This window comes from Henckelia pumila, chromosome 2 (genome assembly GCF_033568475.1).
Source record: "Henckelia pumila isolate YLH828 chromosome 2, ASM3356847v2, whole genome shotgun sequence".
Classification (NCBI taxonomy): Eukaryota; Viridiplantae; Streptophyta; class Magnoliopsida; order Lamiales; family Gesneriaceae; genus Henckelia; species Henckelia pumila.
In genome coordinates this window covers 136729712-136862363 of record NC_133121.1, presented here as the reverse complement: position 1 = coordinate 136862363, position 132652 = coordinate 136729712, and the positions used below count along the sequence as shown (strand labels likewise).

The 132652-nt window shown below is 34.6% G+C and overlaps 11 protein-coding genes and 1 pseudogene across 20 annotated transcripts in view; 6 read left to right on the top strand and 6 right to left on the bottom strand.

Annotated features, from left to right (window-relative positions):
* LOC140878498 (pectinesterase-like) overlaps positions 1 to 9186 on the bottom strand; it is a 42220-nt gene extending 33034 nt beyond the window's left edge. The window contains exon 1 of the mRNA XM_073282097.1: positions 9103 to 9186. Coding sequence (XP_073138198.1) covers positions 9103 to 9186 — 84 coding nt within the window. The remainder of the gene's footprint in view (positions 1 to 9102) is intronic.
* A 20245-nt stretch (positions 9187 to 29431) lies between these two features.
* On the top strand, positions 29432 to 34077 carry LOC140883041 (uncharacterized). Of its 2 annotated transcripts, XM_073289339.1 has the most exons (4): positions 29432 to 29592; positions 30294 to 30500; positions 32413 to 32981; positions 33766 to 34077. In XM_073289339.1, the coding sequence occupies exons 3-4, from the start codon at positions 32440 to 32442 to the stop codon at positions 33977 to 33979; spliced, it is 756 nt and encodes a 251-aa protein (XP_073145440.1). In that variant the 5' UTR covers positions 29432 to 29592; positions 30294 to 30500; positions 32413 to 32439; the 3' UTR covers positions 33980 to 34077. The 2 variants fall into 2 exon arrangements, with proteins under 2 accessions (XP_073145440.1, XP_073145439.1); XM_073289338.1 differs by having other exon boundaries at positions 30294 to 32981; positions 33766 to 34076.
* A 1978-nt stretch (positions 34078 to 36055) lies between these two features.
* On the bottom strand, positions 36056 to 42788 carry LOC140879155 (cytosolic enolase 3). Of its 2 annotated transcripts, XR_012149373.1 has the most exons (13): positions 42133 to 42788; positions 40526 to 40700; positions 40271 to 40342; positions 40071 to 40187; positions 39926 to 40006; positions 39453 to 39529; positions 39286 to 39389; positions 38438 to 38536; positions 38247 to 38332; positions 37855 to 37941; positions 37276 to 37473; positions 36332 to 36574; positions 36056 to 36220 (listed from the first exon to the last, which is right to left on the bottom strand). XR_012149373.1 is itself a non-coding variant. In XM_073282818.1 (12 exons), exons 1-12 carry the CDS (start codon positions 42390 to 42392, stop codon positions 36506 to 36508), a joined length of 1425 nt encoding a protein of 474 aa, XP_073138919.1. In that variant the 5' UTR covers positions 42393 to 42788; the 3' UTR covers positions 36056 to 36505. The 2 variants fall into 2 exon arrangements, 1 of the variants encoding a protein (XP_073138919.1); XM_073282818.1 differs by having other exon boundaries at positions 36056 to 36574.
* A 21098-nt stretch (positions 42789 to 63886) lies between these two features.
* Positions 63887 to 67918, top strand: LOC140880614 (asparagine synthetase [glutamine-hydrolyzing]). The gene is made up of 14 exons (XM_073285203.1): positions 63887 to 64032; positions 64177 to 64269; positions 64719 to 64857; positions 64981 to 65076; positions 65220 to 65361; positions 65456 to 65646; positions 65740 to 65901; positions 65982 to 66062; positions 66161 to 66382; positions 66466 to 66600; positions 66682 to 66762; positions 66858 to 66944; positions 67191 to 67298; positions 67408 to 67918. The coding sequence occupies exons 2-14, from the start codon at positions 64190 to 64192 to the stop codon at positions 67651 to 67653; spliced, it is 1770 nt and encodes a 589-aa protein (XP_073141304.1). The 5' UTR covers positions 63887 to 64032; positions 64177 to 64189; the 3' UTR covers positions 67654 to 67918.
* Positions 67919 to 68952: 1034 nt separating this feature from the next.
* Positions 68953 to 71925, top strand: LOC140883004 (acyl-coenzyme A thioesterase 2, chloroplastic). The gene is made up of 5 exons (XM_073289292.1): positions 68953 to 69621; positions 69894 to 70071; positions 70561 to 71024; positions 71170 to 71298; positions 71502 to 71925. The coding sequence occupies exons 1-5, from the start codon at positions 69235 to 69237 to the stop codon at positions 71646 to 71648; spliced, it is 1305 nt and encodes a 434-aa protein (XP_073145393.1). The 5' UTR covers positions 68953 to 69234; the 3' UTR covers positions 71649 to 71925.
* Positions 71926 to 72349: 424 nt separating this feature from the next.
* On the bottom strand, positions 72350 to 76372 carry LOC140883902 (uncharacterized). 2 transcript variants are annotated; one of them, XM_073290523.1, is made up of 2 exons: positions 75894 to 76062; positions 72350 to 73859 (listed from the first exon to the last, which is right to left on the bottom strand). In XM_073290523.1, the coding sequence occupies exons 1-2, from the start codon at positions 75922 to 75924 to the stop codon at positions 72514 to 72516; spliced, it is 1377 nt and encodes a 458-aa protein (XP_073146624.1). In that variant the 5' UTR covers positions 75925 to 76062; the 3' UTR covers positions 72350 to 72513. The 2 variants fall into 2 exon arrangements, with proteins under 2 accessions (XP_073146624.1, XP_073146623.1); XM_073290522.1 differs by having other exon boundaries at positions 72354 to 73900; positions 75894 to 76372.
* A 26860-nt stretch (positions 76373 to 103232) lies between these two features.
* Positions 103233 to 106956, top strand: LOC140882622 (ribonuclease 2). Its single transcript, XM_073288734.1, has 9 exons — positions 103233 to 103539; positions 104040 to 104068; positions 104287 to 104360; positions 105052 to 105153; positions 105260 to 105263; positions 105387 to 105478; positions 105867 to 106028; positions 106255 to 106354; positions 106686 to 106956. The coding sequence occupies exons 1-9, from the start codon at positions 103295 to 103297 to the stop codon at positions 106739 to 106741; spliced, it is 864 nt and encodes a 287-aa protein (XP_073144835.1). The 5' UTR covers positions 103233 to 103294; the 3' UTR covers positions 106742 to 106956.
* Positions 106957 to 107584: 628 nt separating this feature from the next.
* Positions 107585 to 111401, bottom strand: LOC140882569 (uncharacterized). The gene is made up of 5 exons (XM_073288642.1): positions 111343 to 111401; positions 110512 to 110866; positions 108806 to 109935; positions 107920 to 108092; positions 107585 to 107835 (listed from the first exon to the last, which is right to left on the bottom strand). Exons 2-4 carry the CDS (start codon positions 110855 to 110857, stop codon positions 108018 to 108020), a joined length of 1551 nt encoding a protein of 516 aa, XP_073144743.1. The 5' UTR covers positions 110858 to 110866; positions 111343 to 111401; the 3' UTR covers positions 107585 to 107835; positions 107920 to 108017.
* Positions 111402 to 111643: 242 nt separating this feature from the next.
* Positions 111644 to 116539, top strand: LOC140882588 (GPN-loop GTPase 3). 4 transcript variants are annotated; one of them, XM_073288674.1, is made up of 10 exons: positions 111644 to 111687; positions 112332 to 112571; positions 112734 to 112842; positions 112946 to 113027; positions 113180 to 113265; positions 114261 to 114364; positions 114439 to 114569; positions 114651 to 114744; positions 115318 to 115373; positions 116125 to 116539. In XM_073288674.1, exons 2-10 carry the CDS (start codon positions 112527 to 112529, stop codon positions 116216 to 116218), a joined length of 801 nt encoding a protein of 266 aa, XP_073144775.1. In that variant the 5' UTR covers positions 111644 to 111687; positions 112332 to 112526; the 3' UTR covers positions 116219 to 116539. The 4 variants fall into 4 exon arrangements, with proteins under 4 accessions (XP_073144775.1, XP_073144778.1, XP_073144777.1 ...); XM_073288677.1 differs by having other exon boundaries at positions 111651 to 111687; positions 112485 to 112571; XM_073288676.1 differs by lacking the exon at positions 111644 to 111687 and adding an exon at positions 111783 to 112207.
* A 1213-nt stretch (positions 116540 to 117752) lies between these two features.
* On the bottom strand, positions 117753 to 119138 carry LOC140878497 (cysteine desulfurase, mitochondrial-like; annotated as a pseudogene).
* Positions 118974 to 122363, bottom strand: LOC140882587 (large ribosomal subunit protein uL18-like). The gene is made up of 9 exons (XM_073288673.1): positions 122289 to 122363; positions 121649 to 121718; positions 121471 to 121562; positions 120920 to 121046; positions 120759 to 120838; positions 120505 to 120621; positions 119841 to 119975; positions 119533 to 119702; positions 118974 to 119306 (listed from the first exon to the last, which is right to left on the bottom strand). Exons 1-9 carry the CDS (start codon positions 122289 to 122291, stop codon positions 119189 to 119191), a joined length of 912 nt encoding a protein of 303 aa, XP_073144774.1. The 5' UTR covers positions 122292 to 122363; the 3' UTR covers positions 118974 to 119188.
* Positions 122364 to 124580: 2217 nt separating this feature from the next.
* Positions 124581 to 126971, top strand: LOC140882586 (F-box/LRR-repeat protein 12). 4 transcript variants are annotated; one of them, XM_073288671.1, is made up of 3 exons: positions 124589 to 124706; positions 125395 to 125469; positions 125569 to 126971. In XM_073288671.1, the coding sequence occupies exon 3, from the start codon at positions 125704 to 125706 to the stop codon at positions 126874 to 126876; it is 1173 nt and encodes a 390-aa protein (XP_073144772.1). In that variant the 5' UTR covers positions 124589 to 124706; positions 125395 to 125469; positions 125569 to 125703; the 3' UTR covers positions 126877 to 126971. The 4 variants fall into 4 exon arrangements, with proteins under 4 accessions (XP_073144773.1, XP_073144772.1, XP_073144771.1 ...); XM_073288670.1 differs by having other exon boundaries at positions 125395 to 125524; positions 125608 to 126971; XM_073288672.1 differs by lacking the exon at positions 125395 to 125469 and having other exon boundaries at positions 124581 to 124706; positions 125608 to 126971.
* The last annotated feature ends 5681 nt before the right edge of the window (positions 126972 to 132652 follow it).

Below are 132652 nucleotides of genomic sequence, written 5' to 3'. Positions count from 1 at the left end.
TCCAGATACTGGAGAAGATCGGAGATGTTGCTTATCGTTTGGCTTTACCGCCATCTCTTTCCAATATACACAATGTTTTTCATGTGTCGTTGCTTCGACAGTACATAGCTGATGAATCTCATGTGATTCAGTCTACTGATATTCAGCTAGAGCCAGATCTGTCTTTTGTTGAACGACCAATCTGTATCCTAGACAGGAAGGAGAAAGTTCTTCGGAACAAGACTATACCACTTGTGATGGTACAGTGGCAGCGCCGAGGCGTTGAAGAAGCAACTTGGGAAACTGAGAGTCGTATGCGAGCAGAATATCTTGAGTTGTTTGCTTTGTATTTTTGATTACCATATAAGATGTAATTACCGTTGTTGTAATAAGACATGGTTTGATGTTTCATATTGTTATCTTGATTTATCTTTAGATGTTATTTCGCGGACGAAATATCTAAAGGTGGGGAGAATGTAGTAACCCAGATACCATTTTAAGATAATAATATGTTAAACATGATTAAGGGTTGGTATTTAACCAATTTCGGAGTGTTATTGGACTTCAGAAGTAAAATTTGGGCTTTTTCATTTTGGTCCGGATAGTAAGTTCCGATCCCGGATAGTAAGCTCCGATCCCGGATAGTAAGCTCCGATCCTGGATAGTAAGCTCCGATCGGAACGGGAGCTCCGATCCTGGAACGGAAGTTCCGATCCCCAGCTGTCAAAAATGATCGATGACTCAGTCGCGAGTTTTGACAAGTGTCGGTCATAGAGCAGATCGGAAGCTCCGATCGTAGATCAGAAGTTCCGATCCTGGCGTGGCAGAAATGCACGCAATGAGCTGGATCGGAAGCTCCGATCCCGAAATCGGAAGTTCCGATCCTAGCCGAGAAATTTGGCTATAAATAGGGCCGTTCAGAGTTCATTTCTGAATTACGAATTCCCGAGTTTCCTTCTTCAGTTATATAGTGTGAGTTATACACTTGAGGGCCCTATCGGTTATAATAGAGGTTCTGGAATAACCAAGGTGTGGTTATAGTCATCCAGGACTAGCGACTTCAAAGGGCTATCGACGGACGAAGGTATGGTCCGGAATCTATTTAAGTTTTGGGAGTACTTATTAGCTTAGTTAAGGCTTATAGAATTTATGTAGTGATACGGTGAACTTTTGAATATAGGCTTGGAACCTAGGATCTACTTTACTTGAACTAGCTTAGAGGTACGTACACATTGACTGAGATTGCCAGCAAGTATACATGTTTATATGTTGCATTTATTTGGCATTATTATATGGCATGATGTATGATTTACCGTTTTCTATACTCATATGTCATGTGCATATACACGTTGAGCCTATTCTTTGTTATACCTGATTATAGAGCCGCTCATCTCTATACTCGATAGTCTGTCACTGAGGGTACCGCGGTGGCGGGGGCATTTATGTCTGTCTACTCTGGTGTACTAGACGAGTGTGGTTGCACCCAGAGGTTGATCCGTGCGGTGGCAGCACTCATATGGCACCGGTCCTGAGCATGATTTTTCAGATGATCTTTTACCAGTCATCATGCAGCATGCATTATATACATATGTTTACTCATGTCTATGTACTGGGCGTAGCGCTCACGTCCTAGTTGTTATCTTGGACACCCTATTCCATGGGGCAGGTCGCAGGATGGACGAAGCTGGTAGTTCAAGGCAGGACTAGGGAGCAGGAGCCTTGAGGATTTTATTATACAGCAGGATTCAATATAGCTGTATAATGTTTACTGTTTAAGATTTCGATTTGGTTGTATCACTACAGATTTAAGTCTGGATTATATTACTAAGCTGATATGTAAATTATGGATTATGTTTCCGCACGTTTTTACTCTGTTAAGTATTTTGCTGTATTAAGTTTAATGCATGCTATTAGTTGCCAGTTAGTAGGTGATTCCATGCAGGGTCACTACATTTTTGGTATCAGAGCATGCATAGATTTTGGGATTAGTACTTGGGATTTAGTTTAGTCTTGAGTAATTCTTGCGCATTTGGGGTTTTAATGTGCAATTCTTTTCAGGATATGGCTGACGAGAGTCACGGTAGTGTTGGCCAGGGAGGTGGTCATCATCATCGTCATCACCGCCATCATGATGATCAACATCGTCATCATGAGGGTAGACGTCGCTACTCTATCAATAAGTTCATGCAAGTAGGACCGAAACCCTTGGTGGGAGGCGAGAATCCTGAACAGGCGAGGAGTTGGATGTCTAAACTCGAGAGTACTTTTCGTGCTTTCGATTGTACTGAGGATCAGAAATTGGAAGTTCTAGAATTCGTTCTAGAGGATAGAGCACGTTTTTGGTGGGATGCCAAAGCTGCTCAGGCACGTACTGAGAGAGGACAGGTGACTTGGGGGGATTTCTGTCGGGAGTTCCAGAAATTGTATTTTCCTCCGGCTGTTCGCCAAGCACGATCTATGGAGTTGCTTACTCTGAGGCAAGGATCAATGACTATTGATCAATATCAGCAACGATTTCTTGATCTGCTACCTTTAAGTCCTCATATTAATGAGAGTGATGCATCGAAGTACGATATCTTTTTACAAGGTTTGAACCAAGATATCTACTCTCAGGTTGTCGTCTGTGATGACCCGGTATCTTTTGAGACTTTGGTGAACCGTTGCCGTCTTGTGGAGACTAGCAACAGGCGTGCACAATTGATGATGCCAGCACAGCCTAGTGGATCTTTTGAGCCTCGAGCTCAATCTGTTGTGCAATCCGGACCTACGTCTTCTTCTACTCCTACTACTTCATCTGGATCTCGTGGTTCACGAGGTATGTTCCGTTTTGGGAAGAAGAAGAAGAAGGAGGAGTTTTGTAGCCATTGTGGAGGGAAGCATCCTGCAGCTTCATGTCGAAGAGCTACTGGTGCTTGTTATATTTGTGGTCAGCAGGGACATTTGCGGAGAGATTGTCCTCAGCGCATGGGTTCTGCTAGTGGATCGGGATCACAGGTTGGATCTCAGGCTTCTATTGTTCCACGTCAGCAGCCAGCACCACAGAGTTCTTCTGGTTATCGTCCCCAGACTCAAGGGCAGGTGTTTGCTCTGTCTCAGGAGCAGGCTACTGAGGGAAGCGATCGCATGTTGGCAGGTAACTTCTTGTTATGTGGTATTCCTGCACTTGTATTAATTGATACTGGAGCATCGCATTCCTTTATTTCTAGTCGCTTCGTTAAGAGACATAGATTACCTTATGTATCATTAGATATGGATTTAGTTGTATCTACTCCGTTGGAGCAAGAGATAGTAACTAAGCGTCTAGTGATGGGTTGCCTTCTGGAGTTTGAGGGTAATGTGTTATCGGCTAATTTGATGATATTAGCGATGACGGATTTTGATTGTATTTTGGGAATAGATATGCTGACTTTGTATCACGCTACTGTGGATTGTTATCAGAGTCTGGTACAGTTTCATCCCGTTGAGGGTTATAGCTGGTACTTTTATGGTGAGGGTGCGCGACCTCTGATGCCACTTGTTTCGGCTCTGAAGGCATGTCATGTCTTGGAGTCAGGTGGGGAGGGCTACCTCATCTATGCAGTTGATATGTCCATGAGTAGTACGGGTATTGATCAGCTACCGGTTGTCAGTGAGTTTCCTGACGTATTCCCTGATGAGATTCCTGGTTTTCCTCCGGTTCGAGAGGTTGAATTTGGTATTGATCTAGTACCAGGAACTACGCCTATATCCCGAGCACCTTATCGTCTGGCACCTTCAGAGATGAGGGAATTGAAACAGCAGTTACAGGATCTGCTTGATAAGGGATATATTCGTCCGAGTGTTTCTCCATGGGGAGCACCTGTTTTGTTTGTCAAGAAAAAAGATGGATCGATGCGATTATGTATTGATTACAGGCAGTTGAATCGTGTCACCATCAAGAATAAGTATCCTTTGCCGCGGATTGATGATCTGTTCGATCAACTACAGGGTACTTCTGTTTATTCGAAGATAGATCTAAGATCTGGATATCATCAGATGCGGGTACGAGACTCAGATATATCTACGACTGCTTTCAGGACCAGATACGGGCATTATGAGTTTCTGGTGATGCCATTCGGTTTGACGAATGCACCGGCAGTCTTTATGAATCTGATGAATCAGGTATTTCGAGATTATCTGGATAGATTTGTCATCGTCTTCATAGATGATATTCTTGTCTATTCTCATGACAAGGATGAGCATGCACAGCATTTGAGGATTGTTCTACAGACGTTACGAGATAAGCAGCTATATGCGAAATTGAGCAAGTGTGAATTCTGGCTTAATCGGGTAGTATTTCTCGGTCATGTGATTTCTAATGAAGGGATATCTGTTGATCCTAGTAAGATAGAGGCAGTGCTGAACTGGTCTCGTCCGACGACGGTTGCTGAGATTCGTAGTTTCTTGGGTCTAGCTGGATATTACCGTCGGTTCATCGAGAATTTTGCACAGTTGGCAAGGCCTTTGACACAGCTTACATGGAAAGATGTTGCCTTCATATGGTCCTCGGATTGTGAGGAGTCATTTCACGAGCTGCGTAGACGTCTTACTACTGCACCTGTGCTAGCTCTACCTTCTGGATCAGGAGGTTATGTTGTCTATACTGATGCCTCTGGTCAGGGGTTAGGATATGTTCTGACACAGCGTAGACATGTTATTGCCTATGCTTCTCGACAGTTGAAGACACATGAGAATAACTATCCAGTGCATGATCTCGAGTTAGCCGCCATTGTATTTGCGCTCAAGATTTGGAGACATTATCTTTATGGCGAGAAATTTGAGATATTTACGGATCACAAGAGTTTGAAGTATTTATTCACTCAGGCAGAGTTGAATATGCGACAAAGACGCTGGATGGATCTCCTGAAGGATTATGATTGTGAAATCAAATATCATCCAGGTTCTGTTAATCTTACTGCTGATGCCTTGAGTCGGCAGGTAAGACTGTCTGCACTTCAGACTAATGAAATATCTCATATGATTCAAGAGTGCTGTTCATTGAGTTTTACGCTCAAGCACAAGAAAGGGAGGAATGGGGTTCGTTTGTATACTATTCTATCTGAGCCAGCATTGTATTCTCGAATCAGAGATGCTCAGATATCTGATGTTAAGACTCAGCGATTGGCACGTCTAGCCAATGGAGTTAATACATCTGGATTCCATTTTCAGGCAGATGGTTTATTGTGTTTATCCAATAGAGTGGTTGTACCTAATGTTGCGGAGCTCAGGAATGATATTCTATCTCAAGCTCACAGGAGTCGATTATCAGTTCATCCTGGAAGTATGAAAATGTATAAGGACTTGCGAACTAGATTCTGGTGGAAGGGGATGAAGCGAAGTGTGTATCAATTTGTTTCGAGATGTGTGGTTTGTCAACAGGTCAAGGCTGAACATCGACGACCAGGTGGATTACTGCAGAATCTTGAGATTCCCGAATGGAAGTGGGAGCACGTGACTATGGATTTTGTTACCCACTTGCCTATGACTTCACGTCAGTGTGATGCTATCTGGGTTGTCGTTGACCGTTTGACAAAATCAGCACATTTCATTCCTTATAACCGGAAGTATTCTTATGATCGCATGGCACGCTTATATATCCAGGAGATTGTGCGATTACATGGGATTCCAGTGAGTATTGTCAGTGATAGAGATCCACGATTTACTTCACGTTTTTGGGGTAGTTTTCAGCAGGCGTTGGGTACCACTCTGAGTTTGAGCACTGCGTATCATCCGGAGACTGACGGGCAGTCAGAGCGCACTATTCGTACGCTGGAGGATATGCTACGTTCTTCTGTCATGGATTTTGGCTTATCTTGGCAGGATCAGTTACCTTTGATTGAATTTGCCTACAATAACAGTTATCATCGTAGTATTGATATGGCACCTTTCGAGGCATTGTATGGTCGACGGTGTCGTACTCCGTTATTCTGGGATGAAGTCGGGGAACGGCAAGTCGAGGGTCCTGAATTGGTGCAGCAGATTGTAGACAAGGTAGATTTGATCAAGCATAGGATCAAAGTTGCTCAAGATAGACAAGCCAGTTATGCGAATATTCACCGCAGGCCACTTCAGTTTGAGCCTGGTGAATATGTTTTTCTGCGAGTATCACCTTTCAGGAAGGTGATGAGATTTGGTGTGAAAGGCAAGTTGTCTCCTCGTTACATTGGGCCTTTCCAGATACTGGAGAAGATCGGAGATGTTGCTTATCGTTTGGCTTTACCGCCATCTCTTTCCAATATACACAATGTTTTTCATGTGTCGTTGCTTCGACAGTACATAGCTGATGAATCTCATGTGATTCAGTCTACTGATATTCAGCTAGAGCCAGATCTGTATTTTGTTGAACGACCAATCTGTATCCTAGACAGGAAGGAGAAAGTTCTTCGGAACAAGACTATACCACTTGTGATGGTACAGTGGCAGCGCCGAGGCGTTGAAGAAGCAACTTGGGAAACTGAGAGTCGTATGCGAGCAGAATATCTTGAGTTGTTTGCTTTGTATTTTTTATTACCATATAAGATATAATTACCGTTGTTGTAATAAGACATGGTTTGATGTTTCATATTGTTATCTTGATTTATCTTTAGATGTTATTTCGCGGACGAAATATCTAAAGGTGGGGAGAATGTAGTAACCCAGATACCATTTTAAGATAATAATATGTTAAACATGATTAAGGGTTGGTATTTAACCAATTTCGGAGTGTTATTGGACTTCAGAAGTAAAATTTGGGCTTTTTCATTTTGGTCCGGATAGTAAGTTCCGATCCCGGATAGTAAGCTCCGATCCCGGATAGTAAGCTCCGATCCTGGATAGTAAGCTCCGATCGGAACGGGAGCTCCGATCCTGGAACGGAAGTTCCGATCCCCAGCTGTCAAAAATGATCGATGACTCAGTCGCGAGTTTTGACAAGTGTCGGTCATAGAGCAGATCGGAAGCTCCGATCGTAGATCAGAAGTTCCGATCCTGGCGTGGCAGAAATGCACGCAATGAGCTGGATCGGAAGCTCCGATCCCGAAATCGGAAGTTCCGATCCTAGCCGAGAAATTTGGCTATAAATAGGGCCGTTCAGAGTTCATTTCTGAATTACGAATTCCCGAGTTTCCTTCTTCAGTTATATAGTGTGAGTTATACACTTGAGGGCCCTATCGGTTATAATAGAGGTTCTGGAATAACCAAGGTGTGGTTATAGTCATCCAGGACTAGCGACTTCAAAGGGCTATCGACGGACGAAGGTATGGTCCGGGAATCTATTTAAGTTTTGGGAGTACTTATTAGCTTAGTTAAGGCTTATAGAATTTATGTAGTGATACGGTGAACTTTTGAATATAGGCTTGGAACCTAGGATCTACTTTACTTGAACTAGCTTAGAGGTACGTACACATTGACTGAGATTGCCAGCAAGTATACATGTTTATATGTTGCATTTATTTGGCATTATTATATGGCATGATGTATGATTTACCGTTTTCTATACTCATATGTCATGTGCATATACACGTTGAGCCTATTCTTTGTTATACCTGATTATAGAGCCGCTCATCTCTATACTCGATAGTCTGTCACTGAGGGTACCGCGGTGGCGGGGGCATTTATGTCTGTCTACTCTGGTGTACTAGACGAGTGTGGTTGCACCCAGAGGTTGATCCGTGCGGTGGCAGCACTCATATGGCGCCGGTCCTGAGCATGATTTTTCAGATGATCTTTTACCAGTCATCATGCAGCATGCATTATATACATATGTTTACTCATGTCTATGTACTGGGCGTAGCGCTCACGTCCTAGTTGTTATCTTGGACACCCTATTCCATGGGGCAGGTCGTAGGATGGACGGAGCTGGTAGTTCAAGGCAGGACTAGGGAGCAGGAGCCTTGAGGATTTTATTATACAGCAGGATTCAATATAGCTGTATAATGTTTACTGTTTAAGATTTCGATTTGGTTGTATCACTACAGATTTAAGTCTGGATTATATTACTAAGCTGATATGTAAATTATGGATTATGTTTCCGCACGTTTTTACTCTGTTAAGTATTTTGCTGTATTAAGTTTAATGCATGCTATTAGTTGCCAGTTAGTAGGTGATTCCATGCAGGGTCACTACAACTGCTACTACAATGCAAATATCCATGCATCAACAATAAAGCTCTAAAAGCCTTAACTAAGCTAAAGAGTACTCCTAAATATTTTTAGGATGCCAAAGCTATACCTGCGTCCGTCGTTAGCCCTTTGCTGTCGATGGCCTCAAAACTAGGTCATAGCTCCGCGACGACGCCTAGATCACTAAGCCACTTTTGGATTACCGATAGGACGCTTAGATCTCCCTAGATCTGAGTTAGAAGGCTTAGTAATCAGAGAGAAGAGAGAAAATTGGTGTGAGAAATGAGCATCTCGAACCCTATATTTATAGGCGACGTTCGGAACCTCCGAACCCAGTTCGAAATGTCCGATCACCCCTTCGGAACTTCCAATCGCCCGATATTACGTCAGACATGACGTCACCTTGCTGACGTAATCGATGACGTGTACACTGAGTCCGATCGGAGCTTCCGATCTCACCGACGGAGCTTCCGATCTCGATCGGAGCTTCCGATCCTGACTTCGGAGCTTCCGATCCACTTCGGATCCTTCGAACTCCTCTTCGGACCGTCCGATCTACCTTGGACTATTTAGATACATTTTAGTAATTAATTACCTTAATTACCTCGATTAATTGCGGGTCACTACAGGAATAGACTGGGGATTAACCCCCACAATGATATACCAAATTAGTGCGATTAGATTGTCCCATTGAACCAAGTTCTTGGGATCTTCAGTCAGCATAGGTTGGGTTTTCCTTCGCACCAATTTATATTATAGGCTTCAGTCACATTCCTTTTGATGATTTTGCAACTAACTCTCTGTTTAACCCTTTGGTTAACGGATCCGCTACATTATCCTTTGACTTTACATAGTCAATAGAGATAACTCCAGTTGAGAGTAGTTGTCGAATGGTATTGTGTCTACGACGTATATGTCTATACTTAATATTATACATATTGCTATGTATTCTTTCGATTGCAGATTGACTATCACAATGAATGCAAATAGCCGGTACAGGTTTTACCCATCCTGGAACATATTCTAAGAATAGACGCAACCATTCAGCCTCTTCAGCACACTTATCAAGTGCTATAAACTCATATTCCATCGTGGATCTGACTATTACAGTTTTTTTAGAAGATTTTCATGCAATTGCTGCACCTCCTAAAGTGAATACAAATCCACTTGTAGATTTTGAATCTTTCATATCAGATATCCAGTTTGCATCACTGTATCCTTCAATTATAGCGAGATATCTTGTATAGTGCAGCCCATGGTCACGAGTGTATCTTAAATACCTTAGAAATCTGATAATTGCTTTCTAGTGGTCAGCTCCTGGATTACTCGTGAATTTGCTCAATTTGCTTACTGCATAGGCTATGTCTGGTCGTGTACAACTCGTTAAGTACATCAAACTTCCAATTACTCGGGAGTATTCTAATTGGGAGATACTTTCACCCAGATTTTTCGATAAATTTTGACTTGTATCTATCGGGGTTCTAACCAATGCAGAATCATCCTTATTAAATTTCTCAAGAATTTTATCCACATAATGTGATTGACTTAGAACCATCCCTTCGGATGTTTTATGGATTTTAATTTCAAGGATGACTTCGGATAATCCCAAATCTTTCATGTCCAATTTTGAGTTCAACAATTTTTTAGTGGATTGAATCATCTTATCATTACTTCCGATGATAAGCATGTAATATACGTAAAGACATAAAATGACATATTCATTTTCAGTGTCCTTAACGTATACACATTTATCACATTCATTGATTTTAAATCCACTTCCTAGCATGACTTTATCAAATTTTTCATGTCATTGTTTTGGTGCTTGTTTTAAGCCATACAAAGACTTCACCAATTTACAAACCTTATTTTCTTGCCCACGTGCAGAAAATCCCTCAGGTTATTCCATGTAAATTTCTTCTTCTAAATCTCCATTTAGAAAAGCAATATTTACATCCATTTGGTGTACTTCAAGATTCCGCAAAGCGGCAATTGCAAGTATCACCCGGATTGAAGTTATTCTCGTTACTGAAGAATAAGTGTCAAAGTAATCAAGTCCTTCACATTGACGGTAACCCTTGATTACCAATCTGGCTTTATACTTATCTATTGTTCCATCTGATTTCATCTTCCTTTTGAAAATCCATTTAGAACCTAGAGGTTTACTTCCTAGAGGAAGGTCCACTAGTTTCCATGTATGATTTTGCAAAATAGATTCTATTTCAGAATTTATAGCCTCTTTTCGTTGAGGTCCTTCAGATGAATTCACAGCTTCATTGAAGCTTTGAGGTTCACTTTCCATCATGAAAGTGATGAAATGCGGGCCAAAGGATTTATCAATTCTAGCTCTCTTGCTACGTCTAGGTTCAACCTCATAGTTAACCTCTTGTTCCATTGTCTTGTGAGATATTTTGGATGGACCTAGTTCTTCCTTGGATTTGCAAGGGAACACATTTTCAAAAATGAAGCATTTCTTGATTCCATTATTGTATTCTTATGAATGTCAGGTATTTGAGATTCATATACAATAAATCGATAAGCGCTACTATTGTGTGCATATCCAATGAAAATGCAATCAACAGTTTTAGGTCCAATCTTGACCTTTTTCGGAGTAGATACAACTACTTTAGTAAGACACCCCCACACTCGCAAATATTGATATGAAGGTGTTCTTCCTTTCCATAACTCATATGAACTTTTATCTTTCTTCTTTCGGGGTACCTTATTTAAAAGATAATTAGCTGTTAGAACAGCTTCTCCCCACATGTTCTGTGATAAACCAGAACTCAATAACAGTGCATTCATCATTTCTTTCAAAGTGCGATTTTTCCTCTCTGCAACACCATTTTGCTGATGAGAATAAGGTGCAGTTCTTTCGTGCCTAATACCATGTTGAGCACAAAACTCAGCAAATGGTGATTCATACTCACCTCCAAGATCACATCTTAGCACCTTAATTTTCTTGTCAAGTTGGTTTTCAACTTCACTTTTATAGTGGACAAATTTTTCAATAGCTTCATCTTTACTTTTAAGAAGATACACATAACAATATTTTGTGTTATCATCAACAAAAGTAATGAAGTATTTATTTCCACCACGCGTTTGTACTCCTTTTAAATCACATATATCAGTGTGAATTAAATCAAGGGGTCCATTATTTCTTTCAATGGATTTAAAAGATGATCTTGTTACTTTTGTCTCAACACAGATTTCACATTTGTGGTTTTTATCAATATGAAATGTGGGTATGTTTTTCAAGTTAATTAATCTACGAGCTGTATCATAATTAACATGTCATAGTCTATCATGCCACAAATTAGAAGACTCAAGCAAATAAATAGAAGCTTTCACTTTATTTATTTTCGGCTTAATAACCATTACATTTAGCTTAAATAAGTCATTACAAACATAACCCTTTCCAACAAACATTCCACATTAGGACAAAAAAACCTTATCTGACTCAAAAACAATACGAAAACCATGCTTATTCAAAAGCGAACCAGAAACCAAATTCTTTCGAATTTCTGGCACATATAATACATTGTTAAGAGTCACCTCTTTCCCGGATGTTATTTTCAAGATCACTTTTCCTTGTCCTTTGATATCAGAGGTAGCAGAATTGCCCATAAACAATTTTTCACCATTCTCCGATTCATCAAGAGTAGCAAATATGTCCTTGTCATAACAAATATGATGGGTGGAACCCGTGTCGATCCACCATTCCATTGGATTTGATCCAACCATATTTACTTCAGAAATGACAGCACAAAGGTCCATGTTTGAAACCTCTTTAGATATGTCCTCCAAGATATTTGCCTCAAGGTTTCTTTTCGGTTTCTTGCAGTCAGCAGACTTGTGGCCCGGAGCGCCACAATTATAACACTTACCAAGAAACTTATTTTTGAACATATCCTTCTTTGGACCCAACTTGGAGCCTCCAGCAGCAAATTCCTTTGCCTTTGAGCTTTTCTTCTGCTCAACAATATTAGCCTTTGCGGCACTTGGAGAATACAATCGTTTTTCAGAACTCTTGTTGTCTTCCTCGATACGAAGTCGAACAATAAGTTCTTCAACATTCATCTCCTTTCGTTTGTGCTTTAGATAATTCTTGAAATCATTCCAAGTCGGAGGCAACTTCTCAATAATAGCTGCCACTTGGAAAGTTTCACTAAGCATCATGCCCTACGCGTGTATCTCATGCAAGAGCACTTGTAGTTCTTGAACTTGACTGATCACTGATTTAGAGTCAATCATCTTATAGCCCAATAATCTACCGACAATAAACTTTTTAGCCCCGACATCTTCGATTTTCTATTTCCGATCCAAAGACTCTCATAGTTCTCGGGACGTCTTTTTCTCACTATACACATTGTAGAGCGAATCAGCCAAACCATTCATGATATAATTTCTACACAAGAAATCTGAATGGTGTTAGGCATCAACAACATGAGTACTGTTCACATCTCCCTCAACACATGTGGGAGTTTTCTCTTTGAAGAACTTGGATAGATTCAAGGTGGTCAAGTAAAACAACATCTTTTGTTGCCACCTTTTGACATTCAAGCCTTCGAATTTTTCAGGCCTGTCGGCATGGGTCAGAGGCACCATAGCAGCAACAGGAGGAGTCATCTTTGTAGAATTTGAGTGAGTAGAAAAAGCATCCATATCAAACTTGAATCACGTAACCGAACCACGAAGGTAAATAATCTGTTTTAAGTTTGTTGAACAAAACTGTTACGTGAACTTTTATCAAACTAGAGAACACTGTTAACATATAACAGAACCGAGGTCTGTACTAAGTACAGTTTCTTTAAAACAGATTCGTCCCCTCTCGGATGTGCTCGGAGGATCATGACGGAAGTCTATTTCCCAGGATACAACTATAAAACCCTGTAGTCACCTAGCACGAAGGTACTACACCGGCGAACTGAAATTGTACCGTAACGATATCACGTAGAAGAAGAAAAGACCGAAGCGTCAGAAGCATGCATTCACGAGGAATAGTGCATCAGTTTTTTGAAATAAAAGGCAACAAGAGCATAAGCTAAGGAGCTTCAACAACGTAGCAAAGCAACAGAAGGCAGCTATAATTCAGAAGCAAAAGAAACGATTCATTACAGATGAGTGCGAGAGCAGAAGACAGATGAAGAAGGAATGAACGAAAGCTTCTGTTTTTCATGAAAGAAAGCAGCCTTCCTATAGGCATTAAAGTACACGGTATCAGACAACAGCAGCCAGACAACTTACATCAACCAACCTGGCATAATTAATGTTCATCAATTGGTGAATTAAATTTGGAGGGGCCTCTGAGCACATGGAGGGAATTCAATAAAAATTCCGTTCACATCTAATTTTTCCAACAGTTTCTGCTTTAGACTTCTCTTGTGCCTTTTTTTTTTTCTTTCAGATGTCGTTACTGATGGCTTACTACCTATATTTATTTACATCTTTGATGATTTATTACTCTAATTCTATTACAAAGGGATGTTGTTTTCTCAAGAAAACAACACCAATAAAAAAAGATTTTGTTCATAAATGCATGTCATATGAATTTTGAAAATCCTCCTCGATCATTAATCGCATTTTTTTCATTTAAAGTTATTAATGGAATGACCAAGTATGTCATATTTGGCATTAAAGAATGTGAAACTGATTTTGGATTTAATTTTCCGAAAAAACAATTTTTAAACCACAACATACCTCTATTTCATGATTAAATCATTTATCTGAACTTTGGGAGACAGTGCAAATATCGTGCATATTTCGTTCATTCGGTAAACCTTCCATTTTATCTCAATAGAGAAGATAAAAACAGAATTCTTGGAATTCTTGATGACTTTTTTCCTGAGGTTGCTTTTATGACATTTTGCCCTGTTTTTGTTATTTTTGAATTTTTGCATTGCTTATATATGAACTCATGTTAGACTTGGGCTTCAAAGAATTTCCAAGTTTTGCAGATGGCAAAAATGTTTAATTTTAACGCAATCCTTATTTTTTTTATCCGGGAAAATTTGCGCATCTTAAGCACATATTTTGTACGCTATTATGAGTCATGGTCAAAGTATTTGGCTATCAAGATTTTTGCACAAGGTTGTAACTTATATATATATCTGTTTAAATTGTGTAAGATTTATGTTCTAGCCCAAGGGAAAAATATTTTAGCGTGGAGTTTTAGGTTGGTTTTTTGTGGTTTTATTTTTACGAACATATGTCGTGAATTTCCAGCCCACTATAAAAATGATCGTTATTTTGTTAGATTTTTCTAACCAAAAGCACTCTTAACATTTATCTACGACTACGAGACTTGGTCTATGATCACCATGTTTCGAAAAATATCAAATCAAGCTCATTTAAAAGATTTTGTCATTTTGAAGATTTAGTGTCATGTCAATACATATTTCTTTAATAAATATCCATGGAGGTTGTCATAATTTTGTATGGGTAAGCGCCAAAATATGGAATAAAATTCTCTTGGGTGGCCTAATCACAGCGTTTGGAGTTGTGTTCTCAAATGGCATCGTTTTTTCACTCAGTTTTGATATTGAATCCGTATTTCATATTTTCAGAGCTTGGTTGAAAGAATTCGGGTTTAGAACAAACTTGGGAGCTTGAACCGATTTTAGTCGACGAACGATTTGAATCACCGACGAACTTAGAAAGGTAAAAGACGACATTGAATTGAATGGGGTTTGAATACTCGAGTTCGATTGATTCTCGAGTCTTAAAAATCACATACTGCATGTTAATTTGTTGGTGTGAACTTGATTGATTTACTTTATTTACACTTGCATTCATATTGAGCCGAATATTTGATTCATTTTGAAATTAGACGATTTAGAGAGCTATATTGAAGAGTTTTTTCAAGTGCTAGAATACTTCTTATAGTTTCTCTGAAGTCTAGGGATTTGGGTTGTGCGACATCCACCCCGAATGGGAGTGTAGGTGGGTTGTTTGTAATGACTTGACTCCGGGATCGCAACCGAGTACCGATTGATATTTCGATTATCTGACTTGATAATCCCAAGTTTTGAAGTCATGCATACATCCACTCTCATTTTGAATTATTGATGATTGTTACATTTCAATATGAGATGTTTAATTGTGATTGTATGTCTGTCTCTTTTACTTGGAAATTATATTTCTAACCGGGTTGTCCGACTGTTGTTTTTGTTTGTATGTGTACTTGACAAGAGGAGGATCAGGAGCCGGATCGAGTTGTCTGGGTTAGCACGGGATGAGAATGATAGAAGTGAGACACCGTGTCGTAGGGTTGTGTTTTTTGAACTTGTATATTTTGATTAGTCGATCGAATCCTATCGTCGAACTTGATATGTTGTATTTTGGGCAGAACATAGAATATTGTAAGTTTAAATGTTGGTTTGTATTTATGCATGGATTTTAGTTGATTGGAGATTGTGTTGTTTGGCTTTTCCAGAAATCTTGCATTTTCTGTCTAGTTGGCCTGTATGCGAGCGCGCCTCACACGCGCCCGCGCGCGAGGAGCTTGAGGAGCTCGGGTTATTTTGCTCGCGAGGGTTCTGTTTTGGATACCTGCGCGCGCGCGAGACCAGCAACTCGCGCGAGCGCGAGCTTTTCCTGAGGGTTTTGTTTTGGAAACCTGCGCGCACGCGAGGAGAGCATCTCGCGCGAGCGCGGGGTCTTCCGCCGGGCACTGATGAGCAAGCCCCCGCGCGCGCGAGATAAAGATCTCGCGCGAACGCGGGTCATTTTTTTAAAAAAAAAATTTATTCGAGTTCTCTGCTCTCAGTGTTCGATTGTGTTAATTATTCGAGGTTAGACAATTAGAAAACGGGGTCTCATACTCTGAGGGCCCATTGGTTTATAATAAGTTCTGGAATAACAAATGTGTTGTTATAGTCATCCAAAACTAGCAACTCCAAAGGGCTGACTACGAACGAAGGTATGGTCCGAGAATCTATTTAAGTTTTGGAAGTCTTTATTAGCTTAGTTAAGGCTTATATAATTTGTGTAGTGATACGGTGAACTTTTGAATATAGGCTTGAAACCTAGGATTCTAATAGACTTGAACTAGCCTGGAGGTACGTACCCATTGACTGAGATTGCCAGCGAGTATTCATGTTTATATGTTGCATTTACTTGACATTATTATATGACATTATATATGATTTACCGCTTTTCATATTCATATGTCATGTGAATATACGTGTTGAGTCTGTACCTTGTTATGTAACACCCGGTATTTTAAATACGTAAATCCGCATGCATAATTAGGGTATTTAATTATTTAAATTTGTGATTTATGGGTTAAATAATTATGTGAATTATTTGTGCATGATTTAATTTATTTTTAAGCATTTAACCCATAATTAATGATTTTTATGATTTTTAGTATTTTAATTATTTTATCGCGTAGACGGGACCGTGGACGGACGAAATGACAACTTTCTAGCCAATTAATTTCATGAACCTTTTTAGAGCCCTAAAATATTATTTTGAGTTTTATTATCTCAAAATTTTTAGTATTTAATTTTATATAATTTTAGGAGTCCATTTTTATTCAAAATAAGCCAAAATATTGACTTTTTAGTATTTTTAAAATTCCCTAAATTTATAATTTCGGGATTTTTATATGTTTAACTTAAATTATCAGATTTTAACTTTTATTTAGAGTTTTAAAACTTTATGTTTTTTTTATTTAAAACTTTTAATATCCTAAAAACCTATTTTATTAAAAACTCTAACCTAATCTACCCAAACCCATCGACCAAAAGCCATCAGCCGCCTCACCCCACCATCTTCATCATCTTCTTCGGCCAGACATTCTCCAAGGTAGTTCCATAGCCACGTTTTTGAAGGTCCAAAGCAGGTCGTCGTCGTCCCGTCGTCCCGGAATCGTCATCTACTTTTATTTCTCTTCAACCGACGGTGAAAGGCATGATCCCTTCTTTATTTCTTTGTATTATATCAGTGTATAACGGTGTGTGTGTATGCATTGGATTCTTTCAAGAATTTTCAGAAAAACAAGTGTGTTATGGTTTGAGGAGTTCATATTTTCCCATTCTTGTTGCATGTTCACGTTCTTTTGACATGGATCGGTCAAGGGCTGTTGGCTGATGGTTCTTAGGTTTGGTAGGGTCCTTAGAGTCGAGCCATGGCTGGGCTAGGGTCTGGATTGGGCTCGGCCGAACAGGTGAGGGCTGGAAGGGCAGATGGAGGCGCAGCTAGGGTTTCGAGGAAGGGGGTTCGGCTGTTGGCCTGTGGGGTGCATGGGCCGGGGTCATGGGCTAGGTTCGAACCGCCCAGACGTGGGCTACGTCTGGGCGGCGGGGCTCCGTCCAGGGGTGGCCGGAGCAGGGCTGCAGCAGCCCTTCGGCCGAGAAGGAGAGGGGAGGGGGGATCGGGTTTAGGGTTTTAGGTGTGGTCCGGGTCGGGTCTGTGGTTCGGGTCGGGTTAGTAGGGTAGTGGGTCGGGTTAAGTGGGTCCGGGTTTGGGTTCGGTGGGCCGGGCTCGAGTTTTTTTATTTTTAAAATATTTTATGAATTAATGGGTTTTTGGGCCAATTAATTAGAAATAAAATTATTTGGACTCCCAAATAATTTTATTTGGGCTTTTAAAATTTTAATTAAGTTAGTCCATTAATTTTATGGGCTTTTGAGCCCATAAAAGTTATTGGGCCAGTCTTTGGGCTTTTGGGTCCATTGGGCCAGTTTAAGTTGTTATTGGGCCTAGAATGTTTTATGGGCTTTAAATTATTTTATTGGGCTTAGAACAATTTTATTGGGCTTAAGTATGTTATTGGGCCAGATTTAAGTAATTGGGCTTGAGTGTTAGGGCCATCAGTCCAGGACCATCCATGAGAAATTTGCATGTGTCCTGATTATACATTTAATTATTTTTATGCATTGAAGTTATTTTAATATTTATATGTTAGTAAGAAATTAAATTAAATATATATGAAGGACACACATTTTATTTAAGTACATGCATTCATGAAATAATTTTATGCATAATTAAATGTTTAAGACTGAGCAATAATAAAATATTTTATGTTGGAAGTTGAAGTAGTGTGACAATTTAAGGGGGATTCGTCCCCATATGTGAACTATTGAAGGGCAGTTTACTGCCAATTTAAGAGGTGATTCGTCACCGCCACGTACGTTGGTTTCCACGCTGATCAGTATTTAATGTATGATTTAAGGTTACACTACGGATACAACCATGATAGTTAGAAATTTAACTGCTCAACCATATGTATGTATTATGTTATTTAAGTTAATTTAAGTTATGTTTATGCCATGATATTTTTAAGCATGCTCATTCATGTATATGTTATGTATTAATATTTAATTGTTTTAAATTATTTTAAACCCTTGTTATGTTAGCATGTTGGGCCTCTAGGCTCACTACACTGGTATGGTGCAGGTGAGTTCGTAGAGGAGGATGTAGCTCCTACCAGCGGCGAGGACCTATGAGCGGACATGCAGTGACCCCGTGACCGTGATAGATGTCTGAGTCATTGCATGTTTTAATTATGTCAGCATGTTACATTTTTTTTAATTATTTTTCAGTGGTTGTGGTTTTGAATATTTTATTTGAATATTTTCAGTGCATGCAAATTCTAAATCATTTTCTTATGCAGTATTTTTTTTAATTAAATGTTTGACTCAGATATTTATTTTATTTAAAGAATGCAATTTTTATTTAAGATATTTATTTATTTTAAATCTTTTTATTCTGTGCATGTATGTATGGGCATATATGTGCATATATTATTTAGTAAGTAATAAAAAAAAAAATTCCGCATATTTATTTATTTAATAATTATAGAGTTAGGGTCGTTTCAGTTGGTATCAGAGCACGGTCCTTGGAGGGGTCATTACTGCTATGCGAGCTCAAAAATCCACGCTACCGGTCTGTAAGTTTTAAGTGTTTATAGCATGATTTAATTTTTAGAATTTAAGTTAGCATTAATTTTAAACAACTTAGTTATGCATGGCGATTTACGTAAAGAAATATGTGGTGGTGCAGAATGCCTCCTAGACCGATGAACAGACGTGGAGGATCTCCACCTCCACCTCCACCTCCACCTCCGCAGAACCCTCTAGCAGCATTGGAGCAGGCCAATGCGAATATGATGGCAGGGATTACTGCTCTGTTGGAGCAGCAAGCTACTCGTCCTATGTTGTCCCATGAGGAGGACGTTGCTGAGAGGTTACAGAAGAAGGGACCCAAGGAATTTGTTGGTACCACCGATCCTTTGGTGGCCGAGGGATGGATTCGCTCTCTGGAGTCCATCTTTGCTTATATGGGGATCACAGACACCGACAAGGTGAACTGTGCGACGTACATGCTGAGGGGTGACGCAGCGCTATGGTGGGAGGGTGCTGCCAGGGGAGTTCACCTTCCTACGCTGACATGGACAGAGTTTAGGCGTATCTTCTACGCCAAGTAATTCACTGAGGATGTGCGCAGTCGCATGATCCGTGAGTTTATGAGTCTCCGTCAGGGGGACAAGACAGTGGTTGAGTATGTGAGACAGTTCGAGAGGGGCTGTCACTTTGTGCCTCTGATTTCAGATAGTCCACCAGAGAAGTTGAGGCAGTTTGTGGAGGGTTTGAAGGCGGATATCAAGCATGATGTTCGCATGGCAGACATCCTTACTTATGAGTCTGCAGTCAGTAGAGCCTTGCGTTCCGAGGAGGGTCGGAGAGAGATCCAGAGGGAGCAGCAGGGGAAGAGGCAGTTTCAGGCTGGGTATCAGCGACCATCTTCGCAGCCTCCTGCGAAGAAGCAGTTTACAGGGCCGGCTAAGGGCCCAAATCCACAGCAGAGGCCACAGCAGCAGAGGCCGCAGCAGCAGAGGGGCGGGGCCCCTAATGCCATAGCTTATCCTACTTGCCCGAAGTGTCAGAAGATGCATTCGGGACCTTGTCTGTTGGGAGCAGGAGTTTGCTACCACTGTAGGGAGCCAGGGCATCAGATAGCTAACTGCCCGAGGAAGAAGAACACCGCTGGTAGGGTGTTTGTGATGCAGGCCGAGGAGGTAGATCCAGACACCTCCTTGATCACCGGTATATCTTACCCCTAACATTTTAATAATTTTCCTTTGGTTAAAAATTTCGTCTTTAATTTGGAATTTGTTGTTATTTGGGTTATTTAACTGCATGTTAGAATAGGAAGCATGTCTTACTTGTGATTAGAATTAAGAATTAGTAGTGACTCGTTGGGGAAAATTTAGTAGTGGTATGAAACTGTTGGGAATTTTCTGCGTGCAGGGAGAATTCTAGTTGGAGGCAACTCCACGTTTGCGTTGCTAGATTCAGGGGCTACGCATTCGTTTATCTCCCTGGAGTTTATCAGGCGGGTAGGCATCACACCTGAGAGTAGTGACAGTGGGTATGATGTTACTATGCCGTCAGGGCAGATTATTTCTACCTCGAAGGTTATTCGAGGACTGGAGTTAGAGCTGCAGGGACACTCCATTCGAGCAGATGTGGTGGTTTTGCCATTGAGTGGATTCGATTTGATTTTGGGTATGGACTGGTTGATAGTCAATGGAGCTTCGATTGATTTTCGTCGGAGATCAGTGTCAGTGAGACCTACATTAGGCGACCCGTTCACTTTTCATGAATCTCAGAGCAGTGATATTCCTCAGGTGATATCTCATATTCAGGCGAGGAAGTTGTTGAGATGGGGTTGCCAGGGGTTTCTAGCGAGTATCGTCACGACTTCATAGCCATCTAGCAGACCATTATCGGAGATAGAGGTGGTTCGTGACTTTCCGGATGTCTTTCCGGAGGATGTTGCAGGAATTCCACCAGTGAGAGATGTGGAGTTCAGCATCGACTTAGTGCCAGACACCGTGCCTATCTCTAAGGCACCGTACAGACTTGCTCCTACCGAGATAAAAGAGTTGAAGGAGCAGATTCAGGAGTTGTTAGAGAAAGGCTTTGTTCGTCCTAGCTTTTCTCCGTGGGGAGCTCCGGTGTTATTTGTGAAGAAGAAGGATGGCAGTATGAGACTGTGCATCGATTATCGAGAGCTCAACAGGGTCACAGTGAAGAACAAGTATCCACTGCCGAGGATAGAGGATTTATTTGACCAGTTGCAGGGAGCTTCAGTGTTCTCCAAGATCGACCTGCGATCTGGTTATCATCAGTTGCGTGTTAGAGATGCAGATGTGTCCAAAACTGCTTTCAGGACACGATATGGGCATTACGAGTTCTTAGTGATGCCATTTGGGATGACCAATGCTCCAGCGGTTTTCATGGATCTCATGAACCGAGTCTTTCAGCCGTATCTAGATCAGTTCATCATAGTCTTCATTGATGATATCTTGATCTATTCTAGGAGCATCGAGGAGCATAGACAGCATCTGCAGACAGCCTTGCAGACTTTGAGGGAGCATCGTTTGTATGCCAAGTTCAGCAAGTGCGAGTTTTGGCTTGAGCAGGTGGCATTTCTGGGCCACATTATTTCGAGAGATGGGATTGCAGTTGATCAGTCGAAGGTTGAGGCAGTGCAGAATTGGGGTATTCCGAAGAATGCTTCAGAGATTCGCAGTTTCTTGGGTTTGGCAGGATATTATAGGAAGTTCATCAAGGGTTTTTCCTCTATTGCAGTACCCTTGACTTCCTTAACCAAGAAGAATGCGAAGTTTATCTGGAGTTCAGACTGTCAGAGGAGCTTCGATCAGCTGAAGGAAGCACTCACTACTGCACCAGTGTTAGCAATGACAGTACCACACGAGGAGTTAGTGGTGTACACCGACGCGTCTAAACTAGGTTTAGGCGCAGTTCTTATGCAGTGTGGTAAGGTTATTGCGTATGCGTCGAGGCAGCTGAAGATTCATGAGCAGAATTATCCGACGCATGACTTGGAGTTGGCAGCAGTGGTTTTCGCTTTGAAAATCTGGAGGCACTATCTGTATGGCGAGAAGTGCAAGATTTTCACAGACCACAAGAGTCTCAAGTACTTCTTCACACAGAAGGAGTTGAACATGAGACAGCGCAGATGGTTGGAGTTGGTGAAGGACTATGACTGTGACATTAGCTACCATCCGGGTAAAGCTAATGTAGTGGCCGATGCTTTGAGTCGAAAGTCGTCAGTGGTATCATGTTTGACCGTACAGTTACCACTACAGAGCGAGATTCAGATATTTGACTTGGAGTGTTATCCGAGTGGTCATGCCCCGAGCTTGTCAGTGTTGACGATGCAGCCAGTTCTGCGAGATCGGATTAGGGAGGGACAGTCTACTGATGAGGAATTGCAGCGATGGAGACACAGAGATGAGGCTAGGGGTAATCTCTTGTATACAGTGGAGGATGGTATCGTTCAGTACCATGGTAGGATGTGGGTACCGAACGTCGATCAGTTGAGAGCTGAGATTTTAGCAGAGGCTCACACATCTCCGTACTCCATTCACCCCGGAAGTACGAAGATGTACAAAGATTTGCAGCTATTGTATTGGTGGCCCGGGATGAAGAGTGACATCGGGAGAGTGGTGTCAGAGTGCTTGACTTGTCAGCAAGTCAAGGCAGAGCATCAGCGTCCAGCAGGACTTCTTAGACCTCTTCCTATTCCGGAATGGAAATGGGAGAATATTACGATGGACTTTGTGGTTGGCTTACCGAGGAGTGCCAGAGGTTGCACAGCGATTTGGGTGATTGTGGATAGACTCACCAAGTCAGCTTATTTCTTGCCCGTGAGGACTACTTATTCTTTGACACGGTATGCAGAGCTTTACATCAGAGAAATTGTTAGACTGCATGGCATACCAGTGTCTATTGTGTCAGACAGAGATCCGAGATTCACATCTGCGTTTTGGAAGAGTCTGCACACGGATTTGGGGACGAGGCTTTTGTTCAGTACAGCATTTCATCCCCAGACAGATGGTCAGTCTGAGAGGGTGATCCAGGTTCTCGAGGATCTTCTGAGAGCTTGTGTCATTGATTTTCGGGGCTCTTGGGAGACTAGACTGCCATTAGTGGAGTTTACCTATAACAGCAGTTTTCAGTTGTCTATAGGTATGGCTCCTTATGCAACATTGTATGGGAGGAGATGCAGATCTCCTGTGCATTGGGATGAGGTTGGTGAGCGGATTTTGCTGGGTCCCGAGATTGTGCAGCAGACAGCTGACATAGTGACTCAGATTCGAGATCGGATGAGGACTGCTCAGAGTCGGCAGAAGAGTTATGCAGATGCCAGACGACGAGATTTGGAGTTCGCTGTAGGTGACACGTATTCCTGAAGGTGTCACCGATGAAGGGAGTAGTGCATTTTGGCCGGAGAGGCAAGCTTAATCCGAGGTATATAGGGCCATTCGAGATCTTGGAGAGAGTTGGCACGTTGGCCTACCGTTTAGCTCTACCACCGGGGCTAGCGGCAGTGCACAACATTTTCCATGTATCCATGCTTCGGAGATATGTCTCCAACCCGTCGCATGTGTTGGATTTCGAGCCCTTGCAGTTGCCACCAGATCTAGTGTATGAGGAGAGGCCAGTGCGGATCTTGGCAAGGGAGGAGCGGAGGCTCAGGACGCGGGTCATACCGATGGTCAGAGTCCAGTGGCTGAATCACTCAGAGGAGGAAGCTACTTGGGAGACCGAGGCAGACATGAGGACACGCTACCCGGAGTTGTTCGGGTAAGTACTTTAATTTCGAGGACGAAATTCAATTTAAGGGGGGGAGAATTGTAAAAACCCGGTATTTTAAATACGTAAATCCGCATGCATAATTAGGGTATTTAATTATTTAAATTTGTGATTTATGGGTTAAATAATTATGTGAATTATTTGTGCATGATTTAATTTATTTTTAAGCATTTAACCCATAATTAATGATTTTTATGATTTTTAGTATTTTAATTATTTTATCGCGTAGACGGGACCGTGGACGGACGAGATGACAACTTTCTAGCCAATTAATTTCATGAGCCTTTTTAGAGCCCTAAAATATTATTTTGAGTTTTATTATCTCAAAATTTTTAGTATTTAATTTTATATAATTTTAGGAGTCCATTTTTATTCAAAATAAGCCAAAATATTGAATTTTTAGTATTTTTAAAATTCCCTAAATTTATAATTTCGGGATTTTTATATGTTTAACTTAAATTATCAGATTTTAACTTTTATTTAGAGTTTTAAAACTTTATGTTTTTTTTATTTAAAACTTTTAATATCCTAAAAACCTATTTTATTAAAAACTCTAACCTAATCTACCCAAACCCATCGACCAAAAGCCATCAGCCGCCTCACCCCACCATCTTCATCATCTTCTTCGGCCAGACATTCTCCAAGGTAGTTTCATAGCCACGTTTTTGAAGGTCCAAAGCAGGTCGTCGTCGTCCCGTCGTCCCGGAATCGTCATCTACTTTTATTTCTCTTCAACCGACGGTGAAAGGCATGATCCCTTCTTTATTTCTTTGTATTATATCAGTGTATAACGGTGTGTGTGTGTATGCATTGGATTCTTTCAAGAATTTTCAGAAAAACAAGTGTGTTATGGTTTGAGGAGTTCATATTTTCCCATTCTTGTTGCATGTTCACGTTCTTTTGACATGGATCGGTCAAGGGCTGTTGGCTGATGGTTCTTAGGTCTGGTAGGGTCCTTAGAGTCGAGCCATGGCTGGGCTAGGGTCTGGATTGGGCTCGGCCGAACAGGTGAGGGCTGGAAGGGCAGATGGAGGCGCAGCTAGGGTTTCGAAGAAGGGGGTTCGGCTGTTGGCCTGTGGGGTGCATGGGCCGGGGTCATGGTCTAGGTTCAAACCGTCCAGACGTGGGCTACGTCTGGGCGGCGGGGCTCCGGCCAGGGGTGGCCGGAGCAGGGCGGCAGCAGCCCTAGAAGGGCTGCTGCACGCGGCGGCCGAGAAGGAGAGGGGAGGGGGGATCGGGTTTAGGGTTTTAGGTGTGGTCCGGGTCGGGTTAGTAGGGTAGTGGATCGGGTTAAGTGGGTCCGGGTCCGGGTTCGGTGGGCCGGGCTCGAGTCTTTTTATTTTTAAAATATTTTATGAATTAATGGGTTTTTGGGCCAATTAATTAGAAATAAAATTATTTGGACTCCCAAATAATTTTATTTGGGCTTTTAAAATTTTAATTAAGTTAGTCCATTAATTTTATGGGCTTTTGAGCCCATAAAAGTTATTGGACCAGTCTTTGGGCTTTTGGGCCCATTGGGCCAGTTTAAGTTGTTATTTGGCCTAGAATGTTTTATGGGCTTTAAATTATTTTATTGGGTTTAAGTATGTTATTGGGCCAGATTTAAGTAATTGGGCTTGAGTGTTAGGGCCAGCAGTCCAGGACCATCCATGAGAAATTTGCATGTGTCCTGATTATACATTTAATTATTTTTATGCATTGAAGTTATTTTAATATTTATATGTTAGTAAGAAATTAAATTAAATATATATGAAGGACACACATTTTATTTAAGTACATGCATTCATGAAATAATTTTATGCATAATTAAATGTTTAAGACTGAGCAATAATAAAATATTTTATGTTGAAAGTTGAAGTAGTGTGACAATTTAAGGGGGATTCGTCCCCATATGTGAACTATTGAAGGACAGTTTACTGCCAATTTAAGAGGTGATTCGTCACCGCCACGTACGTTGGTTTTCACGCTGATCAGTATTTAATGTATGATTTAAGGTTACACTACGGATACAACCATGCGATGTTAGAAATTTAACTGCTCAACCATATGTATGTATTATGTTATTTAAGTTAATTTAAGTTATGTTTATGCCATCATATTTTTAAGCATGCTCATTCATGTATATGTTATGTATTAATATTTAATTGTTTTAAATTATTTTAAACCCTTGTTATGTTAGCATGTCGGGCCTCTAGGCTCACTACACTGGTATGGTGCAGGTGAGTTCATAGAGGAGGATGTAGCTCCTACCGGCGGCGAGGACCTATGAGCGGACATGCAGTGACCCCGTGACCGTGATAGATGTCTGAGTCATTGCATGTTTTAATTATGTCAGCATGTTACATTTTTTTTAATTATTTTTCAGTGGTTGTGGTTTTGAATATTTTATTTGAATATTTTCAGTGCATGCAAATTCTAAATCATTTTCTTATGCAGTATTTTTTTTAATTAAATGTTTGACTCAGATATTTATTTTATTTAAAGAATGCAATTTTTATTTAAGATATTTATTTATTTTAAATCTTTTTATTCTGTGCATGTATGTATGGGCATATATGTGCATATATTATTTAGTAAGTAATAAAAAAAAAATTCCGCATATTTATTTATTTAAAAATTATAGAGTTAGGGTCGTTTCATGTTATACCCTGACTATAGAGCCGCTCAGCTCTATACTTGTTATAGTCTGTCACTAGGAGTACCGCGACGACGGGGGCATGTATGTCTGACTACTCCGGTGTACTAGACGAGTATGGTTGTACCCAGAGGTTGATCCGTGAGGTTACAACACTCATGTGACGCCGATACTGAGCATGACTTATCATATGACCATTTACCAGTCATCATAGTTGCATGCATTATATACATATGTTTACTCATGTTTACATACTGGGTGTTAGTCGCTCACGTCCTAGTTGTTATTTTGGTCACCCCATTCCACGGGGCAGGCCGCAAGATGGATGGAGTTGGTGGTTCGAGGCAGGACTAGGGGCCAAAACTTTCAGGGGTTTTGTTATACAACAGGATTCGATATAGCTGTATTATATTTCAAACAGTTTTATTTTAAGTTTTATTCTATTATATAAAAGATGAACACATGGTATTAACTACCTTCGAGGATATCAAAATATTTTATTTTATAATTATCTCTTCCTATCCACCATCCCACTAAAAAGTAAAAAACTTTTCACTCACTTCATGTTTAACTTTAAAAAAAATACATGTGAAAAAACTTATCTTTTACACACGCAAGACGTGCGCATTTTTCATTAGTGATAAAGTGTGGACCAACAACTTAAACTAATAAAAGTGTGTGACGAAACATTTTTAATTTTTTCATCCATTATTTTCTTATTATTAAGCAGAAAATATTCTCAAAACCATACGTGTGAGTATTTTCTCGTATGGTGTATCATGTATGTGTGGAATGTGTTCAAATTTAAAGTTTGATTGTTCTGATCCTATCGATTTTGTCATGATACCAAAGTCCTAAATTCTAGACCACATATTGATGGCTATAATTAACAAGACCCAACATATTCTGGACTGGACTAGGCCTAATTATTTTGGATCATATCGGGTTAGACCCATTATAAACGGGCTCGGGTTGAAATATTTTTTCGAGATAACAATAAAAGTGATAAGTTCTTAGTATGGTAATTGGTATCCAGATGAACTTGAGGAGTCCAATTTTAGTTGATCATTTAGTGATATCCCTAGGTGATTTTTGAGGAGTTCATATATTGCATTTAAATTGCTGCACCAAAATTTGCATTCGACATTGACGACAATTTCTCGATATGTCCATGTATAGAATCTAGATTTCTAAATTCTTAACTGGTAATTGCAGATTGATATCACCACTGTGTGAATTGAGTCATGCGTGTACAACTATCATAAGAGCTTGCATATATTTCTTTTAATGTTCTTTGAGTGGGCCCTTGATTTAAATTTTCTTGCATTTTGCGAACTAGTGATGCATTGATACGCCTGAGGCAAAAAAGCATGTAATGTACGTCTTCCTTAATAATATGTGATATAACTAACCGTGACAGAAGTCACAAAATGGTTAACCTCAATATTTTTTCAGATCAGCTTGCATTATTAGTCTTCCTTGAAAGAACGTTTACGACTAAATTCGTAAACTCTGAAAGAATTTAGCATGCATAAACCATTTATATAACATCGTAAGAATGACTAAAATTTCGTATTTAATGGTACACTATATATGTTGTCTCTTTGATGTCGTGCTTCCTTTCTTTAGAGGGACATTAAATGTGGATATACAATTTCACTTTAGGGATTCACACAATATTGCATGCATTTAAAATTATTATGTATAATCTCTCCATTGGTAAACGAGTAATAGAAAATCTACCAACGATATTTTCCAATCTTTTATCTTTGCCATTCTGCTTTAGACTTCTCTGTGCCTTTTTTTTCTTTCAGATGTCGTTGCTGATGGCTTACTATCTATATTTATTTACATCTTTGATGATTTATTACTCTAATTCTATTACAAATGGATGTTGTTTCCTCAAAAAAACAACACCAATCTAAAATATGCAAACAAAATACTACTATCAATGTGTATGCCAATCAGACTGTTTGAATATCAGATATGTCTCGACGACCGATTACGAGACAGACAGTCACAGTTTTTCAGCCAGAACAGGAGAATGTAGCACCGACAGTGCCACCAGCAACAGAAGTTCCTAGAACTGAACAGGACAGTACGTCTAGAGATATGATGAATGTCACAGTTACGCCTATGGAAAAGATTTTGTTCATAAATGCATGTCATATGAATTTTGAAAATCCTCCTTGATCATTAATCGCATTTTTTCATTTAAAGTTATTAATGGAATGACCAAGTATGTCATATTTGGCATTAAAGAATGTGAAACTGATTTTGGATTTAATTTTCCGAAAAAAAACTTTTTAAACCACAACATACCTCCATTTCATGATTAAATCATTTATCTGAACTTTGGGAGACAGTGCAAATATCTTGCATATTTCGTTTCATTCATTCAGTAAACCTTCCACTTTATCTCAATAGAGAAGATAAAAACAGAATTCATGGAATTCTTGATGACTTTTTTCCTGAAGTTGCTTTTATGACATTTTGCCCTGTTTTTGTTATTTTTAAATTTGTGCATTGCTTCTATATGAACTCATGTTCTAACTTGGGCTTCGAAGAATTTCCAAGTTTTGCAGATGGCAAAAATGTTTTAACGCAATTCCCATTCTTTTTTATCGGGGAAAATTTGCACACTATTATGAGTCATGGTCAAAGTATTTGGCTATCTAGATTTTTGCACAAGGTTGTAATTTATATATATATAAGACTCGAATATAAAAGGTTTATTTTTTTTTATCATTTATATGTCTAATGTTGTTCTAATTGTTTGCTAAATTAATTACAACAAAGTCAATGAAATAATAATTATATATATATATATTTAAAACAATCAATTAATTCATGCACAATGTATTACCAAGATTTTTTGGAAAAAAAAAAATACAAAGAAATTAAGTTACACCAAAATCTCCTGATAGGTAATTCAATGATAAATCTATACTTCAAATTATTACTCTAAACAAAAAAAAAATATTTAAAGAATCTCCATACACTTTATACACTTATTATTATTATTCCTCAAAAATATTAAATAGTAGAAAATTTTCTTAATTCAATTCAGAGGCGTAGTTGAAGGAGGCGAGCTTTGGGAAGAATGCGGTGCCAGCAGAGAAATTTTCAACGATTCCATGGTTAATGGCGTGGAGATACCCCACATCTTCTGGGCAATCTCCTGGCCTCATAGTGGAGAATATACTCCTTTACTCGTCATTTTCTGGTAAATGTTTCAAATCATTCTTTTTCCAAACAATAAAACATCGATTTGTGTAACTGTGTATATGTTTTGGTACAAGTAGCCGGAAGTAACTGGTTCTGTATTGTGTATATTCTAAATGCAAGACTGGATAGTATATAGGTCATTACTTGGCCGTCGAAGGGTAATTTCTGAGAGTTCGGGAACAAAGAAATTAAAATTAACTATTCGGGTTTGGGGAAGAAAAGATAGTGGTTTTGTAGAAAATGAACAGAAGGGTCTTCAATTAAAGCCATTGTAGCTGTTTAGCCAGGCCAATTGTTAGATGTTTGAAGGCGCTCCTAAATTTTGAAGGTTGGCTGCATGGATTTCATATGAGAAATCTGTGCATAAAAATTATCATGCATCATTCGTTGTGATTTGTTTCGTGTCGGGGTATTGATACATGTAAGAAATGCCAACACCAAATTGATGTTGTCTTGCGTGCATATAGCAAACTTTCTTTGATGAATTATCACCGGTGAGCTTTGATCGAATTTGATGCTATGTCCCTTCACCGGAGTATCTGCAGTTATGAATTGGCCTTTCATCTAATTATTTGATGGTTATTGTTTATATTTTTTTCCTCAGAAGAAGCATTTTTTATCTGTCAAATACACGACATTTCCTATCTATTTTCTTCCAGTTTGATTAGTTTTTCTTAATGTGATGTTGATTCGTATCAGGTTGATGGAGCGGGGGAGGTATCATGAAATTGTAGTTCTGCTTCAAAAAAGAAATTCTCAATTATAGAACTTTCTTATGGATTTATATTCCTTTCCTTTGGTGAGAATCTGCTTCCAGTGCATCTACCCATCACAATGATGAGGCTGGATGCTGGCGATTAGTAAACATGATGAAATGTCCCATAATGGCCTGCTTGAGGATGTATCGTAAGAAATTATATGCCTTGACCCAAAAATTATTTCTCTTATTTTTCATCTGTTTGATCGAATGTTGCTTCAGGCCTTTTTTCGAATGTGGATTACATATTTCTATATCTTGAGATCTTTCTAGTGCATCTTTAGTCAATTTGACAAAATTCCTCTATTTTCATTTGGGGGAAGTATGTTAAGCCGGTTATCGATAATGAATTATAGTGATGGGTGTGTTGAATTATGTTTAAAGTTTACATAATTTCTACCATAAACTCTAAAATTTTCAGTTGTATTGAATCGTTTGTGGCCAGTCTGTTTGGATCATAAAGCTTGTAAATCTAACATTTGATAATGTGTATTACTTATTAGAAAACTCTCTTCCATAGTAATTTATGAAGGTGAAAATACTTGATAATCTGTCAGGTTCTTGGATGGTTAAATACTTTCATCATTCATGAGGAGGAGAATTGCACTAGAACTAGAGTAGCACACTCATGCCTTGTTATTATTGCAGTTCTGTTGTCCATCCATTGAGGGAAAGCCAATTCTTATACCAGTGGAAACGAAGCGATATCCTGTGTATTGAAACTATATTTCCATTGTGTCCCTTAGCTTTCTTTTAAATAAATGTTGTCGAACCTGATCAATATAAATTTATTAAAGAATTATTTTGTCACTACCATAATATTTGCTCTGGCTGGCTGCTGCCGTACTTGACCAATACTTGTAAATTTGATGGATTTTTTAAAATATATTTCACAAAAAATGAGAGTTCATTTTAATTCTTTAGGTTTTTTTTGGGCAATATAGACCATTGAAATTTATCACATTTAAAGGCATGTGCAGGAACCAAATACCCATACAACCCGCTATGAATGAAGTACTATTATGTGCCAGTATAAATGTGTGTGCGTATTGACACATGCATGGCTTAATGAACGATTTTTAAGTGTTCAAATATTTTCTAGGCTTCATTAATTAAGCTACGGTTCCACAATAGAAATCTTAAATATGCATGCTTATTTGTGAGGTAGCATGTGGACATGTGGTGCGCTCATTGGATGGACTTTGAGGGGCAAGGAAGTGATATAACAAATTGACAACTTTCTTAGTATGGTACCTCAGATGAACTTGAGGAGTCCAATTTTAGAGAATTCATTCAGTGATAACCCCTTGGTGACTTTTTGCAAATTTAGATGTTTCATTTAAATTGCTGCGTCAAAATCTGCATGCAACATTGACAGTTCTCACTATGTCCTTGTATAGAGCCCATATTTTTATCTTCTTAATTAATTAGTATGCAAATTAATATCATCATTGTGTGAATTGCATCATGCATGTAAATATGTCATGAGTCTACAAATACCAGAAGAGCTTGCATAAATTTATTTTAATATTCTTACAGTCAGTCTTAAAGAAATTTGAGTGAGCACTTGATTTAACTTTGCTTAAATTTTGCAAACTAGTGATGCGTTGATACACCAGAAGCGAATAAGAGCATGTAATGTACTTTTTCCTCAATAATATGTGTTATAGCTAATTCTGATTGAATGGTTTTACTTAATATTTTGTCATATTAGCTTGCATTATTAGTCTTCTGAGAATGTTAATGACTGAAGTAGTATACTCTGAAAGAATTTAGCATGCAACAACGATTTTTTTAACAACAGAAGAATGGCCTCATATTTAATAGCACCCTGTGTGTGCTGTCCCTTTGATATCGTGCTTCATCTTTTTCGATGGACATTAAATGTGGATACGCAATTTCACTTTATGGATTCGCACAATATTGCACGCTTTTGAAATTAGATTATATATACTCTCCACTGGTAAACAAGAAATAGAAAATCCACCAATATTGTTTTCCAATCTTTTATCTTTACCATTCGTGAACAAAATCTCCCCTTTGTCTTTGTTTTTGCTTTAGGCTTCTCCGCGGCGTGTTTCTTTTCAGATGTCGACTACGGATGATATCCAATCTGATACAAAACCCAATGGTCATGCGGATGGTGGTGATTTTCGCCATCACCACCACCGTCGATCTCGGTGGTCCTCTATGGCGTGCAGTAGTGGTACTGAGGCAGATGGAAACAACCTTTACTTTTCAGAAACTGACTCAGATGTCGTCACTGATGGCATGTCTGTTGCCCTAATAGATGAGCCCCTATTCATTTGCAACTCTTCTAGAGGGTCTCCCAACAATCTTTTAACTCCAAGAGGCCAAGTGAGATTAGATTGTCCAATCCTCCAAGGGTCAGAGGAAGAAGAGGGTGATCTAGAATGTGGCGAATCGGATTTGTATTTGCAAAATAATGGAGAAGAGAGAGGATTCAGATGCAGGATTTGTCATCTAAATTTGGAGGGAAATTATGATGATAGTCAAGAAGAGGAAGATTCTAAAGGGGTTCGAATTGAATTGGGCTGTAGCTGTAGAGGGGATTTGGGGGTCGCCCACAAGCACTGCGCTGAAACTTGGTTCCAACTTAAGGGAGATCCGTGAGTGTCAATTCATATGATTTCTATATTTATTTGATGATTTTTTTTTCCTAATTATCAAATTGATGTTGTTTCCTCAACAAAAGGATTTTGTTCATAAATTCATGTCATATGAATTTTGAAACACCTGCTTGAATATGAGTCGCATTTTTTCATTTCAAAGTTATTAATGGAATGACCGGGTATGTCATTTTGGCATTAACGAATGTGAAACTGATTTTGAATTTAATCGTCCCAAAAAACACCTTTTTAATCCATAACATACCTTTTCAATGGCAGTTTGTTGCATATATATAAGACTGCATTTTGTTAGTACTTTTAAACATGGGAGCCTCTCTGTTACCATGCATTTGTCCAACTCAAGTTAGAAAATTCTCCATCATTAGTTAGCCCCTAAATGCTGCAAGAATTATTAATCTTGTTTGTCACATGTTAAACCAAATACCACCCTGAATTTAACATGAAAGTTGCTTAGTATATATACTAGATTGTCTATCTGTGAATATAAAGATATATAGTTATGGGAATGACAACCAAAATTATTGCATGATGACATAGCAAAACCATCATTTTAGGATGATTTTATAACTTATTAGAATTGTCTTGCATCTGTTAATTGAAAGCCTTTTTTTACTTTATATCAGAAAAAATAGATTTAGAGTATAAATATCATTTTCATGATTAAATTATTTATCTGATCTTTGGGAAACAGTGCAAATATCGTGCATATTTCAATCGCGCAGTAAACCTTCTACTTTTATCTCATGAAACCTATTTAATGCAGAATTTGTGAAATTTGCGGTTCCATTGCCTTGAACGTTACAGTTGAGCTTGAAAATGAAGTAATCAACATAGAAGTGGCATCGCAGGCTTCTGAGGCTGGCTCTGAGACCCGTGGGCTTAAGTACGGTCATCTTGTTATGACCTTTATGGTCGCGTTCATGGTTTTGACATTTATCGTATCATATATTTTTCACGTAAAAAACCTTAACAAATAAGATTAAAAAAAATCATGAGGAATTCTGATAACTTTCTTCATGAGGTTGTGTTTTTTTTTTTTTTAACATTTCTAATTGATCATGAGACTTTTTTGTTTATTTTTGGTATGAATCTCGAGGTGAACAATGTACTTTGTAAACTATTTGTGAACAATATTTATAAGCACTCCAAATATACTTGGAAGGATAAGTTTTAAAAAAAAAAAAAAAAAAGTTTGACAACGTTCATTTATTAAAATATTTCTGTATTTTTATTATTATTATATGCTCCCATGTTTCACTCGGGCAAAAAATATTTAACACAAACCCAAATTTGCACATTTTTTTCATCCGCCAAAATTTGCGCATTTTAAGCACAAATTTTGCACATTGAGCCCAGGGTCAAAGTAATTGGCTATCAAGATTTCTGCACAAGGTCGTAATTTATATTTTTTGGGGTTAAATTGTGCACATTTTTATGGTCTAGCCCAAGGGAGAAATATTTTAACGTGGAGTTTAGGTTGGTTTTTTGTGGTTTTATTTTGACAAACATATATCGAATTTTCACCCATTTCTTTCTAGTTTTTCGTACCAGTTATTTTTTTATCCTTTTCTTTTTAAGAAAATGAAATCGTATGCTATACTTTTGTATTCCAAATCAATTGTTTAAATCCCATTAGTGTGCAACGATACATTTTTACTAACTATACATTTTTCCTCTTTAATTTTAATCTTTTAACCATTTATAATATTAATTGAAACATCTCGTCCAAGCATCAAGGCTTAAGCAACGTCACAGCTGAGCTGACAACACTACTCGTCTACTCCCACAGGTTTCATCAATTATTAAATATTACACCTCAATAACATTTATAAAATTTCAAAAAAAAATATTTCAACACAAATTTCTTTATTTCTAGAAATTAAATTACGGAAATTTTTTTTTAATTGATATTAATTTTATTTTGTACTTGTCATAATTTCAACGTCAATAAATTTATTTATCTACGAATACAAAACTACTCTTAAAATTTCGATTAATTGGGTAAACAAACCGTGAGAAAAATTAAATCAAATACTTTTGTAAAATAATGGATGAGCTAATACCCCTTGTGTAACGGGGTTGAACATCACAATCCCACTCTTATATTTTTTTTAGCATGCAAATCTTTATCTATTAAATTGTGAATACACGCGCATAAAAATGCAACTTTTAGATGTTTTTAGCTAATGAACTCACAATAAAATCCCTCGTTCCTTAATTTTTGGCACCCATTTTTAAACACACACACATATATATATATAGAAGTTTTTAGCTGTCCAATAAATTTCTACCTACTTCGTGTTTGACCACTAAAACCCGGTGCCGGATTTTAGTTGTTTTTTTTTTAATTTTCGCACCACTACAACACAGCACTACGTTTTAGTGGTCGGGTACGAAGTGGGCATCATTTGTTGATATATATATATATATTCATGCAGCTAATTTATACAATAAACAATTTAAGTACAATGTAGAAAATTCACAATAAAAAAATGATCCTTTTATTTCTTTTTATTTACTTCTATAGGTAGAATAAATTAAATATAGTCTTCTTTAATATTTTTAGTGAAAAATATATTCATTTTATCAAAAATCTATTTTTTTATTGTTTTTAGATTTTTCTGTTTCGACAAAATGATATTGTATAATAAAAAACTTTTTCCTTCTATTCACAATTTTCACACCTTTTAAATAGAATATATTAAATATACACATTAATTAAAAACATTCATTAATAGGTCTGTTATTGCACAATCTTCATTTCATTATTATTTTTTATTTTCACATTTGTTATTATTTTTATGTAATTAATTAATAAAATATAACATAATCATAAAAAAAGTATATTCTTCTAAATGATAGAAATAAAAAAGAAATATTTGGGTATTTAGCGCACTTTTTTCAACAACAGCATGTAAACATCTAAGCTTTTTACAAGTGGTTGTATGATCTCTGCTGATTTTTAACCTTCAACTGGAACATGATCATACCAAAACACACTAAAGCTGAGCAGTTTGTTGCAGTAAAATTTCATCAAATTTCTTATACAGCGTAGCCTCAAAAAATGGCATGCTCAACACATCATACTGAAGTTTTTGTATACAGAGCTCACTATAAAACCGTACAGCCTCAATCCAGATTTCCTGATACAATAATTTCATCTCATATTTTATTAACACAGGTAAATGACATTGATTGAAAATGCAGATATCATCCATCTGCATTTGGGAAACGAGAAATGAGGAGACTTCGATAGAGAATGCCTGAAATGGCATAGGCAACAAAAATTGTACAGAACCCACGAATCTCAAGAAAAGAAAGTTTCAAACCTCTGTCAACCACATTGCAAACTTAAGGGTGGTGTCTCAAAGCTCAGGAGTTTGAGTCCCCCCGACAGCATTTGAAGAATTCGATTTGTGATCCTCCAGGGGAAAAAACTGGATAATTCAGGAAGGTGCGGATGAAGGGAAACCAATTGCTCGAGAACACAATGGTGGGAACTGTCAGCAATTTCTCCAGTCATCTCCGGCATAAAGTGCTTGATCCCCGAGCTCTTCTTCAATTCTGAGCAACTGCATTCAATACTTCACGGTTAGCTGTGCTCAAATTTCAAATATCCTTCCAAGCCAGCATAGAACACACAGGGAGTGCACAAACAGCACTAGCTACGTATTTTGCAACTCAGTTGAAATAGGAAAGCAGATATGCATCAATTCCATTAAAAACTAAGAATAAACCATTCAATCACATCACACGAGCCTAAATTCTGAACAATTTGGAATCTGCTGGACAGACCACTGTCTGCTTAAATTGAGATACAACCTTCTTAACATTTGTCTTCGAACAGATTGAAATAAAAAGAAGGTAGATGTACAGCCTAATCTACTAATTCCACACTTCTATTTTTAGCCATCCATTGCATTATTCTATTGGCTTACATTTAATATTAGCTAATGAAGATAACTTGATCACCCGAACGCGATTAAGAGCAGCTTTCAAGAAATTTCATGCTTGTGGACAGACCGCAAAAAAAAAAACCAGAAAAGTATTTGTTTTAACTTTCTTACAATAGAATTGTAAGCAACTAATTTTCTTACACATAAATCCTCTACAGTACTTCTAGATAACAAAAAACCACACAAGATCGTAGTCCTGTGGTACCCATCACCCATCATCCAATTACAATTTACAGGAATTGATTGTCGACTTATGCTCAAACCACGTCTCAAAAATAAAATAATAAAATACAAAAAGACATAATGTTAGATGTAACCTGATTGTACTTCACTAGTCTCTCCCCCCGGCAAGGTGCACCTGCCTTAATCTGACCAGCTGAAAGGCCAACGGACAAATCAGCTATGAAAGAATCTTCACTCTCACCGCTTCGTTGAGATATCACCACACCCCAATTAGCATCCTTAGCCAATTTGACTACCTCAATGGCCTCGGTCACAGTCCCTACCTGATTAACCTGAAATTCACATTAACAGCACGTGAAGTTCACACAAATTTGAATAATAATTGTCACAGAGAATGCGAACTGTTTTCAAATTCTAGTGATCTTCTTAAGAAATCCACAGATATAGTTTCAATAGAAAACCACAATCATGTTGAATCATTAAAAAGAGAAAGCAAGTTACAAGGGCCTCACTAATTTACAAAAATATATTCACATGTGCAGAAACATGAACTCAATTAAACTACCAGCAGCTAAGCATATAGTTTCTCACTCTCCATTTGCATGAGCACCTAAAACAAACTCTGGGTACTGGACGTAGTAAAAATCAAACCATGGCATGGACAAATATGGGGGTAAACCAGCAAAAATGCATAATTACTGATCAGCAAGGACCTTAAGAAGAAGAGTATTGCAAGCAGCCTCCTGCATGGCTCTCTCAATTCTTTTAGGATTTGACATCAACAAAGCATCTCCAACAACCTGACAAAAGAAATATTTGTCAGGTTATCTTTAACAATATCAATCACACGTCAATGTTTGAAGCGTATAACACGATCACCATTTCGAATTTTTTGTTTTCCAACTATCTCATACTGCAAAAAGAGGCTTACGATGAGAAAATTGATGTCAACCTGACGCAATCTTAAAGTTGAGTAATGCTTTGAGATTACAAATAACTCTTTAACTGATGTGATAGTTTGTCGAATTGTAAGCCTTTTTGGCCATAACTTTGACAGGATAGACATTGCAAGTAAAATTTCATCAGTAAGCATATAAAAACAAACCTGGCATATCCCAAGACTAGTAAAATACTTGGAATGTTCCCAGTCCTCCTTGTCAAATGGATCTTCAATTGACACAATCGGGTAAGCTGAGATGGCCAAATATTAAAGAAATGGACGTAAGGCAAAAGAAGATTTAAAATCTAATATTCAATTAAAGTACTCCAACACAAAAATGAATTGCAACTAAATACCTTCACAGAGTTCTTTGTACATAGCAATCATGTCTTCTCCTGACTTATAATTTTGACCTGATTTATTTGGTGATTTATAATCTAAATCATACTTCGTACCTAAATAAGCAAGATTAAAAAAAAAATCAGCTCCTTCCCAACTAGAACTGATGGGCATATATTTGAGAAATTAATAAAATGCTTAAAGTAAGACACTGATGAAAATTATTTGATGGCCACAAACTCTATGAAGGAAATATTTGGATATGGTATCAATATGAATAAAAAAATCTAAATATATCTTCATATACTCTAATAAGGTTACAAATTAATGACTTAAATACATTTAGTTAATAAAAAAGGTATAACTTGCATGTGTGCCCAGAGAAAACTAAAAAATAAGTGATAAATAGCATTAAAACTCCTTATTCACTATTTAGAGACAAAAAAGGCCACACACGCCTCATTAAATTGGAGAGAGACATATCAATGGGTCCAAAAAAAATAGTTTCCCGTATCGCAAAATGCATCAGCGTAAATGCAAAAAGAACACATCTATATCAAATATGTTGAAATGCCAGGATATGCATACTTATTCAGAAATCATACTGCATATAATTGTTAGATTATAAACCAAGAGGTGTTTCATCCCAAAAGACTTGTCTATAGGGTGGTGTAACCTCATGGGTTTATAAGTCACTTTTTATTAGTTTAATTTAATATTTCGATAAGGAACATTGTAACAGTCATGTACTTCAAAAACTTGAGTACCGTATGAAATACAGATGTAAACAAGTATTAAAGAATGTGTGATGTCTCGGTGTTGAAGCTCTGTGTTCGTATGGTTGCGAAAGAAAAAGATACATCACCTATGCAAAATTCAGTTGCAGCTATATCAATCGCTATCTTTATTTTCTCGTTATAGCCTGTTCTTCCAATAGCCTCCTTTACAAGATCTAAACCTTCTTTCAAACTGCATGGCAGATATCAAAATTACCAACTTGTCCAACATATCGAACTAAATGATAGAACTTGCCTGGATATATTTGGAGCAAAGCCACCATCTTCCCCGACATTACATCCATACAATCCATATTTCTCTGTAATCACAGCCTGAGGCAAATATCACAAATACTAACTGAGTATTTGACGCAAGCAACAAAAAGTTCATTCAGAAAAAAAATTATTAAAAGTAATTTTGCACACACATTACATGATATACGATGCAAATCACAGACAAACAAGATATCTTAGAATCCCACAAGCATCACTATGAACTAAAGTTCCAAATCACAAGAACAGCTATAAATCATACGTAGAAATTGAGGAAACAAATCATAATTATCACAATGTATGAAGCGGATGAACAATCAAAAGCTATATTTCAACAAATTTTGTAAATATGGTTGCAATAGAGCATATGATGATTCAAGCAAAGTATTAAAATGAACAAAAACTAGGCAAAATATAACAACAAAATGAAGATGGATTACAGTTAGAAAATCTCACTTTCAAATGATGATACGTCTCTGAACCCATTTGCAATGCCTCCTCAAATCTGAGTGCTCCAATGGGAAGAATCATAATATCCTGACATTTGATCAGTTTAAAACAAAATAAAACAATTTAAGGCCTGTATTCAATCGTTCCTTACCTGTATTGACAAATTGTTCCCAGCATGTTTTCCACCATTTATTACAGTGAAAGCGGGGACAGGAACATTGAAAGCAGTTCTACCGGCAAGATCAGCAATGTGTTTGTAGAGTGAGACCTGCAGGAGAACATTAAGAAAAGGATCAGGAAAAGACAGTTAGCCTACAAAAGAAAAGCAATAATATGTCCCATTATGCATGCCTCTTTTTCAGCAGCCCCAGCTTTGCAAGCAGCCATTGACACTGCTAAAAGTGCATTAGCTCCAAGTTCACCCTAAACAGTAAACCACAAAGTTTAATGAAGAGAACGCAAGCAATTCACCAGAGTCCAGCATAAATGCAAGCCATCTAAACAAAGTCCAACAGAGCAGTGACAGATGTTTTATGAATCTGAATCATTGCATGTGCATGCATAAACAGGCAGCCACACACGTAAACAAAAAAGTTTGATCGCTACCTTTTTATCAGTCTTGTCCAGGTCTATCATGGCTTGATCAATTTGAACTTGAAGAGTTGGATCCATACCGATTAAAGCTTCAGATATTTTCTCATTAATATTATTAACAGCTCTACTGACACCTTTCCCAAGATATGTACTCTTGTCTCCATCACGTAGTTCAACAGCCTCATACCTTGATATAAAAGCACATATTTTGATGTCATGCACAATTTAAAAAACTTCAAAGATAATTCAGTATCTTCAATCAAACAAAGCTTGAAGAAATGTATGTGACTGAGAAGACAAGTTGATAAATGTGACAAGAATAAATGAAATGTTTACCCAGAGATAATTAAGCATATGAGAATTAATGGACTCCAACCAAGATCTGAAATCCTTGTGGAGTTGTGGTGGGTTTCAATAACATCAATAATTAACCATTTATGTGTTCCTAGACTAAAACGATTTGCTCTTCCGACTTTCTATAGCAATTTCAATTAAGCTCAACAAATTACTGCTGCTGTGACCAAAAGATAAGTTGATCATCAACTAATAGCTGCTTTCCGTGGGCTTCCATGATGACAACAAGAGGAAGATCAAAAGCCACTTAATTGAGCAAATCAAGGAAAGCAACAGACAAGCAGCAGCATTTTATAAGACTAAAGGTTACGGTGCAAAACTCTGGTTACACATGTCCAGAGCACTCTCATTTACAAATAACATGAATTCTAAACCTAAGGGCAATGGAAGAACGAGAACCTATTCACTGGTCCCTTTTCTTCTACCTTTTGAAAAGAAAAAACATTTTATCTCCCCCAATAATCTTTTACATTGATCGCACAAACTTCTGCTATACAAATTAATTGTGTGTGCCTTCCTTGGAGGAATTAGATAAAAATAACGTAGTCATTTCATTAATCAATATGTGTACATTTTTCAACTTCATTGGAGGTAAGTGACAGATAATCACTGCCTCATAGGAACAACTATTTTTTCGGATGGTGTTATCCATTTTCTTGTTCTTTCAATTAAAATTTCTTGAAGAAACTAAATCTAGTAATGCATCTACAACTTTTAGGTTGAAAACCAAGTCTTTGTCCAGCACTCCGTCCACAGTTATTCGCAAAACTTGCTTCTCCTCAAGAAATTCCATGCTTTCGTTCACATTTATTTGTCACATCACCATTTCAGTAGCCCCAAGCACCTGTGCTCAAATTCCTCAGAGTTCGTTCGACACCACTACAACATAAATTCAAATGTTTCAACAATATGAATTAATCAGCGTCATATTCTTTATTACTAAGTACTCTACAAGGATCATGTCGAGTATGGTGTCTGAGCACCATTCGATTGTTACTCAACAAAGTTTGAAGTTAAAAAGAAAGCACGCTTTCAGCGGGAGTCAGTGGAGTCACTTGAAATTGTTGCCAACATTTCATCATTCCAAAACTACCGAGTAACAAAAGAATCTCAAGCTCGATTGGTCAAAACATTCATGAACCAGACAAGATGTTTTAACATCAAATTTGTGGGTTTCAGGGTTTAGGGTTCTCCAACAACGTAAAATCACACTGAACTGAAAAAAACCAAAAACAAGAAAGAATGCGAAGAGATTCGGGATTTACAATCCGGAGGAGGCACCACTGGGGGAGGAAGCACGAAAGACGCCCTTGTTGGTGTGCAAATCGACTTCAACAGTAGGTATTCCTCTGCTGTCGAGGATTTGCCTGGCTTTAACCTTGGTGATGACGGAGGGAACCGCTTTCCTCATGTGATTGGAGATGAACAGAACTGGATCGGGCGTTTTAGCCCTAACGGCGGCATTGACGGCGTCTTCAATCTTCCGAGAGAGCATATGTTTGTCCAGATACTCCTGCACTGACATTTTCTCTCTCTCTCTCTCTCTCTGCGCGAATCCGTTGGCAGAAATCTGTGTGTATGATCAACTACCCTAGATTTCACTTCTGCAATTTGGATTGATAACCACAGAATACCGATCTAACAACCAAATGCAATTTTTGCCTCGCGGATGATCAACAGATAACAGATTGCTTCTCTTTTACAGAAGCGAATACGAGGTTTTTTCAAGTGTTTTCATCAAAAATACGTTTATATAAATTTTTAAGTAAAAATAAAAGTAGAAACCAAAAAACATAAATTATAGTTTCAAAAAAACATTTTTTAAGTAATTTTTTTTTTTGAAAAAGCAAAAATCATTATCATAAAACACAAGATACATTATTTAGTAGCAGACCTTGTAAACAAGCGGGTGCCTCATACCAAGTAAACGGGCTAGAGTCTAAACATGATTCTCTACCTAACATATGAGCTAATGGATTTGCTTGTCTCCTAATTGAGGTAATAAAGTAGTGAATTTCCTGACTAAGCATACATTTGCATCTTCGGACTATATTTTCAAACTCTGAGTAATCAACTGCAGCTCCATTAATCGCATCAGCCGCACATTTGGAGTCGGTTTCAAACATGACTCGATGCAGACTCATTCCTCTGACCCAAGTAATTGCTGCTAACAGCCCCATAACCTTCCCTTCTATTGCACTACACAAGCCTTGTAATAAAAAAGTTCTATCATCATGTCAACGCCCATTGATCTATGACTGTTTAAGAATGCTGCATGTGCACTTCACGAAAGAATGTGGTGGTGGTTTCCAACGAATTCCATTTTCTTCAACTCCTTTCAGGGCAGCAGATTGAGATTGCTGGCTTCGTATATTTATCCTATATCTTTCTTTTGCTTCAATCCAATCACACATAAGAGAAATTTCAAAAACGTAGCTTGAACTGCATTTTGGATAGAGTCATTCCATAATTTATTATTTCTTTGTTTCCATACACTCCACATTCCACAACATAAAAAACTTTCCCACTACACTGTCATTCAATGCAGCCTTGAACTTGAAAACAAAATTAGAGAAGCTCTCCGATGTGTTTGAACTTGTGTCCACCAAATTTTGTAAATCATCAGCATGAAACCAACATTGACGGGCATAATTACAAGTTATGAATGTGTGTCATGTATGTTCAATATCATGTCCACATATCACACAAATCAAAGGAACAGACGTGAATTTAATTTATTCTTTGTCGGTAGGCACTCTCTGCAAGCTTGCCATAATAACATCTTCAGTTTTGGTGGGAGCTTTAGCTGCCATAATCTTCTCCAATCCCTTGTACTTGCAATTCTGCATTCGGAATCAATTTTTCCATAATAATTCTGTATGCAGATCGCACAGTGTACTGCCCCATCTTTACTAAAATGCCAAACTCGCATATCGGGGAAATCACTAGAAATCAAAGGAATATTGGTAATTTCCATGACATCTCTAGCGACAAAATATTCCTATAGGAGCTCATAGTCCCACGTCTTCGTCCCTGGAAACAAAAGATCATTCACTGTTAATGATTCTAAAACAACTTTTCTAACTAAACACTTAATCTTTTTTAAAGCATAAGTAATTTTGACATTTGGATAAATGTCCAAAGATATTTTATTTAAATTTAAAATAGAAATATAAATATAAGCAAAAAGCTAGAAATTATAGTAGTTAAAAAACATTTTTTAAGTATATTTCTAAAAAAGTTTTTTTTAACAAAACACTTCATTTTTAAAGAAAAATACTTTATATATATATATATATATATATATATATATATATATATATTTCTTTGAGTTGCTTCTGTAACCAAACTCAATCGATATTAGGAATGTGCAATCGGTCAAAATCGAATCGACCGAACCGATATTTGTAAAAACCGAACCGACCGAATTTATTTTCTAACAAATCGAACCGACCGAATTTAAATATAAAATCGACTAAACTGAATAGATAAAAAATCGGTTATTTCGGTTTTCGACCGAACTAACCGATTTTATTTGTTTTTTTTAAAATTTTTAAGTTTTCTTTTTAAAAATAAATAAATAAATTTTAAGTTCTATATTTTGAAAGTATGATATGTTTTTTTGTTGGCTGGGTTAGACTTAAACATAGTTAGATATATGTAGTTAAAACTCAAAAATAAATAAATAATTATAGTTAAAAGTTAAGGCCCAATATTTATTTTTTGACAAACCCAATATTTTTTAAATTATATAAATCAATTTCGGTTTAATCAGTTAGACTTAAACATAGTTAGATATATGTAGTTAAAACTCAAAAATAAATAAATAATTATAGTTAAAAGTTAAGGCCCAATATTTATTTTTTGACAAGCCCAATATTTTTTAAATTATATAAATCAATTTCGGTTTAATCGGTTTAACTGATATTTTTTTATAAAAACCGAAATCGAATCGATTTAATCGATATTTTAAAAAAAAATTAACCGATCAACCAAATAAACCAAACCAAATTTCTAATTTTTTTGATTTTATCAATTTTATCGGTTTGATCGATATTTTGATCACCCCTAATCAATATAGACTGTAGCAGAGGAACTGATAAATCAGATACTCGGGTTCAGTCAAATAAAAACATGGGCTATAAGTTTTGAATGGGTTGGAGGCCATATTGAGATCTTTAACAAAAAAGCCCACTCCAACGTTCGGCCTCATATTTGAATGTTCGATTTGGATAAGTTCCAGTTCCAGTTGATTGAATTAATTTCACGGACATGGGGCAGTCTGGGCTGTTTGGTTACTAGGCTTTTGGCCCAGGTGTGCTTTTTACATCCCAATGAAAGTAATATGCAGGCCCATAAATCAGTGTAAACAAAAAAAGATTTTACATATTTCGTTACATAATGAAAAAATCTCCGTCGCTCCTAAATCCAACCATAATACTACATTTTGTATCAATCTAATTCACTATAAACACTAGTTATCGTGCACACGCTTTGTGTGTGCAATAGAATATATGTTAGTGATCGTGACATATTATTTTTACATGCTTGATAATTTGATATATAAATTAGAAAAAAGTTGTAAAAAAATTTTGTAAATAATTTAATAAAAATTGATAAATGATGAAATTTGAAAAAATAAAAAAAAGATAAAAGTTGATAAATCTGTTAAAAAAAAGCGAGGATAAAATAGTCATTTAAGATCTAACATAAAAGAGATATGTGTTAAATTTAGGCGTAAAATGAAAAGAATTTTTTGTGTGATTTGACACACCAAAATCGGTTAGTTTATAGGGTTGAACTATTATAATATAGTATAAATTATGAAAAGCACAACATGAGAGAGTCAAAAACAAAAATGAAACAAAAGCACAAGATGAGATCGTATTATATGCATGAGCGTACTTAGGATTCTCAATCAGGAGGGATAAATTCAATAAATTTATACAATTAATATTACTCAAAATGTATAATAAATGTCATATATTAACTTCATATGTTTTTACAATAATGTATTGAATTTTCATACTTCGAAAAATGTTGAATAATTATTTCATTATCCATTGTACGTCTCAAACATACATCGCACAATACATGATATCAAACAATCATTTAACAACATATCATAACACAACCCAATACAAAGTTATGTTTTTATGATTTTCATTGTTGAAAACTAGAAAAAATTTCAGCTGCCCAACCATATTTTCCCACTTGGTCCGCGACCACTAAAACCCGGTAGTGGGTTTTAGTGGTTTTTATTTTTTTTCGCATTACTAAAACTCACTACCGGATTTTAGTGGTCGCAGACCAAGTGAAAAAACATGGTTGGGCAGTTGAAAATTTCTCTTGAAAACTATATTCTCTCTACGGTTGCAACGAGTAATAATACTGCTAAATTTAAAAGTGGGGTAACAATAATGTTAAATTTAAAAGTATATTTGTATACCAAATGATATAATTGATGTTTGTTTAATTGAACCGTTCTTTTAGCAAGCTCGGTAATCCACGAAACTTAAGAGAACTAATTGTTGTTTCGCATGTAAAAAATAAAGTTATAAATTTGGTACTAAGATGCATTAACTCCATCATAGATAAGTATGATGGATAAATCATAACAAGAAAAAACATTTTTCTCTTATACATCATATTCAAGCCAGAAGGCTTTACGTTTTTTTTTAAAAAAAATATGTGATAAAATACAAAGCATAGTGTCAAATATTGTACCATAAAATAAATTTAATCTTATTTTATTTATCAAAGTTATCGTAATCAATATAAAATTAAATTAATATTTCAGAAATATATTATAAAAATATTACTAATTTTTTTTTAAAAATAAGGAGGTAGTCGCACGATTAAATTTATATATAAAAGGGATATCATGCATATAGTACTAAAATTTGTACAATTTTAGGGGGACAGTTGCATTCTTTTGAGACCATGTAGGTTCGCCACTAACTAGTATTATGAATTAATTTTGTAAGGCAGATCTTCTACTTAACTACCAACCGAAAGTTATTACTGTGTATTTTGGCACATACGTAAATTATTTTGGAAAAGAGCAGGTTTTATAATAAAAAATATTATTTTTAGATACATAATAATAATTTTTCATAAATGATCCAAATAAAAGATAGATTTTTTAAAATGACATGTGATATCATCTATTATAAGTTTTTTTGTATTTGAAAAATGTTTAGAACATGATTTAAAAAGAAAGTTTTGATATCATATTATTAACATGAAAAATAAAACAATTATAATTCAATCAATGTTACACCTTTTCTCGCATTATGCTTGCATATAATGTCATAAATTTGGACTTGACGCAACGTTAATGTGACGGTGTTTATTTTAAAAAAGCCCAAAAATGTAGGATAATGAGAAATATAAGTTGAAAAAAAATTCACAGCACCATATAAATTTGTTATTCAAGGACCAAGATGTTAAACTAAAAAACGTGAATATAACAAAACCAGCATAGTAAGAGTAAACAATAATGCGAACGATAAATAGTAATAAAATTGTAAAGCAAACCGAGACCGTATCTAAGTACAATTTTCTTAAAATAGATTTATCACCTCCACAAGGTGCTTGAGGATCGACACGTACGAACGTCTGTTTCTTAGAATACAATGGTTGAATCAATAGCAAACTAAGCATGTACAAATTTACTACTCTGGCGAACTCAAATCATACCTTCATTTTATCATCAAAACGAACACAAATCATACCTTTTATTTTCATCAAAGCTTAACGGAGGCCAATTGAGAAGCTAACAATATGAAATGCAATAGAATATTTGAGTTAGATCTTGAATATCTTTTTTATGTGTGTGAATTGAGAAAATGAACACATTATTTATAAGTTTCAAAAGATACATCAAGAGTCATGCAAGATTAATTAACTCAATTAATTTTAGAATTAACCGATCAAGAATATAAATAGCCAAAAATTTCAAATTAACTCAAGAATGCGGAGAACCAAAAAACAATCTCATATTCATGAACCACAATTTTCATTCAAATTTTTAATTTAAAACAAATTTCCAACAAAATCTACATAAACATTATATATATATATATATATATATATTTTTTTTTTTTTTTTTTTTTTTTGCGAGCATAAACATTATATCTTGTCAACGTTATTAAGTGTGTTTTTTTTTCTTTGAACCTAACGCTATTAAGTGTTAGGACCCCGGAAGCCGGAACCATAACATGTAAATATATCGGTGTTAATGATTAAGAGAATATTATAATAAAAGAAAATAGCATAACCATTTTTAACTTCAAATTATTATAAAATCTAAGTGAAACACAAAATGATAAACATTCCCCGGTAATCACGCAATATTGTATTTCCGTGGAATCAAAGTTGTGATAATTCAACAAAAGCCACGCTTGATCCATCACTTCACACATAATGAAAAAATGTGGATTCTGTGGGAGCCTAATTACAGTTTGAAAACAATGGTGAATTTTACATGTTAAATAACTTCCTAACGATTTACTATTGTTTGGATTCAAATCAATAAATTTTAAATATATTTAAATTTATTTTTTGTTGTGTAAAAAAATATATAACATGATCATAAACTTCAAAAACAAATTTTTTTATTTTTATGTAATTCAAGTTCACTCAACAATTTATTATTTGAAGTTTTTATTTTATATAACTAATTAATGTGTAAATAAGTTGCGTAAGAATATTATTTTATTGATTACACAATCGAAACTTATAAATTTGAATTTTTTACATCCAAACACAAACTTATGTTTTTGAATATCAAGATCCAGTCGATTTGGTCACGTAAATCTAATATTTTTATGAACCTCACTTATTCAAGTCAATGCGAACATGAACAACAGAACCGTGAAGTGAATTTTAATGTTTCCTTGTAGCGTCACATATGGTTGACGTGTAGTGATGTGAGTTGTGACATTATGTTTTTTAAATTTGAAAATACTAAATTGTAACTTTTTTTGTTTTTACGTACAAATATCCATTCCAAATGTGTTGGATAGAGATCAAATGTAAGGTAAGATAGGTCATAGGAGGACAAAGGCTGACTCAGCTTCGAGAAATTGAAATGGATAAACCCAAGAATTTTATCTCGTTTATTTATTTATTTTTATTTTATAAATGAAATTTAAATTAAACGTCTGCAGGTAGATAAAGCCAAGTGTACAAACACGGCATGTGGCGTGGCAAAATAATTTATATATATATATATATATTCTTTCTTTGGATCCAAAAAAGTCTAAAAAGCTATTTGAATTCTCAACTTGGGTTATTTTTTAAAATTATTATTTCTCGGATCACAAATTTCTATATATGTGATATTTTGGGGCCATTTAAATATATAGGTTTGGTCTTGTTTTCACTTCAATAAAAGGGACTCTTGACTTTTTAATTCAGTCAAAGGGTCTCAATTAAGGATAGTTTGGTCCTTTTTTTTTTTTGAAAAAAAAAAAATTATGTCCAACACTCATTTTTCCTCCTCTCTCCCTTCTTTTTCTCCTCTCCAGGATTCAAACCTGACTCTCCTCTCTTCTTCTGGACTCTAACCACTAGACCACCAATATTTTTGATAATAATACTACACAATAAAATATATATATAATGGTTTGGGTTGACCCAAGCCTGTCGACCCAAGCGGTCGACCAAGAGGTCGACCACGCTCTTGGGCTTGGTCGACCGCTTTGTCAAGGCGATCGACCGCTTGGGTAGGGAAGGCGGTCGACCGAGCCGAAGCCTTGGTCGCCGCTTGGTGAATAAAAAAAAAAGAAGAAGAAGAGGGAAAATGAGGAAGGAGAGTGAGAAAAGAAGAAAAAAAAACAACGCAGAGACGTGAAGGAGGAGAAGGAGGAGAGAGAAAACACTTGAAGAGACGTGAAAGAAAAAGAGAAGAAGGAGAGAGAAAACACTTAAAGCAGGGGCAATATAGTTTTTTTGATCAAAAGTCTATCTATTGAATTAAAAACAAGAACAGGTCTATATCCCTCATTTTCCCGATATTTTGGGATCTGGTGGTATTATGTTTTGTGGTTTGAGTCAATAATGCAGATTTTTTTAATTTTTTTTTGTGCTTGTGTACGTGAATTATGTAACTCTGACGTGCGAAATTTGATTTATATAATCTTGTAAATAATATCTCTATCTATTTGGTCCTCCAAATGTTGGAGTATTCCAAATTTTCATCGACTCAGCTCTTTTGTTTTACGGGACACATGCCACAATTTGTGTTGATGTCTATATTATATTTGTCAAATTAGGGGTATTGTTCTCATATATGTTTGAGTAACACTCATGTGAGACGGTCTCATTCGTGAGACGGGTCAACCCTACCCATATTTATAATAATAAGTAATACTTTTGACATAAAATATAATATTTTTTAATGAATAACCCATATAAGACATCCGTCTCATAAAAATGACCCTTGAGACTGTTTCATATGAGTTTTTGCCTATATGTTTTTAAAAATATATCTCGAAATGGAAGATAAAAGTTCCCTTTTTCATATGTTTGTTACGCAGCGCGAATAATGAAAGTATTAATGAATTATATATATATATATATATTTTTACCAATTCATGATCTCACGAACCAAACAATGTTTGTTCAATTATAGCATTCTTGTTTTACACAAACTACGAGTATATATGCAAGTAAATTATATTGCAAGAGTTTTAGGGTTTAAAAATATATAAGAAGATTGATCAGCTGTGAAATTCAAACACTACGTGGAGAATGAATTTAAAAGATTACGTATAAATGGTTAAATAGAACTTGGAATAGAAACTCATTTAGTATGTTGAGCACAAAAAGCTCATGCCTAACAATTAATTAATAAATATTATTCGTCGATAAATTAGGTTGATCAGTTGTGAAAATATGGCACATAAATTAGGTCGATAAATTAGGTTAACAACTTGTGATTTTTTTTTTAGTTGGAGAAAAAGATTGTTAAAATTGAATTTCAAACTCGAGACCTCGTCACATATTCGAGACATACCAACCAGATAAGTTGCATGATATATATTGACAACTTGTGATTTGAGGAACACTCAAAATTCAAAACGTCCGATAAAATTTAATCTAGATTATTTTAAGTCTAAATTCAAAGCACGCGATTTAAATTAGTTCATATATATATAGTTATATGAAACAGCATCAACCCAAAATATGTGGTAAGAACTAAGATCTAACACATGCATACCAATTCAAGTCTAGATTCGACAGAAAAACAAAAAAATTTATCTAGACTATTTTGAGTCTAGATTCAATTATATATATATATACAATACGAGAACACCCAAAACCCAATTTAATGTAGACCAATTTAAGTCTGAATTCAAAAGAAAAAGGAAATCGTTAGAAGATTTGATTTTGATTTCGACTATATGATCATGTCTACGTCCAAACGGGATGGCCAGACCCGAAATGGTACCCATTTTCATACTTTGGATTTGGAATTGAAATTAAAATTGAATTTTAAATCTATAAAATTGGAATTCCATTTTGATGTTTGGCAAAAAGTTCAAATAAATTTTAGAATTTGATAATTTGATGGTATAAAATTTGGATAAATGATATTTTGTAAGAAAATTATAAAGAAAACTTAAAATTTAAAAGTAAACTATATAAATTTGTTGTTAAAAATAATTTTATTATTTTATAAATTCAAATCTCATGAAATCTGATGAAATCCAACCAATTTTGTTAGGATTTCTCTTAGTTAAATGAAATCTCATCAAATACCAATCCGATTTGAAATCTCATTTTGTCGCCGAACACTGAAAATGTATTTTCAATTCCAAATCACACCAAATTCGATCTAATTCCATGATTCCAAAATCCAAACACACTGTTAATTTATGTTGATTAATTTTAAATAGTTGTAATACAATATTTTAATAATATTAGTATTTCTATTTCTGTGAAATCGAATCACCTTTCGAGTTTTGTTAGAAAATGTTTGCAAAAGATTTTATTTTTACAAAAAATATTAACTTATAAATTACGAAAAAATGGAAAAATTATAAATAGGTAGTATTGAAAATAAAAGTGAAAAACTATTTTTTTTATTTACGGTTGAGTGTTTGATAAATAAGTTGATTATCATATTGGTTTTTCAATAAAATAACAAATATACCGTTATTTGAGAACATATTTTTCTCTCCATTTATTTAAATCAAATGATAATTTTGTATTAGACAGAAAATATTGACACTATATTTGAGATTTTAATTAAATTGAGCGGAAGAAAAACCAGATATCAAGTTAAAAAACATCAAAACGTGATTTTATTTACGCGTAAATGCTAAAAATAAATTTGTCGAAATATGATAGCAATCGGCGTGTCTTTTAAGAGAATTGTAAAAATACCAACTCAACATATGATTGAGCGAACCAACCCGATTGATTTATGAGTAACTCGATGGGTTGGAGTAGACCGATCCGTAATCTCTACAACCCATTATTAGACGGAACACCCGTAACTCGGTGGGTTGGAGTGGACCGATTCGTAATCTCTACAACTCATTATTAGACGGAACACCCTAAACTTTTGGTGGGTTAAGAATTTGTCAACCGACCTTACCTAATTTATAAGGCGAGGCAAACCAATTTAACGGAATTAGCCAACTTTGACTCCACACCGCTATAAGAATCATGTTTTTAGCTCTTTAATCATATTACTCGATACTGAATAGGCAAAATAAACTGAATTAATAATTTAACTAACTATAATTCCTTTTTTAGCTATTTAAATAGAATTTAAAAGCAATATAAAAAATTACTAGTAAATTTATAAATAGAAATTTGATTAAATGAAATGGTTCATTAATGTATAAAAAAATAATAGCGAATATCCTAAGAATATTTTTACAGGGTAAAATTTGAAGCCTGTGAGGTGAAAATAAAATTACGTTTTTGATCAAAAAACTCAATGTTTTTTTAATATATAAAAAACAAAATAAATAAAGTTTTAAATTGAGAGATGACGTTTTGTTTGGTGAGATGAACGAACATGAGTCAGAAAAGGACATGCAGAGGACTTTGCGTCCACTTATCGCCCTACAATTAATATTGGTTGGATAAAAACGCATAATCTACACTGTTATATAAAGATCGAAGTGTCATGTGTTATATAAAGATCGAAGTTATATAAAGATCGAAGTGTCATGACGAATCAAAAATATATTCCAATTTTATTCTTTTATCCACATTTTTATCAACTTTTACCTTTTTAAATATAGCAGTATATTAAATTTATATTATCTTGATCCCAATAACTAATTTTCAACTACTAAATAATATATTATTTCATAAATAAAAAATCATAAAATATCATATATTATATCACACACACAACTGCGCGTGCTTATATCGCTAGTCTTCATTATATTTGTGTACTATTATCAGATTGAAGTATCTTCAAAAAAAATATAAGATATAAGTATGACTATTATTTTATAATTTTATTCTAAATTATTTAAAAAAATTATGATTTGAATATTATTTTATTGGTAGATTTTTAAGCTAATTACTCCTTTGCAATCTGCAATTCTGCATACCTTTATTTTTAAAAAAAAAAAATTAATTTAAATGAATTTGGTGTTATTTTTATATTTAGGTCATATCTGGGATTTCAAAGCAAAGTTCTTGAGAAAATACGTAGAAACGAAATAAAGTATGTAGGTATATTTCTAATTATTTCCTGAGGAGGGAGATGTGTGCGTTAGTGCATGTGCCGAATTTAATACAGTCAATTCTTTTTTATAAATTTTTAGAGATTGTTTGATTATACTTAATAAAAACATATTTTAAACGAATTAAAGATGTTTATGTGTTTGATATCATAAAATTTTTTATTGTTAAAATTACCAAAAAAATTATAATATTATGATTGTTATTTTAAAATAATTTTAAACTTTTACCATAATTATTAAAACTATATTACAAAAAATAAAAAAATTTAATATTTTAATTTATAAAAATTGATATTCTTTATAAATTTCATTTTTAAAATTTTTTTATATTTAATAAGTGGATGACATGACGAGATTTATGGAACTAGTACACCAAAGCACATGTGTTGCATGTGCATAAAATTTATTTTTATAAATTTAAATTTATTTATAAATTAGGATAATGAGTAAAGAGATAGTGGTAATTATAAATCTATATATCTATATAAAAGCAGAGTTGTTGCCAAAATTAGAAAGTTTCCGCCAAAATGTTTGGTTAAAAAAGGAAATACAAGCTGTAATAATTTTTTTTTAAATTAAAAATAATTGATTTAATATTAAAAGATATATGCCAAAATAAGGCTTATACACGTTTCCAAGATAATCTTGTCAATTCAACAATACAATTGTTTCCTTATTATCTTTTCAATGCTAAAAGAATTTTTTTATTTTTTCATGTATTTACATATATATATATATATAGGGAGTTGATATTTACACTCCATTTTGTGTTATTTGCAATCCACTTGTAAGTAAATTGGACATATTTTTTACACATAAAATGGAGTGTAGATAACACAAAATGGAGTGTAAATATCAACTCTCATATATATATATATATATATATATATATATATATATATATATAAACAGAAAAATATATTTTAAAAAAAGAAAAGTATAATTTTTCCGCATAAAATTTCATTCAAAAAATAGTAAATGCATAAATACAAATAAAGATAATATTAAATTTAAAATTATAGATAAAGATAATATTGAAAAAAAATGATATTACAAGTGACAGACATTTTTATCTAAAGATTTTAAAATACAGATAACATTACGATTAAATTTAAAAAAAAATTTAAAATAGTTTTTTCATAATGAAAAAAATTAAATTTTTTATTTAAAATATAGATTAAAACACGGTTGAATTTAAATAAAAATTAAAATAGTATTTTTTATTATCAAACAAAATTTAGTTTTTGGTTAATAAGACGATTGTTTAGCATATATACATATAAAAAATGATATTATGAATCATAGACTATTGAATTTAAAATTTTTAAATGATAGATAAAAATACAATTAACTTTTAAAAAAATTTAAAATAATATTTTTCGTGATCAAACAAAATTTAATTTTTGTTTTTAATATGATGATTGTTTTGCTTATATGTAGATATACATATGGGCAGCACATATTCAAAAACAAAGATGATATTATGAGTGATATTGTAAAATTTTTAGATTAAATAGTTTATATAAAAATACGATTGTATTTAAAAAAATTTAAATAGTATTTTTCGTAATCAAACAAATTTTATTTTTTATTTTTAATAGGGTGGTTGTTTTGACCATGTATATATATATACGCAACAAATATAAAAAAAAATGATATTATGTGGGATAAACAATTTATGAATTTTTTTTATAATCTATCTATACAAAAGCATACAAATCTGTTAAAAATTGAAACTAAAGTCTGCTCAAAATTTCTTTCTAAAGATAGTAGAGACATTATTATTTCATTTAAAAATAAAAATAAAGATAAGGTTGAATTTAAAATTACATATTATGATAATACTTATTTTTAAAAAAAAATAAGATGATATTATTAGTGATAGACTATTTAATCTAAAAAATTTAAAATATATATATAAATACGATAAAATTTAAAATTTTAAACAAAATTTAAAATAGTATTTTTATTTATCAAAAAAAAATTAATTTTTTATTTCAATAAAGTGGTTGTTTTGATGCATATATAGATCTACGTAGCAGATATTTTAAAAAATAGATGATATTATTAGTGATAAGACTATTTTATATAAATATTTTAAAATATAGATAAAAATATGATTGAATTTAAAAAAAAGTAAAAATAATTTTTTTTGTGACTTTTAATTGGTGCGTTGTTTTGCTAGCAGAGATTCAAAAAAGACAATATTACAAGTGATAGACTATTTAATCTAATTACAGAAAAAAAAATATAATTGCGTTTAAACAAAATTTAAAATAATCTTTTTCATGATCAAACAAATTTCAATTTTTACTTTCAATAAGGTGGTTATTTTGATATAATTACATTGTAATGATTAAATTATAAATATGATAAAATAATATTTTATTATTTTTTTATTATAGTAATATAAGAACATTTTATACTATTGTATCATCTTATCAAATTTTTACGTGATATATATTATATTAGCATTTTTTTATATTTTATTTTTCTATCTTGGTATTTAAAGTTTAAAAACTAAAAAAAATTCATTTTAACATTTAAAAAAAAATTTCTTTAATTGTTTTATATAATACAAGTATTGCATGTATCAAACTTATTGTAACATCTATAAGCTATTCTAGGAGCGTCTATACAGTTAGGTATTATTTTTTAAAAAATAAACTTTTAAGATGTTTGGATGAACTTCTTTTAAACAACTTAAAGTTGTTGATATGTTTAATATTGTGAGATCTTTTTATTGTCAAAATTACCAAAAAAATATAATATTATAAAGGTAATGTAAGTAATTACATATACACAAAAATAATTTTATAATTTTATCATAAATGTCTATATTAAAAATAAAATTATTATTATTATATTATGTTAATGCGAAAAATGGGTGGTTTTTAATTTTTTAGGCTAATGTGAAAAATGGGTGGAGGACATTTAACAAAATATACAAAGATAATATGGAGAAGTAAATATTAAAATAAGACATTTCTAAAAAAAGTAGGGGTGAAGCAATTTTTTTTTAAAAAAAATCATCTTATAAGATGTTAAACAACTTATTTCGACATCTTATAAACTGTTTTTTTTAAAAAAAAAAATTTACCAAACAAAATTTAAAGAGCTTATAAGATCTCTCAAACACCCTCTAACCACAATGAATTTCAAATGATTCCAATATTCTAAGAATTTGAAATCCGTTGTGATTAACTCAATTATAACGTGCGATCGGTTTGACCATATTTTTTTAAAGAAGATCGGTTTGAACAGCGTTCGGTTATGAAAATATTGGTGTAAATAAATATAAAATGACTTTGAAATTTTTTTTGTGTGCAAGTTATCTAAACAATGAAAATAAAATTAAATCGATAGATTTCAAATCAATTTATCCAAACTCAACCTTAATTTATTTGTATTTTAATTATTTATTCAAACACTCATTCTTACTAATTTTTACAACTAATTAATAAAAATAACACACCGTGCATCGCACGGGTGGAATACTAGTTAGGATAATGGGATAGTGGGGAGAGGAGGTGAGAAGTTTTTGATTGATAAATTATTTTTTTGTCTTTTAATTATTGGATATGTTAAAATAATGATAAACGTAAATTTGAAAATATATTAAAATGACCAAAAGTAGTTTTTCTAATGAGTTTAGCTATTATAATATATATATATATATATATATATGTATATATATATAATATATAGATGACTATTTTGAAGAAATAAAATTTTAAAACAAGATCTTTTTTTTAAAAAAAATAAGGTCACCCTAGTTTTTTTAAAAACAACTTATTTTAACCGATTGTGAGCTGTTTGACCAAATTATTGTCAAATAAATTGGAAAAGCTTATAATTTTAACCAAACATCCTCTTAATATGAAAAAGCAAAATACCTACGTGTTTTAGTGATAATAATATTTTTTTCCTTATTTTATTAAACGTTTAATTTTACTTTATTTTTTTCTAATTATAAGGGCAGATGATGTTTGCGACAAAAAAATTATAATGATAATTTAACAAAGAATTGATAGTCGATTAAATTTGATAAAAAAAAAATTAGAGGGAGAAAAAGAGAGCGAGCGGAATTAGAAAAACAAGGATAATTTAGTATCTAACTTGAAGAAGAGTATGTTAAATTTTGGGTTAATATAAATTTGAAGTGATTTGAACACATAAATGGTTATTATGGGGGTGTGTAACTATTAAATAATTATAAAAACTTATATGATATCGTCTCATCGGACATATTTTTTCGATCTGGTCCGTCCAAACAATGATAAAATATATTTTTATGTAAAAAATATTACTTTTCACTATATTACGTTATAAATCGGATCAAATTGAGATGGAGAGAGCGATTAATTATTATCGTCATTAATATAAGATACCATATTCGTGTTCACTCTATTTAGAGAAACTACCATTTGAAAATAATCGAGTTCATAGTTATAAAAGAAATCAGTGGCGTACCCAGAATTTTCGATCAGATGGGGCGAATTTAATAGATTTTTTAAAAATATACAATAAATATCATATATTAAATTTATATGTTTTTTTACAATACATTTTTCTAAATTGCATGGTTTGAAAATACTACATACGATACCAAAATATTATTTAATCATTTTTCAACCGATTACGAAGTGATATTTTAATAATTTTCATTACTAAAAAAAAGCTCTCTACTGCAGTTACAACAGATATATAATAATGCTAATTTTCAAAGTAAATATGTCAAATGAAATAATTTTTGTTCTATTAGACGATTTTTTTTTATCAATCTCGCTAATTTTTGCAACATCAGAAAAACTTATTGCTACTAATATCTCAAATAAAAGTATGGTGTTGGTGCTCAAGATGCGCTAACTCTATTAAAGTAAAATCAAATGATAAAACTGAGCAAATCGAAGTAACCTTTCTTATCGTAAATAAAAAAAAAATGAATTTGATGAATCAAAACATGCTATACATAACAACAAATTTGTGTACACTCACTTAAAGTGATTGTTTAAATCGATGAAAATCTGTCACTTCATAAAATATTTCAAAACGATAATAGTTAAGATGATATTTTTTTTCAGTATTTCGTCGTGATCTCCAAATCTGTCTTTACTGCTAATTATTCAAAGTTTATCATGATAGTCAAAATGGAGGTGAAACTTTTGTTATTGAGGAGGAGATTGCACAATTAAAATTTGTATTTTAAAAAGATATTATGGTAGTGTTTGGAAGATCTTTTGAAAATTTTGTTAATGAAAAGCTGATAAGTGTTTTCCAAAAGCTCCCCCAAACACTATCTATATATATAGTACTAAATTTTTTTAAAATTTGAAGGGGGCGATCGCACTCTTTCGGGTCCATGTAACTCGGCCACTTGAAGAAATTATTCTAATATAAATACAATAGTGCAAAATTGACTTAGACATATATGACATATAAAACTATATAAACTCGATCTCGTAATCAAATTAAAATTGAACCCTTTGATGGGACTTTACGACTTTAACCTTTTGAAGGCCTTCACATTTAATCGCTCTGCATTGAAAAACTTCATGCGAGTACACTGATATTTTAATAGGACAATGCTAACATCCGAGCTTATCTATAAATTTTTTGGGAAGCGCAAGAGCCCCGCGACTCAATTATTGAGCAAGACATCAAGTTGTTTTTAACTATCTTTTTTTAAAAAAGAAGATACCTTATATTAAGTATTTCAGTATATTTAAAGTTACAAAAATAAATAATGAATAAATAAAAGGAGTAAGTGAGGCAATTTTTTTTATTTTTTGGTAAATTTGGGATTTTATCCATGGAGCTCTGAATCCAAAAGGTAAAATAATAATAATAATAATTAATAAGCCAATATTTTGATGTGGTATTTAAATAGTTACGTATATATATCGCAAAGTTTGTGTCATATTTTTCTCAAAGTTTTGTTATATTATATGCACGATTATACGTTATTTTTGAAATTACAAAAATATTTTGAATGCACTTTAATTGAAAAATATCTTAATTAGGATAATTTTGTTTATTTCAACTATAATGTGTGACAATGTGTATAACATTCATTGTACAAGTTAAATTTTTTTTTTTTTTTAAAAATAGCATTTATCGGACTAATAGACAATGGCAATACAGGGGACCAACATTGGTTGCCCTTTTGTCACAACGACATACCAATTATTGTTTTTTTTTTTGTTTTTGAAACTACATAATATGTCATCGTGCGATTAACAGGAAAAAAAAAGTTTGTTTTTTGACACATTTCTGGAGGGCCGGTTTAACGGGAACCGGACACGTATCTGATCCACTCCAACAACCGATGGCTAATGGTGCGCCATTCGGCCGAAGCCAATAAATAAATCAAGAACTTGTGATGGATAAGATAACAATCAAAGTTTTTTTTTTTTTAAAAAAAAAAAAGATGATGAAGAAGAAGAAAACCATCGATATTAAATTTTATTATATTTGGGATAATATATAGTAAAATTATTATTATTGTTGTTTTGAAAATAAAAATTATTTTTTTTCAAATACATAATAAAATGATTTCAATTACCAAGTAGTTGACGCAAAGATAACGACAAAAATGTTTTAAAAAAAATCATGAAGAAGAGAGATCTTGTAGCCAACAAACCATGTCCAACTTCCTCGGAACTAACGTTAGTTGTCTGGATAATGTAGGAGTAAACTAACAAAAAGAATAACCACCATGTGAATTCACAGAAATATATTAACTGGTTAGTTTCGAAAAATAAAAAACGATTTTTTTTTAATTTTCCCAAAATGAAAGCAAATATACACCCATTATTTATAATTAGTAGTTAATGTTAGCGTTGCACGCGTTGATTGTACAATATAATACATACATTTGAATTATTTCTACATGCGCCTTTAATAATTGGATCGGCGTAGGTGGTTTCACATTTTTTTTATCATTTAGATAACATAATATTAAATATGTAATTTGTTTAATATGTGAGTATTTGAAATTTTGAAAGTAGATGAGATAGGATAACTATAATTTGCTAGTTTTATTTAAAATTATAAATGAATATATTAATTTTTGAAGGTGATAGGGGTATTTTTGTAAAAGGTAATTGGTGTCATGAGGTCGGACCACTAAAAATCTTAATATTATATATTATCATTGTGTTTGGTATACATGCATTTGGTTGGTAGGATAAATATTCTACAGGCCCGTCCAGCCCGCACTCGGCCCGTACTGTAGAAACTATTATCCTCTTTTTGATGTTTAAATAATACCTTGTGGTTGGCATGGATTATGCTTGACAAATTTTTTTTACTATAATACCCTACAATTTAAAATAATTAAAAATTCAACAAATTCAATAATATTTAAATGTGATTTGTCGTATAACTAATTTTATAATTACTTTAATTTTTTTCACGATATAATAATTATAGTATATTATTTATTTAACAATAATATTTTAATTGTTACTAAACCTTATTTAAAATTAAAATTAATATTCAAAATATTATTACTATTTTAATTTTATTTTAATTTAACATTAAATTTAAATTTTATATATATTAATTAATACTCAGTAATTTTTGTAGTATGAAAATTAAAATTTTATATATTAATTAATAATTTTCAGATTATTACTACTATTTCCCAATAAATGAATATTTATATTATTATTAAATTTAATGGTTTCATAAATTTTAATTAATATTTTCGTTATTTTTTTAATTTGAAAATAGTGAAAATTTAATAATTAATATAATAATAAATAAATATAATTTATAATATAACGAATATAATAATTAATTGAAGTACTATTCACCATATTTTAATATTAATTATTAATAATTAATATAATAATAAATAAATATAATTTGTAATATAACAAATTTAATAATTAATATAATTAATATTCACCGTATTTTATTATTAATTATTAATATATTATTTATTTAACAATAATATTGTAATTTTTACTAATTTTTATTTAAAAAAATTAATATTCAAAATGTTTATTAATATTTTAATTATCAAATAAATTCATATTTATATTATTTTTAATTTATTATTTCCCAAAACTTAATTAATATTTTAAGTTATTTTTTGTGTTTTGAATTTAAAATGAATGAAATTTAATAATTAATATAATATTTAAATTTTTTATTTATAATGATAAGGGTAAAAAAGTAAATTTTTAATTTATCCTTATTTCAATCCTGATATTAATCATTCAAATCAAACATTTCATTATTTATTTCAATCTTATCCTATTAATTCAATAATCCCAGTATATGATGTCTTGAATAATTATATAAAATTAGGGATATATCATTAACACATATTGACAGGATATGATGTCTACCATAGGAAAAAAAATTTATAAAAAAAACATATTGAAGCAAACATCATATTCACTAGACACTAATTTATTTCTCCTAAATATTTTTCAGAATGTCTGGATACGTTATAAACATGGACTTTTATCTCCCTAAAAAAATGACACAGTAATAATTTTTTTCATTTGAAATGGAATTATATATTAAATAAGATTATTCTATATTATACATGATAACATGAAGTATTTTTTACTTTTACGATGTGGTCAAATACTAGCCTTTAGATCACCAATAAATATGTTAACTTTCGTAAAAATATGAAGACTCAAGTAATATAATGTTATTGAAATATAAAGAGAAATACTTTCGATATAGGATAAACCAAATATATTAATGTGGTTCTACTCTAAGACATTGTCTTTGAGAGTACATCCGACTATCCGAGTGGATATATAAATAAGATTTATTCTTTTAGTAGGCCCCATATGAAAAAATAAAAATAAAAATCGGACGTTGGAGAACATACAAATTTCGTATTCCATATGGAATCTAGTTCTGATTAATAGACAACACACACTATACAGTTTAATAAAATTGGGATCAGGATTGGCCTATCCATCTCACTCTTTCAAATTGTTTGACAGTTTCGAAAGTATCTATTGATTTAAAAGTAATTTGCACGAATTTAAACAGGTGTCGAATTATCGGCTAATTTGATCATAATGTTGTATACAAAAACAGTGTTTACGAAATCTAAAAAACCAACGACAAGACTTTACATTATATATATATATATAAACGCTTGAATTTTGCAGAAGATTATCTCGTAAACGCATAAATGATGTGGATTGTCCAAATTTCAACCCGCATCTAAAAACAAGAAGAGATGGTATATATATTCCTTGTGGTAAGGAAATTCCATAGCACTCAAGTGTCCATTTCTTAGATGGTTCACTTTCATACTAAAATTGAACGTCGGTGCGCTAAACATGAAAGATTGTGTAGGATTTTTCACGCGTAAGTACGATTGTATAAATTTTAAGGTTAATTAGATGTTATCGTGATATTATGTAACTCTATTAACTCAAACTTGCGTGGAGTTTACGTTTGACCAAATTATTTCGAGATAGCAAGAACTCAACCATTTTTAAAAAGTTTTCCAACACTATAAACATTCAATTTTGTCGTGCTGAACGTATATCTAAAATTCAAAAAAAAAAAAAAATTAACGTAGTTTGCAGGATATTGCGTTAGTGTGGGGGTTTATCCAATACGCATCGAAAAGTAACGGCCGCGAGTTCTTACGTCATAAAAAAAATAAAAAAAAAATAAAATTCAAAAGATTTTATTAAGTCCATATTGATATCCGAAAACAAAAGGTATAGTACATTATTTTGTGCCAAGTGAATCTATCCAAGATTCCCAAGGAGTCATCCGATCGAGTAAAAAAAAATGGAATGCAAATGATGAAATAAAAAAGGTGACATAAAGAGACGGGGCACTCTATAAAACTCAACTACATCAATTTTCGAGATAGAAAAAGGGAATAATTTCATCGACGATAATAATAATAATAATAATAATAATAATAATAATAATAATAATAATAATAATAATAATAATATCATCCAAAACAATTGGATATTTTAAAAAATGTTACAATAATGAGTTAGGATTTAGCCATTTAGGAACCTCATCCACTCCTCAAAGGATGGCATGTGACCATAAATAATGGTGACAATTTTAATTTAAATGAAACAATCACAATTTTCTTTATTTAAAAAGAGGAAAAAACTTCGTTCAAAAAAAAAAAAAAGGAAAAAACTTATCGCAAGTTGGGTGCCACACGTGAAAATGTCCCATGACAATGTCATTATGTCACTATAGTATATAATATAATAACTAATAAATGAGAACTTGAAATGCATTATTTGAGATAATATTAGATTGGCAAAATTGGCGAGGAAGTGTCGCCGCATGGGAGGTCATTTTCTGGGCTCCCTCTTTATTCTTGGCTATAAATAAGCCATTTCAAGCGGCGCATTCAACACAAGCCAGCACTAAAACAAGACCAGAGACTGATTCAGAGCTTTTTGTTCTCTTTTATGCGTACGTCTCTCGCATATTAGATCACGACTTTTATGTTTCTCTTTGTTCTGTAACTGTTCCATTCTTGGAATTTGCATGCACTCTTGTTTTTTTTTGTTCTTTTCTTGGGTAAGGAAGATATTCATTCTATTTTGAATTTTTCAGCCGGTAAGTAGTGATGTGTGGGATACTAGCAGTTTTGGGTTGTTCCGATGACTGTCAAGCCAAGAGGGTTCGGGTCCTCGAGCTTTCACGCAGGTTATTTCCTCTGATTTTTTTGCTTCGTTTACTTGATTTTTGTATGCATTCTCCTTTTTCCTGGACTGGGTGATGGATATATGGATCTGGGAACGTGAAAAGTTTCGATCTTTGCAACTCGCTCGAGTGAAAATAAATATGGAATTTGGATGGACTGTGGACTAACTTGTTTCAGTCCGAGTTTATTTCATGCATGAAACGTCACTCCTTGTACTCAAGTTGAAAAGTCAGGTCTTGGTGAAAGTCCATCCCTATTGGGCACCAAATCTTGGGTCCATCTCTATGTACGTGTATGTATTTATCGACAAGAGATGTGATGGTTATAATTGGACTGGAATATTTTCAAGATAAACATAAAGATGTAAACTGGAATGAAGTAGGAGACATTTTGTTTGTTTGTCCTGTGGGTGCATAAATTGAGCAGTAGCTGATATCTTGTTGTTGGCTAGATTGAAGCACAGGGGACCTGATTGGAGTGGACTTTATCAGCATGGAGATTGCTATTTGTCTCACCAAAGGCTGGCAATTGTGGATCCGGCTTCTGGCGACCAACCCCTCTTCAATGAAGATGAAAAGATCGTAGTCACGGTAAATTTTTTCTTTTTTCTTTTTTTTTTTTTAAAAAAGAAATCTTGGAAAAAGATTATATATGCAATAGTTTTGGTGGGTTTTTTGTTTTTTGGGTAAAAAAATTTGAAAACTTATATCTAGGTGAATGGAGAAATCTACAACCACGAGGAATTGCGCAAGAACTTGCCTAATCACAAGTTTCGAACTGGAAGTGATTGCGATGTTATTGCCCATCTAGTGAGTATTTCATTTTTTTATCACACAAAAAGCATCCGGAGGCCAAGAAATTTGTGTTTGTTATTTCTTGATGTTGAATCTATTAAAGTCACCAAACAATGAAATGGGTTATCTTTTTTTTTTTATTTTTTTTTAAAAATCAGTACGAAGAGCATGGCGAAAATTTCGTGGATATGCTGGATGGAATGTTCTCATTTGTGTTGCTGGATACTCGTGATAACAGCTTTCTTGCAGCCCGTGATGCCATTGGGATCACTTCCTTGTACATCGGCTGGGGGCTCGATGGTAGTGTTTAATTTCTCAGTAATCTATGACTATGAAATTTTTTATGCCATAAACAATGTTGTTGGGCTATTCTAAGCTCGATTTATCGATGTAGGTTCGGTTTGGATATCGTCGGAGCTGAAAGGATTAAATGATGAATGTGAGCATTTCGAAGTTTTCCCTCCAGGGCACTTGTATTCGAGCAAGATGGGCGGTCTTCGAAGATGGTACAATCCTCAATGGTTCTCCGAGGCCATTCCTTCAACTCCGTATGAGCCTTTAGTCCTGAGGCGTGCTTTCGAAAAAGTGAGATTTTTTTTGAGAATTTATGCAAGGCTGGTTTAGTGAATTGATAATAGATGTTTTGGATTGATTGTTTTTCGTCGAAAAATCGTTCAGGCTGTTGTTAAAAGGCTAATGACTGATGTTCCATTTGGAGTTCTTTTATCGGGAGGACTCGATTCATCCTTGGTTGCTGCCGTTACTGCTCGTCACTTGGAGGGGACGAAAGCTGCGAAGCACTGGGGAGTTCAGCTTCATTCTTTCTGTGTTGGCCTTGAGGTCGTCACCGTCATCTCGAATATTTAGAGTTTAGCAAGCCTCGATGTTGTCGAAATCTAAACGATTTTAGTGTTGTTCAGGGGTCGCCTGATCTGAAAGCTGCTAGAGAAGTTGCTGATTATTTGGGTACCGTTCACCACGAATTTTATTTCACCGTTCAGGTTCGCGTTTTGGAGCCTATGTGCGATTATGTCGTTTGATTTTCGTCTTGATATTGTTCATCTTCTTGAGACAACTGACCTTTTATGCTATGTTACAGGATGGTATCGATGCGATTGAGGATGTGATTTATCATATTGAGACATATGATGTAACTACGATTCGAGCAAGCACTCCCATGTTCCTTATGTCGCGTAAGATCAAATCACTTGGAGTGAAAATGGTCTTATCAGGTGAAGGCGCGGACGAGATCTTCGGTGGATATTTATACTTCCATAAGGCGCCTAACAAGGATGAATTCCATCGCGAAACTTGCCGCAAGGTATATGGAATCCACCGTCTCCCAAGACACTGAAGAAACTTTGATGATGTCAAATTTATTTAAGTTTTTTTCTATAAATTCAGATTAAGGCCCTTCACCAATATGACTGTTTGCGAGCGAATAAGGCAACTTCTGCTTGGGGATTAGAGGCGCGAGTTCCGTTTTTAGATAAGGAATTTGTTAAGGTCGCGATGAGCATCGACCCTGAGTGGAAGATGGTGAGGCCAATATTCTTAGTTCTTCATTTATAAACTTTTGTATAATATCAAACTAATTGCCATTATTTTTCACACTCTCAGATCAAACCAGAGCAAAAACGTATTGAGAAGTGGATTTTAAGGAAGGCCTTCGATGATGAGGAGCGCCCATATCTTCCTAAGGTGTTTAAAATCGATCCTCTCGTGTGCTTGCGTGTAGCTAAATATTCATGATTCGAAAGAGGCTGCTCACGAATTTTTTGTTTGGATTCTTGCAGCATATTCTTTATAGGCAGAAGGAACAATTTAGTGATGGTGTGGGCTATAGCTGGATTGATGGACTCAAAGCTCATGCTGAACACCATGTATGTACCAACAATCACTAAAATGCGGAAACTCGGCTTTTATATTCTCTCATCCCTTGATAAGACTAGTTTTTCTTTTAAAACATAATTGAAGAAGAACTAAATTAGTATTATAACTTTTGTCTACATCCCCATCATGCTTTCTGAGAGTGAAAACTTAAGATTGTTTCTTCTTTTTTCTCGTCGTTGTATCCGGCATTTCTGCAATACAAATTGATATATGGAATCGGTACGTTCTCGTAACAGGTCAATGACAAGATGATGCTCAATGCTGCGCATATCTTTCCCCATAACACTCCAACCACTAAGGAGGCCTACTTCTACAGAACGATATTCGAGAGATTCTTCCCACAGGTATAGTTTGTTTGTTTCAGATGCACGAATGAAGCGAATTTGTGCTAACTTCTTGTCATAGAAAAGGGGGCGGCTAGCATTATACAATCACCATTATTTTCCAATGCAGAACTCGGCCAGCCTCACTGTCCCAGGTGGTGCAAGTGTGGCGTGCAGCACTGCTACGGCTGTGGCGTGGGACGAATCTTGGTCGAAAAACCTTGACCCATCAGGCAGGGCCGCCGTTGGTGTGCATAACTCGCCTTATGAGAAACGTGCAACCGTGGTCGCTAATGGGAAGTTGACGACTAAAGTCACTGAGCCCGCGGCACGAGTGATGGGGACTACTGCACCCGGGCTAACCATTCGGGGCTAGCATGCTGTCGTTGGGAAAGATTAATCAGTTTGAGCTATTAAGTTAGAAATATTATCAGCAGCAGTATCTATTATAATTGCTGCTGGTACTTGGGCCTGTATACTATATATATTAAGTTAAATAAAAGCACTGCTGGTGTTATATATAGTAAATGAATTTAGACACCAGCCTCTGTAGTTTTTTCTATTAATTCGGCACGTCTATTGTTTTCTAGCTCGACTGTATTATTCAAACAGCTCGTTTATCTCAAGAAACTTAGTTGGCATCTGGTTTGTTCGCACAACATTATCCTTTTTTTTTGGTATTCGAAAATGTCGCAGATAAATTTTGTACTCGAATCACGTGTCTATGTTTTTTGCACAATCACAAGAAAATGCAATAAATTGATTGGTAATAACCAAAAATTAGGTTTAACCCAACGAAGGACCCATTAAACTGGCATTAAGTTAGAGAGAATAAGCCCAAAAGGGAACCCAATACTGAAAATCCATGACCCATAATATAAATAAAAAGTATATAAACAAGGGAATGAACTATTTTTTCGGTGCTCTCATTTTTACATACTTTGCTTTTTCAATGCTTTCCTTAATTTATTTGGTTTTAGGTAACGAATTGTGGACTCCCAATGCTTTTAACGTTCTATTCGTGACGCATGTAATGACACATGTAATGATTTATTATCTTATTTTAAGATCCGCAAAAATGACATTTACATATCTAAATTTGACCACGAGCTGTTACAAAAAGTCCATAAATAAGGTAATGACTTTTAAACTTCAAATATCTATCTAATGAAACTAAAATTAGATAAAGCTTAAAAAAGGTCCTAACAATAAACAAGAAGAAAAAGGGATACATTACAATTTTGGTCCAACCTATGCAAAGTTTTTAAAATTCCAATTCCTTTTTAGTAGAATAACTTATTTCAAAACAAACGTTTTATTTGGTTATATTAAATTAATATTTATTAACATAAAAGTGACAAAAAAATATATATATTTATATCATTTTCTATCAAATTGATAACACATATTTTCTAGTTGGGGAGGGAATGTTGCATATTCGACTCTCGAGTAATATGCAAATGAGCAATGCTATATGTACAACCAAATTTGTACAACAATTTTTACATCACAAAAAATTCAATACAAAATTTTAATTTATCAAATCTCACGATATCATATCAAAATTTCACGATATCATATTAAAATCTCACGAGATAATAATAAAATATCACGATATAATTATTATAAATATCATTGTACAAATATTAGTTGTACTTAAACATTATTTTATGCAAATAAACAAAGTAGGACTTCTCGGCTGATCATGCAATAATACTGCTTACCTAGTTTTCTCCAAAGAGGCTCTTACTTCATTCGGGTGAAACCCCCGTCGCTCTCCCTCTTCTGCTTCCAATTTCCCTCTGTTTCTGCTGTTCTCCTCTGGATTCTTACAACCCATTAGATTAGTTTCAGCAAAGATCCTCACTTTATACTGAAATTTCATCAAGAATCAATATTCAAGAATCCTCATCCATTTCTTTGTTCACGTGATATCCCCAGTTCTAATTTCAGTTCAATGGAGTCCAATCCCACTTCCCCAACTCCCATTCCAATCTTTTCCAATTTTACCTCACCATTTGAGTACTCTCCCAAGAAAAGTGAATCCAATTCTTCAACAAGGAAGCCCCTTAGTTTGTGGCCAGGAATGTACCACTCACCTGTTACGAGTACCCTTTGGGAAACAAGGTCCAAGATCTTTGAAAGGCTTCTCGATCCCCCGCTTGATGCACCCCCACAGAGCGAATTGCTGACGAAAAAGCCATCACAGAGCAGAATGACTATTCTGTACAATTTCTCCAGTGATTATACGCTGAGAGAACAATACAGGGATCCTTGGAATGAGGTCAGAATTGGAAAATTGCTCGAAGATCTCGATGCTCTTGCAGGAACCATATCTGTTAAGGTAAAATGCTTTCAAGATAGTTTTTGTTCCCAGTATGCTTATTACACGTTATTTCAATGTTTGCACTCAGCCTTGCATCTGGATGGTGTATACATTTTGTATCACTGGTGAATTTCGATTTGTTTCGGGCTTGTTTCTCAGATTGCAAGTTTTATACCATTATGGTTTGATGTATTTTATTAAAATATACAAATCATTATAGGAATAACCTTGTTTGTAAAATGGTCTTTGTTTTGTCTTGAAATCTTTCATTTCTTCCTTGTATGATATAGCACTGTTCAGATGATGATAGCACCACTAGACCGCTCTATCTGGTGACTGCTTCTGTCGATAAAATGGTACTAAAGAAGCCCATTTTTGTTGACGTTGATCTGAATATATCTGGTGCTGTAATTTGGGTTGGCCGGTCTTCAATTGAGATTCAGCTCGATGTGACTCAGCCAGCTCCTGGTACTTTCCTTTCTAGCCAATGCCCGTTTTGTCTCGAAATTATTCCCTTGATTTTATTATCCTTATGTCTGCCTTACTTGGGACGTGTGGAGCAGTAATCACTGTCCTGTTTTTCGTGTGGTTGTGTATGTTAGTCGACTATCAAAATATTGTGCTTGGGCTGCTTTCCTATGGAAAAGATTCGTCGCATCACTAACACCTAAGTGTAGCTTTTTGGTATTATGACATGTTTGGTCTTGAAATTGATATCAAATTCAAGTTTATGTGGCCATCTATGTGGCACGATAATTAAAATAGGTCGTTTTGGCCCTGATTCTAAATTTTTTTAGTGATATGGTGACCAATACTCGATCTCACAGAATGTCAGATGTCTAGTCCAACCCAAAAGGGAGGATAAAACTAAAATCTCGAAGTTCTGCCCAAGTCAAATTAATTAAGATAGCCTGATGCACATCTTTAACTAAAATAAGTTATCTTTCACTGTGATAGCTGAAGATACAGATTCAGTTGCCTTGACCGCGAATTTCATTTTCGTGGCTCGTGATTACAAGACGGGCAAAGCTGCTCCTGTGAATCGACTAACTCCAGAAACAGAGCAAGAGAAGTTGCTCTATGAGGCCGCAGAAGTAAGAAGCAAACTGAGAAAAAATAAGTTGAATGGTGATAATAAAGTTATTGAAAATGGAGAGGAGAATAAATTCAAAGCATTACTAGCTGAGGGACGCATCTTCTGTGACATGCCAGCCTTGGCAGATAGAGACTGTATTCTTCTCAGAGACACTCGCCTCGAGAACTCTTTAATTTGCCAGCCACAGCAAAGAAACATTCATGGTCGGATCTTTGGAGGGTTTCTGATGCTCCGAGCATTCGAATTAGCTTTTTCAACATCCTATGTGTTTGCTGGAGTGATGCCATCCTTTATGGAAGTTGATCATGTTGATTTTTTGAAACCGGTACGAGTATATAGTTAGATCTATTTTATGCTTTACAGATCATAAAATTTAGTAAACTATTTGAAGAAAAGTAATTTATCGTCTCAAATGCGACTACATTAGTTGTTCAGTGCCTGATCAATTATCATTTTGCTGAACGCCGCAGGTAGACGTCGGGGACTTCTTACGTTTTAAGTCATGTGTATTGTACACAGAATTCCAGGATTCGGATCAGCCCCTAATCCACGTAGAAGTTGTTGCTCATGTTACAAGGCCTGAATTAAGGTCTAGTGAGGTATGCCTTCTACAATAAGTGGAAAACAAATATTTTCCAAGGTTTGATTTCATTTAAGAACAGTTTGTGCATGCATATATGAGGTCCGCTCCTGTACTCCCATACTGGCTTAGATGTACAAAAAAGAGGGGATGGTACCATTCGCGATTTTTGACTCTAATAATATCTAAAAAATGATATGATTTGTACTTTTGATCATATAGGTGTCGAATAGGTTTTACTTCACGTTCACCGTTCGTCCAGAGGCAAAGGCGATGATGAACAATGGTCATAGGGTTCGAAAGGTGGTTCCAGCAACTGAGGAAGAGGCACACAGAATCGCGGAGCGTATGGACGCTGATATGTTGTAGCCGTTTCAACAGATGAACTTCATTGCAGAATTAAGTGCATACGTGCGCCAGGAATTTGATGAAAGGAGGAAATATAATTTTACATTAATCATTTAAAAACAAAGTATGATGAATATCAACCACTCTTGAAAGAATCAAAATCCCGCCTCATTTGGTCTGTGGATAAATCGTTTTTATTTTCGTATGAATGAAAACGAACATAACCTTGATGTATTCTAACATTTGAAAATAATTGCTCGATTTTAGGTAGTGTTTACAACTCAAATTCGTGAAGAAAAAATTCATACACACTTTATTTAGAGATTGTAAACACTATCTTAGTTATGAGATTGAATTGATTAAGATTTCGTTTACTTTCAAGCTCAACTCTGTAATTTGATGTTAATTTTTTTATTGCAGTAAAAACACCTTCATTAAGATGAGGAAATCAAGTCATTGTTACAAAGTTTGACAACCACACTGGTATATCACCAGTTAACCATTCGAAAAACCTAGAAGAGGACTTGTATATTTGATGTGTATAATAAGATAAATATTAACCATTCAACCAATAATAAACCTACGCATGAAACATATAAAACTTCTTTTATCTATCATTTTTTTTAATTATATACGACACCTGCATGTCCTTTCATATGTCGTCCCACTGTCATCATGTCGCCCCACGAGCAAAGCTACAAAGGATTTATGTTTACTATCTTCATAGTTTCAATAACATTTCCATTTCAGAGAAGGCATTGTGCAAATTTCTTATTGATCAACAAGATGTAATAGTTACATGTATAGACTAAAAGGCGAGTTGGAGGTATGTGCAGGCCATATATTTCATCATTTATAAAGAATAGTTGTAATGTACCAATAACTGTTAGAACAACCACCGTGGAGACGAAATGACTGCACTTTGCCTTGGCCTGTTTTGTTGCTCCAAATTGTTCCGCTTCTTCATTATTGAAGAAACAGTGGGGCTAAAGTAGTCGTTGCTCCTCTGAGAAGTTGTCCCTTGAGAGTAAACATTCCTTCCTTGCATAAAGCTCCTGTGCTTTTCCAGCGTTGCCCCACGTGCAACTAAATTTTTTGGCATTGGCCCCCATCGGTTGTAGTTGACACAACTTTGGCTCCTCCCTACTTGATAAAACATTCCCTCTCTAGGACTGGTATAGTTACGGCTTTCAGCTGTTTCGGCAGAGTACATGGTCGTTTCTCCCTCGCTGCTGTATTCATGTGGTGCTTCTGGTATCTCAATGGGTGAAGAACTTGATTGGATGTCACTATGAGCAGCCCCGTTGACTGACCCTGTTGATTCAGCATCCACCATGGGGCTGGGAGGTCCTACATCACAAAGCCGTTGTCCTTCTGGAGGTAGCTGTGATAAGTTTTTGGCATAATTTTGATCACAGTTGGCCGGTACTTTTCTTGATGGTTGAGGTGACAGCAAAGCTTTAGCAGTTCTAGGTGGAAAATTGATGTCCAAAAGCTGGATCTGAGTGACATCCTTCTTCTTCACTGGGAATGAGGTTAACATTGGGGAATCGTAAATATCCGGAGTTGGAATCCCCTGGACATGAGTTGCAGCTAGTGGGTCACCAGTCAAAGTCCCATTTTCAAATATGTTGACAACAGCAGAACTTGATCCAGGTTGCTCCATAGGTTTAGATATCATGTTTGAGGATGTTGGTGTCCCCATGTTTTCACCTTCGGTTGCCTTAAAAACTCGTCGCATTGTGAATGATGCACAAGAATTCTCACTTTTCTGACCAGTAGACATCAACCGTATCAAAGGTAACTTGGGTTTGTTAAGTTCATCAAGGTTGCCTTCCCAGTGCTGGTTTAACCAATCACAGATAATTGGGATAGGGATACCAAATTGCATGGGCACGTCTTTCTTCCATGATGAAGTTGAAGATGTTGAAGTAGAAGAGGATTTAGTGTTTGGTGATGTTGCAAGCTTCATAGGATCACAAACCATGAAAGCGAGATTGCCATGAATATCAAAACCAGCAGAGCCTGCGCTCCAAGTCACTCCATCGGTTGACAGCTTTATCAGATTGTCTGTAGCTATAACTACCTTTCCTTCACCCACAGCCAACTCCTGTTTCTCCGTATATCCTAAAAGATAAACCATACTTCCAAGTTCCAAATTTGGCTTTGAACAGGTTTTCAAGTAGTGAGGTTGAGCTGGTGCATTTGACTCTCCATCTAGGGCATCAAGCCCTACAATAGTCAGATCAAGAACAGAGCTCGTAATAAAGAATCTGGAAAAATAAAAAAAAAAAATTAGACATGCATCAGTTACCAGAAAATGCATTTGTGCTCCTAAAAAAAAAAATTCCAATCACAAGTTGAGAAACCAGGGGGTTTCACTTTTCACTTCTGTGTGAGTAGCCTCTAGCAGATCATAATTTATATCACAGGAATTTATTTAAGGGAAAAATAATCCAAGGAGTTGTTCCTCGACTTATAGTTTCAAGAATCAATTAAAACCAAGGCCTGAGACATTTCAAATACACTGAATCTGACGTAACCTTTGGACCCAAAAAAAAGTGAGTAAAATATGGTGTTTACAGGTGGACAGGCTATTTCAGAGTATAAAAGGGACCATGTGATCTTTTTTCCCAGTTCCAAGAGGGGAAAAGTGAAGCTAGTGAGTTGGCTTAAAACTAGAGGCCATTCTTAGACATGAAAGTCCCAGGATACACCTTCCCACCACAACTTATCACTAATCATCGAAAATACTTCACCGACTGTTACATTCAATAATATTTGATGTTTGGTAGTGATAAAATGAAAAGGCTATTACATGATTCTTATTTTTCCATATGTTAACATGGTTTCTGTAGAAGACAACCTTAGATGCAAAGGTAACGGATTCAATGACTAATGCTGGTAATTTTTTTCCTATTGTTTTCATCTAGTACTGATTTTTTTGGATGCTAAAACACAAGGATCTGGGTGGCTTGTAACTTTCTACTTTTTGAGACAGACAATTGTGAAATAAAAAGGTATTAATAATAAGAGATGCGACTATGTTTGCCAGGCGCAAAATAGAAATTCCAGCAACTATTTCAGTTTGGGTTGTACTTCTAAATCTAAGTAGTTAATGATTTTCAATGCATATCATTGATGAAGCTTCGTATCTTTCTCAAACACCAACAAAGAAAAATATGTTGTGGTGGTGACATAATAAGACAACCATAACCAGCAAGAAATGACCGCAGACTAGACAACCACCTTCCCTTGTGAAATTCGCTTGATTCTGAAGGATGGGGGATCCAATAGTGGACAACTCTCTGGTTGATAGAATTCAAAACCCGTTCAAGTTTCAACCTAACCGAGAGAAAAATTGTTCTTTCTCCACAGGAAAAAATTGTGCATCATTTGGAATACAAGTCTTAGTTAGACTGGTCATACGGACTCATACCTCAAGATTCAGGGTGGGATGAATAAGAGACCATGGGTTATGGCAGCTATAACAAGCCTAAAACATATGGTGAGAGACATAGCACAGCCATCTATTTTTATGGGTCTAGGCCCCCAATTTCCTGAGCCACATTAGAATTTAGGTTCCAACTAACTTGAAAAGCCAGATCAGAGACAGGGGGAAGCTTTTCCAGCACCTATCTCCTCGTTTGTATGACTTGTACCCACATGCATTTGTTATCACAATCATCCATTTAATCAAACATTGTACATAATGTCACCGTGGAACTGAGTAGTTCAAGAGTCTATTTCAGGTATTTTTGGTATTTTAAGCTGGAAAAGGAAGATTATTCATGAAAATTGACGTGTTTGGCACACCTGTATCATACAATCACGAATTAATCCACATTCAATGACAATGTTAGCAGGCTACGAGATATCATAATTACAAAGAACTGAATATCAGTTAACTCGACAATTAACTGATGAAACGTTCTTCCCATATAAAACTGAAACTTTTTAGTCAATAATAACTGTTGAATTAGCCAGGACCCAGGATAACAATTTAAAGCAACAATCTTTATTCAAAAAAACTAAAAGCCAAATCCTACCAGATCCAAAATCAACTCCAGGCTCCCAACAATTGACACAATAAAATGACTTCATTTATCCATCAAAATTTAGCGACCCTTGAAACTTCCCTAGATTTCATCAATCATCTCTCAGCAAGCATCAAACAACACAAATCCCTCACCAGCCACACATGGAGCACATGCATCCATCTCTAGCTACTCAAAAGAAGGAACGTAAACGACATCCAAAACTGACCTATGAGGAAAAAGGCTAGCGGCAAGTCCATTCTGGAGCCTAATGTCGGCGGTCTCCGCGGCGGCGACGGAGGGAATATTAGCGTGGGTGGTGAGCAGCAGATTCCGGTGGATCAAGAATCCGGTGCCTCCGTCGTGTATTCTAGCCATGGCCATTGCCTTGCCGGAGAAAATAGCGGCCTTCATTCTCTCCGACTTGCCACCTCCGCTGCAGAAACACCAAGACTCCCCCAAAACCCTCATTCTATCTTCTTCTATCCCGAGAATGGCTGCAGACTTAGGAGATTGAACAGGCGAAAACTGTTAGATCCAAAATGTAGAGCTCCGACTGCAAGCGCATTTCTTCTTCCTTCTTCACTTCACTTTTCTCTCACCTTGAATATGTACTTAGCTGTGAGCCATAGCTTAACTATATAATAGCTGGGAAAGACCAGATCTTTATCATTCAAATAAATTAAATTAAAATACTTTTAAAAAATATTAAAAATAAAATAAAAAAACATATATAATCAAAAATAAATAGATAAAAAGCATATAATAATAATATTCGGAGTGAGTGATCTTCCACCAATCCATATTGGGGTTGCAAACTAATTTATATGGAACGTTTTTGGCATCCACAGATTTTCTTCAGTAATTTCAATGCCGGAAAAAAAATAAAGATTGAATCTTTATTTTAATAATCGTGTAGCCGCTAACTTTTTTAGTTCATATGCAATAAGTTCGTCCCGTAAAATGTTGACGGAGAATCCAACTTATATTCTAATCAACTTAGACAACACTCGGGATCAATATTATCTAAACACCTCGTGTCATTTTAATCTATAATGAACATTAGATTCAAGTTATTAAATAAATTGTGCAATTTTAAAGGAAAATTGGACAAATGAATGTGAAAGTGAGAATGGGCATGGCAGCATGTTCTATGTATCGAAGATTAAGATTATAAATGATAGGAATTAGGAACAAGCTGGACCAGGCGATCATGTGATTGTAATATTAAGTCCTCCTTTTTGTGCATCCACCATGTGATATAACAATATGACATGTTTCATTACACTTTTTTGTTTGATAATTGTTTATTATTTTATTACTTATATGTATACTTCAAAATTAGACGCACCGATTTTCAAGTAAAGTAGATTCAATATGCATACGGGTGGGTACGGTATACCGTACCGAATTACGGTATCGTATATCTTATCGTACCGTATCATATCGGTATGAAGAATTTCATTTCGGTATAACGACAATTCGGTATACCGAATTTTCGGTATGAAAAATTTTTATATCGGATACCGTACCGAAAATAAAAAAAATTCGGTATACCGAAAAAAATCGGTATTTTTTCGGTATACAGTGAAAATTTTTTTAAAAAATAAAATATTTCGGTATATTCGGTATACCAAAAAAAAATTTATATACCGATACCGATATCGAAATTTTCGGTATACCGATTTTTTGATATATTCGGTAAATTTTTTGGTACGATATGACGGTATTTCGGCATTTCGATATTTTTATCCAGCACTAAATATGCACCCCTCATCGAGAAAAAATAAATAAATTTTTTTTCACGTGGATTAATATGGCCAAAAATAATCATTAGATCTACCATTTCAATACATTTTTCTTTAGGAATGACAATGAACGTGTTTATCCTTTTTTTTTTTTAATGGGTTGATCCCAAATGAAACCCCATTTTATATGAGTCAAATGTGCATTGACTGTTAAATCTAGGAATGTGCACGAGCGGCAGAGACCTGAAGAAAGGAGCAACATGACCACCCCCAGAGCATACCCCACAATATTTCAACAGAAAATATGCTCCACACGAGGATCGAACCCGCAATGCTGAGGAATTTTTTTCCACGTTACTTTAGGCCTTACTAACTCGCTTATGCTCCTGTGGGCAACGCGTTTATCCTGATTGAGCTTCCGGTGGTTTTTTTTTGCCAAAGCGAGGTTTGGGTCCAATTTTTTTTTTTCTTCGATGGATAGGTTAATAGTTAGGTCAAATCTATTCTATGGTTTCTTACTGAACATTGATAGGTGGATATGAAAAAATATATTTCCGATATATGTATTGTGAGATCTGGAAAATAAGATTAAAAAAAGGGCAACTTGAAAATAGGTACCCAAACCAAACAAAAGTTTGAGTTTAGTACCTAGAGTTGCATTTTCCAAAAATGCCCTTGTCGTTATTTTAATCATTTTTATTTCTTGAATTATCAAATGTGGAATCAGATTCAAAATCTGATTCACTTGATTCATCAAGATAATAAATATTTTCATCGTCGGATGAAAATTCAATTGTTTCTAATGGATAGAATCCAATAGTATATACTTCTTCAAGAAGTTTAACTTTATTTTTCTTTTCGTTTCGTTTTGGACATTCATTCGCATAATGTCTTTCTTCGTTGCACAACCAACATGTGCAATTCTTTCCTTTACCCTTTGGGCAAGGTAGTTTTTTGTTATCAAATTTTTTATAAAATTTTCTTTTATAAGGTTTTCTGAAGAAATTCCTTTTAATTTTTTTTTATAGGGAATAAATTTTCTATTAAAAGATTTATAAGGTTTATTAAATTTATTCTGTTTCTGTTGTTTTAAATGTTTGTGTGACATGTTTGTTTTGCAACCGTATTCATTTACTGTGAATTTCATTTTGTCACAACAAAGTTTATTGTTTTGTTTGTAAGATCTGGATATTTTTTTATTTAATGTTACTTCATGACATTTCTTTGTTATAACATCTTTAATGAATTTAATAGCTCCTCCTAGTGTTTTGGCATAAGCGCTAGTTAAGAATTCATCTTTACTATTTATTGGTATATTAGGTATTTTATTAAAAATACTTAATTTATAATGTTTTTTTTATCAGCATCTATTAACTGATAATAGTTTGTTTCATAATCACATATAAATTCTTCTAGATAACATAAATTGCATAGTTTAATATTATTTAAAATAAAAATTGCTCTATTTTGTTCTATGTTCTTAGCTACCAGATTAGCATCATTATTAGAAACTCCTAAAAATTCTTGGTACAAGGCATCAACAAATAGTTCGAAATATCGATGTCCTGTCATTCCTTGTGGTAGATTAGTAATTACTAGGTTTTCAGCTCAAGTTCTTACTGCTCCTACCAATGTCATTTTTATCATACCATGAGTTAAAACTTGAATATTCTCACTTTTGTCTAATAATGGTGTTAATTGAATTTGTACTGATAGTTCATTTGTCCAATGATCTATCTTTGATTTTCTTTCTTTAGTTGTTGAACAACCTAAATCTAAAATATTTTGTTTCACAAATCCTGATGTTTTTGATTCTCTAAGAATGTCTCTAACATCTTTATAAGATCCAGAGTATTGGTCTCTGTTGTATTTAAATTCTTCATCATCTCTTCCACCACTACCTTCTACATTTGTTCGTAGATTTAATTGTGGTCTGAAATCATCTTCAGACTCTGATTCTGAAATATCCAAATCTCTGTATTGTTCTGATTCTTGATGTGAATGATATAATTCTTCTGTATTTACTCCTATTTGTTCAGATTCAGATGAGTCTGTTTCACTAAACATCTTCATACTTATGTTTGCCATAACTAAGGGGATTTCTATACCATGATTCAATTTTGAATGGTGGTTCTTCTTCCATTTTCCTTTTTCCTTTATCTATTGAAAGAACTTCCTTAAGATAGTTTAATATTTTATTACTATGTCTTTCTTGTTCAATTATTAATCTAGTCGTTGCTAAATCAATATATTCTTTGAAATTCTTCTCTAATTCTTGTATTGATAGATTGATCTTATTGATATTATTTTCTAAATCTCCTAGATCTTTTTCTAATTTTATTAAGGACGTCATTGCGATGAGGTTGATTCATTAACAATAGCTTGTTTAATTTTAAGAATATTTTGATTCATGGTTCCAATCTTTTCAAGAATATCTTCATCATTTCTAGCAAATGATAATGATCTTCTTGGTACAGACTGTTTTGTGATTTGGAGGTCATCTGAACTCCATTAGTCCTTATTACTTGAAACATCATTGAGACTCTATATGCTAGTCCGCGGTTTTGGTTGTACACAATTAGTCCTTATTACTTGAAACATCATTGAGACTCTATATGCTAGTACTGTACTTTGACTCGTTTACCGACTTTATTGGGGTCATCAGGTGTCGGGATTGGGTACAGTTACGACACATATAGGAGTCGATGCTTTGTTGTCAAGGATTCACCACATACTTGCGAGTGTGGATATCCTATGCGATCTGAGGAGATATTAATGTGACGAATCTCTGGCCAGAGTACATGATGTGTTTTAGGTTAATGGGTTTTCCTAGTAACACATGCGATGTCATTAATAGATCTCCAAGATGTTATGCATATTTATCGAATCTCGAACGACTCTCGATGCACCAATGGTTGTTGATTCGATCGAGATATTTGGTTGAAGGGACCGTACTGTACGCTAACCAAAATCTACTGGTTCTTGCAGGCACTATCAGTAATACCTAGGGAATCATGGGGCGATGTTGCTAGGCGCTCTTACCATGATTCGATGGGTAAGTCAGAAATTGTTGTTCCGAGTCACAAGGAGTTGTGAGCCCACGACTAGCTGTATTCCTGAACCATTGAGGGTTACACAAGTAATGGATTACTAAAACCCCGTAGAGATAGTTAAATTTAAAGAGTTAAGTTTAATGAAAGAGAAGTTGGACTTCTTAACCAAAGGGAGTGAGATTTTCTAAAATGACATAGGGATGGGCATTTTTGGAAATCACTGAATTCGGATTCAGAAAAATTATCTTGACTCTAAAAGATGCAGAAATGATTTCTGTGCACATTGGTGAAATTATTTTATCAATCGGAGTCACGATGAATTTTATATTAATTTTTAGAACAACGGGCTTGGCTTGTTGGGCTTAAGTTATGGATTGTGGGCCCTAAGGAGTTAGAGTCCAAATACAGTTATAACTTAATCTAGTCTAGAAATTATCTATAAATATACTGCAGTGTTCGAAAATTCCATGAGATTTTCAGTCTTGCAATTTTTGAATTTCAGCCTATATTATTCAAGGGGATTTTCGAAATCCTTTGTCCCTTTTGGAGAAAATTCGGGTTGTGATTTTTGTGAAAAATTACAATCTGAATTAACAGATCATATCTGTTTATTCTCTACGCAAACTTCTGATTGATTTCTAGTGCAGTCAATCAGAGGGTTTTGTTTTCTATTCGTGGACCTGATTGAAGAAACGTTCGTTCATCAGTTTCTGGGATATACAACAAGAGCAGATTAAATTCTGTTGGTGTCCATAATCTCGCTTCGAGATTTCAAGGTAAAAATTTAATTGTGATTTTATTTTTACTTGAACAAATTTAATCGTAAAAGTTTTGATACCCATATATGGAATCGTTCCATATAATAAAATAAAAATTTTAAACTTTCGCTGCACCGGGTATCAATTCTTAATTGATCTGAACACCGTTTTCCAACAGTGGTAGCTCAGATCAAACGATTAAATTAATCGATTGTACAAAATTTTTAAGTCTCGGTTTTTGAAAAAAAACGAAAATTTAAAATTAAATTTTAATGGGCAAATCGGGCAGCGAGCGTCGCTGCAGCGATTTGATCGCTGCCCAGCCCGGGCCCCTTTTTGGGGCGCGGGCTGCCCGGGATTGTACCGGGCAGCCCGGAAAAATTATTTTTAATTTTTAATTAAAATTTTTTATTTTTAAAATTCTAGTTTTTGAACCGATCGAAAATTGTTTTTGATTGGTTCACGAGGCATCGGATCGAATTGTTCGAGTCCGAAAATTTAAAATTGATTTTTGGATAAATTTGAATTTTTGGAAAATTTATAAATTTTATCCGTTAAATTAAATTTTATAAAAGTAATTATTTTGGTACAATTGATGATAAGATATGATCTTATGGATGGATAAGATAAAATATGATTTTATCTTTTAAATTATGATGTCTTTGCATGTTTATCCAATTATTTAATTATTGAATTAATTAATGGATAAAGGATGATCGATTGCCATGACCAATGTTTTAGGTGTATGTTAGGTGATTTACATTTGTCTTATTGTTGTTGGTGTTTATTAATGGGCTTGGTTTATAGCCCAATATGATTATCATATGTAATAAAAGTGGGCCTGGTTTATGGCCCGTTCCCACCCCTAAAAATGTATCCCATATTTGTCATCAAAATTTATTGTAAATTTATTAGACTTAGTGGAAGACAAAGATTTGAAGAAATGGTGGGCCCAGCAGACAATCAAGACCGAAGAAATGTAAATTGGAAGCACAATGTAATAGGATTGCATTGCATACTTGCATATCACCTAGGATTGGACTTAGACTCGTGATTGGCAACCACGGGTCGATTAGTTAATGGGATCGATCATCCTTAAATAATATATGATATTATTGATGTATGCATGTTTAGACTAAATTGTATGAATCCCGCAAGCATACATAAATTGCATGATGAGACAAATTTTCAAAATTAAAATCCCTCATTTTAAATATGATTTAAAATTGATATCAAGATTAATAAAAAAAGGAATTTAAATATTGTTTAAATATTCCTACCTTCCATCAACGATCAATGTATGAGATGCTACCCGCGGATACGGTCCGGCTCATATTATTGGGGGCCCGTTCGTCGGAAAGCCGTACATTGGATCGACACATGTTGTAAGTTAGGTGGAACTCCCATGGGATTGGCTCATATTATTGGGGATCCACATGGCGACCGTCCATCACAACTTAATATTGATGGGTTATCTTGACATGTCACAATAAATGGCGTCATATTATTGGGCCCTTATTGGACATGAGGTAAAAACATGGGGGTTACTTTGGAAGTAATTGGGCTCTACCTTTTGAAAATTATGGTTGGCTGATATTATTCGGGATCATGATTTGTCAATTGGACTTCATGTTCTCACTAAGGAAAACAGTTTCCCGTTTTCACTAGAGGGTAGTGAAATCGTTAAAATAGTGGGAGTGTAATTCATAAAATTAAAATTCGCCATATTTTATGTCTTAGTAAATTAATTAAACAATCATTGATTATTGTCTATTTCCTTTTCAGTATACTATTACAATGACTTCTCGCAATCCACTGTTTTCAATTCTCGAACAAAACAAATTGACTGGCGGAAACTATACGGAATGGTTCCGTAAGTTGAAAATTATTCTTACTTCGGAAAAAGCTTTCTACGTGTTAGAGAAGCCGCCTCCGAAGGAAGCCCCGGCTAATACAAGTCCGGAAGAGTTGGCAAAACTTGATTTATGGTGGGACCATGATATCAAGGCCAAATGCTACATGCAGGCTTCGATGTCTGATGAGCTTCAAAGGAGATTCGAGGATACCGTGAATGCTGCTGACATTCACAAGAACCTCAAAGAACTCTTTGGAGCTCAGTCAAGGTCGGAGAGGTATGCCACCGTCAGAGAGCTCATGACGAGCCGCATGCGAGATGGGACTTCGGTCCGTGAGCATGGGGTGCACATGATTGGGCTCATTGAAAAGTTGGTAACACTCGACTTGACTTTGGAGCATGAACTTAGCGCGGACTTGTTGCTTCTATCACTTCCTTCATCGTTTGACGGTTTTGTGATGAACTTCAATATGAACAAGATAGAGGCCACCCTTGAAGAGATGGTCAATATTCTTGTCACATATGAAGCCACACTAAAGAAGGATAAACCGATACTCTTGGTTGGCTCCTCTTCTAACTCTAAGAAAGGACCAAGTGGAAAGGGTAAGAAACGTTCTGCCCCGCCCAAGAAGATTGTACCAAATAAGAAGGGAAAGGTCAAGGTTTCAAATGGGATAAAAGATGAAAACGTTTGCCATTACTGCAAGAAACCCGATCATTGAAAACGTAACTGCAAGGAATACCTCGAACAGTTGCGAACTGCAAAGGGTATGTTTTACATTGAAATAAATGTTTTGCTTAATACTTCTTCTTGGGTATTGGATACCGGATGTGGATCTCACATTTGCAATGATTTGCAGGTGATGACAAAAAATCGTAAGCTAAGGATGGGTGAGACCCAGCTAAGGCTCGGGAATGGTTCTAGAGTCGAAGCCAAAGCTATAGGAGATATTTATTTAGTTTTGCAGAACAATTTTAAGTTATTTTTGAGAGATGGTTTATATGTTCCGGATTTGGTCAAAAACATTATATCTATTTCTATGCTTGATAGAGATGGCTTTTCTTGCAATTTTGTGAATGGGATTTGCAATATTTACAAGAATGAATGTTTGATTGGAAATGGACAACTTGAAAACGATCTATATAGTTTAAAATTAAAAGACGTTCCAATTAATTATATTGATAAACCTGTAACAACAATTAAAAGAAAGGACGATAGTCAAAACCCGGCAAACCTTTGGCATGCTAGGCTAGGTCATATTTTCTCAAGGAGGATGAACAAGCTAGTGGGAGAGGGCATGTTTGATATGTCTGATACTAACTCTCTACCTACTTGTGAGTCATGCCTAAAGGGAAAAATGACTAAATCTCCTTTCAAAGGGAAACCTGAGCGTAGTCAAAATCTGTTGGATTTGATCCATACAGATGTTTGCGGTCCATTTAGGATTGGTACTAAATGTGGCAACACCTACTTCATTACCTTTACTGATGATCATTCTAGGTATGAGTATTTATATTTAATGAAATATAAGTCTGAAGCATTTGAAAGGTTCAAAGAATTCAAGGCTGAAATAGAAAACAAACTAGGTAAAAGTATTAAGGCACTTCGATCGGATCGAGGTGGAGAATACTTAAGTACCGAGTTTTTGGACTATCTAAAAGAGAATGAGATTCTCTCTCAGTGGACTCCTCCTATGACACCTCAGCTTAATGGTGTTTTGGAGCGTCGCAGTCGAACTTTGTTGGATATGGTTCGATCTATGATGAGCTTCACTGAGCTCCCACATTCGTTTTGGGGCTACGCGCTTGAAACGGCGATATTGTTGTTAAACAACGTCCACACTAAAGTAGTAAATAAAACATCATACGAGTTATGGAATGGCAAAGCTCCTAAGTATTCGTACTTGAGGATTTGGGGATGTCCTGCTTACGTGAAGCAGACAGTGGGAGATAAGTTGGATAATCGATCCACCTTATGTTATTTTGTAGGGTATCCAAAGAATTCAATCGGATATTATTTCTATCATCCTGCTGAAACAAAAGTGTTTGTTTCAAGGAATGCCACCTTCTTGGAGAAGGAGTTCTTATTGGATAAGAAAGGCAAGATGATGGAACTCGAAGAAATTCGAGAAGAACCCGAGATACAAAATAGCGATCCTACACCTCAAGAATCATCACAAGACACGCCTATTACTAGGAGATCCGAGAGGACTTCTAGGCCTCCTATTAGATATGGTCTTCTTCTTGAAGGGGATCAAAGTAAACCCGACATTGGATGTGATCCAAAAAACTTCAAGGAAGCAATTTATGATGCGGATTCGAATTTATGGCTTGAAGCTATGCAATCGGAAATAGACTCGATGCATTCTAACCAAGTTTGGTCTTTAGTAGATCCTCCCGATGGAATTGTTCCAATTTGGTGCAAATGGATCTACAAGAGAAAGCTTGGGCCTGATGGAAAGGTATTGACCTACAAGGCACGATTGGTGGCAAAAGGTTATACTCAAAGACAAGGAGTTGACTATGATGAAACCTTTTCACCAGTCGCAATGTTCAAGTCCATAAGAATCCTTATTGTCATAGCAGCATGGTATGACTATGAGATATGGCAAATGGATGTAAAGACTGCATTTCTTAATGAAAACATTAAGGAAGAGATCTATATGATGCAGCCTGAGGGATACACATCCATGGAAAGCGATCATAAGGTATGCAAGTTTCAGAGATCAATCTATGGTCTCAAACAAGCATCAAGAAGTTGGAACCAGAAATTTGATGAAACGATAAAGGATTTTGGTTTTATCAAGAACCCGGAGGAACCATGCGTGTACAAGAAAAGTAGTTAAGAATGCGGTAACATTCTTAGTACTTTATGTTGATGACATCCTACTCATGGGGAATGATGTAGGGATGTTGCAGTCAACAAAGATATGGTTATCAGGTAGATTCTCGGTGAAGGATTTAGGTGAGGCATCCTATATTCTAGGAATTCAGATCTATAGAGATAGATCTAAAAGAATGATAGGACTCACTCAATCAACCTACATCGACACCATATTGAAAAGGTTTTCAATGGATGGGTCCAAGAGAGGACATCTACCTATGTGTTATGGAGTTTCTCTATCCAAGTCTATGTGTCCCAAGACTGACGAAGAGATAGAGAAGATGACACACGTGCCATATGCGTCAGCCATAGGTAGTATCATGTATGGGATGATATCTACCAGACCGGATGTGGCCTATGCTCTGAGCATCACGAGCAGATACCAAGCCAATCCCCGTCAAATGCATTGGAAAGCCGTGAAGGATATTCTTAAGTACTTGCGAAGGACTAAGAATTTATTCATGGTTTATGGAGGGAGAGAATTGAAGTTGGAAGGCTATACCGACTCTAGCTTCCAATGTGACGTGGATGACTCGAAATCAACCTCTGGATTTGTATTCGTGCTCAATGGCGGTGCTGTCTCTTGGAAGAGTTTCAAGCAGGACACCACCGCGGATTCCACCACTGAGGCAGAATACATTGCAGCATCAGCTGCTGCTAAAGAGGCGGTTTGGATAAGGAAATTCATCCAAGAGTTGGGTGTAATTCCTGAAGCTGTTGGTCCAGTCCCGGTGTACTGTGACAACACGGGTGCCGTTGCTCAGGCAAAGGAACCAAGGTCTCATCAGAAGTCCAAACACGTATTGAGGAAATACCACATTATCCGGGAGATCGTGGAAAGAGAAGATATCAGTGTCGAGAGAGTGGCCTCTACAGACAATATCGCTGATCCGCTTACTAAGCCCTTGCCAGGACCATTGTTTGATAAACATCGCGAAGCAATGGGATTACGTAGTATGACTAGTTGGCTTTAGGGCAAGTGGGAGATTGAAAGAGTGGGTACCCGGTTAGCCAACTTGTGGCTAAGGGTTTTTATGACTCTATGTAAAACAATCTTTTGTTTAATATAATTTACACTTTTATAATGGTATTGACTTTATTTTTCTTCATATTGTTATATTATGATATACTATTGTTGTTTTGATAAAGACCTTGAATATACTATAGTGTATGTAAGATGTGGTAGCACATGGGGATGGCTATCATGAAACACATCTTATAGTCACTGTATATTCTAAACAGTTCCTAGTCAATTGAGCCGTCCGCAAATAAGGATAAGGATCGCTCGAGATTGAGACTAGCATTTGCGATGCCGAGTACCACGTTTCATTGGTATGGAACATAGAGATGTTCAAAGCATGCAAATGGATATTCATATGATGAATGATCGAACTACCCTATTCGGACTTTCAGAGTGGTTATCACTTATCGAGTGGATAAAGTCCGCGGTTTTGGTTGTACACCATTAGTCCTTATTACTTAAAATATCATTGAGACTCTATATGCTAGTACTGTACTTTGACTCGTTTACCGACTCTATTGGGGTCATCAGGTGTCGGGATTGGGTACAGTTACGACACATATAGGAGTCGATGCTTTGTTGTCAAGGATTCACCACATACTTGCGAGTGTGGATATCCTATGCGATCTGAGGAGATATTAGTGTGACGAATCTCTGGCCAGAGTATATGATGTGTTTTAGGTTAATGGGTTTTCCTAGTAACACATGCGATGTCATTAATAGATCTCCAAGATGTTATGCATAGTTATCGAATCTCGAACGACTCTCGATGCACCAATGATTGTTGATTCGATCGAGATATTTGGTTGAAGGGACCGTACTGTACGCTAACCAAAATCTACTGGTTCTTGCAGGCACTATCAGTAATACCTAGGGAATCATGGGGCGATGTTGCTAGGCGCTCTTACCATGATTCGATGGGTAAGTCGGAAATTATTGTTCCGAGCCACAAGGAGTTGTGAGCCCACGGCTAGCTGTATTCCTGAACCATTGAGGGTTACACAAGTAATGGATTACTAAAACCCCGTAGAGATAGTTAAATTTAAAGAGTTAAATTTAATGAAAGAGAAGTTGGACTTCTTAACTAAAGGGAGTGGGATTTCCTAAAATGACATAGGGATGGGCATTTTTGGAAATCACTGAATTCGGATTCAGAAAAATTATCTTGACTCTAAAAGATGCATAAATGGTTTCTGTGCACATTGGTGAAATTAGTTTATCAATCGGAGTCACGATGAATTTTATATTAATTTTTAGAACAACGGGCTTGGCTTGTTGGGCTTAAGTTATGGATTGTGGGCCCTAAGGAGTTAGAGTCCAAATACAGTTATAACTTAATCTAGTCTAGAAATTATCTATAAATATACTGCAGTGTTAAAAAATTCCATGAGATTTTCAGCCTTGCAATTTTCGAAATCCTCTGTCCCTTTTGGAGAAAATTCGGGTTGTAATTTTTGTGAAAAATTACAATCTGAATTAACAGATCATATCTATTTATTCTCTACGCAAACTTCTGATTGATTTCTAGTGCAGTCAATCAGAGGGTTTTGTTTTCTATTCGTGGACCTGATTGAAGAAACGTTCGTTCATCAGTTCCTGGGATATACAACAAGAGCAGATTAAATTCTGTTGGTGTCCATAATCTCGCTTCGAGATTTCAAGGTAAAAATTTAATTGTGATTTTATTTTTACTTGAACAAATTTAATCGTAAAAGTTTTGATACCCATATATGGAATCGTTCCATATAATAAAATAAAAATTTTAAACTTCCGCTGCACCGGGTATCAATTCTTAATTGATCTGAACACCGTTTTCCAACATCTTCTTGGTACAGACTGTTTTGTGATTTGGAGGTCATCTGAACTCCATCTTTTATAGGGATTTATTTTTCAATAAATGCTTTTCGAGGGTGTTCAATTCTTGTAATATTTTCAAACATTCTTTCAACAGAAATAGTTGGTTTTGTTGAAATTATTCCTGTTTGAGAATTATTACTTATTGCTAAATCGACAACATAGTTTATATTGATCGGATGGTTTCCTGTTAACATAAGATTATTTCTATAAAAGTAATAATCTAATATTAAAACGTCATTTATGTTTTTATCAAAAAGAGATATATTGTATTGTGGATAAATACAAAATTTCATCTTTTTGTAACATAAGTTTCCTTCAATTTTTCCAAGGACAGAATCCTCAAAATTACGTATCTTTTTGTCACGAACTGTGATTTTAATTGGTGTATCTATTCCTTCTCGGTAGTGAGCTGATACTATTATTTCGATTCCTCCAATGTGAACATATTTCAGTTCATATCGTTTTTTTTCACTGGCTTTTGCCATGATGGTATCAATATCTTGAGTTGTTAATAACTTCAGAGTATTAGACCTTGATTCGTTATTTATTTTACAAGATCTTTCTTTTGTACGAATCGAATAATAAATTAAATTTTTTTTAGGATTAATAAAATTTGAAATCTTGCTTAATATTCCTGGTTGGTCTATTAGATTTGTTTTTGAATTAGAAAACTCTGTTTTCTGTATCTCAGCAAACTTATTCTGATTAAATATAATATTCAAATTATACTCTTGGTTCTCTTCAGATTCATCAATCTGACTATTTTGATTTGGAATTGTTACTTCTGTCATTTTAACAGATGATAGAACTTGTTAATTTTCTTAAGGCTATTAAAAGCTTTTTTGTTGAATATATCTGTTCTAATAAATTCTGAAAATCTTCGAAACTATCAATTGAAGATTGACAATTTTTAAGATGTTTCAAATTGTTTTCACAATTTTCTATATCAAAATTTATATTTTGAGAATATAAATTAAAGATATTCATTTTTGTATTTTCATACATTTTTCATTTAGTAAAAATTTTTACTTTTATTATTTTGTTTTTGTTGATCGGATTTCGATAACAAAGTTTGTTCTTATTCATAACATATTGTTATGTCTTCAATTTTATCGTTGTCAAAAATTTGAATTATCATTTTCCAGTTGCTTGAAAAATGTTTTTTTTTATGATTTTTGAAATAAAAGGTTTGGAGATCTTTTATTTTATTTCATAATTGATCTATTTGACGTAAATCTTTTAGTAAGATTATTTTATCAAATAAATTTTTAATCTTAATATCTAAAGTTAATCCAGGCATTAATAATCTGCTTTATTTAACTGCTTTGATACCAAATTGCGGAATTCTTCAAATTCTTATGAATTTTCTCATTCATGGCTTTACAGATCTGATTCATTTATAACAGATAAATATTTTCAGATTAGTTTGGTTCCATTCATAGGTTATAATTACAAATTTTAGTTGATAAATTAATTTGAATATGGTTAAATCAGAAGTATTTAAACGATATTCATGAAATGTATCATATTCATGATCATCTTCTATTTCAAACCAGTTTGTTATTATCAATCTTCCATTTCTTATGAAGGATGATGACATGATTAACGTATTTTAAATATTTCTTTGAATTAAGGGTTGCAGGAGATTTAGGAAGGTTACCTTATTTGAATGAATCTTGGTTTTGAGCAGAGGCCAAATCCTTGCTTTCCCTTAACGATCACTTGATCAACTGGTACTTGCTCTATGGATCTCCAGGTTTACTCTAACCATGAATCTTCAATGGTTGGTTTCCAACCTTATCCTCATTACGTCCTGCTTGTTTAGTTATTAGCCATAAGACTTATTTTTGTTTCTGATTTTATGTTTCTTAGTTTCTGATAGTTTTCATACGTCTTGTATGAACCAGATTATAAGAAACTTAAGAAGAGAGAGATACTCAAACTTCACTTATCCATTTACAGCACAAAACATCTCATTTTATAGGCGTGGAGAAACGCATACATAATAAAAGAAAAGAGGGGGACCACCCGACACTACATAATGGAAAACAACTCATTTTGCATCTGAGTGGATGCCTTTAACATGTGGTGTGGTCCACGATTTCATTTGTTTTTACATTGTGTCATTTTCTGAATCACTGGTACATTCGGACCATTTATTTATTGGTTTGTCTTCTTTGCCAACTGCTTCTTTTGTCTGAATGGGTTGGCAATGTCCACATTTGTGAGTGGAAATCATTGTTCTTAGTCTTTGACATAGCATTTGTTGGGTTTCTCGGGTCATGTCAACTCTTGCTTCATAGATTGGAGCTTCGAATTCAGCTAACATGGCTTGTTCTTTCTTTTGGATTGTCTCCTTGTGTCCAATGGTTAATAAAATTTTACTGGTTGCAAAATTTATTTTAACCTTTGAGTTTCCATCAATCTTTCCTGTCTTTGAGATCATGTCAATTAATGTCTTTATTCTTATCTCATAAAGTGTTGAGATATCCATTACTGGTTTCTCTTCATTTGATCCTTCGAATAAGAACTTGTCTTTTTGTTTTCGACATTTAATATATACCATTGGTTGATAGAATTTGTTATCATCCCAATCTCAATGTTAATAATGGATCGTCCTTAAAGACTGCTTTCTTGAACTGGATGATACTATTTCTCAACTGATATGGAAATAGTTCTATTTCTTGATTGTTGGGATTGACTTCCAATCCACTTAATAATCCATTTGAAAAGAATCTTGCGACTTCATGTGCTGGAGCACCTTGCAGTGTTCTTGCTCTTGATATGCTCTGTGTGTCACAAGTTTGTAGCCAAGATTCTGCAGATGGTTTGGCTATTCTTAAATAGTTTAGTGTTTCAAAGAATTCAGTCTTGAGTTTTTCTGAAAAATTTGTTTTTTCAAAAATTGGTTTTTGTGGTCGCAGATTGACCATCTTTCTTTCTCTTGCTTCAAGGGCACTTTTAAACGTCCTTTCTTTTTTTTTTTCATTTTTCTCGGTGTTGGCTGTGACCACCGGTTCTTTCTTCTTTTATTTTTCTTGGTTATCAGTATTGGCTGTGACCACTGACTGTTTTTCATTCATCTCCATTATTTTGTTAAATGGAGTTGCTAACTTGATTGGAGTTTTTGATCAGGATGATGATGATGATGTTGTCATATTTTCTTTAATCCTCTGAATTTTTCCTTTTATATTCTTTTTTCTTTGTTGAAGAATCTGAATTTTTTTATCTATGTCAATCAATTGTTCTTCTAATTGATTTAATTGCTCCATCCTGCACAATAAAACATATATATATATATATATATATATATATAAATGGTTAGAAATTTAACTCTTTTTCATGAGTAACTCGGATAGTTTTATTATGCGTATCATTGCATTTATGAAATTCTTTTGCAAGAATTGAATCAATCTTCATAAATGAGATTGATTGTCTTTACTCATAGAGTAATTCATGTTTCTGAATATAAATCTCATTTTCATCAATTTATATTCCCCATGCTTTCTGAGGCATGTTCGGATGACTGAAAGTCATAAAATAATTCATGTTTCTGAATATAAATCTCATTTCATCAATTTATGTTTCCCATGCTTTCTAAGGTATGTTCGGATGACTCGTGGTCATTTTCTGGATCACTTAGGATCTCTTTTGTTATTCCGTTACTACGGATAGTATAATTTGGATGAAGTTATCTGGTTAATGCGTCGGGTAATGAATTATCCGTTCCTTTGACATGTTGGATCTCGAACTGATAATGGTTCAATTCCAATTGCCATCTAATTAGCCTTGCTGCATTTCTCCCTGCATTTCTTGATATTTTCCTTGTCTTGAAATATGTTAAATTCATATTATCTGTTCTTACTAAAAATGATTTAGGAATAAGATAAATTTCATAAGTTCTAATTGTAAATATTAAAGCTAATAATTCTTTTTTATTTGAATGATAATTTAATTGTGCACCTTGAAAAGTTTTTGATGTATAATTGCATAATTCTTCATTATTTCTAGTAGCTGTTTTAGTAAGTTATTCTAAATTTCTTTCTCCTGTATAAGCTTTTAAACATGCTCCCCAGTATTCATTTGAAGCTTCTGTTTCAATTATTATTATATCTTTATTGGAAGGAAAATATAACTCAGGAAGATTACTAATTATTTTCTTTTTAATAGTATCTATATAATTAGTATCTTCTTTAGACCATTTCCACTTGTAGTCTTGTTTAAGTTTTACCTGAAGAAGTTTTCTGATTTCTGCAAGTTTCTTAATGTAATTTCCAGAATAAGTTAATAATCCTAAAAATCTTCTTAATTGATCTTTATCTATGATTTCACTAGGAAAATCGTGAATTTTCTTAAGTATATGCTGTTGTAAACAATGTTTTCCATCTTCTATTTGTAATCCTAAATAATTTATTTTTGTTTTAAACAATTGTGCTTTCTTTTCAGAAAGTATGATTCCATCTTTATGACAAATATCTAATATTGTCATGAGGTCTTTATAATGTTGATCTAGTGTTTTTGAATAAATTAATAAATCATCTATATAAACACAACAAAAATCTACATATGATTTAAAAGATTCATCCATATATCTTTGAAAGATATCTGGTGCTTGTTTAAGTCCGAAAGGTAATACAGTCCAGTGATACTGTCCTTTTGGACAACTGAATGATGTAAGTAATTGTGTTTGTGGTTCTAGTTAAATTTGCCAGAATCCTGATTTACAATCTAAACTGGAGAAATATTTCATTCCTAAATCATTCTTGTTTGGGATGTAATATCCATCCATAATTGTTGCATTATTCATTTTTAGATAATCAATTACCATTCTTTTCTTATTAGTGTCTTTCTTACTGACATAAAAGGCTGGTGAAGAGTGTGGACTCTTGCTTGGGATGATTATCTTAAGTTTTAGTAATTCTTGAACCTCTTTTTCGAATATTTTTACATCATCCATGTTGCATCTTCTTGGTGCTTCATGGATTGTGATATTAGGGTCTTTAAGTTTTATTGAAGCAATGAATTGTTTTCTTTTCTTAATTTTATCCTGAGGATTTTCAGAACAAATATCATGAAATTTCTTCATGATTTCTTTTTCATGATTAATTGTTAAAATATTTTCTATTTTTAGTTCTATTGGATTTGTATTTATTTTATGAAAATTCTTTGTAAATCCTTCATTTCCTACACGAAATGCTGTTCGTATTTTAGGAATATAAATCATTGATGATCCTTTGTTTAAAGTTATGTAATTTTCAAATTGTGTAAAGGGAAGATATTCTCTTAAAAAGTTATTTTCTATTATAATGTCCATTCCTGATTCTATTTGATATATAATGGGTATTACAAATTTTGTTTCTTCTATTTCTATTTTTAATTTTTCTGCTACTGTATTAAGCATGATTATTGATCCATCTCCTATTCGAACTTTTAATCCTTTGTCATATTTCTTCCAATAATGAGTTGGGAGTATGTGTTTACTTGCTAGACACATACTTGCTCCTGTATCAACATAAGCATGTATATGATATGATTTATGTTCTTTGATTTTAATTTGAATTTTTATATAAATACTATTTGGATTTGTTTTGTTTTTAGTATCCATTATCTCACCTTTTTTTTTAGTGATTTATTAGGATTTTTAATAGATAAGGGTAGAATTTGAAAGGGCTCGTGTCCTGATTTAATATTTAATGATCAAACAACCATGATTAATTAATGTAAACAGCGAAAACGAGTTAAAAATTTGCGTTTTGGGCCTATAGAAAATTCGGCATGACCTATTCGTAAATAGGGCATCCCAAAAACTTGTACAACACAACCAGCAATATATATTCGAAAATAGAGTCACAACTCCAATTCACAAACCTATAGCCGCACTGGCCAGGACTAAACACATGCAGAGCCGGCAAGGCTCGATCACACAAATACCAATTCAAAACAAAGTCCAAAACTATCGATACAGATACACAGGGCATCACCCCGACAAATATAAAACTCGCTAAATTGATATATACATATATCTGGGAACATGACTCCAAGATCGACTCACTGGGTACCACTAGATGACGCTCCACCAGACGCGTCAAATCCCCCTGGATAACCTGCTATGGAATCACAAACAACCACAGCATAAAAACAAAACAGGGGTCGGACCCCAGTACGAAGAACTAGAAAAATTACGACAAATATAAATGACATGAATAAAATCAAGTACAATGCAATAAAATGCAATGTAATGCGTGACAGGTATCAATAGAATAAGGGATACCAAATGGAGTCCAAACGAAACGTATCACAATAATCTCAGTGGCCACCCGTGCCAGGAACACAGCAGACCTCGAATCATCACTGCTAATCCACACACGTAGCATCGAGGGCGACATGAGCTACCCGTCCGGCCTCATGCTGTCATCAGGAGTGTCGTACGTAGCATCGAGAGCACGGTTGCTACCCGCTCGGTCTTGTGCTAACTCGGGAGTGCACTAAATAATGTCACTCGCTCCATCGATGACTCAATACATCTCAAGAGATCAATATCAATAGCAATCAAAGGAGTCAAGGCTCAACGTGCTATGAAAAATTGTAAATGAGTGAATGCAATCATATAATCCACATAAGCACATAAAACACGTTATCACTCATTACAAAATACTTAATATCATTACATGCCATTATAGGCGTCGTAATTAAACGGCTCATACGTACCTCAATCAACACTTAATTTACCACGGAAATATCTTAAGTATTTCTCGGATATTCCGAATCTGTAATTCCAGAAAAATTGCTCATAAATCCTAAAATTCATATTTCATATTAAAACATCCTATCAATGACCAAATATCGAATATACGACTCTAAAAAGTCGAAATACTAAAATTAAAACAATCTGAATTTTTCCAAAAATTCCTACAAATTTCAAAAATTCGCATTTATATTTTCTAGAGCATCTAAACACTCCATCAATGAATAATCAACACTAAAATTCAAAAATCTCCAATTATAATAATCTAAAAATTTGAAATATTGCCCCAATAATTTCTGAAAAATAGTCAATACCTTCAGTCGACTCCGATATAATACCTACAACCAATAATAAATCAACTATCAATTATCGGAAGTCAATCGAATCAAAATTCCCAAAAGTTCAAAACCTAGCCTAGAATTTACCTCAATGAGTCGAAATAAAAGTCCAAACAACTAGGACCACACTCCCCTACACTCCGGTGACGATCGGCGGCGGCGAGGGAGGGAAAACGGCGGTGGCTGTCGGCGACGGGTTTTCGGGACAGCGACGAAACCTTAAGAAATTGGTATCAAAAGAAAGCTTATGTTGCGAGGAATCCGAAACTATATTTACTTTTGAAAATCGATAACCGACGGAAAAGTTACGGCGATTTGAAGCGATGAAGAAAATTAAAACAAAAGAAACAGAAGGATACGCGAGAGAGAGAGACGGTGGAAAGAAAAAGATATTATGATATATATATTATATATGTATATATGGATATGTATTAGTTTAATGTGTGTCTTATTTTATTCATTCGGGGTTCAAACTTGACCCGGTTCGAGTTATTTCAACTCCTGTGTGCTCTATAAATAACATATTCATTTTAATATCGTCTATAAACCGATATTTATAAATACATATTTTTAACACACAAATTAATTAATATATTAATATCGGGTCCTTACATTTCTCCCCCTCTAAAAAGAAGATTTCGTTCTCGAAATTAACACATATCAAACTTATATACAAGTGGTCAAAGATCTACTACTGATAGTACATAGGAAAATCAGAGTACATGGAATAAGTCACCACATTGTCAAACAAATTAGGTCATTCTTGACGCATTCTAGACTCCAATTCCCATGTAGCTTCTTCTCTCCCATGTCTACTCCATTCCACCATAACCAAAGGAATCGTCTTGTTCCTAAGTTGCTTTTCTTTACGATCAAGGATCTGCACTGGATACTCAACATAGCTAAGGGAACTATCCAACTCCACATCATCAGCTCTCAAGATATGAGAAGGATCTGGTTCATACTTCCGCAGCATAGATACGTGAAATACATCATGTATCGCAGACAAACTCTACGGCAAGTTCAAACGATACACCAAAATACCAATCTTCTCAACAATCTCGTACGGACCGATATAACGAGGAGCTAATTTCCCTTTATGCCCAAATCTCATAGTACCACGAAATGGTGATACTTTCAAGAAAACAAAATCGCCAACCTGAAATTCTAAAGGTCTACGCCTGTTATTAGTATAGCTGGCTTGACGATCCTGGGCTGCTTTCATTCTTTTCCTGATCAGTTCAACTTTTTCTTTCATCTCTTGAATAAACTCTGGTCCCGAAAATTGTTGTTCTCCTACTTCTTCCCAACATATCGGAGATCTACATTTTCTGCCATACAAGGCTTCAAATGGTGCCATCCCGATAGATACTTGATAACTATTATTGTAAGAGAATTCCACCAAAGCTAAAGATTCTTGCCAACCACCACTGAAATCCATCACAACAGCTCGTAATAAATCTTCCAATGTCTGAATAGTTCTTTCAGATTGACCATCGGTCTGTGGATGATAGGCAGTACTTATGGCCAATTTAGAACCCAAAGCTGATTGCAAACTAGACCAAAACTTAGAAGTAAATCTGGGATCATGGTCTGATACTATAGTAATTGGCACACCATGCAATCGCACTATCTGATCAATGTACATTTTCGCCATTTTCGTATATGTCCAAGTACGATCATATGGAATAAAATGGGCAGATTTAGACAATTTATCCACAATAACCCAAATGGCATCACAACCACGATTAGATCGAGGTAGGTGTGTCACGAAATCCATAGTAATGTGTTCCCAATTCCACTGTGGTACTTCAAGACTAAGTAACATACCACCTGGTCTCATTTTTTCAGCCTTCACTTGTTGACACGTCAGACACTTAGCCACAAAGTCAGAAATATCTTTCTTCATACCTTCCCACCAATAATGGGCTTTCAAAATATGATACATCTTTCGAATTCCAGGATGTATACTATGTCGACTACAATGAGCTTCTCGTAGTATATCTTCTTTCAAATATATCAAATTCGGAACCACAAGTCTACCATTATAACGCAAACATCCATCAGAAGCAACAAGGAATTTCCCTGACTGACCAGCTGGAGTTAATTCTTTCAAGTGATGAATATATGGATCAGTCTTTTGTGCTGCTTTGATTTTTGAAATTATTCGTGGTTCAACTTAAATAGATGAAACTATGAAATGATTACCTTTAGCTCGATAAGTCCATCCTGAAGTTCCCAAATGCTCATGAACTTTAGAAATAGTTAAAGATGCTAACATCTTAGTATGAACTTTTCTGCTCAAAGCATCTGCAACTTGATTCACATTTCCTGGCTGGTATTGAATATCACAGTCAAAATCCTTAAGTAATTTCAACCATCGACGTTGTCTCATATTCAAATCAGACTGTATGAATAAATATTTCAGACTCTTATGATCGGAATAAATCACAAACTGTTCACCGTACAGATAATGACGCCATATTTTCAATGCATGCACAATGACAGCCAATTCTAAATCATGAACTGGATAACGAGTCTCATGTGGTTTCAATTGATTAGATGCATACGCAATCACGCGTCCATTTTGCATCAAAACACAACCCAGTCCATTCAAAGAAGCATCTGTACATACAACAAATCCACCTGAGCCTGAAGGTAATGCTAGTACTGGAGTCGTAGTCAATTTTTCTTTCAAAGTCTGAAAACTAGCTTCACATTACTCAGTCCACACAAAACGTCGATCTTTTTGAGTCAATATCGTCATAGGTCTTTCTATGCCAGAAAATCCCTTAATAAAACGCCTGTAATATCCAGCCAAACCCAAAAAGCTACGAATCTCAGAGACATTGGTTGGTCGAGACCAATTAAGAACAGATTCAATTTTACTAGGATCGACAGATATCCCTTGAGCTGATATCACATGTCCTAGAAATAATACTCTGTCCAACCAAAATTCACACTTCGAAAACTTAGCATATAATTGTGATGTTCTGAGTTTCTGAAGTACTAATATCAAATGTTCTTTATGCTCCTTCCTTGACTTAGAATAAATCAAAATGTCATCAATAAACACGATAACAAATCGATCTATGAATTCTCGAAACACACGATTCATTAAATCCATGAAAATCGCTGGAGCATTAGTCAACCCAAAAGGCACAACTAAAAATTCATAATGTCCATAACACGTTCGAAATGCTGTCTTGGGAACATCTTCCTCTCGAACTCGAAGTTGATGATATCCGGAACGAAGATCAATTTTAGAATATACAGATGTACCCTGCAACTGATCAAACAATTCATCAATTCATGGAAAAGGATACTTATTCTTCACAGTAGCCTGATTCAATTGCCGATAATCGATGCACATTCTCATCGTTCCATCTTTCTTCTTCACACACAAGACTGGAGCACCCCAAGGCGACACACTTGGTCTAATATAACCTTTTTTCAGCAAATCTTGCAATTGTGCCTTGAGTTCTTTCAATTCTGCTGGAGCTAATCGATATGGAGCTCGAAAAATCGGAATTGTCCCTGACATCAACTCAATGCTAAGATCTATTTCCCTCTGAGGCGGAAAACCCGGAATCTCATCAGGAAATACATCAGGAAAATTCTTAACGACAGGAATATCTGAAACTTTCAATTTCTCCTCCTTCGTCACATCAAGAGAATAAATCATAAATCCTTCATTTCCTATCGACAATAATCTAAACATTTCCATTGACGATACTAATGGAATGCGAGATTGTGAATCATTACCATAAAAATTTCACTTATTGCCATAATACGGTCTAAATCTCACAATTCCATGAAAACAATCAACAGTAGCTCTATAATTCATCAGTGTATCCATACCCAGAATACAATCAAAATCAGACAAAGCTAATTTGATTAGATTGGTTATCATGATCTTATCCTCAAATCTAATCACCCAATTCAAAACTATCTCATTAGACATCAAGAAAACACCAACAAGAGTAGCTACAGACACAGTATCCAACAACGGAGTAAAAGCAATCTCATGCTCATCAGCAAATGTAACATATAAAAATGAATGAGATGCTCCTGTGTCTATCAAGATACGTGCAGGATAATCAAAAATATAACAAATACCTGCAATAACTCCCCCAGGTGCATCTTGTGCCTGATCCTGAGTCATAGCATGGACTTGAGCCTGCTGTGGCCCTGGAAAACGTTGCTGACTCTGAGGAGATGAGTACCTAGGCTGTTGAGGTGGTTGTACCGGAACATAAGGCTGTGTAGGAGCAAACTGCGGTACAGGAGTATATGGCCTGAACGATGGTCTTTTAGGAAACTGACCAAACTGTTGTGGTTGAGACTGTTGTCTTCCCGTATTTGGACATGCTCTGGCCAAATGTCCAACCTGACCACATATAAAACAAGTCCCTGAAAATCCTGTACAATGTGCACTCAAATGGTTACCACCACATCTATCACAGTACACTCTACTAGTCGATCTAACTGAACTTCCACCACGACTACCACTGGAACTCGATGATCTGGACTGCTATTTCTTTTTAAATTGTTTTCCTCGCAGTTTAAACCAAGGCTTCTTCGCTTGCTGAGAAGACTGAGTAGGCTGATATGGAAGTAAACCCATTGGTGTCTATGAACTGCTTCCAGCTCCTTGAGGAACAGATGCTGGAATTGATTGTGGTTCACCCCTGAGTAGACTTGCTTCAATCTTTTTTGCCTTTTTTACGGCTTTCATATAAGTGGATGAAGTTCCAGTAGTTACCAACGTATGGATTGTTCGTGTAAGCCCCTTCAGAAAGTGTGAAAGCTTTGACCGATCATTCTTTGCAACGTGTGGGACATAAGGCAGAAGAACAGAAAACTATGATAGGAACTCAGAGTTCTAATAAGAATTCATAAACTAAGTTCTAAAGCCAATAACTACCGGTTCTATCAGATAAGTTCAACTAATAAACACAACAAGTAAGTCACGTAAGAACAAATAGTCACACACATACGCAACCATTTTGTTAGTGTCTAAACTCGAGTGTACTAAACTCTAATTTGAGCATATCCCAGTTTATGCTCTGATACCAAATAAAAGGGCCCGTGTACTGATTTAATATTTAGTGATCAAACAACCAGGATTAATTAATGAAAACAGCAAAAACAAGTTAAAAATTTGCGTTTTGGGCCTATAGAAAATTCGGCATGACCTATTCGTAAATAGGACATCCCAAAAATCTGTACAACACAACCAGCAATATATATTCAAAAATAGAGTCACAACTCCAATTCACAAACCTATAGCCGCACTGGCCAAGACTAAACACATGCAGAGCCGGCAAGGCTCGATCACACAAATACCAATTCAAAACAAAGTCCAAAACTATCGATACAGATACACAGGGCATCACCCCGGCAAATATAAAACTCGCTAAATTGATATATACATATATCTGGGAATATGACTCCAAGCTCGACTCACTGGGTACCACTAGATGACGCTCTACCAGACACGTCAAATCCCCCTGGATAACCTGCTATGGAATCACAAACAGCCATGACATAAAAACAAAACAGGGGTCGGACCCCAGTATGAAGAACTAGAAAAATTACGACAAATATAAATGACACGAATAAATCAAGTACAATGCAATAAAATGCAATGTAATGCATGACATGTATCAATAGAATAAGGGATACCAAATGGAGTCCAAACGAAACGTATCATAATAATCTCAGTGGCCACCCGTGCCAGGAACGCAGCAGACCTCGAATCATCACTGCTAATCCATACACGTAGCATCGAGGGCGACAAGAGCTACCCGTCCGACCTCATGCTGTCATCAGGAGTGTCGTACGTAGTATCGAGAGCACGGTTGCTACCCGCTCGGTCTCGTGCTAACTCAGGAGTGCACTAAATAATGTCACTCGCTCCATCGATGACTCAATACATCTCAAGAGATCAATATCAATAGCAATCAAAGGAGTCAAGACTCAACGTGCTATGAAAAATTGTAAATGAGTGAATGCAATCATATAATCCACATAAGCACATAAAACACGTTATCACTCATTACAAAATACTTAATATCATTACATGCCATTATAGGTGTCGTAATTAAACGGCTCATACGTACCTCAACCAACACTTAATTTACCACGGAAATATTTCAAGTATTTCTCGGATATTCCAATCCCAAATTTTCAGAATCTATAATTCCAGAAAAATTGCTCATAAATCCTAAAATTCATATTTCATATTAAAACATCATATCAATGACCAAATATCGAATATACGACTCTAAAACATCGAAATACTGAAATTAAAACAATCTGAATTTTTTCGAAAATTCCTACAAATTTCAAAAATTCGCATTTATATTTTCTAGAACATCTAAACACTCTATTAATGAATAATCAACACTAAAATTCGAAAATCCCCAATTATAATAATCTGAAAATTTGAAATATTGCTCCAATAATTTCTGAAAAATAGTCAATACCTTCAATCGACTCCGATATAATACCTACAACCAATAATAAATCAAATATCAATTATCGGAAGTCAATCGAATCGAAATTCCCAAAAGTTCAAAACCTAGCCTCGAATTTACCTCAATGAGTCGAAATAAAAGTCCAAACAACTAGGACCACACTCCCCTACACTCCGGTGACGATCGGCGGCGGCGAGGGAGGGAAAACGGCGGCGGCTGTCGGCGATGGGTTTTCGGGATGGCGATTTGAGCGATGAAGAAAATTAAAACAAAAAAAACAGAAGGATACGCGAGAGAGACGGTGGAAAGAGAAAGATATTATGATATATATATTATATATGTATATATGGATATGTATTAGTTTAATGTGTGTTTTATTTTATTCATTCAGGGTTTAAACTTGACCCGTTTCGAGTTATTTCAACTATTGTGTGCTCTATAAATAACATATTTATTTTAATATCGTCTATAAATCGATATTTATAAATACATATTTTTAACACATAAATTAATTAATATATTAATATCGGGTCCTTACAGAATTGGTATTTTTAAACAAAATTTTCTCTCTCCAGAGAGTAGAAAATAAGTTTTAATGAGTTAGGTATTAAAATGTAAGATAAAAATAGGTTTGGGTATGAATTTATAATTTACCCTTAAAAAAATACAATTTTTTTTAAGCATTCAACGTAATATTTTATTTCAAACGTGTTCAAAAATCACATTTGTTAAGAAAATATTGTAATTTTCGGATGAAAAATATGCACCGCCCGAATATTCCGTCTCTTCACATGGAGTTTCGTCTCCCATATAAATACAAAATTCAATGTCCCCGGATTCAACACGCATCTCCACGGCATCAACCAGAGATCGTTACGGTTCTTCGGCAATGGCCATGGATTCGCTCCCCACCCGATCGCTTCGCCTCACAGTTCAATGCGTATTCGTCTTGATTTTCTGGATTGGGTTGTCCTGTGTTGCAGAAGCTAACGCAGGTGGGGACTTTGGAGAAATGTTGCGAAAAGGAGGAAGTAAGCAGAGAGAATTCGATTATTTTAAGCTCGCTCTTCAGTGGCCTGGCACATTTTGCCGCAAAACTCGTCATTGTTGTTCCTCCAATGCCTGTTGCCGAGGGTACTTTTATTTTCTTGCTGTGCTATTAGATACTGTGCAAGTATGAGGTGTTTTGTTGGTTGTGGACCTTGGTTGGTTTTATTGGATACGATTTTTTAGCGATTTAAAATGTTGAAGTTGATGCATGTTCATAAATTTAGGGCTAAAGTATGTCGGATAATGGTCCTCGCAAATTTCAGATTAATGCTTCTTTTCCTTAATGTCCCTCTCGACGCAAATTTTCTATTTTGCTTATTTTATATGTAAATATTTTTCATTTTCATTCATAGCAAATATTTGGACTTTCTGGAGCAGCTTGCTTAATATTTCAAAAATAATTCGGGCGGATTAAGACACAACCCGCTTAGAGGAGGCTTATATGGTTCATCTCCACATGCTTACGCTGGCTTCAATTTATTTATTTTGCTGCTCTTAGCTTTTAACAGCCTTTGCTTTTAAATGTGAAGACTTTCATGAGAATGGCAAGGAAACTTACTTACTTTCTGTTTAACTTGAACCAGTGCGAATTCACCTGCAGAATTTACAATCCGTAAGTCCGATTGCAACCCATTCTTTTAGATATGATAATCAAGCTATAGTTTTATTGTTATTTGAAATGTTATTTATGCATCTATCACGTTTAGCCTCCTTTGTGTTTCTCTGGCAGTGAAGTGTGTGTCAGAATTTCAGTTACATTGCTGTAAATATTTTTTCATTCACACTTCTGATCTAATTAGGAATCCTCATGTGACGATGTTTCGTTTCCAGATGGACTTTGGCCAGATTACAATGATGGCACATGGCCTGCATGCTGCTCTGGCAAAAGATTTGATGTTAAAGAGGTATTAGTTTGTAATTTTTGTCGTAGAGCTTGAACACGTAGAGTTGCTCTGTATTCTAGAACATGTGACGTCCTGATATGTTGCTTTTGCACTTTGAACGTGCACTTTGAATCTGGAACATCACGGTGCTTGATTTACATTAAATCAGAAGCTTTTGTGGAAGAGAAAAGGCTTACAAGTGTCACTGCTAAGAGCATCCTCGAACAGCTTGGGTACTATGTATATGCGCCAAAATCACTGTTTTATATAGAGATAGGAATCAGTTCCTCACCCAGAAATCAGTGTGAGATTTATAGGTCCCAATTACTATGTCAACTGGTGCAATCTCTTCGAAGCTTACATTGCCTCCAGAAACTAATTGAGATTATCATCTAGCACGTATTTGAAGATGGAAATATCATCTATACTGAATATACAGTATAATGTTTCATATTCAACAGTTACCACATAATGTAGCAGATAAGAAGCTTTGATCTTGTATCCCTGCTTAAACCAATAGGTTTTGTTAGATGGAAAATAATCAGTGAAACACGTTGAAGCTTAGGTTTTTAATTGTAAGAGCATATCTGTATCTTGTATTCTAGAGTGCCTTTTTTTTACTTTGACAAAATTTACCATGAACAACATATAGACGCTTATTTTTGGGAATAACCTCGCACCTTCTCATTTTTTTACCCTTTATTGACTGCAGGTTTCAACATTGCTTGATACCCTTAATAAGTACTGGCCATCTCTTAGCTGTGGTTCTTCATCAAACTGCCATGGTGGAAAAGGATTATTTTGGGAACATGAGGTTTTTCAACTGTCTGTATTTTTGTAATTCCAGGCGATCTATACATGGAACTAATATTATCTCCTTTTGTTTTTACCTTATTTGATCGGGGTGACAATGATGACAGTGGGGTAAACATCTTTCTCATGGTCTTTAATCGTTTATGTCAGAGAACCTTAATGACAGTTTAGAGTTTTAATACACTTGATCCTGGATTTGTTAGTGTTAACTTCTTTCATTTCCTTGTTTTGTAGAAAAACATGGAACTTGTTCCTCTGCCGTTACCGGGAATGAATATAACTACTTTGTGACAGTACTTAACATGTATTTCCATTATAATATTACGGTAAGGATGATTCCATTGAATCACTCATTTTATCTGTAAGCTTCCTTACACCAGCCTCTGATGCCATCATGGGTTATGCTGCTTTGTAAATTTTTAAACAATGATTTAGTGAAGAGAAAATAAAAACTTCAGAATATGAGGGTTTTGGACATGATTCATGTCACAATGCACAAATTGGTAATATTCTTGTTAAAAACTTAACATTAAAATTGCTTTTGAGGTTTGGGACTACATTGCTATTCCATTTGCCGTCTCCAGGACATGATAAATCTGAACATTCATAGAAGATAATAGTTTTCGCATCCAGCACTTTTTATACATTCGTTGATCCCTTTTTACCAACATGTCTTTCATTTAATCGGTTTTCAATTTTATTTACATCATGCAGGAAGTTCTAATAAATGCAGGATACTTGGCATCAAATTCTGAAAAGTATCCTTTGGGAGGCATTATCTCAGCCATTCAAAATGCTTTCCATTTAACTCCAGAACTTGAATGCACTGGTGATTCTGTCGAGGAACTTAGGTTATGCTTCTATAAGGATTTTAAGGTCCAAACCTCCTTTTCGAGAATTTATGTTTTATTTGTGATTTTTATTTTTGTGAAAAGATGTCCGATACCCTGTTAATCATTTTTTACTGAAGTTAATATCTCATGTTTCTTTTGTTTTCTCTTATTAAGATTTTAATCCCAGGTAGTAATTAGTATTATTTCTGTCTCTTAATTTCTCTATCTAAAATTTCCGTTTCAATTCTGAACATGAGTTGTTTATGCAGCCTCGAGATTGTGCAAACGACTCCAACTCTCTCAGCAGCATGGTTAATGCGAAAAAGTCATGTCCCAATTACGTTAGGTTGCCCGCATTCGCCTCATTAAGTGAGTTTAATTCTCCAAGTCACTTTAAATCTTAACATTCTTATCATCCAAGTTTCTTAGATGATGGCCAGCACGAACAAACACAACTAAATTGTTCAAAATCCTCTCTTAAATCGTAAATATCTAGTTTTAGATTGTAATGAAATGAAATGCAGTTAAATTTATTGTATTTGCATCCAACTTTATAAATCTGTCATATCCTGCAATGCTACACGGCACCTACACCTGCTTCCAATTTTTTCAGATTGTTATTGTTCAAGGTAGTGCGTTTAATATTATTATCTAAAGCATCATTTTAAGCCTGAAACACTGCTATTCTCTTTTATTTCAGCGCACGGAAACAATATAATTGATGCATCTCAATCGCCTTTGCTCTCATCTATTTGAATTATGTTGCCTGGGGTGAAAAACTCGATCAACCACAAGTCTCCCGTCGGTTAATCAACTGTATTGTGAAAAACACTGGATGTGTATATACAAACGAACCCTTTTGATTATTTACTGCAGCTGTGATTGATTTGTCAATATTGAGATTTGAGGTCATAAAACTGCTGTGAATAGTTTTTGTACCAGAAATAAGTTAAGAGCCCTTTTATGTTCAACAATTTCTTCAAAATGTTTGGTACTTCTATTGTTTATTTTCTCGTCATGTTCTTAGGCGAGCTTTGATCAGTTGATCCGATTTGATAGAGAGTTTGGTGTCGGTTAAAGCCAAATCTCCGGTTCAAATATTGTGAAGGGAGAAAGTTGTGTATTGGGAAAGCTTTACAAATTGGATCCGCCGTGGCCTAATTCTATGCGGTGCCCAATGTTGCCTGAAAGACCCCTACTTCTAGACCAAAATTAGAGGTTTTTTTTGCCAATAATCTTTAGTTGGTGGCAAGAGTGAGGCTCAAGCCTCAGAGACCCCAAATCTTGGGTTAAATTCTCACTTGTGTGGGTGGTCATATAGATAAATCCCTACACCTCGATGGAAAAAATTAGAGTTCTTTCAATGAATAACGTGGTTCAAAATTTCAATGGAGGCATAAAGTGGCCGTTCATTTTTTCTTTGACATGGTAGTGCGATCATGTCTTGAGTAAAATTTATTTCATCGTTATTTTTAGCCATAAATTTGTGAGGTGTAACAACAAAACAAGGAAATTACAGTCAACACACACACGAGTCACGACCAAAATGAAGTAAAATAAGAGGAAAAACCACATAAGAAACCCGAAAAAATGGCTATGTGAAATTCAACTCTCACCCACAGTAGGATTTAACCAAAATGTGCCTGAAGCGGCTGATGGCAAGTCCCGTGACTTCGAATTTTAAGCTCAGCCGACTGATACAAGGTATAAGCAATCTCTAGCAACATGTACAAAGTCTAACAATCGTTCTATCGGCACTTCTCCTGCAAGATATCTGGCCGAGAAAGTATATTCTTGTCTTCATACTCGAGAGTCTTTTAGAAGCTGCTAGGAACATTGGTCAACTCTTGCTACATGAAACACATCTATGATCAATAACAGTCGACTAGGTGCAACAGAAACAATGATCAAAAGGATCAAGTTTTAATACACACCTTAAAAAATTCATCCTGAGCTTTGTCACACGGGGAAAGAGCAAGGACTTCCCCACTCAAATTTTTGACAGAAGTCCCAGGCCAGTTGGATCAAGCAACTACCTCATCTTGATGAAAACCCACTTTAGCCATGTTGAAAAGCAATGCTGTGAAAGGTGTTTGGGTAGATCCGCCTAGATAACACGGTTATGCTGAGTAAACTAAGGATATAACAACGAATTTGAACGTACTATGAGTAAGAATCTGATACTAATTAGAGTTGGTGTCTCAGTATGTGTGAGGGAGGCAAAAAGGGATCACAGATCACAAAGCCACTGGACAGCCACAAAATGAGTACGGCAAGTGAAAACAACAAATTGATAAGATAAATGAAACAACACACCCTGATATCAGTTCATTTAAAATTCATCTAAGCACGTAATTGCTTCAACACATGGTCGTAAATTCACAAAGAAAATTAAGGACAAAATGGGGCTGAATACGTTTTAATGCACCAGCATTCTTATAAAGCTGGCAAAGGTGAAAGCAGCCATATACTATGTGCCAACAATTTCTTAGGAGCAAACTGCTGAAAAAGATGAGCAAATAAGTTGGGACACTATATACATTTGTCTGAAAGATATTTTGTTCAGTAGCATCTAACATCCAAGTTGAACCCCATGTTTGTGAAGAACGGAAGAAAACACCCCTCGCACAAGAAACTGACAACTTTCAACTTTATAAAGAGGAGTTATTCCTATCTTGGTGATTGCCAATAACTCTTGTCATCATACTATTTGGCAACATTTATGAGCAGTAGAATGTCGTTGCAATGTCAACCTTGAAAATAGCATACAAAGAGAGAAACATTAAGCAGGATTTTGTGAAAGATCAGTTCAGAACTTACGCTACTCCATGTTGTCGAATAGTCATCAGTAGAGAGCAACCAATCACCGGCCTTGGATGGCATAGCCAGCAAGTTACTTGATAAATTAACATCAAGTGTCTCATTTTCATAATTTTCAGCAGGATCATGATCTCGTCTCCTTTTCTTCCTCTTTCTCCTGCCCTTTTCGGACCTGAGTCCTGCTGAAGACCTCTCGTTCCTATCTGATCCATAATCTTCCACAAAGTCATCGTGTAACATGCCATACTTGTCAGACTTACGAAACCCTATCCCATTACTGATAAATAGAGATTCCCAGGACTCAGAAGAATGAAATTCCTCCAACAGCCTAAAATGTAAAACCCAACACTGCACACCCAACCATTTAATGACTTCCAATGGTTTCTTCTTAAAGCTTTCTTCCATTAGCAGGACAAAATCATTTCCACGACTAGGGGGATTGCAAAGCTGAGAGACCAAATTCTTTATTTTAACCATGTCACCCTTGCTGCCTTCTTCTTGAACAAGTCGCAGGAGCCGCCGACCTTGAGTTGTCACAGCATTGAGTAGAAGTAGCTGATCAATGGAAATAGAACCGGAGTACTTTGACAGTATAATCTCAAACCACTCAGATGCATTACGAAACCCTAAGAATTCTGACCTTGGTTCCAGATATTTAGGTATCAAATCTAGGAAAAGAAGCAGATCCTGCTCTTCGAGAAAGATTAGAAGGTGACTACACAAGAAAGAGAAAGATTCCTCCATTAGGAAATCCTCCACAACTTTCCATACTTCTCCAAGTTCCTTGTTATACATCAAGTCAATAAACATATCAATAAAGAATCTAGTATCAATCAACAAGATTTCACCTTCCTTTAATGACTCAGAGAACTCCTGAGATGACCAAAATTCAGGCACATACTCAAGAAAATTCTCAACTGTCCGCTGGACATCCAGATCAAGGAAGTAATGGGGCTTTGTCGCAACCATGGCAGGTGATTGCCCATGTTTACCTTTCCATTCAAGTTCCTCCCAACAAATATCTCGGTTTACAAAAGCAAATCGGGACAATGCCTTTGCACCCTTTCCGTGCTCCAAGTAACCAGATTCAGAAAAATTAGAGAACCACTGCAAGATCCTCCTTGGATTACCTGGATAGATTAAAACACTGTCAGCTCCAAAAGAATATTGGGCAGAAATATGCAACTGCACGTGTAGTCCACTGAAAGCAATAGAAAATGCCCTGCCAAGTCCACTCCATTTGAAAATTTTAAATAGAGACTTAATTATTATGAGGCAAATAAACAAGTTTTCAAGCAGTAATTACAATTTCTCTCCAAGTATCATTTGCACAGAAATTATCAACATTCTATATCCGCGATAAAAAATTTGTCTTAGTTGAATATTAAAGCATGATGTGTGATGCTTGAAGAATCATGATCAACAAGTCAGTTTGGTTTTTACTACATCACGGGGGTTGTTTCTTCCCATGTTGCATGAAGCTAAGACATTACGTGCTCTTAATGCTAAAAAAACTCTGTTAACTGATGAAACAGAAATATTCTTTGATCAACAAATCTCTGAACCCAGCTGGCATTACGGTTACTCCACGAGATGAAAATAAATACCTCCATAAGTACCAGAATTTGTAGATTAAACACCTCAATTAAACCAAACTACTGAAAAAAAATATGCAAAGCACATTTCCCCAATGACTTAGTCAGCACCTTTGAAAAAATTCCCCAATTTTTTACTTTTCTTGGCTATTATTGGCCCAACCTTTTGTGGCCATTTATCAAAGATAAGTTGAAGAAGTTGTGATGCCAAATATCGCTTCACTGGCATGGATCTCAACAGACTCAAAAACAGCTCCCTTTGGCAACGGGGGCTGATAGATCTTATGCCCGAGAGAGTGTTACAAAGCCAAAGTCGAGCCTCAGATCGGCCTTCTGATGACATCAAAGACCAGATTACTATTTCCAATTCATCAAGACGAGATTTTCTCCACGTAGAAGATTCATCACTCCCACTGCCATCAGCCCATGTGGCCTCAGATAGAAACAACTGAAGCATTTTTGGTGTCTGCAGCATTAAGATTATCAACATGAGAAAATTTCATCAATATTTACTACCCGGGACACTAAAGGAGAAAACTAAAAGGAAGAAAGCAAAAAAACAAAGAAAAAATTAACAAGCCTGCGCAATAGCACTAGCAGCCGATAAACATTAACACAGTCACGAGTCGAAAAGGGGAACTTCAACGTAAAGATTGCTAGTAAAATTTGAAGTCTGGAAGCTTAAAAACGCAAATTCAGCCCCCCCAAACACCCAACCTAACCAGATGAATCAAGAATTAGACAAAGTGAGCAGCGGTGCCACCCAGAAAAGGGTTCAAACTATAAGTTTTGCCCTGTTTTTCAATCAATTTGTAAATTACACGTATAATTTAATACCAAGCACCTGGAGACCCTCATCAACAAGTCTGGCTCCACCCCTTACCCAATAAAATCAAAACAGTATACTGAAAAGTGGAACAAAAATCAGATGACATTGTTTACCTGAAATATGCGATGCCTCCGTCGAAATCCTCCCGCAAAATTAACCAAAACTTGGAAGAATTGCAGTGAAATTAACAATTAACCAACCAAAAAAAAAACGAAGGAAGAAATGCGGGTGAACAATTGGGCCTTGAAGACCTCAAATTGGGCTTGTAGCCTAAATTTTGGGCCGGACAGTCGATCTAATTTCCACCAAGGCATAGATTCATCAGTTCACTCGATTATTGTTGGGCTAGCCTCAGCGGCAATATTTATGGACCAATAACCCAATTTAAACAAATATAATTCCATTTTGTTTCGTATTTGAACTTCACTTGACCTGTTCGTAACAGCTTTTGCAAAAAGGTACAGTTTTCTTCCATGGAATACATGAAAACCTAGGGTGACCTTGGTGCCCTCCCACCCTTTTCGTTCCATCTCTTGATTCAATCGAAATAATCTTGTATTTTTTAAGCGTTAAGTTCCAGCCAAAATTATTTATCTGCACCTTTTGAGTTAAATTTGTGTTGAAGAAGCGAGAAAAATAGAATACTGTTTGGGTTTTGGAATGTGCTGTGTTGAAATTTTTTTTTTGTTTGTAAATGACTGATAGAATTCGCGGTATTCTTGATTGATTATAAATGATAGTTGTGATGTATGAAAACGTTTTAAGGTTATATGTCATGGTAATAATGTCTGCGGGTGAACGGAATGTTTCGTGAGCTTATTCACTTTCAAAAAAGCTTTGAGTTAATCTTCAAAAAAAAAAAAAGAGAGCTTTGAGTTGGGGGCCGAGTGACATTAGGAAAATGATTTCATTCTAGTTATCTAAAAAAAATTTCGGGAATTGGTTGGCCACTAAACCATCACTAGTGAAAGTTGGCAGGTGCACCGTTTTATTTTCTTCTGGTCTGCTCTGGTTCCTTAGCTTCTTAGAGTGAAAATGAATTGATTATGACTGCCTTTCATCTGTTTCTTATTTTTCTTTGCTTTTTTTATTGGTCACTCAGGTGGTATAGTAGTGTTAATTTTTGGCGGACATAATTTATGGGCTTCAATGATGCACTGAGCTTGTTATTTGGAGCTGCTATTTGGATTGTTGCATACACAATTGTTGCCGTCTTTGATATATTCAAATACTCAATTTCCCCTTCATTGTAAAGGTCTTCCGAAATATATAGCAGGGGAGCAAAGAAGACATCACCATGGGCTATGCACAATTAGTTATTGGCCCTGCTGGCAGTGGAAAGGTTATTCATTGAATCTTTCCGTTAAATTTGCTCAAAACGTCATTAGATTGATTCCAATTTCCAATCTTATTTTTCTGGCAAGAATGATGTGTAACAGTGTCTTTGATATTGAAGTTGACAGTCCTGACAGGAGTTAAGACACTAATTAATTGCTTTATGCAGTCTACTTATTGTTCTAGCTTGCATCAACACTGTGAAACTGTTGGCCGTACTGTGCATATTGTAAACTTAGATCCTGCTGCTGAGAACTTTGACTACCCTGTAGCCATGGGTAAGCATGCTGCATTATGATTATTCTTTCCTCTGTTTGGACTCTAATGTGGGAGTGATTTTTTTATTTTTTGAAGAATCTAATATGAGAGTTTAAATGGTAGATATTAGGGATCTCATTTCTCTGGAGGATGTGATGGAGGATCTTGGATTGGGTCCAAATGGTGGCCTTATTTACTGCATGGAGTATCCTGTCATCACCCAACTTTTCTCCTTAGCATTTAATTTCTTATATTATGTGTTTTTTTTATACCCCTCAAACTCAAATCTCTACTTTTAGAATCTTGATTTTTACATAATTTTATTGCAATATGTGGGGCCTTAATTTTTACATCCAGACATCTTGAAGAAAATTTGGATGATTGGCTGACAGAAGAGTTAGATAACTACTTGGATGATGATTATTTAGTTTTTGACTGCCCAGGTATGTACTTTTAGCTGCGTCATTGCTCATATTATCATATTCCAGTGTCCTCGGTATTATTTGTCCTGAAGCATTTCTTTACAAATAATATAGTATTTTGTCAAATTTTAGTTTAAATTATTTGTGAATTGTGTGAAAAATGGAATTATTGCCTGGGATAAATTTTTTCCTAATCTTTTTGATTGAGAAATTTATCTTGCCAAAACATTGAAGTAATTTCCCCACATGTCGGCGATGTCCCCATCCAAAGGAGTGGAATAAGTTGTGGAAAAAAAAAACAGATATACGGAATACATTCAAGTATTACACTTGACATAGCTTGTCTGGATTTTCTGGTATTGGCACGACCAGCGGGATTGTTTGCCTTCATTTACTCTTTTGCATATAGAGTTATATCAGAAAGAAAATTCTGTTTTTACTCTTTACCGATCATCTTTCTTTTGACTTGGTTGCACAGCTTTTGCAAAACAGTTTATCCATTTGAAGAATGTGAATCCTTTCTCCTGAAGGAATCACCACTCCGTTTTTTCAGTTTGCTTTGATTTTCTTCATTCTGCATTTCATTTTCTAGCTAGCATGAATGACGTGAGCATCTTGGCAGCAATACATACCAATACAACGTCTTGATAGTCATTTACTCATTTATGAAAAAAAATATTGGTGTGTGGTTGTTGAAATGCTATCAAGTTCAAATCCCTTAGTTCCTTGGCATAGCCCTTCAGATTTTGTAATGGCTGCTGGGGGCTATCATGATCCTATTGACAGCAGAGTCTACGATTTCCAAATTTGTAATTCATTTGATTTATGATTGTCTTTCTATATTCTTTCCTTTCGTTAGTATGAGAAACTTTGAAAATTCTGATTGTAGTATGGTTGATTTCACTAAATATTTTAAAAATGATAATGTGAATTTTATTATCACCAGTAAATATCTCTATGCCCTGACTTTCTGACATTCTGTATGCCGATCTTGATTAAATGTTCTGATACAACAGGTCAGATAGAGCTCTTCTCCCATGTTCCTGTGCTGAAGAACTTTGTGGAGCATTTAAGGCGAAAAAATTTCAATATATGTGTCGTGTACTTGCTTGATTCTCAGGTATTTACATCTGAAATTTAACCTATCTACTTTCACTGCCTTTATGCAGACTGAATTTTGTGTTGTACTATTAGTTTATAACGGATGTAACCAAGTTTATAAGTGGTTGCATGACTTCACTTTCTGCGATGGTTCAACTGGAGCTACCTCATGTTAATATCCTCTCCAAAATGGACCTTGTGACGAACAAGAGAGACATTGAAAAGTCAGTGCCTTTTACGTTGTAAAGAACACTTGTTCATATTATTTTGTACTTGGATTTTTGCATGATTTTGTTGTCCTTTAGTTATTTAAACCCAGAACCTCAGACACTGCTGGCAGAGTTAAATCAGCGCATGGCTCCACAGTTTGGAAAGCTTAACAAATCTTTAATTGACTTGGTAAGTTTGAGCATCCCTCAATTTATGTGTTGATCCCCATTCTAAAAAATCTTTTTAAATTTGAAAAGCATTTGTCCCTTGTTAAGAAAAGGGTATGTTCCTGACGTCAGCAGCACTAAATTTTTATTTTTATTTTTTAAGAAAAAAACGTCAAGTTTTTGGAAGAGCTTATGATGTAATCATGTTTAGGTGCCTGACAGTCTGTAGTGATTGGAACGAATGTGGCATTTTCTTGATTTTTTTGCTTTAAGCGAGAGTGTTTTTCATCACTCCTTCAGTGATTTTTTCACTATATTTATGCGTTAGTTCTGGTGTTGAATGAAAGAAATAGTTATTTCCTTTCTGATTAGGTGTTGTGGTTTTGATTGAAGATAGTGACTTCTGATGATGCGGTTGCAATTTCTGTTAGTATATTTTGTGTGTGAGTGCATGCATGTCTATACAATATAATTGTATATTTCTGTGTTTTTGCATGAGTACCAAAGCAGATTATCCCCATCAAGTATTTTTACGACTACAATTATGAATTACCTAACTATATTCTTGATAATCGCTTTAACTTCTTTGAATCAGGTTGATCAGTACAGTATGGTGAGCTTTTTCCCCCTTGACCTGAGAAAAGAGCGCAGGTATATTGGCAACTTTTCCTACATTACTGATTGGAATTTCAAATTTAAAAGGAGGTGTCAGTTGTGACTAACTTAATTGGGAGACCTGAGAAAAGAGATCGTGTATGTTATGTTGCCAACTTCCCTTTATTGAACAGGAAGAATTTTCAAATCTAAAATGTGGTGTCAGTTATGACTAACTTAATCATGATAAAGATACCAAACCTTGATTCCCTCTCACCTCTTTTAAACTAAAATATTAGTAGTTGCCTCAAGTCCTCAACCTGTAATTGTATAAGTTGACATGAACGAAGGTTGAATTTATTCTACAAGACATATTGAGACTGTATTCTAGTTTTAATCTCTTGTTTGCTTCATAAGCCAAAGAAGCCATAATCAAGTACATTTTTTTTACAAAGGCTTGCATAATCAATTCTAGCTCATCTAAAACATTAACCCATATCATAGCACTTTATCACATGGAACTTGCTTTTTTGGCTCATTCATGATCTGCTCCGTAAGACCTCTAGCTCTCTTATGTAGCCTCCGTTTGCCAAATTTCTCGTTTTCTTCTTCGTTGTGTGGGGAACTTTAAACTTGAGGATAAACCTCGGTTAAATTTTGCGCATACGCAATGTAAAAATCGTTGTGGCATTTGTATGATTGAAACTTCTCTCATTTACATTTTAATGGTATATTGAGAGAGGCAAAGAGAGAACTTCTAGGCTTCGAGTTATTGCTAATGGGAACATTAATAACTCATTTTGTGCAGTATTCAGTACATATTATCGCAAATCGACAACTGCATTCAGTATGGAGAAGATGCGGATGTGAAGGTTAAGGATTTTGACCCTGATGATGATTAAGGCTTTCCATGTTTCTTTGCTTTCAACGACAAAGTAATTGAAAAGGTTCAATCGTATGTGCTCTATATCATTCTTGTCCTTCCGGGGAGTGGGATATCCGTTAATTGTCTCAGGTGCAGGTGAAGAATTAGATGTTTCTTTGTTAGCTGCTAACTTCAGTTCGTATCAAGAAAATTGTTGTCTCCGTGTGAAAATGAATGTCAACCAAAACTGTCGTGAAAATGCGTTTGAAGAGAGTAATTGCAAGTTTGGGTTGCCTTACTACCTAAATCACAGGTTTTTCGAATACTACGAAGCTATAATATGACTCATTGTTCCGTATCTTTCATCTCTTATTTACGATATAGTATAGACACAGGAATAAATTATGGTTTCGTGATATTCAATTGGAAAAAAAAACTACCACGAGGTGATTGTTTCAAACTCACGGTCTCGACTCGCACAGATAACCCGATGCGACTTGGATCTACCAACCTTGTTAAAATAGAACCACACAAGTAAGCACTTGGCCAAACCTTCACAACACAAGGGAACAACTATTTCGTTACCAGAAACCTATTCATAGCCTCAGATAACAGGGCTTGACGCGTAGGCGGACGAAATGTCAAACACCAACTAAATCTTGAAAAATGTGTATGGTAGTTAAAGTTCTAATGGATTTTTTCTTTCAGTGAAAAAATGTGGAAGTATGCAAAACGGCAAACCTCTGTAAATTATGTCATTCTTTTCACATACATTTGCCTCCGGTTTTGGAATCCTCTAACTCCAGCGTTTGACTAATTACTTTTAACTGATCAAAATACTTGGAGTCAAAAATGATAACAAATATGCGTAATCGAAATACTTGGACACCATTTGGACAAAAAGAGAGGCTTTGTTCGATTACACATATTTGTTATCATTTTTTACTCGAGCTTCGAAAAAAATAAAGTTATAATTTTTTTTTATTATTATGATTCATGTATCATGTATTTTTCATCGTATCTCGCGAATCAAAAGATTTCATAGTGTATATCATTCAAACGAAGGGAAGTGTGACTAATTTTAATTTTAAAAATTAAAATACTCGTAAAAATTACATATGCAAGAGCTATTTTTAAAATAAATCAAATCCTGTGGTGGTATATTAGATATTTCCTTTTCTTTTCTTTTTTTTTGACATACAACAGACGCATGTTGTAATAACAATAACAATAAAGATAGAAGTGTAAAGATACCCTGCTTTTCTAGTTCCTTTTTTTTTTTTCCATGCCAGATAATAGATGACCGATTACTGCTCATCTCCAAATCTTAAAATAGATTACCGATAACTAAAATACATATAAACATGTACAGGCTACAAGCCCAAATCATCTTATCTTAACCCATAATTATATTGGTAAATCAATTTAATCTTCATGGCATATAATTTTATTTGAATTTTTTGAACATGACATGCACATACACAAACACAAGTCCTTGCCGCATCGTGTGCCAAAGAGATATATCTTTGGGATAACTCCCAATTTGGTTCTTCGTTTTAGATTTTCTTCCTGATTTGGTCCTTCGTTTTTTCATTGACCCAATTTAGTCCTTCGATTTTCACCATATTTCCGCAATTGATCCATCCGTCCAATTAAACGTTAAATCTAACGGGGTTGATCTGCTTAGCCTATTCAAGCTTCACTTCTCACCTATTCAACATGTAAACCCATCTTCCTCAATTTTCCTTTCTCTTAAACGCTTAAAACCTAATCTACTCCCACGTTTCTCATCATCATATTCAATTTCCTTCATTGCTAGCTCACACGCAGCACCAAACCGAACAACCAACGGCGTAGGGACAGTTCCACTCCTAATACCCCTCTCTTGTCCACCCCCATTCATTTGTGGCTCCACTCGAATTCTAGGCCTTCTTCTCATGTACAATGCCACAATGCCATTAGGCCCGTAAATCTTATGACCACTCAAAGACATTATACTAATATTCATCATGTCCACATCAATGGGAATCTTCCCCAATGCTTGTGCAGCATCAGTATGCAGAGGAACATTAAGCTCCTTGCATATTTTATCAATTTCCTCCATCACTGAATAACACCAATCTCATTATTAATCATCATTACAGATACCAAGCCGGTATCAGGCCAAATGGAAGCTCGGAGCTTTTCCAAATCTACAAGCCCGCCGGACTTTACTGGAAGATAAGTAACCTCAAACCCCTCATGCTGTAAATGACTGCAGGAATCCAATGCACATTTGTGCACGGTCTAGATGGTGATAACGTGACACTTCTTCTCTTTGTAAAAGTGCAGAACACCCTTGATCGAGATATTGTTAGACTCGGTGGCTCTGGAGGTAAAGATTTCTTTCAGCGAGGCGTTGATTAAGGCCGATATTTGGGCTCGGGCCACCTCGACAGACTGTTCCAATTCCCACCCGTAAAGGTGGGTGCGGGAGTGAGGGTTCCCGAATTGGGAAAGATAATAAGGTAGCATAGCATCAAGACCTCTAGGGCCCACCAGGTTGAATAGAGGAGAAGTGAAGCTTGAATGGACTAAGCAGAACAATCCCGTTAGATTTAACTCTTAATTGAACGGATGGACCAATTGCAAAAACACGATGAAAATCGAAGGACTAAATTGGGTCAATGAAAAAACGAAAGACCAAATCAAGAAGAAGACCTAAAATGATGGACCAAATTGAAAATTATCCCCCACATATCTTTTATAAATCAAGCCATTTTTGTGCAGCATAAAAAACAAATTAAACAACCTTTCGGCGCCAATTGGACAGCGTTTCTTTCAAATCTAAATCCAAAATAGCTGATTTAAAATTCAGAACAAGGAAACACAATAATCCCTTCAAAAAGTAGTACTGTGAACAAAAAACAATAACGAAACTGTCGAATCTCCTTGCAACTGAAACAAAGATATCCCATGAAGTAATACGGAACGCAAAAATTTAAGGGACTTAAACTGAGTGCTCTGTTCACTCATCATCATCATCCTCATCTTCACTGTCACCTCTTTTTGCAGAATTCAGAGCATTCAACCTCTGGACAAGCTTCTCCTTCCTCTCTTCATAAGTTAGCTTCTTAAGGTTGTATCTGCAGCAGAAGTGATTCCCAAAGCACAAATTGCAAGTGAGAACAATTTGAGATTGAAAAAAAGAAAAAAGACAAATGATTCATTGATCTGACAATTTCTCGAGCACGAAAACTTAAGCTTAAGATGGAGCTCATGATGGAAAACCATTCATCCCAGCATGTTCTAGCTTCTAGGGAATAAGATACTTGTGAAGAAAGGGTCTATCAGATAACAAGATCATCGTACCTCTTGTGGGTCTTTGGAGGTTGTTTATCAGATTTCTTTTTGGTGGGATCAGCACGAATGGCAGCATGAACCTTTTTGTATAACTCCTCCATGTTCTCCGACTCGATACCCTTTTTAATAAACCTGCTAAAGTGAGATTGGTACTTCTCGGGCTCATCTTCCATCAAATTCTGCATAGTTGAAGGTTGTAAATCGATTTAAAGCCCGAGCAGAATAAAAAACTGTTGATCTTAGAATGTCCAACCACAAAGTTGAGAGGGCAATACATGTGTTACAACACGGAGCAAGGAGCTCTAGTTAAAACTTACACTCATGTAGGAAGATACATGTCCTCCGTAGATGTATTTCCTATGCACTTCAGGGTCAAGTTGCTTGCTTTCCTTGCCAAATCCAGCAAATCTTTTTTCACTGTGAGGGATGTCAAGTCCACCATCCAGAGCTCCCTGTGAAGAGATAAGAGCATAGTTTTGCACTTAAGCATGCTACTAAATAAAACGATTTATTCCACAATTTGATATAACCATACTCCAGTAATAAAACACAAGGCAAGCCATGGACAAAAGTGGCATAAAATTTTTATTCTTTGTTTCAAACAACACGCAGCTACAAACCACCAACTACCCATCACTCGGGGGCACACCAGGACTCTAGCTTATATATTTTCATGTAGGAACAATCCTCATAAATAACTTAAAAATGTGAGCAGCTTAAATTCTTTTTCCAAAGTAATTGCAATGAGCTTGAGAAGGTTGAGGTTCTCTCCTGAAAAGCCTCAAAACTCAACCATCAAAAGACTTAGGTAGGCAAATCAACAAAGTCCCACAAAACCCGGAACAATCATCGCATAAAATCACTCCCCATGGAAAAAAAATTCCAAGTACATACAAAAAATACAAAATGCCAAGAAAATGGCTACCACAAGCATTGGGTAAAAGCACACAATGCAAATCCCTAATCAATTGACAATGATACCTTGAGGGCACCAAAAACCCGATTTCCAGTGGTAGTCCTTATAAGTCCGACATCAAGGAGAGCACGGAAAGGCCTTCTGCTTTCAGCTGGTTCAACAGAATAATCCTCTCCGGTGGCCTGAAAAGATTATTTGCGATTAGCATACATCCAAAACACTTGTAACATGGAAAAACCTCACCATATCCATAGTCTGACAATGAAATGACCACGTCTACAAAAAGGTAAACAAAATGTGCAGAGAATAGATTAATTACCTCAACATTTCCTTCATAATCCTCATCCATCTCAAGTGTTTTCAGAACTCTACGAGCCAACAGAAGTCCGGTGCAGTACGCTAGATCAAAAAACCATGCGTTAGACAACATTGATCAGCAGCTGTAAGACCTCTGAAAAAATAATTTACTAAAAACAATACCAGCAGAATAATTGGTCAGGCCAACTTCAAGGCCATAGCGAGGCAGCTCATGGGAATAAGCAGCAGCCAAGACGTGGTCACCAGCAATGCTTGCAGAGACAATTTGTGCAATTATATTTGTATTGGTCTACAAATGAGTTAAGGATCCAACTATGCAAAGAGAATATACGCCCACCAGAACACATGAATGCCATGTCAATAAGATCAACGCAGATAAACTTCTGCATTATTCAAGTCCAACCAATGGGTCGAGACACCATACTCTTTGAGGTAGTTATCAAATTCGGAATTCAAATATCATTTGATACACAGCCAACAACACCCCTTAATTCACTTCAAAAAATAATTTACAAGATAAAAGAAATATGAAACAAAATTAAAATTAGAATGTTAGCCAAATATACATTTTGAATGTATAGGTGCTGACATTTGTGCATTCATGGTGAGTGCGCCTCTGACAATTAAAATATCAGCTCAGCTGCTTCAATTCATTTCACAAAATGAACTCTTTCAGTCTTTCACATTAATGAAAAATGAGGACATAAGGATACAAATCGCACGACAAATCGATATTTCGGAGTGTTGTACTTGTTCTTGTCCTGGTTGATCAGTCGAATCCTTGCCCGATAGTCAGTCTTACCCTCTAAAATAGGGAAAAAAATATCAAGATCGCCACCAGGTTATTGACTTAATATGGAAGGAGTGCATAAAAAATTGTCAATTACTTACGCCTCCTTCTCTTGAATTTAACTTGGAACCGTTTGAAGTAGGCTCTTGACTTCTGAGCCTTGACAAATACCTGTAAATAGATCACGGAATGTTAAAACCTGTAGCGTAAACAAAAAGATGGACGACATAAACTCCACCCAAATTCACATAACAAGTAATATCATGTAAAAATTAAACAAAAGTTAATTGTAACACAAGAAAATTCAAAAGATAACCCAAAAATATACGCCATCCGCGATACCAACTTGAGAACTCAACCAAATCTAACAAAGACTATAGCATCGCACTCGCACAACACGAATCAGAGGAAAAGTTAAAATTAAATAAATCCATTGATACTCGGTCGTGATTTCATTAAAACACTGAGATATACGAGCAACAACACATCAAAAGGAAACAAAAAAAGATAAGTGGTGAAGAAAACTCGTCAAAAGTTAAAAAAAACAGCTTTTCGATCCAACCTCAGTTAAATCTAGATGAGGAACCAACAAGAATTCAGTATCAATTTTCCTTTCAAAATCTAAGTACACACGTGATGTTCTGAAGAGAAATATCAAATCATGTAACAAATTGACGAACAAAAGAACAGCAGAATATAAAAATATCGCGGCATTTCTTATCTCAGAACTAAGAATCTTACCATTGTCGACTGATATTCGCGATGCTGCAGCCTGCAAACAGAGGAAACGTAAGGAAATGTGTGCGGTGAGGCTTTAAATAGAGTAAAACCCTAGTGAAATTGTGGGCCAAAATTAGGTCAGGCTTTTTGTACATCTTGGGTTTGGGCTTCATTGTGAGCCCAAATAGTTTGATGAGAATATTTCAACCGGCCTCAATTTGCTCCACCAAATGCGATGCTTGTATAAGGAGAAAGTACAATTAACAATTGAAAGATTTACTAATTTACTTCTCATCAATAAATTTCATATTTGAACGTTTTTCATTTTTCATAGTTTATTTAAATTTTGAAGGAAGGTGACCATATTCGTTTAATATTAAAAATTAAGACATATCGAACTCATAGTGGATTTTTTTTTTTCCTTTTAAAAGTAAATAAATCGATGACCCAAACATAAATAACTATTATTATTGTTTTATTGAACGAAAATGATCTAACATCCATTTTTTTAAATAAAAAAAATCTAACATTATTAAATATGTCTCGATCGCATTCTAATCTGATCTAAATCTAATGTAAATTTCGTTGTATCTTGTATCTAATTTTGATGTAAAAATAAATGAAACTTTTGTATTGAATTTTTTGTGTTGTATAAATTTCGTTGTATTTTGTATCTAATTTTGATGCAAATTTACATCAAAATTAGATACAAGATACAACGAAATTTATACAACACAAAAAATTCAATACAAAAGTTTCATTTATTAAGATCTCATGATACATTAAATACAAAATCTTGTGATATAATAATAAAATCTCATTATATAATTGTTATAAATCTTTAGCATTATTCCAAATTAATATTTTAAATAAACCATTAAATAGTATACATTTCTTTAATGTGACAAGTTGAATATATTGTCAAAGCTAATAATACATATGTCACACTTCATTTTGTCACAGAGACAGATGACAAGAGACAGTGTTGTTGATGGTCAGATCAAGACTGATCAAACCACGTCGCATATCGTTGTATAATGGCAATTTAATGAAAAGTTATGCCACATAGCACAATTAGAATTATCAGTTGTTTATGATATAGTTATATAAAACCTAATTTCGTAAGTTTTACAAATGTTAATAATTTAATATTCAAGTTTGAAACAATGTTACCCAATTTTCAAAATAATAATAATAAATTAAGAAAGTTAAAAAATTTAAAAAAACTTATATATGGTAAATGAGATTCTTAAGAATTTACGATTAATGATATTATTTCATTATCTATTTACTATAAACGTTTGTTTTTTCATTGCAAGTGCTATTACTTTCAATTATAATATCGCATAAATTAGACCTTGATTATTGTTTGATCTAAATTATTTGATGTGATTTGGACTATATATTTTTACATGAAGACATTATAAATTCATTATATGCTCTATTTGTCAATTTAAATTTTGCATTTTATTGGGTTTAGTTCAATCTGCCTTATAAGTGTTACTCTAATAAAAGATCTAATAACTTATGATTTGTCATGTCAATCCTATAATGTTAATTATGTATATGTGTTGATATGTGGACCCTTTGATAAATGACGATGATATCCAAAACCACACAGTTGCTTACATTAAGAAAAAAAAACTTCAATTAAACTATGTATCTCAAATTGAACTATACATTATAATTTGGTTTGCATTTTACTTTTCAAACCCTAACATGAAGTCTCAAACTAAACAAAAATTAACGCGAGGTCGTTATGTATGTCAAATTTATGAGGCAAATCTTCAATTTGAGTCGATTATTTTTCATTATAAATATGAATTGAATCGGTCTGTATCATAAACGTAGATCCATGACGTCGTAAAATTGTTTTACTTAAGATCTGGTCTTAAATTATTATTGCCCTCTTAGTTTTTGCACGGGGCACCGGAGTGTGTGTGTGTTTTTTTTAGTAACATGGTATTAATGATTTTTTGTTTGGTAATTTTTTTTCCCTAAATAGCTTATAAGTTAAGTTGTTTTTAAACAAATAAGGGTTACCTATTTTTTTTAAAAAAATATTTTAACATTTTATTTATCCAAAACATCATTGTATATTTTTATAAATCTCCGCTATGTCCTCCCTTATTAAATATTATTTTAAAAATTTCATATAATATCAATTTTCTAAATTATGATATAAAATGGTTTTATTGTTTTAATATTCTAAACGTTTATAAGCTATTTTAAATAAAATTAGTTAATTTGTTAAGACACCACATACTATATTACCCAAACACCATCTGAACCATCTTTCAATGCACCAAACACGGCCCAAGATTTATCATTATTGAAAAAAAAAATTGATAATTTGCTGCCAATTATCCAAATAAATGGAGGCCAAGATTTCTATTCATGCTCGAGTCGAGAACTCTCACAAGCTGTGATCTCCGACAGGTTGAAATATTTCTCCGCTATTTTTCGTCTGAGTGATTTTTTCACGAAGCTCTTGAATTGTTTATCTTTCGTTGGGCTATTGGGAATGGATGATTACTGAATCGACCTTTTTTTTTGTTTGCTTGTTAAATCGTTGAATTTGAAATTCTCATTTGGATATGATTGCCATCAAATATGCCTTTGGTGGCTTGATTCATCTCGATATTTATCATTTGGTTCGCAGTGAAGGCTGATTTTTATGCTTCTCTTTCTACCGTGTTTGTTTGTACTGTGATTCTATGGGAGCTAATTTGCAAGGCCGTAAAGTCCCCCGGGTTTGATGAACCATGTTTTTTTTTGTGTGAATCTTAAGCAGAATTATTTTCTTTCGACTGCTCGGTAAAATGCAGTCATTTTAGGTCGATTCATTGGGCTAATCTCTTCAGAAATTTTGGCTTGCGCCATGCGTATTATTATGTGGTTTATTTCATTCTCGGGTGGTATAAATAAGCCTAAAGCTTTATTGAGTATTCGTGCGTAGACTATGGTCTATGTTGTGAATAAGGATCTTTTCTTGCAACAGCTTTATCATTGTACAGTCAACGTGTCTCTTACCATATCAGTTCGCTATGCTCGTTTCTTCTGTTATTCATTGAATCAGTGTTACAGTTGATTATAGCTTTATGTGACCAATTTGTTTCTTTCTCAGTGTTTGCAGTTATATCTGGCAAATGTCTTCTCCTGGTACCATCTGTCATTGTTGAACTTTTTGCATAGGTTCCAAGTATAACAGATTCATCAACATGGATGAATTCATTTTTTCATTTTGGCCGTCCCGAGTAATTTACTTAAGTCGATAAAGTGTTTGCTCCTGCTTTTCTAGGACATCATCATTTGAGAACTAAATTTGGATTTTTGGCAGCTGTGGAGATCTCATGGTTATGATGTGGAGGCTTGATTGCAGTTTGTGTTAATTATTTTGGCATTGCAGCCTTTTAAAGACTTACAGCGCATCAATATGACAAATGATCCAATATTTCCGTCGACATCTGTCCTCCAACTTCCTGATGATTGCTTATACTTTATTTTCCAAAATATTGACAGTTGCTCTGATCGGGAATCATTTGGACTAACTTGTCGTCGCTGGCTTCACATTCAAAATTCCACTCGTCGGTCTTTACAATTCCATTGCTCGCTGACTTGTCTAAGGACTGTCTCACACAGCCTCCCTTCAACTATCATCCTTCCCTCGCATCTGCACCGGTTACTCCTTCGTTTCCATCAGCTACAGTCGCTATCACTATCTGGGTGTACCGAGCTCCCTGATTCAGGTCTGTCTGTGTTGCTTCACTATGGCTCAAAGTTGCAGAGCTTGCATCTAGATTGTTGTTTTGGCATAACAGATCACGGCCTTTCCTTTATTGCACGTGGCTGCCATTCCTTGACAACCATCAGCCTTTACCGGTGCAACATTACTGATAGTGGATTGGAAGTGCTCTCTAAATCTTGTGTCGCGCTAAAAGATGTGAATATCTCGTACTCTGCACTTGTTTCTGATAATGGAATTCGCGATCTCACCCAAAATTGCCGCCATCTTCGAGCTATCAATATGTCTCACTGCAGAAATATAAGTGGTGTTGGCTTTCTAGGATGTTCAAATACTCTAGCTTACTTGGAAGCCGATTCGTGTAAGCTTGAGCCGGAAGGTATACAGGGCATAGTCAGTGGTGGTGGGCTAGAGTACTTAAACATTTCCAACTTAATCTGGAGCATACGCGGTCATGGTTTGGCGTCGATGGATTCTGGATTCCTTTCCAAACTCAGAGTGCTGAATCTGCGGTTGTGCAGAACCATTGGGAACGAAGCTATAGTGGCAATCTCAGTGGGGTGTCCACTGCTTCAAGAGTGGAACCTGGCTCTGTGCCAGGAAGTTAGATTGGAAGGATGGGTGTCAATTGGGTCGAACTGCGGTAGCTTGGAGCGGCTTCACGTGAACCGGTGCCAGAATCTGTGTGATCAAGGCTTGCAATCTCTGAGAGAGGGCTGCAAAAGGCTGCAGCGATTGTACTTGAGTCGATGCAGAAGGTTGAGTTTGACAGCTATTGAGATGTTCAAGTGTTTGAGAAGTGACGTGAAGATTGTGGATGATGAAATTATGTGCATTGCGCCTGCTTCGGCCTTTAGGTCATAGCTGGTACCAATAATCATATTAATTTTTTTTGAAAACATAATACACGTATTTCCCCTATTATAAATACATGACTAAAGCAAAATGAAATTCGATTATTTTATTTGCAGAAAATTTAGAAGTGTTTTGTTCATAAAATATTGAGGTGAGCGTTAGACTACTAAATTTGTTAAGGGTGCCTTAGAAAAATACGTATATTTAACTTTTCTGGGCTTTTATGAAACTAATAAATAGCACGTGCAATGTATTAGGTGACATTTTGTTTATATAATATATTTATTTATGATTTTTTATAATTATATTTAGTAGGATTTTCACGATTTCTTAATTAAATCATAAATTTGAATTATTAGTTATGAAAATTAATCATTAAGAAGTTTTCATAATTTACATACCATGATTAATTTTATTGAAAAATAACTTAAACAGGATTTCATAATTTTTTTTGATAATTTGATCAATAGTTCTCATAAATCATAATAAAATATAAATGTTAGTATCATGATTAATTTTATTTTTTTCGTATTGGAATCATGCATAATCTCAAATTAAAATATATCGTAACAGTAACTAATCATTTAGATTTTTTTATAAATAAATAAACTTAAATTAAATTTCATAGTTCGCATACTATTACATTAATCCAGAAGTTTATTTAATGTGCATTGAAAAATAACGATTGTGGATTCTCACGTCATAAAAAAATTCATCGAAGTACATCTCAAAACTTAAATTAATTCAATTTAATATATGGTGCATCAATAATATTTTTATTTAATTGATTTAATATTGCATGCACACGATCAAAAACGTTTTTACTGATTTAAATTTTCACCCAATTGCAACTTGTTGGTTACATACGTTGGCTTTCATTTGATTCTCAATTAATAAATAACCAATTTAATTTTTTAATTGTGAATCAAATCAATGTAGTATATTAGTAAGTCATAAAGACATAAAACACATTTTTTTTCTTTCTTTTATGCCCCAACTAATATCCCATTTTTACATTTATATTCCAAAATATTTTCTATCCAATAAAAAAACTTATATAGAATAACAATGACAAAGTTTTTTTATTTCACAATTTGAAATTTTTTTCCTACCATTCTCAATTCAAATAAAAATTGATGGTAAACAAAAATATAATAATTAAGTAATTAAATTATTTAAATTCTAATTTTTTATTATTTCATCCGTGTTTTAACTCTGTTTCAGTAAAAAAAACTTTTTAATAAATTGTTAAAGTATAAAAATAAATTTCTCAAAAAAGAAATCCTAAAGAAACAACCAAATAAAATTCTAATTATTTAATTCAAAATAAAATTCTATAGAACTATTAAAATAATTTTTATCATTTATTTAATAATCCTCATAAATATATGAAATAATTTTTTTATTTTATTTTTCAAAATATCTAAACTTTAAAATTGTGTCTCTTGACTTCCTGTTGCTATTAATCAATATAATTATTAGCAAGTCAAAAAGGCATAAACCACATTTTTTTGTCTTTCTATTATGTTCCAACTAATATCTCATTTTTATATTTAATTATATCTCAAACTATTTTCAATCCAGTAAAAATATAGAATAAAAAATGACGAACTTGTTATTTCACAATTTGAAAAATTTTCCCCATAAAAATCTTTTTTCCTTTCATGCACAATGAAAATAAAAATTGATTGTATACAAAAATATAATCATGAAATTACTAAATTATTTAACTTCTAATTTTTATTATTTTATCCATGTTTTAACTATATTTAAATAATTTTTTTTGTAATGAATTTTTAAATTATAAAAATAAATTTCTTAAAAAATAAATCCTAAAAAAATAACCAAATAAAATTCTAATTCTATTTAATTCAAATAAAATTCTATAGCACTATTATAATAATTTTTTATCGTTTATTTAAAAGTTCTCATAAGTATATGAAATAATATATTTTTAAATTTTTTGAAAAGGTTTAAACTTTAAAATTGTGTCTCTAAGTTTCCCGTCGTTATTTTAAATCCTAAATAAATTACCAAATAAAATTCAAATTTTAATTATTTAATTCAAAATAAAATCATATTGCATTATTAAAATAAGTTTTTATAATTTATTTAATAGTCCTCATAGGTAAATGAAATAATTTTTTTATTTGTGAAAAGTTATAAACTTTAAAATTTAGGTCTTTTGACATTACGTCGTTATTTTTTTTTTGAAATATTATAGTAGTACTATAAATAAAATTTGAGTGCAAATATATAAGTAACAAATCTTTATAATTTTGTAAACTATTTAAAAGATGAAATTGTTATGGTTTTTTAGGTTCTTAAAATTTAGATTTTTGTTTTTAAATTAAATAAGTGTAGACAATGTGCAAATACTTAGTTAATATGTAATTAGAATTCACTAATTTCAATATTTTTATGTAATTTTGCATAAAGTGTAGAATAAAAGGGTAAAATTATTATTTTATAATTGTAAAACTTTGTCCTTTTATTCACACTTTTATATAGTTAATAATAATAATCAATAATTAATTAATTAATAGACAATTATTTAATTCAAAATAAAATCATATTACACTATTAAATTAAATTTTTTAAATATATTTAATAGTCCTCATAGGTAAATGAAATAATTTTTTTTATTTTTAAAAAATTTATAAACTTTAAAATTAGGTCTTTTGCTTTACGTCGCTATTTTTTTTTAAATATTATAGTATAATTAAAATTTGAGTGCAAATACATAGGTAACAAATCTTTTTTTATTTTATAAAATATATAAAAGATAAAATTGTTATGATTTTTTAGGTTTTAAAATTAAGATGTTTGTTTCTAAATTAAATGAATGTAGACAATGTGAAAATATTTAGTTAATATGCAATTAAAATTCACTAATTGCAATTCAATTAAAATCATTAATGCATTCATTTATATCTATATCTATATCTATATCTATACTATTATTAATTCGAGAATAGTTCAGATTGGGGCTGTTTTTCCCGGTTGCCGGTAACACAAAATATACGCGTCATTTTTTAGTATGGATGATAAAAGGTTTTGAAGGTTGAATGGTGGAGACAATCGGTGAGCACCACTTCTCTCTCTCTTGCTTTTCTTTGTGTTTTTCTATCATTAATAATTGAGAGGTCTACACTTCTTCGCTTTTTCGACTGTTTTGTGTTCCCGTCTACTTGGCGTCGCCTTTGCCTGCCCATCGTTTTCTTTGCCGTTAATCAGTTATCCGACCACCGTTCCAACAGTTTCGCGACGTTTGGCTTCAATTTCTGGAACTCGAACATGCATTTCTTTGTGATTATTTATTAACTCAGTAATTTGTTTCCAACTAAATATTTATTTCTATAAAATTAATTAGTCCATCTAATTTTTAAGTATGCGACTTATATCCACTTTTTTCCCTGATACATATGTAAGATTCCAATGCATTAATTTGTAGCTGGAAGCCTGGATCATTCAAAATATTGAACTCGAGATCGCCCTCACCCAATGCTATGATTGATGGAATTTTTCATACTCTAATCGTTAGATTTTCTAATCTCCTGCTGTTGCTTTTTGAACTTAGCACTTATCTTATTTTCTATGACGTATTTGAATAAAAATGTTTAGTTAGTCTTATAAGTATCAATAAGCTCAATGTATTTGATTAACTTGTAGTTAATGTCAAAATGGAAGGAAACGGTCTTCTTATAAAATCCATTGGAATGAATCCACATCAATGTTCAATTGCTTCTTTTGGTGTAAGACATAAGTACATTTTACCCATTTTTAAGTTTGAAATTGATCTTAGTGCTCAGTGTTCCTTAAATGATAAGATGATGTTATTTGCATATTGTACCATAAGATTGGTACACAGAGCACAATACAAATTTTTAGCAATATTACATTATAATTTACTACATTTATATAGGTTACGTTTCCAGGCAAAATTATCCGATGGAACTGGAAAGTTAATTGCTTACATAGAACAAAAGAAGCGGAAATGTTATTAGGAATATCAAGTGAAAACATCATTGAAACAGTACTAAAGAGGTATATATTCAATGAAAACCATTTTCAATTAGCACCAACCTTACTTCTCATATTTGTTAAAATATATTCTCATCATCTATTAGAGGAAACACATTTCAACATTGACGACCTCAACAAGAAATTCAAAGATTCATTATTCTTTTCCAAATCCGAACAACAACAAATGAAGCAAGATGGACAAAATTTATACGAAATACCGTAATATCATGTCTATCACTCGTTGAATCATCGTCGACGTCTCACGGTTCTGAAATAATCATGATTGACTCATCAACCTACCATGAGATGTGTAAAATACAACACAACAAATGTCATAAATCATTTATGACTCATCATATCTTATATGATATATTATAATTGTTTGTAGGCCAGTATAATATGCTTTATACATACCATGCTATTAGTTTTTTACAAATTATCAGACTAACTGTGTTTTCAAGTATTTTTCCCCTCTATTCACTAGGTATAAGTTTCGTCAACACATCAAATACAATGAATTACGATGCTTTCTGTACTTGTATTGACTGTACCCAATGTCAGTACAACTACTTACTCCAGAAAGAGATTGGAGAAATGATTAAAAGATTTTACTCTAATCTAGAGTGAACCTTTATCTTTATAAGAGTACTTAATATAGAAATAAAAATGTTGCTTTTGCAAGATTATGCCGCTGATATTGAAGAAGTTGATATGCATTTAAATCAACGTGTATATGCTTGAATAAATAAGAGGCATTTTTTTTTTATTATTATAAGACATGTTTATTTGTAAAAAGTACATGTAAAATAATTTTAAAATGTGTTTTAGCAAAATATATATACCTTTCTGGATTGAACTTTGTAAAATAAGTATATTGTAATTGGTTGTATCTTAATTTGTATGTATATATAAATTTACATTTTCCTTTTAAGTGATCATTAACGAAATCTCTGTAAGTTCATCCATATACAATTTTTCTACTTCTAATCAAATTTTGAATCCATGTTAATCATAAGATTTAAATTTGGTTACTTATTCATTCAATAATTCTTGACTATGTCATTAATTAAAACTTTGGGTTATCACCTCAATATTTGAGGTGTTCAGGGACGGAGCCACCCCAAAAGCTGGAGTGGGCTCCAGCCCGGTCCAATATTTTTTTTAAGTTAGTAGTATATTGGGCTTTTGTTTTTAGTATTGGGCTCAGCCTTACATAATTTTTTAGCCCCTTGGTATTTTGAATTTTTTAGCCCACTTGTCAAATATATTACGCTCGCACACTTTTGAAAATGGATTTGTCTTCTCACGCTAAAAATCGACAGCTGCTTACTTCCAATGAAACACAATTATTAGCTTCCGAACCCCCAAATTGATCTAGGGTTTTCGTTTTTCACGCTGTAAGCTTCATTGATACCAAGATTTTGGGGTTAAATCATGCATCAAACTGAAACCCGAAACCCTAGCCCTCCATTTCTATCCGAGTTCTTTAATTTTTCCAAGGTATATAGTTATAGTTTTTTTTTTTTGATTTCATGCGTCCACGACTCCACACATATTGAATCTAAATGAGAAGAAAATGGTGTTTATTGGAATAATGGAATCTATTATCCTTCTGTATTCCACTAAATCTTGATCCAAAGAGATTGAGGAATTTGGTTTTTGTACGAAAGCATGGAACAAATGTACAAATTACAATAAGCCTAAAGTGTATTAAATTATTAATCATAAATTTAGACTAGAGAATAAGTGCATGCCTAAG

Coding starts and splice junctions, on each gene's coding strand:
- LOC140883041 (XM_073289339.1), top strand. CDS start 32,440: ATGTCGACTACGGATGATATCCAATCTGATACAAAACCCAATGGTCAT. Junction 32,982..33,765: donor TTCCAACTTAAGGGAGATCC/GTGAGTGTCAAT, acceptor TATTTAATGCAG/AATTTGTGAAATTTGCGGTT.
- LOC140879155 (XM_073282818.1), bottom strand. CDS start 42,392: ATGTCAGTGCAGGAGTATCTGGACAAACATATGCTCTCTCGGAAGATT. Junction 40,701..42,132: donor AGTGGTGCCTCCTCCGGATT/GTAAATCCCGAA, acceptor TTTTATATCAAG/GTATGAGGCTGTTGAACTAC. Junction 36,575..37,275: donor GACTAGTGAAGTACAATCAG/GTTACATCTAAC, acceptor TATTGAATGCAG/TTGCTCAGAATTGAAGAAGA.
- LOC140880614 (XM_073285203.1), top strand. CDS start 64,190: ATGTGTGGGATACTAGCAGTTTTGGGTTGTTCCGATGACTGTCAAGCC. Junction 64,270..64,718: donor GTCCTCGAGCTTTCACGCAG/GTTATTTCCTCT, acceptor GTTGTTGGCTAG/ATTGAAGCACAGGGGACCTG. Junction 65,647..65,739: donor TGAGGCGTGCTTTCGAAAAA/GTGAGATTTTTT, acceptor AAAATCGTTCAG/GCTGTTGTTAAAAGGCTAAT.
- LOC140883004 (XM_073289292.1), top strand. CDS start 69,235: ATGGAGTCCAATCCCACTTCCCCAACTCCCATTCCAATCTTTTCCAAT. Junction 70,072..70,560: donor TGTGACTCAGCCAGCTCCTG/GTACTTTCCTTT, acceptor TCACTGTGATAG/CTGAAGATACAGATTCAGTT. Junction 71,025..71,169: donor ATGTTGATTTTTTGAAACCG/GTACGAGTATAT, acceptor TGAACGCCGCAG/GTAGACGTCGGGGACTTCTT.
- LOC140883902 (XM_073290522.1), bottom strand. CDS start 76,135: ATGAGGGTTTTGGGGGAGTCTTGGTGTTTCTGCAGCGGAGGTGGCAAG. Junction 73,901..75,893: donor GCTAGCCTTTTTCCTCATAG/GTCAGTTTTGGA, acceptor TTATTTTTCCAG/ATTCTTTATTACGAGCTCTG.
- LOC140882622 (XM_073288734.1), top strand. CDS start 103,295: ATGGCCATGGATTCGCTCCCCACCCGATCGCTTCGCCTCACAGTTCAA. Junction 104,069..104,286: donor ACCTGCAGAATTTACAATCC/GTAAGTCCGATT, acceptor TTTCGTTTCCAG/ATGGACTTTGGCCAGATTAC. Junction 105,479..105,866: donor ATTTCCATTATAATATTACG/GTAAGGATGATT, acceptor TACATCATGCAG/GAAGTTCTAATAAATGCAGG.
- LOC140882569 (XM_073288642.1), bottom strand. CDS start 110,857: ATGCTTCAGTTGTTTCTATCTGAGGCCACATGGGCTGATGGCAGTGGG. Junction 109,936..110,511: donor ATTGGGGAATTTTTTCAAAG/GTGCTGACTAAG, acceptor TAATCTATCCAG/GTAATCCAAGGAGGATCTTG. Junction 108,093..108,805: donor ATTCGACAACATGGAGTAGC/GTAAGTTCTGAA, acceptor CGTGTTATCTAG/GCGGATCTACCCAAACACCT.
- LOC140882588 (XM_073288674.1), top strand. CDS start 112,527: ATGGGCTATGCACAATTAGTTATTGGCCCTGCTGGCAGTGGAAAG. Junction 112,572..112,733: donor GCCCTGCTGGCAGTGGAAAG/GTTATTCATTGA, acceptor TGCTTTATGCAG/TCTACTTATTGTTCTAGCTT. Junction 113,266..114,260: donor TTTAGTTTTTGACTGCCCAG/GTATGTACTTTT, acceptor CTGATACAACAG/GTCAGATAGAGCTCTTCTCC.
- LOC140882587 (XM_073288673.1), bottom strand. Junction 119,976..120,504: donor GGGTTTTTGGTGCCCTCAAG/GTATCATTGTCA, acceptor ATCTCTTCACAG/GGAGCTCTGGATGGTGGACT. Junction 119,307..119,532: donor CCTCCAAAGACCCACAAGAG/GTACGATGATCT, acceptor CTTCTGCTGCAG/ATACAACCTTAAGAAGCTAA.
- LOC140882586 (XM_073288672.1), top strand. CDS start 125,704: ATGACAAATGATCCAATATTTCCGTCGACATCTGTCCTCCAACTTCCT.